Here is a 115,258-nt window from a genome sequence, read left to right as displayed (position 1 = left end):
TGAACACTTGTTGGCTGCTTTTCTTTCACTCTGTGGTCCGACTCATCCCAAACCATCTCAATTTGGTTGAGGTTGGGGGATTGTGGAGGCCAGGTCATCTGATGCAGCACTCCATCACTCTCCTTCTTGGTAAAATATCCCTTACACAGCCTGGAGGTGTTTTGGGTCATTGTCCTGTTGAAAAACAAATGAGCCCAAATCAGATGGGATGGCATATCGCTGCAGAATGCTGTGGTAGCCATGCTGGTTAAGTGTGCCTTGAATTCTAAATAAATCACAGACAGTGTCACCATCAAAGCACCCCCACACCATCACACCCCCTCCTCCATGCTTTACGTTGGGAAATAAACATGCGGAGATCATCCATTCACCCACAACGCATCTCACAAAGACACCTGCGGTTGGAACCAAAAATCTCCAATTTGGACTCCAGACCAAAGAACAAATTTTCACCGGTCTAATGTCCATTTCTGGTGTTGGCACAAGCAAGTCTCTTCTCCTCATTGGTGTCCTTTAGTAGTTGTTTCTTTGCAGCAATTCGACCATGAAGGTCTGATTCACACAGTCTCCTCTGAACAGTTGATGTTGAGATGTGTCTGTTACTTGAACTCTGTGAAGCATTTATTTGGGCTGCAATTTCTGAGGCTGGTAACTCGAACTTTTCCTCTGCAGCAGAGGTAACTCTAGGTCTTCCTTTCCTGTGGTGGTCATCATGAGAGCCAGTTTCATCATAGCGCCTTATGGCTTTTGTGACTGCACTTGAAGAAACTTTCAAAGTTCTGGAAATGTTCCGTATTGACTGACCTTCATGTCTTAAAGTAATGATGGACTGTCATTTCTCTTTGCTTATTTGAGCTGTTCTTGCCATAATATGGACTTGGTCTTTTACCAAATAGGGCTATCTTCTGTATACCCCCCTACCTTGTCACAACACAACTGATTGATTTGGAGCGGCAGTTAGCCTAGTGGTTAGTGCGTTGGACTAGTAACCGAAAAGTTGCAAGATCGAATCCCCGAGCTGACAAGGTAAAAATATGTTGTTCTGCCCCTGAACAAGGCAGTTAACCCACTGTTCCTAGACTGTCATTGAAAATAAAAATGTGTTCTTAACTGACTTAAATAAAGCTAAACATTTTTTTTTAAATTGGCTCAAATGCATAAAGAAGGAAAGAAATTCCACAAATGAACTTTTAACAAGGCACACCTGTTAATTTAAATGCATTCCAGGTGACTACCTCATGAAGCTGGTTGAGAGAATGCCAAAATTGTGCAAAGCTGTCATCAAGGAAAAGGGTTGCTATTTGAAGAATCTGAAATATAAATATAATTTGAGATATAATATATAATATAGTAAAACACTTTTTTGGTTACTACATGATTCCATATGTGTTATTTCATAGTGCTGATGTCTTCACTATTATTCTACAATGTAGAAAATAGTAACATTTTTGAAAAACCCTTGAATGAGTAGGTGTTCTAAAACGTTTGACCGGTAGTATGCATATATATACACCAGTCTCAACGTCAACAGTGAAGAGGCGGCTCCGGGATGCTGTCCTTCTAGGCAAAGTTCCTCTGTCCAGTGTCTGTGTTCTTTTGCCCATCTTAATCTTTTCTTTTTATTGGCCAGTCTGAGATATGGCTTTTTCTTTGCAACTCTGCCTAGAAGGCCAGCATCCCGGAGTCGCCTCTTCACTGTTGACGTTGAGACTGGTGTTTTGCGGGTACTATTTAATGAAGCTGCCAGTTGAGGACTTGTGAGGCGTCTGTTTCTCAAACTAGACACTCTAATGTATTTGTCCTCTTGCTCAGTTGTATACCGGGCCTCCCACTCCTCTTTCTATTCTGGTTAGAGCCAGATTGCGCTGTTCTGTGAAGGGAGTAGTACACAGCGTTGTGTGAGATCTTCAGTTTCTTGAGAATTTCTCACTTGGAATAACCTTCATTTCTCAGAACAAGAATAGACTGACGAGTTTCAGAAGAAAGTTCTTTGTTTCTGGCCATTTTGAGCCTGTAATCGAACCCACAAATGCTGATGCTCCAGATACTCAACTAGTCTAAGAAGGCCAGTTTTATTGCTTCTTTAATCAAAACAAAAGTTTTCAGCTTTGCAAACATAATTGCAAAAGGGTTTTCTAATGATCAATTAGCCTTTTAAAATTATAAACTTGGATTAGCTAACACAACTTGCCAGTGGAACACAGGAGTGATGGTTGATGATAATGGATCTCTGTACGCCTATGTAGATATTCCATAAAAAATCTGCCGTTTCCAGCTACAATAGTCATTTACAACATTAAGAATGTCTACACTGTATTTCTGATCAATTTGATGTTATTTTAATGGACAAAAAAATTGTTTTTCTTTCAAAAACAAGGACATTTCTAAGTGACCCCAAACATTTGAACGGTAGTGTATATGAGTGTAAATGCATGCTCTTTCCATGACTTAGACTGACCAGGGGAAGCCAGGTGAAAGCTATTATCCCTTATGTCACTTGTTAAAACCACTTCAATCAGTGTAGATGAAGGGGAAGAGACAGGTTAAAGAAGGATTTTTAAGCCTTGAGGCAATTCAGACATGGATTGTGTATGTGTGCCATTCAGAGGGTCAAAATGTATTGAAGTGCCTTTGAATGGGGTTAGGATAGCAGGTACCAGTCTCAGCGGTTGTGTCAAGAACTGCAACGCTGCTGGTTTATTCACGCTCAACAGTTTCCTGTGTGTATCAAGAATGGTCCACCACCCAAAGGACATTCAGCCAACTTGACACAACTGTGGGAAGCATTGGAGTCAACATGGGCCAGCATCCCTGTGGAAGGCTTTGACACCTTGTACAGTCCATGCTTTGTTATATCATTACCATTCCTTTCAAACTGGATAAAACAAATATAGAAAACGTAATAGTAAACTAAATGTATTGCATTTTACCAGTACAATAAAAACACATTTTCAAAACCCCCTAAAACATGCACTTGTCTACAATAATCCCATCAAAATTAATTGCGTATGTAACAATAATAAGATGTAGTACAGATGACTTACACAGAGGGGCAAGCCTGCTGGTATAGTAGAGATCCACTGTGTTGACAGTCCAGTCCAGTCCAGTAGTATTAGGTGATGATGAGGACCAAGTGAGCCAGCTGCAGGTCAAATAAAGCTTCCCTGCTCTCCCTCTCTCTGGGAAGCCAGATCTACATATAGAAAGGAGGCCTCATCTACAGGTAGACAGACCTCTGGTGGGTTTACGCTGATCTGTGAGAGCCAGGCCATGGAAATCAACATATCTCATATGCTTAAATAAGAATCTTGTAATATCCTTCTAACAATATTGATTGACATATTGTGATGTATCCAAGGAGATGAATTACAAGTTACCATGATTCATCAATGAAGTCACCAATCTTGGCAGCTGCTGGCTGATAGGGCTCAGTACACTCTGACAGTGTGCTTTCCCACACACAGTGATGAAAAAGACTCCCTCTTGTGGTCTTCACAGAAAATACAACTTAAGATTACTGTTGAACTCACAAAGTTAACTTAACGCTTTTTTTTTCTTCTATTACAGAGCTTGTGCAGTGACTCTCACCTGATAACAAACGCCCTGCAGCTTATCAGCCAACATATGACTGCCATTGCTGAGCTGTCCCTTTGCAAACTAATGGAGTTGACGATGTGCTCGACGAGTTGTGAGGTGATTGTATGAGCTGCAGGCTGTGTGTGTGCGTGTGTGTCGGTCTGACTGTAGAGTTCCTCTGTAACTAGCTGGCACTGGTGCCTCATCCCAGCTGCAGGCCTGCCCTGTGTTCATGCAGCAGTCATTTAGCACCTCCTTAGGTGCCTGCTGGCCCTCCCCTCATCATACAGCTGAGGTGCTGGAGAGACTCCTGACCAATGATGTCAAAAGGTGTGTCTTCTTTAAATCCCTTCTGTTTCACCGTGGAGCAGCGCGGTCATGAAGGCAGAGATGGACAGGCCTGTTGGATTATGCCCTGACACACACAGCGACAGACGCAGCAATTCCATAGCATCAAATAATATAGAAAATAAGTGGAAAGAGTGTAAAATGTTTATTGTTCTTTTTGAGTTTCAAATGCCAAATCACTGAATTAACAAAACAGAAAATGTTAACGGAAAAACAGAAGAATTAAACTAGGAAGGCTACTGACACTTTTAAAACTGTTAAGCTGTAAAACCGACGATGGAGCTCAATCTTAAACAGACCCTTATTAGCACTTAAAACTAGCGTAAGATAAGAACAAATACTACATTTAGATTAGACAAGGTCAAACTTTACAGCCGGCTGCTTCACCAGTGTCTTGGCAACGTTCCCCCTGAAGATACAATACACCCCGATCCTCAAAGATCTCTCCATTAAGGTTAAATAATACATACTCTGAAACAGGAGACGCAAGACTTCAGATATCCGCGTCAGTTTAAACATAAAAAAGGTAAAGTCATCCAAAGGAAGTGGTCCATAAATGAGCTGAGGAAGGATCCTACTGGTGGTGCTGTGCTGCACAGACAGACAGACAGACAGACAGACAGACAGACAGACAGACAGACAGACAGGCAGACGGACAGACCCAGTGTGGGACATGAGTTTGAGGAGCAGTTGGATGGGGACATGTCACTGTTCACAGAGGGAGGAAGAGACGTTACCCACTAAGACTTCCCAGTACATGGGTTCACAGCATGGAGGAAACAAGGACCGTGAGATGGATGCCTTGGAATGGCTGTTAAAATGGAACTCCGTATACAAGTTGAAATAAGACCATTAAAAGCAGAGATGAACATCTTTCTCTTCTTAAATAAACATCATGTCCGTCCAGTATACACTAAATAATACCTGGAAAGACCAATTTTATCCCCCATTATTTATTTTTCTTAAAACCTGGTAAGCGAGAAGAGATATGTTCAAAAGTATAATTCGCACACATTTGGCTGTAATTACAAAATGTAACATACATTATTTGTAAAATAACTTTGTTACGGCATTAGCCTAACATCTATTACTTTGAGGAGGACAAAACTATTTTACAAGGATGAACAAAATAAAAGCAAAATCCTATCAAACTAAATTCATGAGGTGCAAAAGAAATCTCTATGGAGTATTTTGTCATGCTTGCCTCAAGTCCCTGTGAAACAGACGACTTTGCCACAAAAATTATTTATACACTGAGGCGATACACTCAGGACTGGTGTTCTTATTTATTATTATACATGAGTAAAACCGCAAAAATGAAATAAATAATTTATGGAGGTGTTCATTAAATTGCCCCCAAAATAATAATAAAAAAATATTAGCTTTGATAGACATGTCCTGTATATTCTGGATTAGAAGTGACAAGATATCATGGTCTCATGGTGCACTTTTCAAATGATCATCTTCATTGACCATTTTCTTTACCATCATCATCATGGAGAAAAATCAGTCAAAATGCCATCAGAAGCAAACAAACCACCAAAACATAAACCAAAAGTTAAGCCGACTAGCTGTTCATATTTACATTGAATACAGGCATTTCATTACATCATAACTAGCCCAACCACCCCCAAACCTCCCTCCCTCCCTCCCTCCCTCCTAACTGGTATCCAGTCTGTTGAGTCTGTCTCAGGGTTTGCCATGGAGAGTGTTTGAGAGTGTTGGGAGTTGGAGGAGAGTTGAGACAAGATGCTCTGTTGAGCTGAGGAAGATGTACAGGTCCCTGGTGTGGCTCCAGAGAACTACGGTTCAGTCCAGTCCCAGCCCAGAGCTCTGTGTTTAGAGGTTGTCCCCTGGCTGGTACTGCGGCTCCGTGGCCGTGAAGTAGTCCTCCAGGAAGGCCTGCAGGTACTCGAAGGTGGGCCTCTCCTCGGCGTCCTTCTTCCAGCACTGCACCATGAGCTCGTGGAGGGAGATGGGGCAGTCCTGGGGACAGGGCATCCTGTAGCCTCGCTCCACCTGCTCCAGCACCTCCCGGTTGTTCATCCCTACACACATGCAGACAGACGGACAGACATAATAAGGAAAGAAACAGGCTCTTCAAGTAATCGATAAGTCGGTTCAACGAAAGAGATCTGTTTAGACTTTACCTCTACTGAGTGACCTTAATGACACAGACATTGAGCTTTCAACCTCATACTGTAGATGCTGATCTTAAGGCAACATTTGGACCTGGGAAAAGCTTTCTCGTAACACAGGGGTCAAACGTTTTACAACCTGGGGACGTTGGAGTGGCTTGCCATCTATTTATCACTTCTTACGAGATGTGGCTTCGGCATCAACAAGAACAGTCCGGAGGGAGGGCCTCAGAAAGCTGCTAAGACATCTTTCAGGATGATGCTATTATCCCCTAAATCCCAGCTCGGCCCCCATAGCGTGCAAACCCTCTCCCCTCTTTTCGGTCGTCTCCGTCTGGTCGTCTCGTCTCTCTCGGTCTCTCTCTTCTCTCGTCGTCTCTCTCTCTCTCTCTCTCTCTCTCTCTCTCTCTCTCTCTCTCTCTCTCTCTCTCTCTCTCTCTCTCTCTCTCTCTCTCTCTCTCTCTCTCTCTCTCTCTCTCTCTCTCTCTCTCTCTCTCTCTCTCTCTCTCTCTCTCTCTCTCTCTCTCTCTCTCTCTCTCTCTCTCTCTCTCTCTCTCTCTCTCTCTCTCTCTCTCTCTCTCTCTCTCTCTCTCTCTCTCTCTCTCTCTCTCTCTCTCTCTCTCTCTCTCTCTCTCTCTCTCTCTCTCTCTCTCTCTCTCTCTCTCTCTCTCTCTCTCTCTCTCTCTCACCCTGGTTACTAAATCTCAGATTGTGTCAGGAAAACAAAGTTACTCAGCCGTGTTTAAAGACCCCTTCTTTTCTTTAACGTTCAGTAAACAGCAGGAGCTGCCTGCCACTTGTTGTGGTGTATAATTGCATCATAGTCCTCTACCTATTTGCAATACAAGTGAGCACTCAACTCAAAATGTGGACATTACATCACAAGGGTTGCGTCCAAAAAAGGCCCCAGGACCCTAGTGTTCTAGAAACTAAATAGGGTGCCATTGGAGACGTGACCATTGAATCTCGGGTTATTTGACCCTCCTCACCTGGGTAGGGTACACGTCCCTTGGTGACCAGCTCTGTGAGCAGGATGCCAAACGACCACACGTCGGACTTGATGGTGAACTTTCCGTACAGCGCCGCCTCCGGGGCCGTCCACTTAATCGGGAACTTAGCACCTGGGAGAGAACAGAGGGGGAGATATGAATAAATGACAGAATGTAAGTTAGCTATGGTATTCTTTCTCTCTAGAGCTGGGAGTGTCTCTCAGTGTCTCTGTTCCAGTCTGTAGTACAGTGGAATAGGCAGACAGTGAGCACATGTTTGGATCTGAAATGGGAGCCCTTGACATCCTGTCAGGGTGTGATGATGCGCACATTATGGCCAGTGTTGGAAGAAATCCCTTCGTGACCTGAAGGCAATCATTAGTGTGTGTCTGTGATTCGTTCTTGTGTGTGACCTCACCTTGCCGTGCTGTGTACTCGTTGTCCTCAATCAGCCTGGCCAGTCCGAAGTCAGCGATCTTACATACCAGGTTGTCCCCAACCAGGATGTTAGCCGAGCGCAGGTCTCTGTGGATGTAGTTCATCCTCTCGATGTACGCCATGCCTGCTGCCACCTGGAACACACACACACACACACAGTAAAAGCACTGCGTTCGACTTAGTTCCAGAGAGAGTGCTGCACACGGTGACACACCGCTGTCTTGACGTTTCAGTGCTGCTGAGTCGTCTTGTTTGTGAAGTCACTCAGAGTTCCGTTATAGAAACACCGAGCGGAATGAGTGACATTTTTTTTTATCAGGGCTTTACCTGGGCTGCCATGTCAACCAGATTGGGCAGTTTCAGTCCTCGTCCCTCCCCGTCCTTCAGGAAATCCAGGAGACTTCCTAAACAACAGGAGATTTCTGTTGTCAGAACATGCATTTCAAATAGCAGCTCTTTATTGAAACGTCAGTTGACAGTCTGACCAACATGTGGGATTCCTTCCCAGCCTGCCAACGAAACAATGATCACATCAAAAGTTTCCATCCCAGCTTTTTCTATACTTAATTCATGGATCTGAAGCTCTTTCATGTGGTGCTCGTAAAATGTCAGCTTCTTGGCCGACTCCGTCATAGTTAAATATAGGCTCTCATTATCGTCGTAATGAATAAAAACAATGCTCCAGAGTAGTAACAACTACCGGGCCGGCAACAAGGCAGACGATTACATAGTCGATCTAGCTAGACCTACAACGTGTCACCGAAGTTGGTGGTTCACCACACTGTCAATGTTGGATTGGGTGCTCCGGTCCGTTTTTCTCCATGGCATCGTCGCAGAGTACGTGGACAAAGGTATTGCGTGTGGGTTTGTGTGTGTCCTTCACAACATGAACTGTGTGTGGTTGGGAGTGTGTGTTACACCATGTATAGCGTGTGTGTGTGTGTGTGTGTGTGTGTGTGTGTGTCTGACTATGTGTACATGCGTCCACTCATGTGTGTGAGAGTGACAATACCTTTGCCCATGTACTCAGTGACGATGTAGATGGGTTCCTCAGACACCACAGCGTAGAGCTGCACCAGCTTGTCATGCCGGAGCTTCTTCATGATCTGGGCTTCTTCCAGGAAGGACTCAGGAGACATGGTGCCCGGCTTCAGCGTCTTCACCGCCACCTTAGTGGTGCCGTTCCACGTTCCTGTTACCCACCAATGACAAAGAATTAGTACAGCCGTCACATCTCACAAGTCCCGGGGCCGGTTTCCTAGACCCGGTTCAAGCCTAGTGTTGGACTAAGAAGTTATTCAAATGGAGTATATCCGTGAAGCGCGCTTTTTAGTCCAAGACTAGACTTAATCTGGAAAACTGTCCAATTATGTATGCGGTACATCATGTCACAAAGCAAGACGTGACCCCACTTCGTTGTGAATTTAATTAGGTATTGCTGTTGTACAATCTAGTATGTCCATATCTAAAAACAGTCTTGCTTTGGCATACCAACAACACAGCACACAACCCAGAAATGGACATTGAAGTCTGCTTGCCTTTAAAGGTTGTGCTGAGGGACGCATCAATGTGCATCACATTTCTAGCGACCCTTCATTTCAAACGGCTTTCAAAAGCTGGTGAGGTTTTAAACCCCACAATATACCAACACGAGGAAGGATAATCCATTGTAGGATGATTAACAAAAGCAACATCCTCATAACTAAAAGCCCTCTGTGGAGCTGTGCCTGTTACTGCACTGTAGTGGCCATGCCAATGTTCTTCTCTACAGTACTTTACATACACCCAATACTGAACCATTGAAATCATGGTTGATTCTTCATACAAGGTCATTTAGCTTGTTCTGTGGCTCAGTCGCAAATTGCACAATATTCCCTATATAGTGCAGCAGTTTAGACCAGGGCCCATAGGGCTCTGTTCAAAAAGTATTGCACCATATACAGTAAGGAATATGATGCCATTTGGGATGTGGTCTGTGTCAGTAAATAATGCAGAAATATCAGCTTTGACCTAAAGGCAAGACAGACCTCCAGTCATTCTGTGACATTTGGAATTCACATGCGTTTCTACTGTGGTGGGTTTAATTTAAGAGCGCACTCAGAAATCCTTGAGAGCAGTGTTGATTAGTGACACAGCTATGGCTGCTGGGCCTCGTCGGCCATTTTGGGGCCTGGCGCTGTGCAGTTACTGTGCTGAGGTCACCCGCCGGGTTCTGAGGTAATGGTATCCCAGGGGGCTGGGTGTCACTAGCAGCAGGGTGTGGGGCTAGCAGCTGGGACTAGCCCCAACCTAAACTCCAAACCCCTAAACAGCCCGTTGAAATGTTACAACAGGACAGGACACACCCCTGATTTCTGGATTTAAAAGTAGTCCATGTAGCCAGTTCTACACAGGATACATTCAAATAATAGTGAGATTGTATGCTTAAAAGTCAACCTAAGACTATTGATTTAAGCCTGAAGCCTCAACTGAAGCATGATACAAATAATATTAGCAAAAATCTAGGGTATCCTGGAAAAAGATGATAACGTACATGTTTACTAACCATTATAATACAGAACAGAATTACCTGCACAAAAGTTTCCTTTTGTGTTTTGCTGACTGGACTGAAAAAGTCCTCAGGTGATTCAATAAAACCCCTTTACATTTAGAAATAAATACATGTAAGTTATCCAATTTCCCTCCCGGACACCCCTCAATAGAAATGAAAAGAACGGAATGGAACTATTTTGTTCTTACCACACCACACCTCAGCAAAACATCCCGCCCCCAGCTTTACTTCGAACTCAAGTGAGTCTCTGGCGATTTCCCAGGAATCGTGAGTCAGGCCCATAGTATCAGGGGTGCAGTTCACACACACACCCGTTAAATTAAAGCACAAACCATCCGCACTCTCTACAGGGGAAGGAACAGGGAAGTCAAGGCACACAGGGTTAACTACTAGGGAGAGGAACATGCAAAAAGGCAGATGGAAGGCGGCCATATTGAACTGAGAGAGCGGAGCTTGTAGACATTGACAGACGATCTCATTTAACAGTAAAGACACAAATGTCGTTTTTTTTGGTTTCCTCCTTTTTTTCCTCAAAGAGAGCGGTTGTGAGTAGAGTGTCAATCTGTTCTCGGTTTGATGTCTCTGCTTGCTCAGTCAGTGGCCCCCTTCCACGCAGCCTGTGGTCGGACGTTTACGGAGGCGACTCTGCCCGTACCCATCCAGACCTCCCCAAACTGCCCATTCCCCAGACGCTTGATGAGCTGCAGTGACTCCCGGGGGATCTCCCACACGTCTTTGGTTTTGACGGACAGGTCGGTGAGGCGGGGCATCCCTTTGTGGCAGGGCACCACCAAGCGACAGCACAGCCCCGCGGCCCGCTCTGCACACAGGCACAAGGAGCACGCGCGCGCACACACACACGCACACGCATACAGATACACAGGGTGAGATAGAGAAGGAAGGGGGTTGAAAGAAAGCAGTTAGCAAAGCGCTGTGAAGAGAGAGAGAGGAGGGAGAGAGAGAGAAGCTGCAGTAGACAGGAAGTTAAAGGGATCTGCCATAGCAGAACAGTTCCAGGTGCATCCAGCAGTGAGCTCAGGTAAGCACCACAGCAGCCAGTCAATGTGTCCCACTAGATGTCTCAGACAGTGTCTGTCCCCAGGCCATAAGGTCAAGAATGAATCTGTCTAATGCCCTCTTAGCTACTGTTCATCAAATCACACCGAGTGCTGTTCCAACCTCCATCCTCCCCCCTACAGTACTGCACTAGGGTTCTGTCAGCTCCGTTGATGACACGCGTAACCAGAGGTTTTTACCAGCTGCACCATACCTCTTTGAATGTAAGGAATTCATTAAGGAATTCAAAACTAAATTGAAGGGTCAATATTGCTCAGGTTGCAGCCTGTTTCGAGGTTGGTCTTAGTTAAAGCTAGAACCCGCTGCGCACTGGCGTCAGTTCAACGTCCAGTTTTGATTCAGACTCGGTTGAGTTGTCAACTAACGTTAATTCAACATGAAACCAACAAACATTTCACCATGTCATTGGATTTTAGGATAAAAGTTGGGTGAAACAAAGACGAAATACCATTATGTTTTCCACGTTGATTCTTGATTTTTTTTTTTTGGGGGGGGGGGTTGAAATGACGTGGAAACAATGTGATTAGCAAAGACAGGTCAGGCTTGACCACAACAGCCTGCTATAGATGGCCACGTTAATGGTTCGACTTTGGCTAATGGCATGTGTGACTCCCAATGCTTTACAATAACGACTGTAATTGTTTCGAGACGTGGCTTGTCAATCACTCCAGATGCACTACACGGTGCATTACATCTAGGACCTTTTAATGTTCATGCGTACTACGTAGTGAAGGAGGCTACTGTAATCTAGATTTGAGTCGGGGACAACAGAAGCCATTGTGGCTGGCAGCTGTGTCCATTACCGTGTGTGAGGATGAGCACACGTCCTCTCATCCCTGACATGAAAATTGGCGTTTCTCCTTTCCGCAGTGGAAGTAGTTGTGTTTGCCCACCGCCGATTAAAAAGCGAGGCATGGGAATGCTGCTTCCGCCAACTTCCCTTCCACTTTGATTCCACTAACATTAAGAGTGGGCCCCTATGCTAGGGGCCCCGGGCCCCCCCCCGGAGATAAGGACCAGGCTGTTTGCTCAGGGCAGTAAAGGGGAAATAAAGGCTCTCCATCGGGGGTGTTGTGTTCTGACTGCACGCCAGCCATTAAAGCCCATCGGTACCTGCTGCTGTGGCCAGGTATCAATACTGTACTTTATGTCTCAGTGTCACTATCATAAAACATGTCACTACGGCAAATGGGAGAGGCTGGCGTTGTTAGCCCTTGTTGGCTATTAAAAATAACTGGTATTTCCAAGGAAAGGATTTCATTTTTATTTTTTTAAGATAGTTTGGGCTGGTGTTGTTTTTGACAACAGTATGTGATTGCTGTGTGACTGCTGTGGAAAGATGCGTTGATAATCTAGAAATTGAATCTCGATTCAAAAACCGAAGTGAGAGATTGTGAGAAAGCAAAAGGGTAATTCCACGAAATGAGTCCTTTCGCATCCCTTTGATATTTTAATTAGACATTTTTCACCAATATTGGATTTTAAAAGCGTGTTATATTAAATGATGTGCCCTTTAAAGCGGCAATCAGCAATTGAAACAATAACAAATTGTCCTGCCAGGCCCTGTTTCAGTAAAAAGTTGAGGGAGGGGGCTGGAGAAATGTAACCACTTCCAAATTCATAGACAGAGCTATGGATCCGAGGACTGACCATCCATGATATTAAAATGATAGATTTAACCATGTTTTGAGGCTATTTAGTGTTTGTTTACATTAACATTGTTTACAAACATTGAAGTAAAGCAAGCTTGTATTTTTGGTTTTGATGGGGTCTGACAGTTGAACTAAGTTCATGAGGCATTTACAAGTGATATTCTTCAAGAATCAATGGGTACATATCATTCATTTATTAGTCCAAAAATGTATGTAGCAACATCAGATTCTATAAATATAGATATAGGCTTGCTAAAATGCCAAAATTCAGCAATTTGGCATGTCCCTCTGTGCACTCTCCGACTTCTCTGAGGATTTTAACCCACTTAACCCCAACATTTCTCATTTCTCCATCATTATAAAGCCCTAGTTATTTTGTTGCTTTGAAAGTCATTTCTGAAGATGATTGTTTATTTCATGTGATTAGTGATTCATTTTAAGGTAAAAAAAACAACAACCTGTCCCTCATTTTAAGGTCAACTCTGTTACGTGAACTGAACTCTCATTTTATTAATGGTGAAAGTTTTCCTTAAAAAAAAGACGGTTTTTTTTGTAAAGAAAGATTGAACATCTAATAGTCAAATCATAGTATAAATTCAGGTGAGCTGGTCCTACACTTATTTGGACATTTTCTGATGTTTTGTGGTGGAAAACTGAGTGGGTTGAGCATATCAAGTCAACCCTGTTACCCGTAGATAGACAGGCAAGAAATGTTTTAACAATTAAAACTTTTTTTGTGAACAATGCATTCAATTGCCCCTCCCTGTTGTACACAACAAGCTTCCATTCCCCCTGTTACAAGGGGATTCATGGCTGATTTACTCGTCAACCCTGTTACAGTCAACCCTGTTACTTTATTTGGCCCTTAATAGGCACTTACTATAGTAATAGTCGTTTTTATTGAACCTCTTGAGATGGGAAAACGTGCATGTCATGACCCAATGCTAAAATTACAATAATCTTTTTTTTTTACCAACTTACACCACCCAAAAAGGGACTCATTTTGTGGAACGACCCAGAAGGCAACAAGAAGCACAAGCCCTGGAAGAAAACAGCAGTCAAGGTCATTTGAAGAGGTGTGTTTGAACTTCACATATGTTCTCTGGAGTGGCGATAAGGGGGGAAAAAAATGGACAGTTAATGCACGGTGACACAAACATACACACAAAATCCATACTGTTCATTTCCAATGGGCTAAGTGGAGAGAGATGGACAGGGGAGAGAGACAGACACACACAGAGGGAGAGTGATCCATAAAGAGAGAGGGAGAGAGAGAAAGAGAGAGCGTAGAGAGAGAAAGAGTGGCGGAGAAAAAGAGAGAGTGATATACTGTATATAGAGAGAGAGACGTGGAGAGAGAGAGAGAGAGAGATGTCTCATCTGGCACCAACACATGCTCATGAATGCAGTCTGTCGTCATCCCAGAGTGACGTTCAACTTTCCTCGTGGTCTGTACAACTGGGACACTCAATAGCATGGTGACGGTACAGTACAGACCAGCGTTATTAAACGGGCTCATTACTCTCTACAGGGTGAGTTGATAAGGCCCCTATCTCACATTAAGACAAACAGTAGACTACATCATCCCATCAGGGTCCCCTTTTCAAACCACAATAAGTGGCGCCGGAGTCAATCTAAAATGTATTCCTCTCAATATTTGTTGAATAGTTGATTTCAAACCATGCCACTTCATCCCTCCTTGAATCACTTAGCTGTTGCATTCTCAACAGTTTTCTGAAAGTTTGAAAGTACTTCGCTCAGTATTTGACGTTTGTGTTTATGGATCACGTTACACCAGGCGTCACTTCAATTTCACTTCAGTTTCACTCGATTCCCTTCTCAAATGTTAAGTGTCAGCATCACTTTCTCTTTCTGCTGTTGAAGAGGCCTCCCCAGTGTAAATCACATTATACTGATTGTGTCAGCAGAATACACTTCTGGATTAATCCAAGGAATTGGACGCCAGGCCGAGGAGAAGCCTCTTGTATCTATTTGTTTTGAAATGACGTCTCCACTATAACACCAACATCACTACAGCTATTAAAAAGAAAGGAGGACTAAGGCACTCTTCATATAATTCATTAAAATGCCTTTATTTGTATGGTGTGTTCAGTGTAAACAAAGATTAAAAACTCTGACGCGTTTCAGCTGCATGGTCTTCTGTCTACAAAAACCTACCATTGTGTACCTTAGTAACTTCTGTCTACAAAAACATACTATTGTGTACCTTAGTAACTTCTGTCTACAAAAACCTACTATTGTGTACTTTAGTAACTTCTGTCTACAAAAACCTACTATTGTGTACCTTAGTAACTTCTGTCTACAAAAACCTACTATTGTGTACCTTAGTAACTTCTGTCTACAAAAACCTACTATTGTGTACCTTAGTAACTTCTGTCTACAAAAACCTACTATTGTGTACCTTAGTAACTTCTGTCTACAAAAACCTACTATTGTGTACTTTAGTAACTTCTTTGAACTGTACCTTACTTTAACTCTAGGCCTACATACGGTATATTCTCATCATCGGTATAAACTTTGCACTCATAAAGGTCTTATAAACATTGTAACGGTGTATGAATGGTAGGTGTAATAAATGATATGTATACTTTTGCATCTGCCTCAGTTTAGGATATTTTCAACGTGCAGCACAGGAGGTTGCTGGCCCTTCAATTGGGGAGAATGAGTTCATGGTAATGACCGGAGCGGAATGGGATCACGTTTCCAAGTGTTTGATGCCATTCCATTCGCTCCGTTCCGGCCATTACTATGAGCCGTTGGTGTGCAGGCATACATATTTTCCATAATAAACATGGCCATAGCGGTGTATGAACGGTGTATGAACGGCGGGTGTAGTAATGTTCGATTAACGGTGTATCTTGGACCATTTCTGACTCTTACCCGAGTAGTGCTGTACCAGCTGCTGCAGGGTCTCAAACTGAGCCCTGGTGGTGATGTAGTAACCGCCGCTGTCCAGCTTACGGATCTTATAATGCTTCACGTGGTCCCCCTTTACGTCATCCCAGTCTCGTATGGACAGGGAGAAGGCACCTACAGAACACAGATGTGGAGGGGAGTGAGTCACTGGGAAAACATTCACTTACCTCATGCATTAATAATAATTGTGGTCATAGTGAACGGTTGATAGTATTACCAGATGCAGAAATAGCCCACCGGGAAAATATTCTGACGTCATTTCAACCAGTTTTACCCGCCGGATAGTTTTTCTAGAACAGTAGGCTGCTCCTCAAGTTGGGTACATCATGCATCCTATTACAGTGTCGTCCCGACAGTCTCTTGAGGTTACCTTTAGTGGTTTCACTCTCCCTGATGAGATAGGTGCCGCGGGGATTGCCAGTGAACAGAAGTTGCCTCTCTGCATCCTTCCGGCCCAGTTTCCCAAAGTACCAGCTACAGAGAGAGGGTTGAACACAGGGACAGGTCAATAATGAGTGAGGGAAGCCATTGTATAAGCCATCTATCCGGATCGATTCGAGCGCGGAAAGCCGTCTTTGAAGTTCAAAATGATGATCTGACATACAGAGCTGAGAGACACAGGTCACAAGGCCAGTTGAAATTCTCACTATAAACCCTGTCAATAAAAATCACCCTTTGGCCGTGGTTTCTCAGACTAGAGGCAGAACAATGGCTAACTGCATGTTGAGAGTGAACAGGGGATTTAATACCCTGCATGAAATGTCTCCCATGTCTTACAGTAATAAGCCAGTGTTGGTAAATTGAGCCACACCCAAAGCAAACCCTGGCTGTGCTTAAATCCAGCATTAATGAGAGTTTGCCTTGTGGTGCGCCATTAGAATAATTACATCATTATTCCTCAGAGAGTCTGACGAGGAGGGAGGGGGGAGGGGGAAGGGCCTGTAGCACCGTCAGACTCCCAGGTTCATTCACACATGACACAGACAAAGCTCTTATACATTCTCTATGACATTTCAAATATCGGAACACACACACAGCCTTTAACGCAATTCTCCTGTCTTTTATAGTGTCTAATAAAAGTCGCTTTAATGAGCTGGGGAAAGTGCCAGCTCTGCAGAGACATACACATCCCAGTATGATTAAATATCTGCTCAGAGCCTTGTGTTGACTGTTAACTCCAGACGCTAAGAGAAAGAGAGGATGTCTGTGCTCGTCTTAACTTCTGACATCTTCTTCTCGCCCTGTTGTCTCAGACAGTGAAGAGAATGAGGAGAGGAGAGAGAACCAGCGCTTGACTTGGGCAGGAGCTCACCGGAGCAGAGTACCGGCACCTCAAATGTTCAACTGCTCGAGCTCCTGTTCCTCTTATAGAATATTAGCTCAAAAGTATTGTGGAGCTCCTGCACCTAAATATAAACAGTACCAGCACCCAAAATGAGTACCGGCAACTATTTTAGTCCAACTCAAGCGCTGGAGAAAAGACAGACAGAGACAGAGAGAGTGTGTGTGTGTTCAATCATTTAATTTTTCATTTCATTCTTTTTTTTTTTCATGCCATGTAGTCAGCTCTGTCAGAGCGTGTCCCAATGAAACTCAGTATGACAGACCGCTACTCACTCCTCAGCCTGGATGGAGTCCACTGGAGCCACGTAATTACTGGGAATGTAGCCATTTCCACCGGTGGTGAGGGAACGAGCATCCCACCAGTCCCCTTCACTGAGGGAGAGAGGGAGGGAGAGAGAAGGGGGGAGTCAGATGGTTTCATGTACAGAGTGTATTATTAGAGTGGCGAGAACACAAACCACTATGTTCAATAATGCAGTTGACAATGTGAATACATTGAAAGCAGTATATGCCTTGTTCATATGGAATCGTGGAGGGAGGTAGTATTTGGCAGCACTGGCTGATTACAAGCAGAGGAGGGAGGAAGACGGATGTAGAGAGGAGAGAGAACCTTGAGAGAGCTCGCATGCCTACACAGCCATTACTGCCTCTCTCTTGTCCTCCCTCTTTCCCTAACTGCCTCCTCTCCTACTCTCCCTCCCTCCATCACTCTCACTTGTCTGTCCTCCAAACACACTGCCCTCTTTTACATCTCCCTCTCCCTCGCACATTTCATCTTTCTTTTTGCGCGAGCTAGTCTTTCATTTATCCTGAATAAAAACATGACGGGGGGGGGCTAGGGTACGACATCACAGCAAGAAATGGGGCCGGTTTCCTTTGTTCTGAGAGCAGAATGGAGGTTCCCCCTGGAGGGCTAGTGTGTTCACCCTAACACGCTAACGCTAACAGCTGAGAGGAAAGCAAGAGAGAGAGAGAGAGAGAGAGAGAGAGAGACGGGAGGGGCCCGTCTGTCTTCTTCAACCCTCTTCAAACCATCTTGACTCCGCCGCAAAGACAGAAAACAACAACATGTAAACAAAGGGAGAACCACCCTCCTCCCATCTCCAGAAGTATTGTAATACTCTGACTAGCCCCCTTTCCCTGTGGTCACTGCCGATGACAGAGTAATGAGTGGATTGTGTCGACAGACTGGAGTCAGGCTGGTATCCACTAGCATAGTATTCATAGTTGGAACATGTACAAAAACAATACCCAATTTACTAACCATTAAGACTTGAACCATTGAACAACAAATCAGAGCCATTTCCTGCATATTTCTGAGGTCATTTTTCAGTCAGAGAAAAATGTGCTCAATATGCCATTGTATTATAAACACTTATGAATGTGTCTTTATTTCAAAACTGCTATAGGAAACTATCACAAGCAATCAAACTGGAGCATTATAAAGACTTGAGTCTTATTGTTTAGGATGGTTCCCTGGAACGTGTCGGATGCATACACCAAGCTCAGTGTTCCCTAGAGGATACCACCACATCGCAACACAACAGTCCCTTCACTCACTGCTCGCTGCCCAGTGTGTCCGATGGAGTCCCAGGGCTGCTCACGTAAGCCCTGCCTGAACAGGCATCTGCCATGGACTGTCTGTGCGCCAGGCAGCCCTGACTAAGAGGGAGAGACAGGGTCTGGGACTGGATTGGGTGCAACTAGTCTTCTCTCCAGGAGGGGGCAGTGTACCCAGTTAGAGGTTCCTGCCAGGAAGGGAGGTAGGGAAGCAGCAGGCGTGGGCGGACTGAGGACGGACGATGGAGGGTGGTGGATGCAGCTCTTTCTGGCCACTGCCCAGGAGGAGGAGGAGGAGAGACGAGGAGAGGATAGGGAGGGTTACTAATGATGGCGCTCTTCCTGCCTTTTGCTCTAGATGGGGAAGGCGGTGGGTGGAAAGGTGAAAGGTGTGCTGCTGGGGTATGAGGAGGAAGAGCAGCCCTTCCGCATGGGGTGAGAGGACAGGATGTTAAAGCAGTATGAATGGGTGTGGTGACTAGAGAGGAGAGAAGACACTGTGCTGGGACTGGAGTTTAGGTTAAACAACTACAGGGGTGAACCTGGACATGGGGACAATAGAAGAGATAGGAAATCCCAAACCTAAAACAGACCCAGTCACACACGCTCCTGAGAGAAATATCCATTTTTATTTCGCAGTGCGCAGGCTATCAATTCAGCTGAGTGGAGTCTTTCACATAGAAAAAAAACAGCAGGTTTGAAATATCAGCTGTCTTCCCATTGGCTGGTCTGAGACAGTTTTGCTGACAGAAGGGTAACTGTACCCAACATGGCCGTAGAGTAGGCACAGGAAATAGGGTGGCTGCACTTCGTGTCAGACAGTTCAAAGCGAAAGTCCACACCAGACCAGAACAGACTGAAGAACAACACAGAAGCATTCCACGTCACCCACTGCAATCTAAAGACCCCTGGCTGCTCCACCCAGTTTAAATGTAGACGTAACCGCTGCTGTTCGTGGTTGAAAATGTAAATACAACTGCTGTCCCAGCCGCCATTCAATCACCACTTTCCCCGATCAAAATGCCTTACCTTGACAGCCAGACTGCAAGAGTGATTGTAATATGCATTCTAATTTACATACATAATATAGACCTGTCCCCCCCCCCCTCGGTGCAGTGGGTGTGATGTGTGATAAGCATCTTTACTGTTACTGTACTTACGTGCTGTTGATTATCTGAAACTTCTCCCCTTTCCTGAAGCTGAGGTCGTCCTCTGTCCGGGCCTCATAGTCGTAAAGTGCCACGAAGAGGGTGACTCCTGCCGAGAGAAACACACGGCGTCAGCACTCACACGATTAGGACGAGCAGCGAATGAACCTGAGAGCCTGACAGACTCACATTGAACCGGCTGGCACTGAGAGGGAGGCTGGGTGCACTGTAAGCTTTTATACCAGAGACAGCAGCCATTTCTGGATGCAGTGGATATACTGTGTGTGAGCTATATTGAATTCAAATGTGAATTCATCCATTTTATGGGCATAACTAGCTGGAAATTAGCCTTGGTACAGTACTGGACATCTTCCACCTAGAAGGTAGCACACAAATACTGCAGAAATGACGCAGGGAAAATAACCTCTCAGCAGACACGTCCAGTAAATAACATATAATAGCAGAGTTCTGTCAAATAGGAAAAACACATTCCTTTCCAAGATTAGACTGAGACTGAGACAAGTGTGAAAGCCTCCTAGTCCCTGGGGAAGTATGTAGGGGCTCCAGACAGACTGGGCTGAGAGAGGGGCTGAGCTCCATCTACCCAGGCGGCCTGCTGAATCTCTCAGGATAAGCCTCCAAAAGTCTAAAGAGCTTTCTTTATTCATCTCATTTCCCTTATCTGAAAATACTTGATGCATCACAGCAATATGGTGGAAGCCTACACAGTCTTAGAAATCTAGTTTCAACACAGTGACAGTGGGTCAAATACAACCATGGACCTACAGAGATATCACACACTAACAGTGGTACTGGCTGGCTGCTCCACTGCAGTCTCCCAGTCTCCACAAATACAGACAGACATAGCCAGAGGTATCATAATCCAGCCTTTCAAACGGGACTCTTTTTTTTATCAAAGAGCCTGTGGCTAATGCTGGCCTGGCCTCCACACACTAGAGGATAGAAGGATGTCAGTGAGTTGTGGCTGTGATTGGGCAGGAACCAGGAAGGAACATCAAGAGGCATGATGTATGTTGACCTCGCAAGCTGGGCCGGCCTGATCTTTACCCATGCTGCCTGCAGGTGACCAGAGGAGCTAGCTGATTGGCTTGAAAGGGCTGATGAGGAAGCTGAGTGTGCTCTTCTTGTTCCTCAAGAGCCTCATCATCACATTTACCTCAGGTCACTTCATTGACCCTTTGGGGGCGGAAGGGACAATGTGTTCTGCGGAAATGATGAGCCTGTGCTTTGAGAGCAGGGCCCTTGATGATATCAGCAGTGAGAAGAGCACAAGCTGCTTGCTGCCTTTCACATGACACAGTACAGAGACAGAGAGAAAGAGAGAGAGAGAGAGAGAGACAGAGTGAGAGACAGAGTGAGAAAGGGAGACACAGAGAGAGCACACTGGGGGCTTTTGAGAGCCACACCTCTGATGCATCTACCCGCCACACCAGTCCCAAGATACAGACTGCATCACTTTTGCAACAATAACTCCACATCTCCACCATTTACAAGAAACCCACAGAGCAAGCCACAAAACAACAACCAGGCTTGGTTATGCAGAATCTTAGACTCTTGGTATGTGAAGCCCATTCAATTCAGTTACATAAGGTCATGGGACAAACGATACTAGCTGTGAATTTCCATTCTGACTATTAACTAAGTGCATACAGATGAAGCTATGAGGCTGATCGGACAAGGCAGTACCATTATTTTGTCATTAAAGTGGTTGAGAGAGAGAGAGGGACAGCTTGTACCAAAGTTCCCGACTAGGAAGAAATGTAAAAGTTAAACCCCCTGGTCCACTGCGACCGCCTGTGTGGATTTGGACCACTTCGGGACAGAAATAATCCACACTATGAGGGAAGCCGTGTTTAGTTAAGTGGAAACGCTGAGTTCTTCTTGTAACAGCTGTGGCTCAGTAAAACATGAAGGATATCCTGACTGGAAATATTCCCTATGTAAACAATGAAACCACACACAAAAGGCTGTGCAAAGCGCTGGCCGGACGTTCCAACACAGGGGCGAGGCGCCGGGACGGGGCCGTGAGGTGAAGAGAGTCGGGGGAAATCCGTAAAGGGGTAAAGGGGAACATATCAAAACCCCTACCTGTTCCGCCACGGGTGCGGAGGGTCCCTGTGTGGGAGGAGGTGTGGACCCCTCCGAAAACCGTTATCCCCTGGCCAACGGGTGCCTGGAAGTTGTTGAAGTTTGGGATGGCGGTGACCCCGAAGCTGGGGTAGTGCTGGTGCTGTGGCGTGGGGTCGGCGCCATAGCGGTAGCCCGCGGCACTCTGGGAGATACTGGTGTCTCGGTCGTCCGTGAGTTTCGTTGCTTCTTTATCCTTGCATTGCACACAGCCCATCATCTATATTCTACACAGTCAAGGAGAAACACAGAGAGAGAAGAAGGATTATCAACTTGACTGGAAATCGATTGTACAACCAGTCTGAAAATGAAGTTAACAGGGGAGATGAGTAGTAATACATGCAATAGAGGTGAACTTTAGCATTGTTCTCGGTGTGCTCTCCCATCTCCTCAGATCACATTTCCTTGGGATGCTTTCTCTCAGGAACCACTGGGAAGTTTATAGCCTGATACGCACACAAGCATACACACACACACACACACACACACAGAGCAGACTACTGGGAAGTTTATAGCCTGACACACACATACAGACACAGACGACACACACAGCAGAGCTCCGGATGACTCCCTCTCTCACACACACACACACAGTGTCTCTTTCATGGCCAGGAGAAAAACCACACTGTGATACACACTGGGCTTGGGGAAGGAGAGCTAGTCGGGGAGCAGGGGACCCATGGAGGAAGGGTCACAGGGATATTAGCGCATCGATTATTTCCATGATCACATCACTGCCAGCATCGACCATCCGTACGGTCAAATGGGCTCCGGTCAACGGAAGGGTGGGAGGTGGGGATGGTGAGAGGAGAGCAACTGCAGTGTTGATGTTACTTCTGTCAGTTAAAGAGACGGGACATACTTCCAGTAGGACATCTCTATGTTCCTACCACCCACTGTTCAGCCAAGGGTAGTGTACCATGGTATAAACTAGGTCATTAAATACCAGTATATAAACACACCTACATACAACGACAAAAATATATACCTTCAGTAGACTATTTATGCGTTAGCTGAGATGGTATTTGCACTGTCAAAACGAAAGCGTAAAGTTAATGAGCTGCCGAGAGCCGAGCTCTACTACTGTGGTGCTGGGGAAGATTACCACTGGACAGTTTTATTCACCCTGCGAGAATGAACGTCATCTCATTTCCAGTGTGCAAAACAAACACGGACATAACACTTTGTCTGTGTAGTAGATCAGTGGAGACAAATAGACTGTAAATTGCAGTGTTCCTATGGAGACAGACTGCTGATCTAGCCTTCAGCTAAAGCCACTGACTGCCCTCGAAACGTGTCATTTGAAAATATTCAGGATTTAAATAAGAGCCCTGTTTCTCTCTCTGTCTCTTTATCCCTCCCTCCATCGCCCTCCTTCTCGCTCTCTCTCCCCCTCATTCCAAGCCTCCTGGCTCTTCCATCTCTTCTGAGTGGAGCAGGACGTGCTGTCTGCAGTCACTGAAGACACATGCAAGGAGAAAAGACTCTGGCTCAGTATGCTTCCCTTTGGTCAAAGGGAAAAAAATAAGGCCCAAATTATAGGCAACCCTCCTCCTCTCCATCAATCAGCACAGCAGCAGGACAATGGCCACCCATAGAGCATGGCCCAGACCCTTCTTCCGTCATCGTCACTGACTGACTAGCGCCCGCTTGGCCAATGGAGAGAGAGAGAGAAAGAGAGGACAGCGAGAGAGACAGACAGACAGAGAAATAAAGAACATCAGGGTTCCCAATCTATTAAAGTAGAAACAACTAAACTACATATTGGATTATATGTGTAGATTAAGGCTGAATCCACACAGATACAGAGATCAGATGAAAAGGTATCTCGGTGACATCATCCAATCTCATAAACTACATAACATATCAGAGCATCGTATTTGCCCTGTGACCGTGACCTGGCAAACCAACATGGCTCCGCAAAAATGGGCGTGCGAATGCAGTAAATGCCACAATGACTCAGCGGTCTAACTCTGTAATCCAAGTCGACAAGCCCTGAGTGGGAAGAGGAATCAGATAACTGCTATGGTCAGTGGTGGATTCCACAGCAGTTCTAATCGCCTAGCTACACCTACAACTTGTAGCATCACTGAAAATGCTCAAAGGTTGCTCGATAATCTACCTCACAACATAGCCGCCCAGCAGCAGAGGGAGATTGGATTGGCTGTTGGACATTGACATTTTCATTGATCTCTGTTAGCCGGTCAGAAGGCTTGGCTTGTGTTGTGGTAAATGTCAGCGTAATCTGTGGAAGCGGTATGTTGTTGACTAGATACAGTCAAAGCTGCCTCTGATAGCAGCACAGTATTATAGGTGATTCCAAAGGAGCCAGTTGGAATAGGTTGCTGCTGTGTAGATGATGGGAGATGCTAAGAGTGGCAAGCGCACACACACACACACACACACACACACACACAGCAGTGTGTAGTCAGCTTCAACCATATCCCAGAGTACTGCAGGACCACTCCCAGTATTGTTATTCTATCCTGCAGTAGGCAGCTATAAGACAGTCCTCATAGCAGGAGACCGTCAGCCATGAACTAACAGAGCCTCAGCCCAGCACTACAAACACTGCTCACCGTGGACCCCTCAACACTGCTCACCGTGGACCCCTCAACACTGCTCACCGTGGACCCCTCAACACTGCTCACCGTGGACCCCTCAACACTGCTCACCGTGGACCCCTCAACACTGCTCACCGTGGACCCCTCAACACTGCTCACTATGGACCCCTCAACACTGCTCACTATAGACCCCTCAACACTGCTCACTATGGACCCCTCAACACAGGCTAGGGACTGAGCTCAGCATCACTGCTCCCTTAGTTTGAACCCAACCTCTCATCTCTTTCTTTGCCCCCTTCCCTCTTTCTCTCTCCCTCTCCCCCCCCTCTCTCTCTTGCTCTCTCCACTGATTAATTATTCCCTCCTGTTCAGAAAACAGAAAACACCTGCTAGCCGTAGGCGCTTGTATTGCTGTTTACTCCTCCCCTTCCTGCTGCAGAGTAACAGCCTGAAAGCGACTGAAAGCCATCAGCAGTGTTTCATATAGAAACCCACATCCTCCTCACTCTTCTTCTCCTCCTCAGATTGGTTCAGCCAATCAGATCAATGGTCCTTCAGGCAAAATCAATTATAAAGCAGAACGTGACCAGAAGCAGAGTAGCAGTTGGGTCTATAATTAGTTAAAATAAAGGCCATTCATTTAGGGTCTATATGGACCAAATTCATTAAGATTTTTAATTCAAAGCCAAAGATCTAAAGACTTGAAGAATCTAAGGCTCCTGTTCATTAAATAAAAAGCAAAAGGGACGAAAATTGATTAAATCAAGAAGGTGACATGTTCGAGCATATATCCGGCAATCAGTCTCTCAAGAGAAGAAAGAGATAGAAAAAAGATCCATCCACAGTGAACACACGCTGGCTCGGAAAAAGATCCATCCACAGTGAACACACGCTGGCTCAGAAAAAGATCCATCCACAGTGAACACACGCTGGCTCAGAAAAAGATCCATCCACAGTGAACACACGCTGGCTCAGAAAAAGATCCATCCACAGTGAACACACGCTGGCTCAGAAAAAGATCCATCCACAGTGAACACACGCTGGCTCAGAAAAAGATCCATCCACAGTGAAAACACGTTCATTCAGATCCATGTCAATTATTCATGGGACAGTTGTGCAAAATCAAGGTAGGCATGGCTCAGAGTCGGGCATGTTGGGCCAGCTGCAAAAGAACTGAGGGGGGAACGCCCTGGATGGAGTCATGTATATTTCATAGGGGGTGATGAATCATTAGCAAGGGGGGGCGCTACACTATTGCGTTATGCACTGGGGGGGGGTCTGGACCCTCATGGGACCCCCTCTATCTGGACAGAACACAGTAGGCCTTTTACAGGATGCCATCATCTCTGAGCAGAGAGCAGGGAGGAGATGAGGGAGCAGGAAATAATATGGCCGCCTATTCAGTACAATACATATCCATCTGTGGGTGTTTTTGTGAGCTCATCTCAATGACCTAGGTCTTACTGTGTGGCCAAGCCAGCTCAATGATGTGGCCTAACCTATTTTACTTTCACCACTCCAGAGCCAGACAAAGGATAAAGACATTTGGTTTCGTTCTCTCACTTTAGTTCTGCGTGTGTGGAATATTAGCCTGCCTCAGTGTTATACCCTTCATCAGGTGAAACCGAGTGAATGTTAAAATAGACTTCCAGACAGAGAGAGCAGGAGGTCTACAGAGATAATGAGATAGAAGATTATCAAGGGGGGCGAGAGGAGAGACAGAGAGAGAGAGAGAGAGAGAGCAAGAGAAACAGAGTGAGGGGATGGAGAGAGAGAAAGAGAGAGAGAGAGAGAGAGAGAGAGAGAGAGGGAGAGAGCGAGAGAGAGCGAAAGGGAGAGAGCAAGGGAGAGAGAGAGAGAGAGAGAGGGAGGTTAACTGGAAGCGTGAGACAAGGAGAGAGCAAAAGGGGGAGAGGGAGGAGGAGCAGAAAGAGGAGTGCCTTGGGGCGGAGCACAGCCCCCAAACACTTGACAAAAGGAGCAGAATAACGATCAGTGCTGGGCGTCACATGCTGAGCCCCAGTCCGCCGGGGGACGGCCTTGCCTCTGTGCTCTCAGCGTGCTGCCAACCAGCCAGCCAGCCTCTATCACGCACACAGGCAGCAGCATCACGAGCAGTCCTGCACCATTCAAGGTTAACGCTCAGAGGCTTATGCCTCATTCAATCCCCAACCGACATGCAGCCACTTAACATGAACAGGAACACAAACATAGCACCCAACACACGCAATCAAGGGGTGAGCGGTGTGTGCACGTGTAAGCGCTAGTGGCTCAATTATCACAACAGCTGCAAGGCGAACCATGGGATTAAGCCGATTCACTGCATCAACATTCTGCCACCGACCCTCGTAATAATTTTTTGATCCCTCCAAATCTCTATACTGTATGTTTAGGACTCTAAATCAGACTGCGTGGTGCATCAGGTCCCCTCCTCTTTCTCCTCCTCCTCCTCCTCTCCCTCCCTCTATCACAACGCCTGGTGTTATGTGATTCATCATCAGCTGGAGGAGAGAGAGTGAGTGCTGTGGTGTGCTGCTTCCGGGTCTGACTGACTGCTCTGGCTGTGTATCTGTGAGGAGAGAGAGCTCGCGTTCAGGACGGGCTGGCCCACTGCCACCGGGTTACAGAGGTCACCTGGCACGGCCCTGAGGAAACAATGAGGCACAATACCACCGCTGGAGGAGCAGGCCTCAGGCGGGATCCAAACCTCCTAGAAACCGCTCAGGAGTCGCCTAGCACAAAGAGAGGGCTTGCGCTGGCCGGGCTCGCCCCCCCTTCTCTCCCGCATCCCACAAAATGAGAGATCTGCCACCGATTTTCTACAGAGAAGCCTTCACCAAAAGAGAGGGAGGGAAATAGATTATTTAAAAAAAACTCTTACTCTCCATGGCCTACTCTGAATGAAAGGGAAACAACACGGAAGCTCCAATTTACGTTAGGAATCCTGTGAGATATGAAACTGATTAGGCCTCATAAGAAGCCGTATCATGCTGTCACCTTGATCAGCAACACACTGACTAACCAATCCACTGATCAGAGTCTCTTTGAGGACAATACTCAATCCAGAATGTAGTTCTCCTTTAAAGCCACAAAAAAGGACTCTGGCACAACAGTAGCCTCTGCCCTGAACACACATACAGTGCCTTGTAAAAGTATTCAGATACCTTGCATTTCTTCAGATTGTAACACAATACAAAGTGGGATTAAAATGAATTTGTATTTTTTTGTCAACAATATACACAACATACTCTAATGTCAAAGTTGAAGAACAATTTCAAATAACCAATGTATTCATATTTTTTTTTAATAATTCAAATATAGTCGTTGCATTCATATTCAGCTCCTTTTATTTAGGTAAGCCTAAAAAAGTAAAAATGTGGCTTAAAAAAAAAACACATAAAAAGGTACATGGACTCACTCTGTGTGAAATAATAGGGGTTGACATGATTTTTGAATGACTACCCCTTCCTCTGTCCCCCATACAACATCTGTAAAGTCCCTCAGTCAAATATTGCATTTCAAGAGTAGATTAAACTTCAAACACCTAGGAGCTTTTTGAAAGCCTCATAAAAAAGGTATGTGTTTTGGTAGATGGGTAACAATAACAAATCAGACATTAAATATAACTTCAAGCATGGTCAAGTTAATTATTATGCTGTGGATGATGTATTAAACCACCCCAACACCTCAAAGATGCAGTCGTCCTTCTGAACTGAGCTGCAGGACAGGAAGAAAACTGCTGAGGGATGTCACCATGAGGCCATTGGTGATTTTAAAACAGCTACAGAGTTCAATGGCTGTGATTGGAGAGAACTGAGGATGGATCAACAACATTGTAGTGACTCCACAATAATAACCTAAATGAGTGAAAAGAAGAACACAAATATACAGAATAAAACTATTCCAAAACATGCATCTTGTATGCAACAATGTGCTAATACTGAGAAGAAAAAAAACAACACGGCAAAGGAATACACCTTTTGGCGTAAATTAAAAAGCCATGTTTGGGTGTAAATGCGACACAACACATCACTGAGTAACTCCTTATTTTCAAGCATGGAGTGGCTGTACCATGGTATGGGTATGCTTGTCATCTGCAAATACTGGGGAGTTTTCCAGGATAAAAAAAGAAAATGGGATAGGGAGAAGCACAGGCAAAATCCTGACACCTTTTTTTAGTCTGCTTTCCACCAGACACCGCGAGGGGAATTCACCTTTCAGCAGGATAATAACCTACAACACAAGGTCAAACATATACTGGAGTTGCTTACCAAGAAGACAGTGAATGTTCCTAATTGGCCAGTTTTACAATTTTAACTTAAATCTGCTTGAAATACAAAACTTGAAAATTGCTGTCTAGCCATGATCCCCAGCATCTTGACAGAGCTTGTATAATATATATATTTTTAAATATCCAGGTGTGCAAAGCTGTTACAGACTTATTCAAGAACACTCACAGCTGTAATTGCTGCCAAAGGGGTTTCTAACATGTATGGACTCAGGGAGCTGAATACTTAGGCAACAACTATATTTTTAATAAATGTTTACATTATTTTATATTTAATCTATAACAAAAACAAATATTATATATCAGTGGAATATATATATATATTCCACTGACATTACAGAGTATTTTGTGTACATTGTTGACAAAGAAATGACAATTAAATCAATTTTAATCCCACTTTGTAACACAATAAAATGTGAAGAAATCCAAGGTGTCTGAATACTTTTGCAGGGCACTGTATCAGTGCCTTTCAAAGGGAATGGGAGTCAGTGCATTAGCCTTGTGTATCTGGGATTATCTTGTTTCATGGCTTTTTTTTTCTCCAACATGTGCCCACCAGGAGGTCTGCTGGAGGATGCTCCAAGCCCTGTAATTAAAAAGGCAAGCGGGGACCACTCTATCCCCCCACAATAAGCTCCTCAGTGTCTAACATTGTTTCCTGGGTTGAAGATAAGAAGAGCAGAATAGCCTGTAGCTATAAGCCTGCTTCTGTAGCTCGCCTCTCTCTGCCACAGCCGTAAAATACCGGGACTAAGTGAGACAGTCAAGTTGTGTGACGTTCATGCGTTTCTTCCTGGAATGGAGTGTGGAACGCAGCCCCCCCCCACTGTTTATGGTTAATTTCAGCAAGTTGCTTTTGGGCATGGGAGGCTGCCTCTCTGGGTGGGATTATGAACTGTGAGCTGTCAAACTGTGGATAACCCTTCTCCCCAAATTCTCTGAGAAGCCTCTCACTCGTTACTTCCTCTTTCCACTGGCTGAGCCAGGATCACAACACTGAGCCATCTTCCTCCCCCTCCTCCTCCACCTCCACCAACTCCTGAGGAAGGCCACTATCCTCTGCCCTGCCTGCGCCTGTCAGTCAAAGACCAGGCCAGCCATGGTTAGGCTGTGCTGGGCTGGGTGAGTGGGAGGGGCCTGGGTTGGCACCATTGTGTCAGGGTGACTTAGTGTCAGTGCATTCTGAGTGCTGCTGGAGGAGGGACTGAGGGGACCCTAGTAGCTCAGTTGGTAGAGCATGGCGCTTGCAATGTCTGGGCTGTGGGTTCGATTCCCACGGGGAACCAGTATGAAAATGTATGCACTCACTACTGTGAGTCGCTCTGGATAAGAGAGTCTGCTAAATGACTGAGCACTTACCCATAGGGGGAGAGGAGCTGCCTGGGTGAGAGGAGGACTGCTGCTCTCTCACCACTGAGCCTCAGCCTTCAGCCGTCCTGAGCCCTTAGCTGTTAGCCTGCCTGAGCCCAGTCTAATGCTCTCAGGGCGGGGATTAGCAAGGTGGCTTCCCTGCGTTCTCTCCCTGGGACTGCAGTTAGTGGAAACTGTTAGTTGGTTTTTAATCAGGCTAAGAATCAAGTACCAGCATTGTGTTATCATGCATTTACAACACAATCCACAGATACTGTTACTCAGACCCGGCGCCAGGTTAAAGTGACTAAAGGGCTGTTGAAATCCGTGAGGGGACACAATTTCGGGGAGTTCTTGCATTGGAATTATATAAAATTCTTCTTATAGCATCCAATACCACGATAAACAAAGTTCGAATGCCGAGACTCCGAGTCCATTGGGTACTTTTGAAGTGACGGGGTTGGCGCAAAATCTGTAACCCATCTCCGCTGTGCTATATCAGCACAATGGACAGCGACAATACAAAGAAAAGAAAGGCCTAGGTGTTAATGAATATAGGCTACAAGATAGATAGGCTGTTTGTAATAGGTGAATTACCTTATGTGAATGCAGCCAAATACAACTTGTATTTCTTTCCACAGTGCAGTGCATTTCTAAATTCTCCTTGCTTGATGCGTGCCTAGCGAATCCTGTGGAGCCATTATTCTGGCGATGCTTGTTGAAGGAGGGGTGGGCTATTCACGCGGACCTGTCTACAGCTCGGCAGCATCATCGCTGCTGGGCTTGGCGGCGGCGTCGGTGGTTTCATTTCTGATATCCATCGTGACAGATTAGCTGTTTAGAGCTAAATAGGCTAATAGCACTAACACATTTTAGAGCTAGCTAAGAAGCTAACTAAACTCTATAGTGGTGGACCGTGAGGCAGAGTTGAGTGATGCAGCTTCAACTGTAAACTTGACCCCGTCCTTCTAAATCAAAATCAAGTATTTCAGACGGAGGAGTATCTTGTTATTTATGTAGCCTACCACAGATGAGCAGCAGTTTTTCCCGAAAAGAGTCATACCTAACCGCCCAGTGGCTTTCCATAGCCCTCCTACACACACACACACACACACACACACACAGCGGCTCGCTCTGTCCATGGTGCTGATACAGCGCAGCGGAGATAGAGATTTCGTGCCAACCTGTCACTCAATCACTTGAATTTTTTTGCTATTTTTATATATAGGGACATAAAACTAAAAGTGAGGAGGCACAAGTTTTAACTGAGGGGGCTAAGCCCCCTTTTGCCCCCCCCCCGTGGAGCCGGCACCGCTGTTACTGTACTCATTCCACTGTTATTTCTCATAGAACGATAACATAGTAAGCTATTGTAAGTTTATCAACCTGAATAACAAAGCTGTGTAAATCCCTATAGAATCTGAAGTTAATATGTGTGTGTTCTGCGTTACATATCACAGAGATGTTTCAAAAGATAGCGCTAAGTAAATGATTGGCCGAGTGACAAGCATAAAAGCAGAGGATGAGTATTAAAAAAAAGGGGACGTAAATACAACTGTCCCCTAAATGGAGCTTGTCAGCCAGGCGAGCTTAAACAAAAACCTCATTTTGAAAGCATGTCATCAAATAAAGTGGAATGGCAGATCCCTGTAATTTGAGCCCGCCAGAAGTATGCTGCCAGCTTACCTTGTGTTAACAATGCAGCTGTGTCCATGACTTGACTGTGACCTCTGCCCTACGGCTCCCCCAGGGAGGGCCCGTTCTAAATCAACAGCATTATACCACCCATCCAAGATGTTGCCCTGCCAAGGACCTAGCCAGCTACCCACTGAATGGAATATTCATTAAGTCTCCAGTCCAGCGAGAAAAATGTCTCTGATTGTTTGTCCTCTGATTATCTTTATATTCATTAGCTACCACATAGAACTGGCTTTGTGGTGGCAGAATGACACCATTACACATGAGCCATTATGCTAAGTCTAGTACAGAACCACCTAATTCAGAGAAATTTGAAAGATATTCCAAAAATGCGTATTGTTTTTCTCTAGCTAGGCTACATGACGTGTTAATGGTGTCATAAGACTAACGTCTAACATGGCTCTGTGGCTGTAAGTCAAGACATGTCTAGCTGCCATCTTGTTTTGAAGAGGACCACACCACCAGTAGCAGCCCAAAGCCATCTGTCTGTACAACATTAACACCAGAGGCCAATTAAAGGACAGAGGAAGGCAACAGCAAGACATGGGGAGAATCTCACATGCATACTTCTCGCGTCCTCTCTCCTCACCTCCTTCTCAAAACCCATTGGAGGAGAAGGTCAGAGGGGAGGGACCTCTGGCTTTCTCATCCAATGAGTTTTGAGAACGAGGCGAGAAGAGAGAGGACGTGAGGAGCATGCAATTGAGATTCTCCCCATGGTCTCAGGGGCGACGGTATTTAATGCATGTGTAAGCATCCTCAATGATTTACACCCCCATTCACACCCCTGGAACATAGTTGTAACGGTCGTCGTATGTAATGGACCAAGGCCAGGGGCGGAAATCCCAGGGGGGGACGGGGGGGACACGACCCCCCCATCCTGGAAAAAATATGATTTGTCCCCCCCAATATATCACTGAAACATAACTATGTAATTTAAATAATATTAATAATACGCAATGAAAGCAATTGTGCTGATTATAGACACTTAATAGCGCGTTTTTAAGTTTCAAAAGATTGCAACCCCCCCCACCCTTTGCCTCACAATGGTTTGATCCACTGCCAGTTCCTTAGCTTGCTAGGTAACAGAGAGGTCGTATCTACTGTCTGAAAGGCACTCAATGAACGTAACTGACGTGAGGTTAATCCAGTCAATCGCGCACACACACTAGCTGAATATGCAGAGCTAGCGCGCAAATATTAACTATTAAGCTAGCTAGTACCTATTCCATTTATGTGGCGTCGTCAAAGATGGAATCAGCATGCAGATGATGTAAGTTAGTGCTTCAAAGTCCCTGTGATAAGGTTAGCGATAAACTGAAATCCAAACTGAACAGAACTACACTCTCTTCTACCATTGTCTTAAATATATTTAATGGCCTCATTGCAAAAGCTAAATTGTCGCAAGTGAACTTTTATTTATTTATTTATTTTATTTCACCTTTATTTAACCCGGGTAGCAAAGATTATAGCAAACACCACTGAAACTGAATTGGTGCTCGCTAGCTTTGCAAATTCAGCTATTGTTGGAAGCCAGCCAATATGAAACAAACTATTAAAATTACAAAAGGTTGCAGCATATGTTGTGTAAATGGTGAACTCATACAGCTGTCAACTCTTGTCATTTTAATCCGTTTCACATTTGCTAGCTACCTTTTAGATCGAAGCCCAAATAGAATGATTGAAGATGATAGAAGCCCATCTCCTACTGTAAATAACCTACACACTGTGTGTGTAGCCAGCCAGCCAGCCAGGTAGAAAAATGGCAGAAAAATAAAAGACGGACATCAGAGTATTTTTCAATACACCAAAACGCATAGTAAGAACCCTAGTAGCCTAATATCTCAAAGACTAGTTGATAAAATGTTCATAAGAAAGAAATGAAATTCTAATGGAAATGTTTCACAATGATGTCATTAGGCAGAGCAGGCAACAGATGGCACACAGACAGCAGAGTTGGGGACAGATATGCAGGGACAGACTGGCAGAGACAGGGAGTCTCAGGTAAGTTTGTTGAGTCTTTGTTTGGCAACATTATGAAAGGTTCTCCATTTTTTTGACTTGTAAAATAGGAACATAATTGGAAAATGCCATGGATACCCCCACTCTCAACTTAAACTGGTGACTGAACTAAGATTTGTTAAAGGCAATGGTATTGCTGTTGTGATTAGTTTTGTAGTTTTGGGTACCGGTAGTTAGGAGTACGGCAAACACCTTATTTCTTTGGTTCCTCAATATACATTTACCATATTACAATGGAGGCTATGTGTTACAGCACTACTTTTGGTGTCCCCCTCAGGAATTGCTCTTGAGAAAATGTCATGTAATTGTCCCCTCCAAAGTTGATATCAGATTTTCACCCCTGACCAAGGCGCAGCGGGTTGAGTGCTCATTTTAACGTTTATTAGAACACTGAAAAAACAAAACAAGAAAACGAACGAACAGTAATGCAAGCTACACACACAGCTATGCAAAAACAACTTCCCACAAAACCCATTACAAAAAACACCCCTCTATATAGGACCTTCAATCAGAGGCAACGAAGAACAGCTGCCTCCAATTGAAGGTCAAACCAATAACCCTAAACATAGAACTAGAAAGACTAGACCAGAACATAGAAATATACTAACATAGAACATAACCAAAAACCCCGGAACACCCCTCTACATAAACACATAGCCCAACAAACCCCGAAACACTCTAAACAAATACCCCCTGCCACGTCCTGACCAAACTATAATAACAAATAACCCCTTTACTGGTCAGGACGTGACAATAGTAAACCTATTTTCAGCATGTTTTCACTATGTTGGTATTTTCAAAAGGAATCCATTACATTTTAGTCATGTACATTTGAGTCAATTTTTATCTACATGAATGAACATACGAGGACAAGAAACTATAAAATCCTGCAATAACCGACAATTGAATACCATTAAAAAGATGGAAGTGAAGTACTGTCCAATGGTAATTACATTACCAAGGGTGTCATGATTGACTAAAAATAGGCCTAACCCTTCCGCTAATGAGTTTCATTATAACTATAACAACGTGTCCCAATTTTCTCCCACGTGTCACTCACTACAGCGACGAGTGAAATGTGGGAGGCAGGCACGTCATCATTTCCCAAGTTCCTCTGTTTTCAGCACAAGGTCAAGCAGGTAGAGTGTTGACGCATGTTATTTGAATGAACAACACACAAAAACAGTGAGGTTACTAGTCGGAGACCGCCGATGGAAAGCTGTTGTTTTAGTATACTGCACTGATGTGAATTCCTTTCTCTTCGTACAGCAGTAGAGACCTCATTTTTAAATAATATATGCCATTTCACAGACGCTTTTACCCAAAGCGACAGTTATGTGCACATACATTTTACGGATGGTCCCGGGAATCAAACCAAGTACCATGCTCTACTAAATGAGCTGCCGAGGACCACAAAATGGAGCCATGATTCTAGAGGCCTGAAATCAAAAGGAATTTAGCATTGGGGAAGTCATCTAGCCTCAAATGATTTTATTTATTTTTTAATAAAGAGGGAAACGCCTTGTGCTTTTGTGTGTCCAGCTGAAGGAAGCGACTGCACCCGCTGTTGTGTTTAAGTGCAACACTCTGTCCCCCCATTAGCTAGCGAGCTACCTTGTCGGTTAACACATGTACACAAACAGCATGAAGACTATCTCACAAGGCTGCGAGAGCAGGATGTGGTTAACAATCACGTGTGCTAAAGTTTCCATTTACTGTGCCACTGAAGAATAATGTTGAGACTATAGGTGAGGGTATAAGAGCAGAGAACATAGTGCCTGTTTTCACTGTCGGACTGAGGTCCTATCTGCTTCCATATGTAGAAGGTACAGGCAGGACAGGTGAAGCCAAGTCCAGCTCTATGAATAGGCCAGGAGGACTAGGCTGTGCTCCATGAGCAGGGTAACTCAGTGGTTGCGTCCCAAACGGCACCCTGTTCCCTATAGTGCCTTACTTTTGACCAGAGCCCGTAGAATAGGGTGGCATTTGGGACGCAGCCAGAATGACTCATACTCGGGGTATCATCACCTCAGAAAGGGCAGAGAGAGAGAGAGAGCAGAGAGTAATTCTAATTCTACCATGTATCATCCTAATAAAATTAAAATAAAATCTATAAATAATAACCCTTGCACTTGTCTTTTCCTACTAGCGTTGACTTTGGTGATAACTTCTTTATTTACGACTGTGATATGTGGTTGTATCACACTAGCTATGTTAAATTGAAGCAGGTTGCAATTTATTATCATGAATCTTGCCCTGGAGGCAGCGCCGCAGAGTGGTCACTAGCTGGCGAAGCCACAAAGTCATAAAACCTGATTTTAAACGCAACCCTAACCACACTGCTAACCCTAATGCCTAACCTGAACCTTAAATGAAGACAAAAAAGATCATTTTTGTTTTCATGCATTTTTACAATATATGCAATTTAGACTTGCAGCTGGCTCATATAGCGGATATCGCTCAATTCTGCCTCCAGGGCAAGATTCATGACAATAAACACTACCAGTCAAAAGTTTGGACACACCTACTCAAAGGGTTTTCTTTATTTGTACTATTTTCTATATCGTAGAATAACAGCGAAGACATCAAAACTATGAAATAACACATATGGAATCATGTAGTAACCAAAGAAAGTGTTAAACAAATCAAAATATATTTTATATTTGAGATTCTTTAAACTAGCCACCCTTTGGCTTGATGACAGCTTTGCACACTCTTGGCATTCTCTCAACCAGCTTCACCTGGAATGCTTTTCCAACAGGCTTGAAGGAGTTCCCACAAATGCTGAGCACTTGTTGGCTGCTTTTCCTTCACTCTGTGGTCCAACTCATCCCAAACCATCTCAATTTGGTTGAGGTCTGGGGATTGTGGAGGCCAGGTCATCTGATGCAGCACTCCATCACTCTCAACCTTGGTCAAATAGCCCTTACACAGCCTGGAGGTGTATTGGGTCATTGTCCTGTTGAAAAACAAATGATAGTCCCACTAAGCGCAAACCAGATGGGATGGTGTATCATTGCAGAATGTTGTGGTAGCCATGCTGATTAAGCCTTGAATTCTAAATAAGTCACTGACAGTGGCACCAGCAAAGCACAATCAAACCAACACACCTCCTCCTCCATGATTCGCATGTGTGGTTCCCACCGTGGCGATCATCTGTTCTCACAAGAAATCTCAAATTTGGACCTAACAGACCAAAGGACAGATTTCCACCGGTCTAATGTCCATTGCTTGTGTTTCTTGGCCCAAGCAAGTCTCTTCTTCTTATTGGTGTCCTTTAGTAGTGGTTTCTTTGCAGCAATTTGACCATGAAGGCCTGATTCACGCAGTCTCCTCTGAACAGTTGATGTTGAGATGTGTCTGTTACTTGAACTCTGTGAAGCATTTATTTGGGTTGCAATTTCTGAGGCTGGTAACTCTAATGAACTTTTCCTCTGCAGCAAAGGTAACTCTGGGTCTTCCTTTCCTGTGGTGGTCCTCATAAGGGCAAGTTTCATCATAGCGCTTAATGTTTTTTGATGGTTTTTGCAACTGCACTTGAAGAAACCTTAAAAGTTCTTGAAATTTTCCACATTGACTGATTTTCAATTCTTAAAGTAATGATGGACTGTCATTTCTCTTTGCTTATTTGAGCTGTTCTTGCCATAATATGGACTTGGTCTTTTACCAAATAGGGCTATCTTCTGTATACCACCCCTACCTTGTCACAACACAACTGATTGGCTCAAACGCATTAAGAAGGAAATAAATTCCACAAATGAAAGTCACCGAGTAAAATACAACTTCACTAAAAGTCCAAAAGTATTTGGTTTTAAATATACTTAAATGTCAAAAGACAAATTCCTTATAATAAGCAAACCAGACAGCACTATTTTTTTGTTTTTAAATTTACAGATAGCTAGGGGCACACTCCAATACTCAGACATGATTTACAAACAAAGCATGTGTTTAGTGAGTCCACCAGATCCGATGCAGTAGGGATGTTCTCTTGATAAGTACGTGAATTGGACAATTTTCCTGTCCTGCTAAGCATTCAAAATGTAACAAGTACATTTGGGTGTCAGAGAAAATGTATGGAGTAAAAAGTACATTATTTTCTTTACGAATGTAGTGGAGTAAAAGTAAATTGGCTCAAACACATTAAGGAGGAAAGAAATTCCACAAATTAACTTTTAACAAGGCACACCTGTTAATTGAAATGCATTCCAGGTGACTACCTCATGATGCTGGTTGAGAGAATGCCAAGAGTGTCTCAAATATAAAATTTGTTTAACACTGTTTTGGTTACTACATGTTTCCATATGTGTTATTCACAGTTGTGATGTCTTCACTATTTTTCTACAATGTAGAAAATAGTAAGAAATAAAGAAAAACCCTGGAATGAGTAGGTGCTAAGAGGAATGCACTAACTGTAAATCCCTCTGGATAAGAGCGTCTACTAAATGACTAAAATGTAAAATGTCATCCACTGACTGTAGCAGCAGTAAGTCATACCTCTCCCACCACCAGCATGCAGCAGCTCCATCCCAGCAGCAGCAGAGCAGTGTAATAATACCTGATGCACAGCCGCCCATCACACGCCAACAGAGCGATCTATCACTTCAGACCCTGTTGCTAGGTTACCGACATTCTTCTGCACACTGAGTACTCTCAGCCCTTTTGCTGCTGGCAAGTAGAGCTTTCAGGTCTGGGGAGTGTCAACTAGAGAGGGAAAATGACGCAGGAGCCTCCGACTAAAGCACTTGTGAATGAGGACAAGGCATGAGAGACAGGGATGAGTGTGTGAGACGTGTGCAGTAGTGTGTTGTGTAGTACGTGCAGCCTGCGTGTGTGTGTATGCTTGCGTGTGTGTGTGAGTGTGAGTGTATGCTTGCGTGTGTGTGTGAGTGTGAGTGTATGCTTGCGTGTGTGAGTGTATGCTTGCGTGTGTGTGTGAGTGTGAGTGTATGCTTGCATTTGTGTGTGAGAGTGTATGCTTGCGTGTGAGTGTATGCTTGCGTGTGAGTGTATGCTTGCGTGTGAGTGTATGCTTGCGTGTGAGTGTATGCTTGCGTGTGAGTGCGCGTGCATTTATGAGTACGCAAGGGATACTGGGTGGCTTCAGGACGTCTTTTATCTGCTGGCCTTCCACTGAGAGAGAGAGAGAAAGAGAGACAGAGAGAGTGAAAAATAGAGAAATAAAGAGAGAGCGAGCGTGAATGCTACAGGGGTTGCTCACTGCGCCAGTCATTAGTTATCCCTGGGAACATACAGTAAACCCCCTGTGCTGGCAGCCAGCTTCACGATACAGGTCCATGTTCAGATCGGAGACGATGGTTCCTTGTTTAGGGATAATCTTAGACCCCTCTTTCTTTCTCTCCAGAGGCTTAGACAGAGGGCGACCGTCACTCTGTGGTCCCCCCGTGTCTACGATAGGATGAACCTGGAGACCTGACCAGAGGTGGTCTGATGAGTTGAGTAACTGACCGACGTGGCTGGACATGGAGCTTATACTATTTAGAAACTTTGAAACTTGAATTTAACTTCAGAGGTGCTAGTCTTTCTGACAGTATAACATCCACTTTCTAGGTCTGCCTACGTGCGACTGATTGATGACAAATACAGGTTCAATGGTGTGAACGGGTGCAAAACTGAACAGGAACGGTCCTCTTCATTACTGTTCTGTCGACTGGAGAAGCCTGTTGTATTGTCTGTTGGTGCAAGCCATGTTCACTGAACCAGCAACGTCAACTTGCAACGTCTATACTGAACATTGTTACTCTGATAGCGCTTCCCTTTGTTCCCACATTCATCTTCCCTTTTGACCAACGCTCTGTTTACACACTTATAAAGATGCAGTGGTGGAAAAAAGACCCAATCGTGATACTTGAGTAAAAGTAAAAGATACCTTAATAGAAAATGACTCAAGTAAAAGTGAAAGTCACTGAGTAAAATACAACTTGAGTAAAAGTCCAAAAGTATTTGGTTTTAAATATACTTCGGTATCAAAAGACAAATATTAAGCAAACCAGAAGGCATGATTTTCTTGTTTTTTAAATTTACAGATTGCCAGGGGCACACTCCAATACTCAGACATGATTTACAAACAAAGCATGTGTTTAGTGAGTCCACCAGATCAGGTGCAGTAGGGATGACCAGGGATTTTCTCTTGATAAGTGCGTGAATTGGACAATATTCCTGTCCTGCTAAGCATTCAAAATGTAACAATTACTTTTGGGTGTCAGAGAAAATGTATGGAGTAAAAAGTACATTCTTTTCTTTACGAATGTAGTGGAGTAAAAGTAAAAAATATAAATAGTAAAGTACAGATACCACAAAAAACTTAAGTAGTACTTTAAAGTATTTTTACACCACTGGAAAGATGGTACTTGAAGATATTCTGTCAAACCACAATCACTGATGCTCTGCTTGCCCTCACCACCTCTTTTGCATCTAACCCAGCGCTAGTCACTAGAGGTAAATATTCTACTCAGAATGGTTTGATCATCTTTCTCCTCACATTTCTCAAAGCTTTTGCCATCACTTGGTAGGTTGTTTCCATTAAGATCAACCAACAGATAATGTCTGAACACCTCAAAGAGCTGACTGCAGTAACACATTTGTTGAGTGCTGAGACAGACTCAGTCCTTTGGAAATTCCATGTCATGGAGAATTAAACAAAATAAGAATAATTTCATAGTAGAAATTAAATAAAAGCGTTGAGATGTTGGCTAGTAAATTACTGTCGCAGTTGTACTGTACAGTTGAAGTCGGAAGTTTACATACACCTTAGCCAAATACATTTAAACTCTGTTTTTAACAATTCATGACATTTAATCCTAGTAAAATTTCCCTGTCTTAGGTCAGTTAGGATCACCACCTTATTTTAAGAATGTGAAATGTCAGAATAATAGTAGAGAGAATGATTTATTTCAGCTTTTATTTCTTTCATCACATTCCCAGTGGGTCAGAAGTTTACATACACTCAATTAGTATTTGGTAGAATTGCGTTTAAATTGTTTAGCTTGGGTCACACGTTTAGGGTAGCCTTCCACAAGCTTCCCACAATAATTTGGGTGAATTGTGGCCCATTCCTCCTGACAGAGCAGGTGTAACTGAGTCAGGTTTGTAGACCTCCTTGCTCGCACACACTTTTTCAGTTCTGCCAACAAATTTTCTATAGGATTGAGGTCAAGGCTTTGTGATGGCCACTCCAATATCTTGACTTTGTTGTCCTTAAGCCATTTTGCCACAACTTTGGAAGTATGCTTGGGGTCAACGTCCATTTGGAAGACCCATTTGTGACCAAGCTTTAACTTCCTGACTGATGTCTTGAGCTGTTGCTTCAATATATCCACGTAATTTTCCCGCCTCATGATGCCATCTATTTTGTGAAGTGCACCAGTCCCTCCAGCAGCAAAGCACCCCCACAACATGCTTCACGGTTGGGATGGTGTTCTTCGGGTTGCAAGCCTCCCCCTTTTTCCTACAAACATAACGATGGTCATTATGGCCAAACAGTTCTATTTTTGTTTCATCAGACCAGAGGACATTTCTCCAAAAAGTACGATCTTTGTCCCCATGTGCAGTTGCAGTCCGTAGTCTGGCTTTTTTATGGCGGTTTTTGAGCAGTAGCTTCTTCCTTGCTGAGTGGCCTTTCAGGTTATGTCGATATGGGACTCGTTTTACTGTGGATATAGATACTTTTGTAGCTGTTTCCTCCAGCATCTTCACAAGGTCCTTTGCTGTTGTTCTGGGATTGATTTGCACTTTTCGCACCAAAGTACGTTCATCTCTAGGAGACAGAACATGTCTCCTTCCTAAGCAGTATGACAGCTGCGTGGTCCCATGGTGTTTATACTTGCGTACTATTGTTTGTACAGATGAACGTGGTACCTTCAGGCGTTTGGAAATTGCTCCCAAGGATGAATCAGACTTGTGGAGGTCTACACACATGTCTTGGCTGATTTCTTTTGATTTTCCCATGATGTCAAGCAAAGAGGCACTGAGTTTGAAGGTAGGCCTTGAAATACATCCACAGGTACACCTCCAATTGACTCAAATGATATCAATTAGCCAATCAGAAGCTTCTAAAGCCATGACATCTTTTTCTGGAATTTTCCAAGCTGTTTAAAGGCACAGTCAACTTAGTGTATGTAAGCTTCTGAACCAGTGGAATTGTGATACAGTGAATTATAAGTGAAATAGTCTGTCTGTAAACAACTGTTGGGAAAATGACTTGTGTCATGGACAAAGGAGATGTCCTAACCGACTTGCCAAAACTATAGTTTGTTAACAACAAATTTGTGGAGTGGTTGAAAAACAAGTTAATGACTCCAACCTAAGTGTATGTAAACGTCCGACTTCAACTGTATGTGAGAGGTGTGGGGGGGAGCATTTAATGTCTTCTACCCTGTTCAGATCGGCCAAATGTGGGAGCCACAGTAAAAACCAGAACAGCACACAGAGTTAAAACACAACCTCACAGCTCTACTATCACAACCCAGGCTTAAAACACTGCGACGTGGCCAGATCCACTGCCCCACACAAGCTGTGCCAGCGCGTTTGTATGGAAGCCTGTTGCCGCCAATCACCTAAATAACCATTCTTTTACTGTAGGTTTGTGTCCCCAATAGCCCCATGGAGCCTGGTCAAAAGTAGTTTACTACATAGGCCCTATTATAGGGAATTGGGTGCCATCTGGGACGCAATCATATACATTTCTTTGTCTTGCGTGCAAGAGGAGTCATCCACAGTGCCATCAGTGGGTAATAAAGAGGCCAGGCACTATTAGGCACTAGAGCAGGGGTGTCAAACATACAGGGGGTAACAAAATTCAAAACCAAATCAAAATTGTGTAGAAATGATAATGGACCTACATTCATACAGTTTCACTGTTCAGCTCTCTAATGATCAGCTAAATAAAAGCTAGACAGTCAGGGATCTTAAAATACATTTAAAAAACGATGGATAGAGGACAATTTTCTATTACATTATTTTACGGCGAAGAAATATAACCAATTTTCAGTGTGGTCCTCTGGACCTCAATGAAGACCAAATGTGCCCCCCCGGGGCAAAATGAGTTTGATACCCCTGCCCTAGAGTGCCCATATGGCCAGAGCCCAACAGTCTGCCTCCTTCGTAAAGGACATCGTTGTCAACAAACCAAACCACCAACATGTGGAGTGGTGCTCATGTAAGCTGCAGACCATTATGGGCCCAGAGCAAGAGGAAGCAAACAGAACTTCAAAGAGCTTCTCCTCCTACTCTGGCACTACACTACGCCCGGGCCCTGTTGAAATGGGACTGACCAGCCGGTCCACATCATTCAATAGATTGATTCCAAGTGTATGGCTAGCTACGTGAATCATCAGTGAGCAACATTAACATCAGAGATTCGGTCTGATGTTTTGAGCTACCCTTTTCTTTGTACTTTTTCATATCTAATCCAAATCTTGAGTTGAATTTGAGTTCACTAGCTAAAGCATTCTAAAATGGGCCCCAACCACTAATACAGAGGGAATGAAGGGTTCTTTGTGTCAGCTGCCATCTTGACTGGGTAGAGATTAGGCTAATTTGCAAACCCTGCGACGGATGTTCCATACAGGAGTGTCAGACGCAGAACGGTCAAGTGAAAGAGACCATTGTCACCGTCCACCCAAGTCCATAATAAGCCCATCCATGTGTGAAGCCATTAGTTAGCCTGGTCCAGTCTTAAGGCTTTCTCAAGTCCTCTCATAATATACCTATCACGCCTCTCAACAGGGTGAGCAGTAAATCTAACCTTAACAATGAGGAAAAGGCAGCGACCATTGTCACCTTGACCCTGATTCCTGAATCAATGCCTTTTCATGTAAGGCCAATAAAACCACTGCAGACTCAGAGTAACGCTCAGCTCAGCTCCACTGTAATGAGCACATTGTGTTCAGTGAGGCAATATGGCCGCCTGAAGCCTACAGCCCTCCCTCTCGTACATATAAGCTAACAGCACAGAGTGTGACGTTTCCTTGTCAATACGAGAGGTTTCTGAGAGGAGCATGTTGCTTGTACATCACACACTCATTTTGTAGTGGGGGGGGGTTCATGCATTTCTGCTGTAGGAGTCAGCAAGACATGGTGGGGTCATAGTAAGGCCACACTAGCAGTCATGTAACATGACTGCAGTCAAATTCCATGTGACCGTTGAGTCACTGTAAATAGGCTTCTCCAAAGCTGCGCTCTGATGCCGCTGATGGTCATTAGTAGTCTACCAAACTTGCTAACGTCCGTTCCCTAACGGCTGGTACTCAGCTATCTATTGTCCCTCTAAATCACTCTGACATCAATGCTTGACGCATGGAATGAAATAAGTGTTCATATAAGCCCATGTTGCGCAACATTTCTATAGGCTATGCAATTGCGCGAGAAACAGAGTTTTGATGGCCTCTATTAAAAAGAGGAGGTTCCCATCAGCTGTCTATAGGCTAGGCCTTCTCTATTTATTTCTCAACTTCCCTAATACTAAGCACATTGTTTCGCTTTACAACCGGAGTAGCCTGCCTTGTTGGCATGAAAATGAACCGCGGGAAAAGCGTCCTCCATTTGCTATCCAAGTGTTTACGTATGACGTGTCTTTCTGTCCCCTGCCCATGTTCTGACAGGTGCATGATAATGGCACATTCTAAATCAAAACTAAATGTCACACATATACTAAATAATGTATGTAAAGACAAGATTAAACTAAGAATATTCTGATGGGTGAAAATATTATAACTTGTGAATGATGCCCAATGTGTGCATTCAGCTCATAGTCTAGCCCATAGTCATATACTGTATGTTTGATAAGGTTTGTATCACAACTAAAGGGGCCAAATAATTCCAAAACGTAGCCTAAAAGGCCCAAGACCCCTGGAACAAGGTTGGAGAGCCCAAAGCCTACAGAGCCTAGTGAAACATGTTCTCATAAGCTCAGTCATTGCGCAATCGCGCGTGAGAACAGAGTTTTGACTGCCCACTATTTAATAGAGAATCCCAGCTTTCTCATGCTGCGACATGTATTGCTCAATTCCTAAAATGAAGCACATTACAAACGGTGTAGCCTACCTGGCACATTAGAAAGGTAACTGCAAGTAACCTCCATTCGATATTCGAGTGCAGCCTATGGATGACATTTTTCTTTTGTGGGTCATTCTAATATATTAGTAGGCTATACGTAAAGACCAGATTAAATGGAGAATAGTCTGATGGGTGAGAATATTATCAAGTGCTTGTCAAATTGTGAATGAGAGACTGAAGACTGAAGAAACAGAGCAGAGTGCTTCCCTTTCATGCACATTTTTTCAAATCATCATTAGAGTCGCATCATGCAGCCTTCAAATGTATTACAAATCAAAACATAGCCTAACATTTGTACCACAACTTAAGTTGCATAAATAACTATAAATGAAGCATATAGGAGCACCTGTTTCGTTGTTAACTGCTCAACACAGAATAGCAGCATGTGCACACCCCCTTGGAAATCGCTGGGGAGAAATATCCTTTCTATTTTATTCAGCTATGTTCAATTGTATTATTCTTACTATTAAATAATGCCAAGGGAATTATAAGCAAATCTTGCCTGCTAAATGAAATACCATAGCCAGATCAGGGCCTAACATAAGGATGACTCAGAATATGCTATTCTGTTCTTTTGAAATAGGCTACATATCTTCATATCATATCATTTACACACACACACACACACACACACACACACACACACACACACACACACACACCCTGCAGCAGAGTACTCCTCCACCATAGTGAGCATCGAGCTGCAGCAGCAGCCACAGAGACAGGTCATAACCTCTCAACCACGTTGACTTCCTGAGTCAAACAAACAGATAAATCCAGAGAAAACAGAGACGAACAGCATAAATAAGTCCCCTTGGAGCCAAACATACATGCCCTGCACGTGTGTGCTCGTCCATCAGCCCTGCCCCCACCCAATAAGAGGGACAAACTGAGGCAAAGTAAGAAGGGGTTGAATGAGTCAGAGATCATTAAACCTTCTTGCCCTTTCTCCTCTTTCATCTGCAGAGAGAGAGAGAGGAAGGAGGAGAGAGGGGGGAGCTTCAAAAGGCCGCATGCTGTAACTCTTGATTACATCCATCTGTGGCAGTCCTCCCTTTATCGTCCGTCTCTACCCTCTCGCCTTTCCTCCACCTTTCCATGCCCTATGCCTGCAGGTTAGAGGGAGAGAGCCCTGCTAACCTGGCCCAGTGGCGTGAGACCGTGAAGAAATCATTGACATGGGAGCAGCAGGGCAGAGAGACTGGAGGAGCTCTTCTCTTTGTGAAGGAGGAGGAAAGCCTGATGGTGGTGGTGGTGGTGGCTCCCGAAAGCGAAGTGCCTCACCGAGACACTTTGATGTTTCCTGGAGCTGACGTCTCTCGGCGGGACTAATCTGCGTCAGTGCCTTTAATTTTCTGACGTCTTGTGTTTCTCCACTGCCGCTGCACCTCGACATAGCGATAGCGATGGCGCAAGAGGAAGATGAGCTTTACCAAGAGGCTGGCAATTATGAGACTGAGGAATGATGTGGGTGGGTGGGGGGCACGAAGGCGGCTTCCCCTTCCTGAGGTGAATAGCACATGACCACAGAAGAGCCTGTCTGTAACCTGACTAGAAGGTTAAAGTGGAGTCTAGTGTTTTAGTCTGTCTGCTGAGGTTTTAATGAGGTGTTTCTCACAGGAAATAGTACCATTCTGGAGAGGGCCTATAGCCTATTTTATATTGGGTGGTATAGCAGTGGTCACCAACCGGTCGATCTTCAAAGCATTCCTAGTCTATCACCAAACATTTATTTTCTGCTTGCGCTTCTTTTATTTTATTCATGTTGCGCTGTTGGCAGCAGGGACACTTGATTCAGAAGCCCTGCACACCGGGTAGGCAAAGTGTTCCCATTTTTAACCATTTCATTTGTTTGAAAAGACAATCTCTGACCGAGAGTTCTGGGGCTAAAATCCAGTCGTATAAAGTACTTAAGTAAAAATAGTTGAAAGTACTACTTAAGTAGTTTTTGGGGGCATCTGTACTTTACTATTTGCATTTTTGACAACTTTTACTTCACTACATTCCTAAAGAAAAGAATGTACTTTTTACTCCATACATTTTCCCTGACACCCAAAAGTACTCGTTACATTTTGAATGCTTAGCAGGACAGGAAAATGGCCTAATTCACATACTTATCAAGTGAACATCCCTGGTCATCCCTACTGCCCCTGATCTGGCAGACTCACTAAACACAAATGCTTCATTTGTAAATTATGTCTGAGTGTTGGAGCATGTCCCTGGCCATCCGTAAATCAATAAAAACAAACAAGAAAATTATGCCATCATGGTTTGCTTTATATAAGGAATTTGAAATGATTTATACTTTTACTTTTGATACTTAAGTATATTTTAGCAATTACATTTACTTTTGATACTTAAGTATATTTAAAACCAAATACTTTTAGACTTTTACTCAAGTAGTATTTTGCTGGCTGACTTTCACTTTGTTTCTTGAGTCATTTTCTATTAAGGTATCTTTACTTTTACTCAAGTTTGACAATTGGGTACTTTTTCCATCAGTGCTAAACTCGAGTGTGCCTAGACTACAGCGCTGGCCAAGTCAAAACTAAAATCACTGTGCCTACCGCTTCCACGACCCCGGCGACAGCGAAGTTTGAGACTGGCGTATGTAAGATTTTATAACTTTTAAAACCATGACCAGAGAGAGAGTGGGTGGGGTGCACGAAGGCGGTTTGGTTTCCCCTTCCTAAGGTGAATAGCACATGACCACAGAAGAGCCTGTCTGTAACCTGACTAGAAGGTTAAAGTGGAGTCTAGTGTTTTAGTCTGTCTGCTGAGGTTTTAATGAGGTGTTTCTCACAGGAAATAGTACCATTCTGGAGAGGGCCTATAGCCTATTTTATATTGGGTGGTATAGCAGTGGTCACCAACCGGTCGATCTTCAAAGCATTCCTAGTCTATCACCAAACATTTATTTTCTGCTTGCGCTCCTTCTTTTATTTTATTCATGTTGCGCTGTTGGCAGCAGGGACACTTGATTCAGAAGCCCTGCACACCGGGTAGGCAAAGTGTTCCCATTTTTAACCATTTCATTTGTTTGAAAAGACAATCTCTGACCGAGAGATCTGGGGCTAAAATCCAGTCGCATAAAGTACTTAAGTAGTACTGTCAACTATTTTTACTTAAGTAGTTTTTGGAGGTATCTGTACTTTACTTTACCATTTATATTTTAGACAACTTTTACTTCACTACATTCCTAAAGAACATGATGTACTTTGTACTCCATACATTTTCCCTGACACCCAAAAGTACTCATTACACTTTGAATGCTTAGCAGGACAGGAAAATGGCCTATTTCACACACTTATCAAGTGAACATCCCTACTGCCTCTGATCTGGCAGACTCACTAAACACATGCTTCATTTGTAAATTATGTCTGAGTGTTGGAGCAATAAAATGATAGCATCATGGTTTGCTTTATATAAGTAATTTGAAATGATTTATACTTATACATTTGATCCTTAAGTATATTTTAGCATATTACATTTACTTTTGATACTTAAGTATATTTAAAACCAAATACTTTTAGACTTTTACTCAAGTAGTATTTTACTGGCTGACTTTCATTCGAGTCATTTTCTATTAAAAGGGATCTTTACTTTTACTCAAGTACGACAATTGGGTACTTTTCCACCACTGCTAAAGTCGAGTGTGCCTAGCCTACTGCACTGGCCAATCGGATAGCTAAAATCAGTACCTACCGCTTCCACGACCCCGGCGACAGCGAAGTTTGATACTAGTGTATATGAGATTTCCTAACTTTTGAATGCATGACCAAAACGAGACTATCAAAGAATAGAGCAAAGAGCTGCTGTTTTTATGAGTGAGTTCATGTCTAAGTTTATTCAACACTGTCTTTATTCAACACTATTACAAAACGTAAGACGTGCTTCTCTCTACTTCCACTCGCTCTGCAGCTGCAATGAATGATTATTCAAGTGTATCGATAGCCCAGAGTTTTTATTTTTGTTAGCAGCTCGTAGTGTCTACTTTAATATAGAGGAATATTTCACTCTCTGGTCATAGGAACAACATGAATTTGTGCATGAGACATGTGGTGCGACTCGATGGAAGACGGTGTCCACTCTCTCTGGTCAGTCTCACCGGAGGAAAGGGAGGAGAGAGCAGGGTCTTCAGTGTATTCAAGACAACTGGAAAATCGGAATAAAACGAGAACCGACTGGGTAAAAACGTTTTGAACGGTCATCCAACTCAGAATTCCAAGTCGCAAACTCTGCCATCTTTCTAGAGCTCCGACTTTCCAACCTGAAGATCACTGACGTCATGATTTGACCTTCTTTTATTTCAGAGTTCCCAGTTGTCTTGAAAGCACCATGACCATCAGATACAATTACCATCAGTCCAGTAAAAAATGTTTAACTAATTATTTGCAAATTACTTCAATTTATGCTCAGCTGTGTCTCGCAAGTGCTACACCAACTGATCTATTTTGTTATCAAAGCTTGAGTTTTGAAATATAATATGGTTTGAGAAGACCAATATTGTGAGGCCAGGCATATAGCCAATATGCTGTGATAATGTATTAGGCCTATTGCGCAAAGCTCATTCCTACAGAACAGTTTTTTTATTAGGTTAATGTTCCATTTTTTAAGCAAGGTTTTAACAAATTCTGAGCGGTAGATCTCGGCTTGCTTTTTGACTGTGAAAGTGATCTTGACTCAGAAAAGGTTGGTGACCACTGCCCTATAGCTATTGGTGTCTATAATGAATTACTTCATTAAGATTGCACAGGGGAAGCAGAGCAGCATGTGGAGGGAAAATGCCAACAGAAGCGTCAACATAGTGTGCAGCTACAATGGGTTAGCAGTTAGTACCACCATTACCACAGCCTAGCCTGCTTTGTCCCAGGCTCATCTGATTTCCTGTCATCCACAGGGGAACAACAGCCGTTTGAGGGTTAACTCTGACATTTCAGATGTCTTTTTCCAAGCCCACACCCCAGCTAATCATTGAGTTTGAGAGAAAGGGGTCAGAGAAAGGAACGGATTAAAACAGATAATTGAGTGGGTGGTGGGAGGTCTTCGCATGGAATAATCTCACTGGAATGAGTGACTCATTTTCGGATCTCACTAACCGTCACCCACACGCAGCACCGACAACAAACTCACACTGCTTTCCACTGTTTCACTCAGGGTGTGACAGTGAGGGGGGTCTCTGTACCATGGTGCCATGACACCACTGCAGAGCTCCTGATTACTCCAGCATGTCATGTCTAACCAGGCAGACAGGCACCACTACATTATACACACTGACTCCCAAATGGCACCCTTCCCTACACAGTGCACCGCTTTTGCTCACTATGTAGTGAATAGAGTGCTATTTGGGACCTCTTGCCACAATCTCAACTCAGACCACCAGCGTTACAGCCACATCCACGCACAACTCTTCATGATCGCATAAGCTCCCGTTACAAACCGTCAGCGCGCCGTCCGCCATTAGCACCGTCCGCCATGGCTCAACCAGATCATGGGATTACCGTCGATGCACGAGAGAGAGCATGCATATACTGTGACAAAACAGAGGCCTGCATAACGCATGCATCTGCCGTGACTGCTAAATACCCAGTTGGCTTGATGGAAGCTAAAAGCTGGTTCTTGGAAGAGGAAACCCTTGTGCATCAACCGGTTTCCACTCTGCCACTGCTGAGGAATTCAGTCCCCCCCCAAAAAGCTTCCTTTCCATTTATAGCCCGTTATACACTTGCTCCGGACTGACCGGCGGGGTTCCCACCACAATACATCCCCTTTGTCTGTCAGCCTGCCCATACTGCACTCCACACACAGGAAGAGGAAACCGCAGAGTGCAGGCCCTTTGACAGGGCCAAAGCATGGCTCGAGCTCTATGCTGATATTCCCAAATGGTCACAAAACAAGTGAGCTCACTGCCAAGCAAAAGAAAGCCACTGTGTTTTTGACTGATATAGACTAGGTCCCAATTGGCACCCTATTTACTATCACTATATAGTGCACTAGTCCCAGCGATCATGATCAAATTGAAAAACATGCTTCTTAAGAATTCATTTTTTCAAAGACATTGTGCGTCACTTGTGAAAGAGAAACGTTAAGACTGAGAATGCTGGATAACTGCTCAGAACGGTTGTATGTATAAAGACAGTGAGAAAGCTGGATAACTGCTCAGAACGGTTGTATGTATAAAGACAGTGAGAAAGCTGGATAACTGCTCAAAACGGTTGTATGTATAAAGACAGTGAGAAAGCTGGATAACTGCTCAGAACGGTTGTATGTATAAAGACAGTGAGAAAGCTGGATAACTGCTCAGAACGGTTGTATGTATAAAGACAGTGAGAAAGCTGGATAACTGCTCAGAACGGTTGTATGTATAAAGACAGTGAGAACACATGTATGTGCACTCTGTGACACCAGATTAACCTGCTGGTAGAGTAAAGTTCTGGGCCAACCCGCAGAGAGCTTTAGCTTGCAGCACAGAGAGGATTAAAGTAGAGCGAGAGAGCGAGCGAGAGCAAGCGACAGACCGACAGAGAGAGCGAGAGACAGACAGATGGACAGAGTAAGAGGACAGACAGACAGTCAGGGAGAGAGAAAGAGAGAGACAAAGCGAGAGAGAGCACAGCCCGCTGGAATCCCATTGGAGTCAGGTCACATAAAGTCAAGCCAAAACATCCTTATGCCTTTTTTTTTTACCCTACAGGTCCTAGACAATGTGAGACTGAAATACATGGGGATACTACTGAATATCTCCTTCCTGACCTGGTCACATGGGATTTGAGGTACACTAGGAAAACCACAGCCCCGCTGCCAAGCTAGAAGACACATTTGCTATGAGTGCTGTGTATAACGACCTACATGTAGAGGTTGACAAAGACAGACAGTGTAGCTGTGGACAGCCTTATAGCACAAACTCCAGAACAGCGGTTGCCAGCTGGTGTGTGTGTGTGTGTGAGAGAGAGAGAGCCTGGCTGGTTTGAGAGCAGTAATTGCTGTGACAGCGTGCGTGTACGTACCTCTGGTTTCAGCGTTTCAGGATATTTATTTACTCCACATTGCTTTGTGCAGCGCAAAACAAACAAAAAACCCAGAGGCCCTGCGGGGGAGAGAAATACATTCAATTATTCATCTATCGCATTCAATGACACATGACAATCAACGGTGTGCGCCAGCCAATGTCCTTTACTGTATCCTTCACTCCAAAAATGTTTATTTCTGCCCCGGCCCCAGCCCCGGCCCTAAGAGCTAATGGTAGTGACAAGCTGCGCTCTGTTGGACAGTGACCTCAAGATCTGCCCATTGGTAAACAACAGGTTCAAGTGCAGAACACACTCTAGGAGGTAGCTTAATCAAAAACCCTGTCTGTATGATGGCCTCTTTTCTCTCCGGCATTTCCTGTAGCAGGTACGTGGATTTGGGAGGGGGGGGGGCTTAATTCATTCAAATGTTCTGAGCTGAAAGAGTACTGCCTGAACGAGAGTGGCTTTCATCAAGTATCCTTCAATCAAGAGCCTCAAACAGGTGTTACCAAGCTTTGATACTTGGAATTACCACAGATGATATGCGTGAGGCAAGGCGTGATTTAAGCAATTAACAACCCATTTATTGAGTAACTTATGCCAACTTGAGTATCTAGGAAACCTTATATTGGCTTCATAACAGACAGAGGCCACTTCAGCCTTCCAGTAGAAATCACAGCAGTAACTGATCAAAGCACCGAAAAAGCAGACATAAATTCATTAAAACTGAGATGGCAAGATCTGAAGAACCATCACTTTTTTTTTGCCCAGTATTAACCGAGCATCTACTACCCCCAAATACATTCACACATAAAGGAGAGCAGCCAATGTACTTGCACATCAATCAATCTCCACTTGAAACAGCGAGCAACAAAATGCACCACGCCCTGCCAGCAGTTTGAAACACTAATGTTTCAACAGTGGCGTCATTATGCCCATAGGGACAGGCGTTAGCTACATGGTCAATTGACTAAACGCACTTCATCTACAACAGCAATGATAACTTATAAAAACACAAACTTGACTTCTAAGCAGAGCACTGTTATGATGCATCTGCTTCTATCTGAATCTGTTAACGGTTTGTGACTTTGTTGTAACGGGTGAGATATTATTTCGTCTCCATGGTTTGGTTGTGTGTAATTCTCCAGTTTGTATATAGTCTAAATATTCTGCCTGTATTGACTGTATTAACTGGCATGCACGCGCACGCACTCACACGTGCGCACGTGCGCACGCACAAACGGATTTCAAATCGTACACCCCATACTGTGATACAAACACTTTAGGAACAGGATATTTCAATAAAAAAAAAAAAATCAAATCAGGCTAAAAGGAATAGATACTGATTTAGATAGTGAGGCCAGAGGAAATTGGTGGGTAGAAAATATGAGAGAGTTCCCCGTCGTATGAGGCAGCTTCAGTAGTTAATTACCTCTGTCTGATGGTGGCTTGGTCAGACAGACAGACCTTGCTGGCAGAGAACAGAGAACGGGCTAGTAGAGACAGGCAATAATCATGTTTGACATTCTCACTCCTCCTTCAGACTTTCCTTGACCCATTGACCCATACTGTTGTTCTGGGATGGTCATGACGTCACATATTGGAGCCATACCATTGTACTGTAGATATCACAGACGGATGGCTGAGATAGCTATTCAAAGCCTGGTATTCAACATAACGGATAAAATGGCATGCAAATGTAAAAGGATATCAATTTGTCAAAACCCTTCAAACATTTAAAATGTCTCATTTGGAGATAAAGGGACAAAAAAAGCAAGTAACCTCATTCAGTAGCATTCTGCTCTGCCAGACACCATTATTGAGGGTTTGCTGAGCTATCATATTTTGGGCGTATATGTGGATGAAACATTGGGAGTCCCAAAAATACACTGGCAGTGCCCTGTGTGTGGAAGTGGAACGGGATTTGTCGTCCACATGCGTGCTCTCTCTCTCTATCGAACATAATGGGGCTGAGGCTGAGGCCTGCGGGGGAGAGCATTCAGCCACACACAGATCACATGACTGGCCGGGCACAACGAGCTCAGTCATTCTTACTGTTGCTCTTTACTGAGTGGAGAGCAGAGGACAAACGCTACGGCTGATACAGTGGCTCTGCAGAGGGGGAGGAGCTCTCCATTCACAGCCTGCTGGGTAGGTACTAAGCCGGGGCACGTCATATACAGCCTGAGAGAGAGTAGCCACAGCCCAGCCCCAATCTCAGACTCCTACATCTATACTCTCGTATAATGCACACCAAGTTCATTCCATGGCTTACCTCTAAAGGCAAGGGACTAGTCACTTTGCCATTTCAATGGAAGCTGTATCTACAGTATGTCCTTTGACAGATGTGGACTTTGATTGACAGGTCAGGAATGGATGTGAGCAGACAGCTTTCAAATGGAGGCTCTCTGGCTGCGTCTATTCCTTATATAGTGCACTACTTGTGATCAGAGCCCTATGGCACCTGGTCAAAAGTAGTGCACTATACAGTACCAGTCAAAAGTTTGGACACACCTACTCATTTAAGGGTTTTTCTTTATTTTTTATTATTTTCTACATTGTAGAATAATAGTGAAGTCATCAAAACTGTGAAATAACACAAATGGAATCATGCAGTAACCAAAAAAAGTGTTAAATATGAAATAGATTTTTGATTTGTTTAAGATTCTTCAAAGCAGCCAACCTTTGCCTTGATGACAGCGTTGCACACTCTTGGCATTCTCTCAACCAGCTTCACCTGGAATGCTTTTCCAACAGTCCTGAAGGAGTTCCCACATGCTGAGCACTTGTTGGCTGCTCTTCCTTCACTCTGCGGTCCAACTCATCCCAAACCATCTCGATTGGGTTGAGGTCGGGTGATTGTGGAGGCCAGGTCATCTAATGCAGCACTCCATCACTCTCCGTCTTGGTCAAATAGCCCTTACACAACCTGGAGATGTGTTTGGGGTCATTGTTCTGTTGAAAAGCAAATGACAGTCCCACTAAGCCCAAACCAGATGGGATGGCGTATCGCTGCAGAATGCTGTAGTAGCAGTTGATGTTGAGATGTGTCTGTTACTTGAATTCTGTGAAGCATTTACTTGGGCCACAATCTGAGATGCAGTTAATTGCTGATTTCTGAGGCTGGTAACTCTAATGAACTTCTTTAGCAGAGGTAACTCTGGGTTTTCCTTTCCTGTGGCGGTCCTCATGAGAGCCAGTTTCATTATAGCGCTTAATGTTTTTTTGCGACTGCACTTGAAGAAACCTTCAAAGTTCTTGAAATTTCCCGATTGACTGACCTTCATGTCTTAAAGTAACAATGGACTGTCGTTTCTCTTTGCTTATTTGAGCTGTTCTTGCCATATTATGGACTTAGTCCTATTTGGTAAAAGACCATCTTCTGTATAACAACCCTACCTTGTCACAACACAACTGATTGGCTCAAACCCATTAAGAAGGAAATAAATTCCACAAATTAACTTTTAAGAAGGCACACCTGTTAATTGAAATGCATTCCAGGTGACTACCTCATGAAGCTGGTTGAGAGAATGCCAAGAGTGTGCAAAGCTGTCATCAAGGCAAAGGGTGGCTACTTTGAAGAACCTCAAATATAAAATATATTTTGATTTGTTTAACACTTTTTTGGTTACTACATGATTCTATATGTGTTGTTTCATAGTTTTGATGTCTTCACTATTATTCTACAATGTAGAAAATAGTAAAAAATAAAGAAGTACCCTGGAATGTAGAGTGTTTATACAGATATAGTGGAGACAATGGATTACAATGAATGAAAGGCTAGAGTTTAATGACATTGTGGATGACGACTCACTGTAGCCTATACCCCAATGAGACCTCACATTAACCTAGCGTTGGGGAAATTTGCAATAAAGGGCCAGGTTTGTAATTGTCACCACTGAATATGCAACATAATTATGAGATAATGAAATTCCTTCAAAATGACTTGCAGAGGAACTGTTTTAAAAAAATAAAAATAAACCCATATTACATCCAGCTCTGTTGCTGCTCTCCCAGGACAGTAATTAAAGAGAAAGAAATTAACATTAACAATGGCTTAAGGCCCCTTTGACGTTAACTGAGCTTCCTCGAGGTAAAGCTCTATACTTCTGTCAATATTGCTTTATCCTCTGGCAATGAGGGGGAATTTAAATGGGGCATAATGAGGGCCTAGGCCTGGTGCTCCAGCCAGGAGGCCGGGTTGATGCCAGGATGAGCAATCGTCTCCTTTGTCAGCCCCCCAGCCAGCAGCAGCTGCATCAGCATTGCAGAGAAATGACACTGCAGAGAGGCAACAGAGAGGAGCGGGGAGCATGGAGGGCAGACAGGCACTCCCCAGAGACAGTTTAACTGCTACCTGTTGTACAGTTCTACTGTACAGGTGTATCTCACTATACAGTAGTACAGTAAAGTATGGAGGCCAGACATGCACCACTCAGACAATGTTTAACTGTTTCAAATGTGTCACAAATCCATTGCAAGTCAATGGTACCTATATTAGCATTTTCACATTTTCATGTCCAAATCATCCTAAAGTATCTAAAAATGTATTGTGTATCTCAATTATGTTACTTCTAGAGGATTTGGATATGAAGTGTGAAAATGCTTATATTTTATTGGATTTGTGCCACTAATGCTAAAGAGTTAGCATTTGAAACAGTGGCCAGGTAAACAAAGCCGGGGTTACTGTCGTAGCTTGTCACAGACTGCTTACAGGGTAAGAAAACCAATATGTAATTTTGTAATTTGGGTGAACTATCCCTTTAACAATGGGGTGGGTTCTTTATAAAATAATCCCCTAATAGCAGGAACAGCACCATCTAGTGGTCAGAGCCTGGTAATATCAAGATGTAGGATAGGCTATTCATTGATGGAAATACCAGATGATGGAAATACATTTGACCGGTCATGCTTACTGGTCTATGGGTTGCATAATTCTGTGGAATTAAATTGCCAGGTTTATATATTCATTGTGTAACTTCAATAACTAATTTCTCTGAACAGACAAAAACAAAAATTCACTGAGAACACATAACATAAGATGAAGAAACAATACTCCTAGCTGCAGCTCCATACTACTCGTCAAACATAGAGAACTAATACTTTATACCCGTTATTGGCGTGGGATTGGCATGGGGTGTGGAGGTCCGTGGATGGCTTTAGGCCACTTCCTTGGATTCCTCATGTCGTTTTCATTGTTAGAAAAAAAGTTTGGTCCAAATAGGATGTAAGGTACTATAATTATTGAATATTATATGAATCATATCAATTAAAAATTGCCTATTTGGGTGCAATCAATTAGCTTAATTTCTCAGAGATAAAAAATATTTCAACAAAATAATGTAACAATCTGAGATGGCCGGTGTCATGGCTTACTGAAATGACATGGAACGACCCATGTCTATGACATTAAACACAGCTAGCACATTCATAGGATGAATTAAATATTCATTAGAAAAAACTTCCTGGGCCACAGACACACGGCATACTTTTGTTTTCCCCTGAAAATGCAGACATCAGGGCAGCATATCATCATTAATAAATGACCAAACATACTGTACTGTATTCTCTTTTCATTCTCTTGTTCAATGGAGAGAGCACCACCCTCATGATTCATACTTTATTATGGCGGGGGGAAAATGACGCTTTTTAATGTATTTTTTTTATATCACCTTTATTTAACCAGGTAGGCCAGTTGAGAACAAGTTCTCATTTACAACTGCGACCTGGCCAAGAAAAAGCAAAGCAGTGCGACAAAAACAACAACACAGAGTTATTACACATGGGATAAACAAACGTACAGTCAATAACACAATTGAAAAATCTATATACACTGTGTGCAAATGTAGTAAGATTAGGGAGGAATGGCAATAAAAAGGCCATAGTGGCGAAATAATTGCAATTTAGCATTAACACTGGAGTGATAGATGTGCAGATGATGGTGTGCAAGTAGAGATACTGGAGTGCAAAAGAGCAAGAATAAATAACAATATGGGGATGAGGTAGTTGGGCGGGCTATTTACAGATTTGGCTGTGTACAGGTGCAGTGATCGGTAAGCTGCTCTGACAGCTGATGATTAAAGTTAGTGAGGGAGATATAAGTCTCCAGCTTTAGTGATTTTTGTCATTCGTTCCAGTCATTGGCAGCAGAGAACTGGAAGGAAAGACGGCCAAAGGAGATGTTAGCTTTGGGGAGGACCAGTGAAATATACCTGCTGGAGCGTGTGCTACGGGTGGGGCTTTACCTAGCAAAGACTTATAGATGACCTGGAGCCAGTGGGTTTGGCGACGAATATGAAGCGAGGGCCAGCCAACGAGAGCATACAGGTCGCAGCATACTACGAGAGCATACAACTCAAATGTTTACAATTGAAAGCCTATTTCATGAAGTTACATGTCCGAGTCATACATATCACAACATACACAGGCACACAATCTTACCACCCACAATATGTTATATTGATATCATTTCATATGCAAAATACTTAGGAGAGAGAAATCGTCCTGCCATTCAACAAAGGACGAAGCATTCCCTATATACAATCCAACACAAGGCAATATGAAGTCTAACATTGATTCATAAAGTAATAAAGGGAAAACCCTCGGTTTTCATTTTCTTTTCATTTTCCACAGGAAATAATATGTGTGCTCTCCCAGCTGTGTGTAAAGCCCCACGAGGAAGTGATGGAGATTTGTTGTTCAGACAGCAGCATATGGCGGAAACCTGCTATGAGAACCTATCATTGCTGCCTCAGTACTTGTGCAGTGGTAAGAACATTTAGGTTGGTGGTTGGTAGAATCCATGTACTTATTTAGCAATATAATCTTAAAATATAGTCTTGCCAGTTTGCACATAAGAGCGCCATTAGGACTGCAAGGCTCCTGAATACAGACCTTTATTGAAGATGAAAGGTACAGTACATTGGAGTTTGAGAGATTAAATATGAGAGAGAGAGCGAGACTAAAATAGAAACAGTTCGGGACACTATTAGGGGAAGCCCTGACGCTGTGCTAATGCTCTCAAACCAATTTCAATTGAAAAAAAAAAACAGTACATTTCCTTGAATGATATCTGTATAGTCAGTTACCACTTAGTGACACCAAACCAGTGTATAGGCTATTTCTGCCTTCACTGTAAACATCTTTCAGTACCAAGAAATCACTAGCTTCCTTCCCCACGCAACAAAACCACACACACACACACACTTCAGGGTTTCCATTAGCCAGTAATAATCAGTTTTTGGCAAAAAAATAAATAAATCAGATGTCCGGGAGAAGAAAAAAAAATCTGATTGCAAAATAATGCTTTTTAGCCTATTCATTAATGGAAATACCAGTTGATGGAAATACATTTGACCTGTCATGCTTATCGGTCTATGGGTTGCATAATTTTGTGGAATTAAATTGGCGGGTGTATATATTCGTTATGTAACTTATTTATCACAAGCGCACAGTACAGAGCCTTTGAGCGGATGACAGCACTTTTTAGAAGCCCAATCATTACGCAACAATTCTACTGTAAATGCAATCGTGTGTTAAAAATAGTTTTTGGGCCACGATTAAAATAAGCTACTATTTTTATTTCTCAACTGGTAATTGAAGCGCGTTTCCCATTCGCCATTCAAATGCATAGGCAACGTAAGGCAGACTTCCTCAGCGCCTCACACACCACTTTGCAATGAGCTGGAGGCAGCATCCATTTTGAAAACATATGACCAAAAATATAAACCCAACAATTTCAAAAGATTTTACTGAGTTACAGTTCATATAAGGAAATCAGTCAATTGAAATTAATTAATTAGGCCCTAATCTATGGATTTTACATGACTGGGAATACAGATATGCATCTGTTGGTCACAGATACCTTAAAAAAAAAAGGTACGGGCGTGGATCAGAAAACCAGTCAGTAAATAGTGTGACCACCATTTGCCTCACGCAGCATGACACATCTCCTTCGCATAGAGTTGATAAGGCTGTTGATTGTGTCCTGTGGAATGTTGTCCCACTCCTCTTCAATGGCTGTGTGAAGTTGCTGGATATTGTCGAGGACTGGAACACACTGTTGTACACGTCGATCCAGAGCATCCCAAACATGGGCAACATGTCTAGTGAGTATGCAGGCCATGGAAGAACTGGGAAATGTTCAGCTTCCTGTCACACCCTGATCTGTTTCACCCGTCTTGTGCTCATCTCCACCCCCACCAGGTGTCTCCCATTTGTCCCCATTATCTCCTGTGTATTTATACCTGCGTTTTCTGTTTGTCTGTTGCCAGTTCGTCTTGTCCCATCAAGTCCTACCAGTGTGTTTTCCCGTTTTCGAGTTGCTATAGTTGCTGTTTTCTAGTCCTCCAGGTTTTGACCATTCGCCTGCCCTGAGCCTGTCTGCTGTTCTGTACCCTTCTGACACTGCCCTGGATTACTGACCTCTGCCTCCTCCTCTGTCGTTTGCCTGCCCCCTCCTCTGTCGTTTGCCTGCCCCCTGTTTGATAAACATCTGTGATTCGAACTGTCTGCATCTGAGTCTTATCCTCAGTCCTGATACTTCCAGGAATTGTGTACAGATCCTTGCAACATGGGGCTGTGCATTATCATGCTGAAACATGAGGGGATGGTGACAAGATTTTTGGCACGACAATGGGCCTTAGGATCTCACCACGGTATCTCTGTGCATTCAAATTGCCATCTATAAAATGCAATTGTGTTTGTTGTCCATAGCTTTTGCCTGCCCCTACCATAACCCCACCGCCATTATGGAGCACTTTGTTCCCAATGATGACATCACCAAACCGCTCGAGCCCACACGACGCCATACGTGGTCTGTCAAATTCTCAAAAATGACATTGAAGACGGCTTAAGGTAGAGAAATTAACATTAAATTATCTGGCAAGCTCTGGTGGACATTCCTGCAGTCAGCAAGCCAATTGCACGCATCCTTTAAAACTTGAAACATCTGTGGCATTGTGTTATGTGACAAAACTGCACATTTTAGAGTGGCCTTTTCTGTCCTCAGGTGCATCTGTGTAATGATCATGTTTAATCAGCTTGTTGATATGCCACACCTGTCAGGTGGATGGATTATCTTGGCAAAGGAAACATTTTCACTAACAGGGATGTAAACAAATTTGTGCACAATATTTTTGTGCATTGGAACATTTCTGGGATCTTTTTTTTCAGCTCATGAAACATGGGACCATAACATTACATGTTGTGTTTTATATTTTTGTTCAGTGTAGCTACTTAATTATTTGAAACCTGAATGTTTTACTACATATTATGAGGCATGTTTTACCTTGCTTCATAGTAGCTTATACAAAATCCGACCATATCCGTGGAGGATATTATTGTATAAAAGACTTTCATATGCCATGGAAACCATCTTCTATTGGTTTTCAACTGTCTTTCATTGTCCGGTATCAAAATTCGCACGTAGCCTACTGCCTTGTGCCCATTGTTGCGCTAATAATGTGAAGAAATAATAGCTGATCAACATTTTAAGCTTTTAAACTTTTTTTTAAATGTATCCTTGGCCAACTGGTTGTATGAATTTGAGATCTATTGTCCCACAACTGTCCCAGAGTCTGTTTGGGCAATTTCTTTCTCGACAAGCTGACCAATAGAATAGAGAGTATAAAACTTTATGGGGGATAGTAGATTCTCATAGGTGGCGCGTCCATAAGGCTAGGTAGGGGAAACTAAGCTTTCCCTAAGTAAATTGAATTAAATTGCCAAAATGATAAATGGACAATGTTGTTTTTATTGATCTGTTTGTTTGTCAGTGTCAGCAGCGTAGGCTACCCTGTAATTTGTAGTATTAAAAAAATATTCTGCTAAATGTCTCCAGTCATATAAAATGTAGTAAAATTGCATGAAGTGTGTTTTTCCCCATGCAAAGAAAGAATAAAAGTATCTGATATTGCCTATAACCCAGGCCTCTACGCTATGTGTGCTCAGCCATGCATTGAACGGTCTTTTTTGCGAACAGTGATTGAGTTATATTATTAGCCTAAATTATGACTATCCAATCTACTCATCACATTACATAAGTCTGCAAATGCGATGATGCATGGAATGCTTTATTGTAAAGGTGCATTTGTCATATTTTTTTTTGCTTCCCCAAACTTGAAACTCACGTGCCGCCTATACATAGACTACTGTTCATTACTCACCTTGTCGGCGGAGAAAAGCAAATGCGGATAGTTATTATAACATCTTCAAAGTGCACGGTAAGGACACAAGTCATTGCATCCTCGACTTGTATGTTGATTAATTACCATAATCTGAATGTGATTTCTGTCATTCTGAGCAGCGTGTGTGGACTCCCTAATCAGGTTATGTACCCAATGCATATGGGTCCGGTAAATTTCTCAAAATGTCTGCTAAATTAAAATGCTGCCGGTCAAATGTCTGGTACCACATTTTCATAATGGGACTGGTTAGATAAACAGTCCAGCTAATTGAATTCCGCCTTGAAGGAATATTCCCAAAATGGCCATCTCCATGAGGCCTGAGCCAACCCTGTTTTGACAGGCTTTCATGCAAGCATATCAGTTGCGCACATCATTTAATCCGATGATGTTAGTGCAACAATGACCCAGCGGCACATGCTTGGGTTTCAGTCATATTCTTTCCACCATGTTTCGTTTTGGGGTGGAGTCTACGAGCTGTGAAGAAGTGAACACACCGGCCTTTGATATCACTAAAGTAAAAATGCAAAAGCAGAAATGACACAAAGATGCTTCTGGGGATTCACGTGGAGGAAATCATATGATCTCCTAGCTTGACATGTCAACCACAGGAGGCTGCTGAGGGGAGGACAGCTCATAATGAAGTCTGGAATGGAGTAAATGGAATGGTATTAAATCAAGCTTTATTTATATAGCACATTTCAGAAGTGGAATGCAACGAAATGTGCTTTACAGGAAAAAACGAATAAAAAAACTAAAATAAAAGCTGAAATATTTACTACATAACAAACAAGATAAAAAACTAAAGAAAAGCAAAGCTAAAAAGGATGTGTTTTAATATCTCTTTTAAATATGTCCACAGTTTCGGGTTTTCTGGACGGCTATTCCAGAGGCTTGGGGCATAGTAACTAATGGCTGCCTCTCCATGCCTCTTGGTCCTAGGCTTTGGGGTAGTTAAAAGACCAGTGCCAGAGGACCTGAGGGACCTACTGGGTACATAACTTAAAAACATGTATTGGAGTGCACAAATGTGGATTGACTTACAGTGGCAAGAAAAAGTATGTGAACTCTTTGAAATTACCTGGATTTCTGCATAAATTAGTCATAAAATTTGATCTGATCTTCATCTTAGTCACAACAATAGACAAACAGTGTGCTTAAACTAATAACACACAAATTATAGTTTTTTTCTTGTCTATATTGAATACATAATTTAAACATTCACAGCATAGGTTGGAAGAAGTATGTGAACCTCGAGGCTAATGACTTCTCCAAAAGCTAATTGGAGTCAGGAGTCAGCTAACCTGGAGTCCAACATATGAGACGAGATTGGAGATGTTGGTTATAGCTGCCCTGCCCTATAAAAAACACGTACAAAATTTGAGTATTGCTATTCACAAGAGGCATTGCCTGATGTGAACCATGCCTCGAACAAAAGAGATCTCAGAAGACCTAAGATTAAGAATTGTTGACTTGCATAAAGCTGAAAAGGGTTACAAAAGTATCTCTAAAAGCCTTGACGTTCATCAGTCCACGGTAAGACATTGTCTATAAATGTAGAAACTTCAACACTGTTGCTACTCTCCCTAGGAGTGGCCGTCCTGCAAAAATGACTGCAAGAGCACAGTGCAGAATGCTCAATGAGGTTAAGAAATATCCTACCTAGAGTGTCAGCTAAAGATTTACAGAAATCTCTGGAACATGCTAACATCTCTGTTGACTAGTTTACGATATGTAAAACATTAAACAAGAATGGTGTTCATGGGAGGACACCATGGAAGAAGCCACTGCTGTCCAAAAGAACATTGCTGCACGTCTGAAGTTCGCAAAAGAGCACCTGGATGTTCCACAGAGCTTCTGGCAAAATATTCTGTGGACAGATTAAACTAAAGTTGAGCTGTTTGGAAGGAACACACAACACTATGTGTGGAGAAAAAAAAGGCCCAGCACACCAACATCAAAACCTCATCCCAACTGTAAGGTATGGTGGAGGGAGCATCATGGTTTGGGGCTGCTTTGCTGCCTCAGGGCTTAGACAGCTTGCGATCATCGACAATTGAAGCTTAACAGACGTTGGGTGATGCAACAGGCCAACGACCCAAAACACAGAAGTAAATCAACAACAGAATGGCTTCAACAGAAGAAAATACGCCTTCTGGAGTGGCCCAGTCAGAGTCCTGACCTCAACCCGATTTAAAATGCTCTGGCATGACCTTGAGAGCGGTTCACACCAGACATCCTAAGAATATTGCTGCACTGAAACAGTTTTGTAAAGATGAACGGTCCAAAATTCCTCCTGACCGCTGTGCAGGTCTGATCCGCAACTACAGAAAACGTTTGGTTGAGTTTATTGCTGCCAAAGGAGGGTCAACCAGTTATTAAATCTAACGGTTCACATACTTTTTCCACCCTGCACTGTGAATGTTTACCTGGTGTGTTCAATAAAGACAAACGTATAATTGTTTGTGTGTCATTAGTTTAAGCAGACTGTGTTTGTCTACTGTTGTGACTAAGATTAAGATCAGATCAAATTTTATGACCAATTTATGCAGAAATCCAGATAATTCCAAAGGGTTCACATACGTTTTCTTGCCACTGTAAAAACAAATAGAAGAATCTTAAAATGAATTATAAAACTCACAGGCAGCCAGTACAGAGACCTTAAAACCGCTGTAATGTGTGCTCTCCGTCTGGTCTTGGTCAGTACCCACGCTGCAGCATTCTGTATGTTTTGCAGTTGACCAATGGCTTTCTTGGGTAGACCAGACAGGAGAGCATTACAGTAGTCAAGCCTGCTTGTAATAAAAGCATGGATGAGTCGCTGTATCAGCCTGAGAGAGAAATGGCTGTGACTTGGCAATGTTCCTCAGGTGGTAAAAACCTATTTTGGTCACATTCCTAATGTTTGATGTGTTCGATACCATTCCATTGATTCGTTCCAGTGATTACTATGAGCCTGTCCTCCCCAATTAAGGCGCCACCAGACGCCTGTGATGTCAACATACACCCCTAGTGAAGCTGTCATACTCTGAATTCATCCATGGTTAAACATTTACTCATCTGTAAAAATCCGTTAATTTTAGCCCATCAGTACGTCAGCGTAAACCACACAATCTGAACAACAAAAAAAAAACTGTAAAACACAGAGACAGATTTCATCTCCCCACACTAGATTTGTCACACAAATGGCATCATTGTTGTTGTGTGTGTGTGACCTTCGGAGCACTGGGCTGATGCTGAGCACAGAGCGGCTACTGAGCTCTGAGGTTAGGGGGACGACCCACGCGTGAGCCCCACATCTGACCTAACGTGGGCTTAGAGCAGAACAGCAGCTATGCGATTACATCAGCACTGAACACAACACAGGCCCCTGGTCATGGCCCTTTCAAAATGGCCTCTGCTATTAGAGGAGAGGGTGAGGGGACAGGGAATGTCACACAGAAGACTGTGACTACAGTGGCCCCAACCAGATTGTCAAAATGGAGCACAAAGTGGTTGGGTTGTGTTACGCACATCCAACTAGCATAAATCCAGCCAAAATGACAATACAAAGACCTGGATTGATTTAGCCAACAAATGTGGTGATGTTGGGCAAGATATGAACCAAAGCATCCCAGTTCAAATGAAAGCACCTGAAAAGCACAAAAACCCAGTCCAAAGAAGCGGCTGTATAGCGTGATTTACTATATGAGCAGGTCAGAGCAGTTTTGTCAATCTGTGGTGCGACAGCAGAGAGTAGCAGCATGCCATGCTGTCACAGGATCAACAGTGAGCAGCATCATGGTGGTTTGGCAGCTCTCTCTCTCCAGCAGAAGAATGGGAGTGAATGGGAGAAAGTGCACAGTTCTGTATCTGTGATTTACAAACTGCACTGTATGCAGACTGACTGGGCTCCAGGTGCCAAATGGTGAATTACACAGAGGAAAAGGCTCTGCATACCTCATTACTATCAGGTTAAATTACTCAAAAGAGCTCGCCTCTGTAGGAAAGTTCATTATGACAAGAGCAGCATGCACTTGCCCTTTCCAAGCTGAAATTTCTACAAGGACAACAGTGGCTAAAATGCATTATGGAAAAGTCCAAACCTTTTTTTCAAAACATTAAGGAATATTGAAGAGAGACGAGGGAATATTTGCTCAATCTTGTGCTGAAATTAGACAAAACAAACCTCATTCATGTACATCGGGGATGGGCAAATTTGATGGGGGTGGGGGCCGCGAAATTATCTGAACTCCTCATGAGGGCCCTCAAATGCTCCCGAGTCTGCGCACCCACATGTGCAAAAGAGGGCCGCCGCCCATGGAACGTAACCTTGTGAACCATGTTGAGTTGGTGTATGTGTGGCTTCTATGTAAGATGATATTTCAACATGAGCAGGGATTTCTGTAGTTTCCAAGGTTACCATTGTGGATCCTGCAACCAAAAAAAAAAACCGCAGGAGCACCTTGCAGACAGCTTTTCACACCAAACAATTATACTATGCATCCATGCCTGACACCTGAAATCAAGCTGACAATATAGGCCTATGTTCAGCAATTGTAATACAAGCAGCTTTTCTGTAAAAGACTTGTAGTAAGTTTAGTCAGCAAGTTGCCGTGCCAACCCGAGTCAATGGTCAAAAACCAACAGATACAGGAACTCTGGAAGTTGGGATAATAGTACAAGCCTAGGCAAGTTGTCTGTACATTCTTAGCTTTAGTAAAAAAAAAAATAATAATAATAAATAAAATCAATTTGAGAGTTATTTACATCAATACTGAAGAGCAGCAAATGTGATGTGTAGCCCAATAATTAAGCAACTTGTCTCTCCATCATCTTAGTTGATGGAGAGACAAGATACAATAGTCCCGACATCAACTACTGTACCGGATAACCAACTGTAAAGTTTGGTGGAGGAGGAATAATGGTCTGGAGCTGTTTTTTATGGTTCGGGCTTAGTTCCAGTGAAGGGAAATCTGAACTCTACAGCATACAATGACATTCTAGACGATTCTGTGCTTCCAACTTTGTGGTAACAGTTTGCGGAAGGCCCTTTCCTGTTTCAGCATGACAATACCCCTGTGCACAAAGTGAGGTCCATACAGAAATGGTTTGTCAACATCAGTGTGGAAGAATTTGCCTGGCCTTCACAGAGCCCTGACCTCAACCCCATCGAACACCTTTGGGATGAATTGGAACGCTGACTGCGAGCCAGGCTTAATAGCCCAAAATCAATGCCCGAACCTCACTAATGCTCTTGTGGCTGAATGGAAGCAAGTCCCCACAGCAATGTTCCAACATCTCATGGAAAGCCTTCCCAGGTGAGTGGAGGCTGTTATAGCAGCAAAGCGGCTGGCAACTCCATATTAATGCCCATGATTTTGGAATGAGATGTTCAACAAGAAAGTGGCCACATATTTTTGGTAATGTAGTGTATTTAACCTGTCTTTGACAAAACCTTCCTACAGGGTATGAAGGAAACGGACCAAATATAGCTTGGTATGGCATCTGACCTTCGTTGACAAGTAGTTAAAGAATAAGAAACTAACAATACAATAGTACTCCCATTTGGTACAGTAAGTGTAATGCAAAACAATGAAAATGTATTGGCCTATGTAAACTAGGCCACAGCTATGTAATAAACAACCAGTTACTATGTTTGGGACCTGTACTGCATAGAGGAAATAGCATAAGTGCATTCATGACTTGATTTTAGGAAGGATGCCTAGTATTGTATTGATAGAAGAATGTGGAGATCAACCAGCACAATTGACCCCAACTAACAAAGGAAAGTGGCAACCAATTTCACAACAACGGGTTGGTTTATTCTCAAAGACTGCATATTCTCAGGAGTATTCAATGAGGAGGTTATTATCCAACCCACTTCATGTAATTACGAGTATTTGAAATATGCATAAATAGCATTGTTTTTCTGAATGAGTCATATCCAAGTCTTGAAATATTTCTAAATTATTTTAATGGAAAAAGTGGGTCATCAACAAATGCTGTGATGAACACAGCAAAGGATGTGAAGGAATACAAGTTGGCAACATACAGTACGACGGTCTTCACAACCAAGTGATGGCAAGCTTGTTCACTGGTTGACTATAGCGCTTCACTATATACAGACTAGTCAACCAATAGAAACCAATCAAGAAATCAACATTTGCTTCATTGTATCTTCATCGCGATGCAATCTTTTATGAATGAATTGGATAGAATGTTGATAGAGATGGTTATCACTTGGCTACTAGTGCTGTATGGTAAACAAATTCACCAAGCGGCTCAATGCGACAAGGCACTGAAGGTTGACTGTTTTTGCAGACACTGCACATTGATTTGATTTCTAATGAATACACACAACGCGTTCGAGGATCGAGGGCAGGATACTTGAGATTGGCCAATGCAATTTGCACGTTCTTATTATGGCAACGAAAGCCTATAAATATATTTCGGAAACATCTGATCTGTAACATCAGCCTACAAACAAGAGACAAAATGCGTTATCCACAAGAACACACTAAATTGACCCCATTTGCTGATACAATTGATACAATCAAAGTAATTAATTTCGCACTGTTAGCTATAGGGAGCGATTCAACAGAAACAGGATAGTAAAGGATAAATGGTTCCTTACCGATTCGAAGGCGTTTAATTAACCGGACGAATGTATTCCATTGCAGTTGTAGATGAGACAGACGCTTATAGTTTTTAAGAAAATAATGGCCAAATAGCTTGCAGAAATCCAGCGCTATCTTCGTGCTGCCCCACTCCCTCGCTGTAGCTGATGAGTGTGATGGCGTTGTCTTTGCAGGGCCACAATTAAACTAACGAGACCAGTGGCGTGATTGACAACACCGCCAGCCAATAGAATGGGAGGATGCTTTTAGTGAGGAACAGGGGATTGTAAACAGGGCCACGTTCAGTTTCCAAACGTGCTCGAACGTTGCAGATAGAAATGCCATAAATAGAGCCTCCGTGATTCCATGTTCTACATGTCAGAGAGGCGTGTTTGCTTTAACATATTGATATCTGAACATTCCAAAATGTTGTGACCTACTGGACGCGCCCCAGGTTTGATAAAGTCAACAGGCTAGGCCTATGTGGAGAGCGTTGAAGTTGAGATACTATTGCATTAGAAGTATTTCCATGACATCAGATTAATTTGGGGTCTAGACTAGGACAAGGCGTGGTTGCCCATAATGAATGTTAATCAAAAGATGGAGGGACGACGTATGCCTACTTCACATTTAGGCTATGAAAAAAAATAAAAAAATAAATGGAAAACTGTTCAATTAGAACAGTGCGTGGCCAATTAACATGCCTATAGGCCTACATGAATACCAAATGTTAGATACTTTTCGAGTTGAGAAGATACAAAAGAACTGCTCAATACCAGGAAAAAGTGTAGGACAATGCAATGTCCTCCTCCTCATCGTCATCCTCACCACCATCATCAGTGTGATTCAATCGAAGATTATTGGAATTCAGTCAATTATTCCTCGCGTTGACACCGCGCTCTGATAACCATTGCGTTGGGGCGCCCTCTGCTGCTTAAAGACAACAATGACCAGTTTTCGTCACTCAAACTGCCCCCCCCAGTTATCCCTTATTATAAACCAGGTAGTTTGGGTCCTGTATGCAGATTGGCTGAAAGCCACGGTATTTGATTTGATTTGATATTTAAGGGATAAACGCTAAACGCAACTGTACCACAGTTGCCAAAGACAAAAATACTTAGGCACAAATTTACCGGTAGAAAATAATAATTTGGTTGATATTTTCATTTTTATAAGCAAATTCACACTTTCTCATCTTTTGGTTGCTAGAGATGCAGTCGTTCGTTCAATTGAATTGGTTCTATTTTTATGGACACGACCCAGCTGTTCGTTCTATATGTTCCGTTGCCATGCTCGGTGGCAACCTTTTTATCCCTTGCTTGCTAGCTAGCCAACTAGTTTGTTTAAGCAGTTTTCTATTGACATTTGGATACATCATTTGGATACATTCAAATGAGTGATGATGCCCGAATTTGCCTGGCAAAGATAGACAAGTTTGCCTTCTCATCAGGACACTCAACACTGTTAATTACGAGGAAATCACAGTGCATATCAAACTCTAGGCTAGAAGCTAGCTAAATAGTTTGTTGCTGGCAAACATGCCAATATGACAAGCAAATAAAAACGTACCAGTTGCTGGAAACAGCTGGTTAAACTAGAAACGTGGGAGGAATGGGCAACATAGTGCCACTTGCGTCATGACTGCAACAGTACGAACCGGAGAAATTCACGTTCATCACATAAGTATATATACCTTTTTGCTTAATTATACCTTGATAGAATTCAGGAAATTAGATCTGGATTATTCGAATACCAGTGAGATCAGATATGGAAATGTAGTCACACTTATGAAACTTCTGTTTTCAATGTCATGCCTTTATTCTAGAAACAGGGGTCTAGAAAGTAATTGCAATAGCCCTAGTGTAAACATTCTCAGCATAATACCAGAGCAAATGTCAGTGTGGGCATGATATTCTATGGAGAGGTTAGCCTACAGCTTGACCCTTGTTTCAGACTAGCTTCTCTGTCATTTCGAACAATGGATCTTTTCACATCACGCTTTACAATGACAGTAGGCCTACTTTACATACATGCATTGCCACAGACAATGCCACTACAACCATGAACTATTTAGTCAACGCTCTCACAGACAAAGAAGGGTATAACAGCTCTGAGCTCCCTGCATGTCAGTGTCGTGGGGGGGATGGTCAGTGGGTACTTGCAGCTGTTGCCTCTCAGAATCCTCTGTTATAATTGAAATGGCAATAATTGAAATGCCAGTTGTTTTCAAATGCCCCATGAGCAGTGAATCATTGACAGCCATGCTACATGCCTGTGCCAGCTACTCAGTCAGTCAGAGAGCACAGAACCTGTAGTTGTTCCCCACAATGAGGTGGAGTCTATTAACACCGGCATCTGGTCAACCCCTTAGCTGCCCCTCACCATTGGCTATAAGCCTTTTTGAAATGACACCCAGCATAGCGGACATTGTGTAAGCAGAACTATCTTATACACTGCGTGGACAATTATTAGGCAAGTGAGTATTCTGATCTTATCATTATTTCTATTCACATTTTCCAACTCCAAACCATATAAACTTGAATGCTTATTGGATTTAATCATTTTCAGGTGATATGTATTTGTGTAATGAGGGAGGGTGTGGCGAAAGTGAATAACACCTTATATCAAGGTGTGCATAATTATTAGGCAGCCTCATTACCTCAGGTAAAATGGGTCCAAAAAGAGATTTAACTGACACTGAAAAGCCAAAAATGTAAAATGCCTTTCAGACGGATGCGACACCCTTTAAATAGCTAAACTATTGAGGCGTGACCACCGGACAATCAAACGTTTTGTTGCGAATAGTCAACTGGGGTGCAAAAAATGCATGGGGAAGAAAAGGCGCAAATTAACTGCAAAAGACTTGAGAAGAATTAAACATCAAACTACCAGGAACCCATTATCCTCCAGTGCCACCGTATTCCAGAACTGCAACCAACCTGGAGTGTTCAAAAGTACAAGGTGTCAAGTGCTCAGAGACATGTCCAAGGTCAAGAAGACTGAAACAAGACCACCACTGAATAAGATTCACAAGTTGAAGCGTCAAGATTGGGCAAAGAAATACCTGAAGACAGATTTTTCAAAGGTTTTATGGACAGATGAAATGAAAGTGACTCTTGATGGACCAAATGGATGGGCCTGTGGCTGGATCAGTAATGGACACAGGGCACCACTTTGAGTCAGGTGCCAGCAAGGTGAAGGAGGGGTACTGGCATGGGCTGCTATCATTGAGGATGAGGTAGTTGGACCTTTTCGGGTTGAAGATGGACTGAAACTCAACTCCCAAACCTACTGCCAGTTTCTGGAAGATTCTTTCATCAAACAGTGGTACAGGAAAAAGTCCTCAGCATTCTAGGCCATGATCTTTATACAGGACAATGCTCCATCACATGCATCCAAGTACTCCACTGCTTGGCTAGCCAGCAAGGGCCTCAAAGATGCCTGAATAACGACCTTGCCCCCTTCCTCACCTGACTTAAATCCTATTGAGAACTTGTGGGCCCTTCTCAAATGTGAGATTTACAGTGAGGGAAGACAATACACCTCTTTGAACAGCATTTGGGAGGCTGTGGTTGCTGCTTCAGCGAAAATTGATTGTGAACAGATCAAGAAACTGACAGACTCCATGGATGGAAGGCTCATGGCAGTTCTTGAAAATAAGGGTGGCTATATTGGTCACTGAATATTTTTGAAAGGCCAACATTTTTATATATTTGTCATTTTGTGTTACTTATCTGTTACATTTACTCTAAAAATTGAGAATCAACAAGTGAGTTGAGAGAAATTATTTTTGTAATTTAGTTGCCTAATAATTCTGCACACTAATCGTTGCCTAATAATTGTGCACACTTATATATTTCCCTGAGAAAGACAAAACTCACTTTTCCTTTGTTAAACATTCAGGTTTGAGGTTCAATAACATTTTGGATAGACTGAGAGCATTGTGTTTGTTCAACAGTAAAATTAATCCAGAGGAATACAATTTGCCTAACAATTGTGCACGGAGTGTATAAATTAAGTTGAATTCCTCTTTTTCCCCCTCACAGTGTGGATACAATTTTCCAGTCGTACTTTTGTTCTGTAAATCTGAAACGCATACGTATGCATGTATTATGTATGTATAAAAGTACTGATTGCACAGAACAGTAGAAAGGAAATGCACATATTGTAACACAATCGCTGTGGTCATAATGCCTGAGCTTCGTTATAGTACTTATAATGTATACAGCACCTGACCTTAGAATAGAAGCAAGTACCACTTTTCTCCAGAGAGTGGCAGTGATCAGTAACACAATGAGCCCTGACTCCTGTTGACCACCATTACTAAACATATATTACAGTGGGTTAGCCTACATGACTGCAAGGCAAACTGTCACGCCCTAACCTTGGAGATCTTTTATTCTCTATTTTGGTTAGGTCGGGGTGTGACTAGGGTGGGCATTCTAGTTTCTTTATTTCTATGTTGGCCTGGTGTGGTTCCCAATCAGAGGCAGCTGTTTATCGTTGGCTCTGATTGGGGATCATATTTAGGCAGCCATTTCCCCACTGTGTTTTGTGGGATCTTATTTTGAGTAAGTGCATGTAGCGCCTCTGTCGTCATGGTTTGTTGTTTGTAAAGTTTCACTAAAATAAATATGTGGAACTTAGAGCCCGCTGCGCCTTGGTCCGTCTCTCCACACAATCCTGACACAAACACTGTATTTCATCCAAAACAAGAATTTGTGGCTTTGCTCTCTTAAGCCTTACAATGACAACGGAACAATTCAGACCCGTCAAATCATTCACTGTAATAACAAATGATAAGTTCCAACCCAAACCACAGTCCTAAAATTACTTTTTCCATCCTGCTCCACCCAATGTTGAAGATCACAAACTAGGATCTGTTTCTCTGCTGTTAGTGCTGCCGTTCAACTGCTTTATGTCATACACTTAATGTAAACACTCAGAATGAAAGCCTTCAGCAGAAGTATTAATAACGTAATGGAAATGTGAAATGTAAACTTCGTGTTTGAAGAGAGGGCACTGTCATAACGGTTTATCATTCAGTCCAGCCATCCCTGTCTTGGACAATGGCTTCCTTGTCTTGTATTTGGGCTCGCCACAGACGTCACAGCATATCTGCTGACCCTATAGAGACGTGTAACTGGGTCATTTTAGAGTTGACGCTGGGACCTTGAGGTTCCATGGCTGGTAGAAGGTCGCACGCAGATGGTTAGTAATTCAACATGGTAATCTGACAAACATTCCGTGGAGCAGCTTGCTGTGCTGGAGAACGAGTCAAACTTACTGTATAAAAAGGCTCATCATGATCATGGATCAACAACTTCAAACACATTCACGTCTAAAAGTAAGAGTTAGGAGTGTCAAATACAAAATTCACAGAGTTTATTATCAAATAGAAAAAATGGTTCCCTATTCAACTTGCATATGTGTGATATTTTACATAATTGGTTCTCTCTGCTCTTTCACAGTGTGGACACTTGGGTCTTTATATGAAATCACAATGCATGATGAACAGTAAGGCATTTGCTGGCTGGAACTGAGTTCACATCTCAAGGTGAACCTGTTAGGTATGAGCAGTACTGTAGGGGTGTGTAAACTGATAAGACACGCACTCAGGGGCTTCCGGTGACGCAACTTAAGAAATGGCTGCCTAGTTTTTCGAACTGCACATCGGTTGGGTATTTACCCCCCTAAATTCAAGTATTTACTCAGAGCATTGTAATAACTTAAGTAAAATGGAAAAGGGGAAAATAGGAAAAGGTCGCGGAGCTACAACAGCCCGTAACAAGACAGCAGAAAATATAATCGTCGATGAATCCGAGATGGCTAATGCTAGCGCAAATAAGATAGCAGCAGCAAAAGAACCCTCATTTCGTGAGGTGATAAAGGAGGAATTGCGCGAGGCGCTCACAGGCTTACGAGAGGAACTAAATGTGTTCAAGATAGACATTAACCAGAAACTTGAAGAAAAAAAATTAGAACTTCACAGCATATCTACAAGAATGGGGGACGCAGAACAGCGCATTGGGGAAATGGACACATGGAACTCCGCAGTCAAGGAAATACTTGAACAGTCACTGAAAAACCAACACGCACTACAGGCAAAAGTGACAGAACTCGAAGGTTTCTCACGTTGAAACAACATTAGACTTTATTACGTAGTAGAGGGCGCAGAAAAATACTCTATGCCCAAATTCGTGGAGGGTCCATTCAAAGACATACTTGAAGACGACACTGACCTCGGAATTGAGAGAGCACACCGAGCTCTGGCCCCAAAAACCCCCAGCGGCGCCCCACCAAGATCAATAGTAGTACGGTTCCTAAAATTCTCAGTCAAAGAGAAAGTCTTACATGCAACCTGGAAAAAGCCTGTCAGCTTCCAAGGCCAACGAGTGTTCTTTGATCATGACTACGAGGGATAGATACTGAAAAGAAGGAAAGAATACACCCCCATTAAGAAAGCACTTAAAGAGAAGGGTATACGCTTCCAAACACCATTCCCGGCAAAAATGCGGGTATTTCTGGAAAATGGCCCGGTTACATACGAGCATGCAGACGAGGCGGCTGAGGATCTGAAGTCGAGGGGCATCCCAGTGGAGTATACCGCCAGGAGAAAGGCGACATCACCGGCGGGAAGACTTGAGCAGGCTCTCCCATGGATCGTTATCGACAAGCAGAGCCATGGAGAAAGAGGGAAACCACCTCGGCGAGAGGACGTTCACATCCGAGAGAGACTCAGGCATTTCCAACGGGAAGATGGAAGACACTGAATCAGATTTAACAGAATGAATAGTTACCGCGAGCTGTTAAGACGTTGGGTTGTTACGGTTGACATCGCAATAGGTAAAGTATCTCCCCTATTTTCCCCCAATGCTGAACAAGGGTGAGTAGCCAAACGTATGTGTTCTTTATGAACACACTAAGTAGCGTCACGTTAATAACATATATATTAACTAAGTATTAATGACACATTGACAACGGGGTGACAGAAGGGCATATCAAGGGGAGGATTCATGATATGCACGCATGACTGATATAGTTTTCACTTGTAATTAACCGATGTGTATAAGCGACGAAATAGGCGCCCTTATTATTTTCATTTCCAACAGGTCTGGTTTGTGACTACGTCAGGCATTTTCATATCTGAGCGAGGGGCCCCTCCTGCGGACAGGCTCATCCCCTCAAACCCCAGAGGCAAGAGACAGTCCTCTGACATGGGAGTCCAAATACCAAAGTATCTTCCCACTTTGGTTTACTTTATTATCGTTCTTGATTTTTCGTTCATTTTTAGGCTCAAGATAAGCAGGCAGATATGGTGCAAACATTTTTTTTTTTTATATCGATGCATCATCGGGAATTTAAGGTCATAAGTCTCAATGTAAACGGACTGGGGAGTGCCATCAAGAGAAGTAAGCTAATAGCAAAGATGAAACGGGAGAGAGTTGACATACTATTCTGGCAGGAAACTCACTTATCCACACCTGAACACGAGAAACTCAAGAAAATGGGATATAGGAATACATTTTTTTCTTCTTACAAAATGGTGTAGAAGGGGAGTTGCAATCTTGATCCCAAATTCAGTTAATTTTGGAGTTTATGTCAGAAATAAAAGACAAGGAGGGTAGATTTATACTTGTTAAATGTAAACTGGATAACAAGGACGTTACATTATTTAATGTATACGCACCCCCAAGACATGGTCTTCTACAGGAAGGTGTTTGATTGAATTGCCACAGAAACTTCTGGCACTCTTTTCTGTGGAGGGGATTTTAACACAATTCTAAACTCAAAATTGGACGGCACAAATCAACATAGGAAAATGAGTCTAGTTGCTAAAAAGATCAATAGGATATTGCAGGATCTAGGACTGCTCGATGTATGTCGTGACACCCACAAGACCGATAAGGAATATACACTGCTCAAAAAAATAAAGGGAACATTTAAACAACACATCCTAGATCTGAATGAATGAAATAATCTTATTAAATACTTTTTTCTTTACATAGTTGAATGTTCTGACAACAAAATCACACAAAAATAATCAATGGAAATCCAATTTATCAACCCATGGAGGTCTGGATTTGGAGTCACACTCAAAATTAAAGTGGAAAACCACACTACAGGCTGATCCAACTTTGATGTAATGTCCTTAAAACAAGTCAAAATGAGGCTCAGTAGTGTGTGTGGCCTCCACGTGCCTGTATGGCCTCCCTACAACGCCTGGGCATGCTCCTGATGAGGTGGCGGATGGTATCCTGAGGGATCTCCTCCCAGACCTAGACTAAAACATCCACCAACTCCTGGACAGTCTGTGGTGCAACGTGGCGTTGGTGGATGGAGCGAGACATGATGTCCCAGATGTGCTCAATTGGATTCAGGTCTGGGGAACAGGCGGGCCAGTCCATAGCATCAATGCCTTCCTCTTGCAGGAACTGCTGACACACTCCAGCCACATGAGGTCTAGCATTGTCTTGCATTAGGAAGAACCCAGGGCCAACCGCACCAGCATATGGTCTCACAAGGGGTCTGAGGATCTCATCTCGGTACCTACCGGTCATGCTGGAGGATGTTGCAGGCAGCAGAACGTTCTCCAGGGCGTCTCCAGACTCTGTCACGTCTGTCACGTGCTCAGTGTGAACCTGCTTTCATCTGTGAAGAGCACAGGGCGCCAGTGGCGAATTTGCCAATCTTTGTGTTCTCTGGCAAATGCCAAACGTCCTGCACGGTGTTGGGCTGTAAGCACAACCCCCACCTGTGGACGTCGGGCCCCTGACCGTTTGAGCAGACACATGCACATTTGTGGCCTGCAGGAGGTCATTTTGCAGGGCTCTGGCAGTGCTCCTCCTGCTCCTCCTTGCACAAAGGCGGAGGTAGCGGTCCTGCTGCTGGGTTGTTGCCCTCCTACGGCCTCCTCCACGCCTCCTGATGTACTGGCCTGTCTCCTGGCAGCGCCTCCATGCTCTGGACACTACGCTGACAGACACAGCAAACCTTCTTGCCACAGCTCGCATTGATGTGCCATCCTGGATGAGCTGCACTACCTGAGCCACTTGTGTGGGTTGTAGACTCCGTTTCATGCTACCACTAGAGTGAAAGCACCGCCAGCATTCAAAAGTGACCAAAACATCAGCCAGGAAGCATAGGAACTGAGAAGTGGTCTGTGGTCTCCACCTGCAGAACCACTCCTTTATTGGGGGTGTCTTGTTTATTGCCTATAATATCCACCTGTTTTCTATTCCATTTGCACAACAGCATGTGAAATGTATTGTCAATCAGTGTTGCTTCCTAAGTGGACAGTTTGATTTCACAGAAGTGTGATTGACTTGGAGTTACATTGTGTTGTTTAAGTGTTCCCTTTATTTTTTTGAGCAGTATACTTTTTACTCAGCCCGCCACACTGAATACTCCAGGTTAGACTATTTTTTCATGTACAGTGCAGATAGACACAGGCTTAAGGATTGTAGGATCAGGCAGAGCGACTTATCAGATCATAATGGAGTTTTCCTTACTCTACACCTTGATAGCAAACCAAGAAATACTCTATGGAGACTTAATACTAGCATGCTGAATGATCCAGCATTCAAGGAATCAATAAAGACAGAATTGAACATCTATCTGGAGAATAATGATAACGGGGTAGTATCTCCTGCTACATTGAGGGATGCAGCTAAGGCGGTTATTAGAGGAAAGATCATAGCCACATCATCTCTCAAGAAAAAGATTAAAGCACAGAAACTGCTGAAATTACAGGAAACACTAAGAAACTTAGAATGATCTCATAGTCAATACAAAGATCCTCTTATATTACGAGAGATTCAAAAGGTAAAAACAGGAAATTGACCAGATTTATAGAGAAGAAGTAGAGAAAAAGCTCAGGTTCCTGAAACAACGATATTATGAAGCAGGCTCAAAGGCAACCAAATTACTAGCATGGAGACTCAGGAAACAACAAGCACAGAATACCATTTTCAAAATAAAAGACCCTAAAACAAAGAAGATCACATGCAAATTACATGAAATACAGAATGCATTTGAATCAGATGCGTGAACTTACACAATAGAGAAAAGTACCTCTTGAAGGTCCTACTGGCAGCCAGTAAAAAGGCTATCACTAGGAAATGGCTACAAAAATAACCTCCCACAGTGACACAATGGATAGACATTGTAAAAGAAATACACCACATGGAGCGTATGACCTTTGCTTTAAGAACACAAGAGGAGAGAGGTCAGGAATACTGGGAAGAATGGGTTTCGTACTTGGAAAAGGTCTAATTCAAAGATGTCAATGTACAGTGAGGGAAAAAAGTATTTGATCCCCTTCTGATTTTGTACGTTTGCCCACTGACAAAGATCAGTCTATAATTTTAATGGTAGGTTTATTTGAACAGTGAGAATAACAACAAAAAAATCCAGAAAAATGCATGTCAAAAATGTTATAAAATGATTTGCATTTTAATGAGGGAAATAAGTATTTGACCCCCTCTCAATCAGAAAGATTTCTGACTCCCAGGTGTCTTTTATACAGGTAACGAGCTGAGATTAGGAGCACACTCTTAAAGGGAGTGCTCCTAATCTCAGTTTGTTACCTGTATAAAAGACACCTGTCCACAGAAGCAATCAATCAATCAGATTCCAAACTCTCCACCATGGCCAAGACCAAAGAGCTCTCCAAGGATGTCAGGGACAAGATTGTAGACCTACACAAGGCTGGAATGGGCTACAAGACCATCGCCAAGCAGCTTGGTGAGAAGGTTACAACAGTTGGTGCGATTATTCGCAAATGGAAGAAACACAAAAGAACTGTCAATCTCCCTTGGCCTGGGGTTCCATGCAAGATCTCACCTCGTGGAGATGCAATGATCATGAGAACGGTGAGGAATCAGCCCAAAACTACACGGGAGGATCTTGTCAATGATCTCAAGGCAGCTGGGACCATAGTCACCAAGAAAACAATTGGTAACACACTATGTCGTGAAGGACTGAAATCCTGCAGCGCCCGCAAGGTCCCCCTGCTGAAGAAAGCACATATACATGCCCGTCTGAAGTTTGCCAATGAACATCTGAATGATTCAGAGGACAACTGGTTGAAAGTGTTGTGGTCAGATGAGACCAAAATGGAGCTCTTTGGCATCAACTCAACGTGTTTGGAGGAGGAGGAATGCTGCCTATGACCCCAAGAACACCATCCCCACCGTCAAACATGGAGGTGGAAACATTATGCTTTGGGGGTGTTTTTCTGCTAAGGGGACAGGACAACTTCACCGCATCAAAGGGACGATGGACGGGGCCATGTACCGTCAAATCTTGGGTGAGAACCTCCTTCCCTCAGCCAGGGCATTGAAAATGGGTTGTGGATGGGTATTCCAGCATGACAATGACCCAAAACACACGGCCAAGGCAAGAAAGGAGTGGCTCAAGAAGAAGCACATTAAGGTCCCGGAGTGGCGTAGCCTGTCTCCAGTCCTTAATCCCATAGAAAATCTGTGGAGGGAGCTGAAGGTTTGAGTTGCCAAACGTCAGCCTCGAAACCTTAATGTCTTGGAGAAGATCTGCAAAGAGGAGTGGGACAAAATCCCTCCTGAGATGTGTGCAAACCTGGTGGCCAACTACAACAAACGTCTGACCTCTGTGATTGCCAACAAGGGTTTTGCCACCAAGTACTAAGTCATGTTTTGCAGAGGGGTCAAATACTTATTTCCCTCATTAAAATGCAAATCATTTTATAACATTTTTGACATGCATTTTTCTGGATTTTTTTGTTGTTATTTTGTCTCTCACTGTTCAAATAAACCTACCATTAAAATTATAGACTGATCATTTCTTTGTCAGTGGGCAAACGTACAAAATCAGCAGGGGATCAAATACTTTTTTCCCTCACTGTAACTAATATGATGAAGGTATGACGTGCACTATAACTGCCAGATCTTTTTTGTCGTTCTTTTATTTTACTTTATTTGTACCTTCTTTGTGTTCCTACAATAAAAAAAGACAGGCACTCGGGAAGACCTACTAGATAACAGACAGGGACGGGACGGAGTGAGTTCGGTTCAGGAAGAGGGATGCACCAGCAAAAATATTTTGATAAAAAGAGCACAAGGCTATTCGAACCACACAAAGGTGTGTCCATGACAGTATACACTGAGTGTACAAAACATTATAGTATCCTAATCCTAATATTGACTTGCTCCCCCTTTTGTCCTAAGAACATTCTTAATTCGTCAGGGCCTGTGCTCTCCAAGGTGTCAAAAGCATTCCACAGAAATGCTGGCCCATGTTGAGTCCAATGCTTCCCACAGTTGTGTCAAATTGGCTGGATGGCACCTACTACCATATTCCGTTCAAAGGCACTGAAATATTTTGTCTTGCCTATTCTCCTCTGAATGGCACACATACACAATCCATGTCTTAATTGTCTCCAAGCTTCATAATCCTTCTTTTACCTGTCTCCTCCACTTAATCTACACCAATTGAAGTGGTTTTAAGAGGTGATATCAATAACGGATCATAGCTTTCACCTGGATTCACCTGGTCAGTCTGTCATGGAAAGAGCAGGTGTTCCTAATGTTTTATACACTCATTGTATACAGAAGCTAAGAAATTATATTTGGTGCATAAATGAACTGTTACTATTGTACTTCATTATCAACCAATATATGACCTGATAGTCACCATAAAAATCTATATACTGTACATCTTTTCACAACAAAATAACATTTTTGAAATATAAAGCCAAACTGTATAAACATGTCAGTTAAGTGACATCATTGTCTTACGTACGAAATGGGAAATAGCTTTACAAGCTACAACTATGTTCAAGCGTTCTTAGCAGATAGCTTACAATGCACAGTTGAGTTCCTTGGGCTAATGGTCTTTCCGTGTAGAAGTCATCCAGAAGACAGTACCACAGGTCTCAAAGTATCAGTGCGGACTGGTGGCTTGTCCCACTCCAAGTTCTTCAGTTTATGATGTCTGGGTTCCTTGTTGGACATTCCTCATAGAGGTCTGGTTTCATGTTCCCTTCCTCTGAGTCCTCACTAGAAGAGACAAGGGGATATCATTGGATTGCTATTAACATTACATGAACATAACACCAGTTCAGCACCGTAATTAAGCAATACGGCACGAGAGGGTGTGGTATATGGCCAATATACCATGGCTAAGGACTGTTCTTAATCACGACACAACCTGTGCCTGGACACAGCCCTTAGCCGTGGTATATTGGCCATATACCACAAACCCTGAGGTGCCTTATTGCTATTATAAACTGGTTACCAACGTAATTAGAGCAGTAAAAAAAAATATTTCTCATACCTGTGGTATACGGTCTGACATACCACAGCTGTCAGCCAATCAGCATTCAGGGCTCGAACCACCCAGTTTATAATAATAGTTATAGTACAATATTAAAGGTTGAAATGGCTACTAACCCAGGCTTAGATGTTCATCCCTGGTTTCAAGGCTGTATCTCCAGAGTATAATATTGACAGATAAATACTAAGGAATTTAAAGTGTTAAATACTATGTAATAGAATATTCCCTCTCTCTTCCCCTTCAGTGGACAAAAGAGGGTAAAGACCTGATGCTGGATCCTTCCACATCCTGGATGTTGTCAGCCAGGGGCTGGTGGACTGTCTCAGGCAGCAGCAGGGTGAGGGCTGCCCCTAGCAGAGTACACAGGCCAAACAGAACCATAGGAGCCTTCTTACTGACACCCCTCAACAGGTAGATGATTGGGGCCAGGACTCCCCCTGCCCGGGCACACATGGAGCCCATACCGATCCCACTCTGCCTGAGGATCACATTGGAGACTTGTTCAGCCAAACTAACGTCACAACGTTATATTTAAGTGCTGTAATAAAGACTGTGGATCAAGATTAGTCTCGCCAACATCCCAAAAACAATTACAGTACTTACTGTGGTTGTTTACGTCAAGGCAAATGTATAACTTTTCATATCGAAAACAGAATACAATGAAAGAGGATTGTTAATACATTCAAAACCCTCTTGAGCAGTTGTTTCAAACCTTATCAGCAGCTTGCGCTGACCCTAACATAAATCTACTGAGCCCAAGTTGGCTATTGCGATGGGGGAAATAAGTTATGTTACACACTGATGCCAGTTATCTTGCTTAAGAAATACCTCAGCCCCCTCTCCACGACAAAAGAAAGGTCACAGAGATATTGACAGAGTAGCGGAGAGGATTATTTAAACAACTCCAAAAATGGTTAGGCTCATTTTGGGACCTCATGATCTACACCTGTTTGACTCTGCTGGAAACACGCCTAGACATCAGCAGTCCATATTAGTCAGCAGAACACTACTTTTGACCAGAGCCCTATTGACCAGACGCTCACCTTATGACAGTAGGGAAAACCTCTGCTGAATAGATGTAGACTATGGTCAGGGAGGCGGTGATCCCAAACTTTCCTACCATGGCCAGGACTGTTCTAATAATGGAGAGATCTGTGTGTGTGAGAGAGAGAGAGAGAGAGAGCGAGAGAGAGCGAGAGAGAGAGAGAAGTGATGGGGTTAGACGTTAAAGGGGTGAAGAGCTGGGCTGTGTATATGTATAGCACCTGCAACTCAAGTCTACATCCCTGTGGATCAATCTACCGCATTCCAACTGGTGACCGTAAACATCTAAGGTAGTGGCCTCGAGTGTGAGACTGACATGACTTCCCTGAGGGCCGCGGTGGGAGTTCTGAACAACTCTTACTCTACATCCAGGAGGTTACGTCGGCAACAAACTCTGGTTATTACAAAAGGACCTTGGTATATACAAATAAATATTGTGGCTTGAATACCTTTTTCAGTTTCAACCAAAAGCCAAGTTCCAAGCCACAAAGACTTTCCATTTGACACTAGCTAAACCCTAATAAACAGGGCTATAAAACAACACAACTGTGGCATCATTCAATGTCAATACAGTGAGGGAAAAAAGTATTTGATTCCCTGCTGATTTTGTACGTTTGCCCACTGACAAAGAAATGATCAGTCTATAATTTTAATGGTAGGTTTATTTGAACAGTGAGAGACAGAATAACAACAAAAAAATCCAGAAAAACACATTGTAAACCTACACAAGGCTGGAATGGGCTACAAGACCATCGCCAAGCAGCTTGGTGAGAAGGTGACAACAGTTGGTGCGATTATTCGCAAATGGAAGAAACACAAAAGAACTGTCAATATCCCTCGGCCTGGGGCTCCATGCAAGATCTCACCTCGTGGAGTTGCAATGATCATGAGAACGGTGAGGAATCAGCCCAGAACTACACGGGAGGATCTTGTCAATGATCTCAAGGCAGCTGGGACCATAGTCACCAAGAAAACAATTGGTAACACACTACGTCGTGAAGGACTGAAATCCTGCTCCGCCCGCAAGGTCCCCCTGCTCAAGAAAGCACATATACATGCCCGTCTGAAGTTTGCCAATGAACATCTGAATGATTCAGAGGACAACTGGGTGAAAGTGTTGTGGTCAGATGAGACCAAAATGGAGCTCTTTGGCATCAACTCAACTCGCCGTGTTTGGAGGAGGAGGAATGCTGCCTATGACCCCAAGAATACCATCCCCACCGTCAAACATGGAGGTGGAAACATTATGCTTTGGGGGTGTTTTTCTGCTAAGGGGACAGGACAACTTCACCGCATCAAAGGGACGATGGACGGGGCCATGTACCGTCAAATCTTGGGTGAGAACCTTCTTCCCTCAGCCAGGGCATTGAAAATGGGTCGTGGATGGGTATTCCAGCATGACAATGACCCAAAACACACGGCCAAGGCAACAAAGGAGTGGCTCAAGAAGAAGCACATTAAGGTCCCGGAGTGGCGTAGCCTGTCTCCAGTCCTTAATCCCATAGAAAATCTGTGGAGGGAGCTGAAGGTTCGAGTTGCCAAACGTCAGCCTCGAAACCTTAATGACTTGGAGAAGATCTGCAAAGAGGAGTGGGACAAAATCCCTCCTGAGATGTGTGCAAACCTGGTGGCCAACTACAAGAAACGTCTGACCTCTGTGATTGCCAACAAGGGTTTTGCCACCAAGTACTAAGTCATGTTTTGCAGAGGGGTCAAATACTTATTTCCCTCATTAAAATGCAAATCATTTTATAACATTTTTGACATGCATTTTTCTGGATTTTTGTTGTTGTTATTTTGTCTCTCACTGTTCAAATAAACTTACCATTAAAATTATAGACTGATCATTTCTTTGTCAGTGGGCAAACGTACAAAATCAGCATGGGATCAAATACTTTTTTCCCTCACTGTAACTTCAGTGCCAGGGGGATACTATAAGTGATCAAGTACCTCAGGATGTTTATAAACAATACTTTAAAAGGCACATTAAAGGCAGCAGAGTTTTGTCTGGAAAGCTCCGTACCATCGGGAATGAAGACAGTGAGCAGGCAGGCTAGGCCTCCCACAACGAGGAAGGCTATCTGGGATATCCTCCTGGAGCGGTTGAGGGTGAAGAGAGTGATGGTGCGAGCAGGAATCTCCACCAGGCCAAAGATCAGCTGGGTCAGGTAGATGCTCATCCCAAAGTCAGAGATGTTTAGGGACAGGCCGTAGTAGACCAGCACGTTGACAAACCTGGACAGGCAGAGATGGAATGGTAGGGGAAACACTGATGAGGCAAAGAAGGGGTTAATAACATTCTACTGTCACAGCAGTGAAACAAGGACTTCCTTCTTCCTCTGGTTTGCCACAAGTCTACCATGCAGAATAGAGATCTACAGTACACAGGGTGAGAGTTGAGAGGTTAATGTTGCAATGAATAGGAAATTAGAAGAAAGTGTCGAGGAAGCAACAATGTCTCTCTAGCCACAGACAGGGTAATATAACCCTGGCATAATCAAGGTACTTTTCTACCAGAGTAAAATTACAAAGAAGGCCTCATCTAACTTGGACTGGATAGGGAATACAATAGAACATTTCACAATAGTGAAAAAGTTACGTCTATTGGCAATTTTTTTCTCATTTCTCATGGCCTGGTAAGCTATGTAAAGTATTCACATTCGAATACTAATCCTCCAGTGTTACCTCAGTGAGTGACATACTGCAATTTGAATGGCTTACACAACAAGCACAGTGACTTAAGGATTAAGGAGGCCTTGAGAAGCTTGGTCAGTGAATAATTCTGCAAATGCCATTGGCATACCACATCAAGTGATCAACCCACAATAAAAAGACTAGATGAAGATTAGTGTGTTCGACTGATGCGTGAGTGAAACAGTTGATGATGTGATAAATGCTTGTTTGCCCCCAAGAGGCATGTGTCCTGACAAAGATCTACTGTATGTCTATTTCTCCCTCAATGACAGATTGTATTTGAGGCTTAATCGCTGCCAACTTCACAAGCAATTAGTGAACCCTGAAATGAATGGCAGGACACTCACCACAGGTAAAACATGATCAATGAGCTCCTCCTCATTTTTGGAGTTCGGACCAGGTCAATGACTGTGTGTTTTGTCCTCTCTATCTTCACCATGTCTTTGTACCCCTGGAAAATAACTGGCAGATTAGCCATGAGCATTTCACAGTGATGGTTATAAGTAAAGGAATGAGCTCATCAAAGCGATAAGCACACCAATGCAATTTATATAATGTTCATGCCACTGCATGCCTTACAGTATCGGGACAACATGCAAAGCAATTTAACATGCTCAGGCTTTAGCGCTATTGCTCTCAACATTGCTTGTATATTGAAGTGTTGTTTTGCAAGTGCTTTTATCAAGGCTGTTGGAATCTCTCTCTATAGCAATTAGCCTGTCGACAAAACAACATAACCAACAAACCACACCTGACATATCTCTATGTCCTCCCGCAGGGGTTTGCCGTTCATCAGAGCTGCTTTCCTGACGAGATCCATGGCCTCCTCGTACCTCTGGTTGGCCATCAGCCACCGAGCTGACTTTGGTAGGACCCTAAGAAGGTAGAGGAGAGGTGTTCAATTGAGCCACACACATAATCAACTACATATGACAACGGGCATTAGTTTGACCCCATGGGAACAAGAGATAAACATGAAGTTACATTTAGCCATGAGGTAGGAAGTAGGCCAATACTTGTCCTACAATATCAGAGAAAATATGCACACAATCTTGCAATTTAGATATACTTAGATATTCCCAAATGGCATGTAATGACCCATCTGGCTTGGATTATTGAAGACAAAAGGGTTCCTCTTCATTCTCTTGAAATTCTCCTTTAGTGGGTTGGCGTGCTAGCCTGGAATCCAAACTGAATGATCCTTTCATTTTACTGAAGATAATGAAAGTGAGTGATATTCAGTTTGTAGTCCAGGCTATAGGCATACTGAAGCTGGCCAGTGACTCACCAAATGTAGAAGATGAAGAGGAAGCCTGGTGCTGAGATGGCCAGCTGGAGCTTACGCCAGTCTCGGATGAGGTAGGCCAGGCCTGCCAGGATGATGTAGCCAAACCCAAAGAAGTAGTCGGTGATGATCCCAGCTAGCATGCGGTGCTTTGATCCTGTCCACTCTGTGCCTTTGGGCCACAAACAAATCAGTATAGAGAGTAGAAAACCAGCACCTTATCATCTTCATTTTGCTAAGATCACAAGTCAATAACTTTATGAATATTTAATGTATGTATGTATGTGTGTGTATGAGAGAGAGAGAGAGAGAGAGAGAGAGAGAGAGAGAGAGAGAGACTGACCCAAAACAAATGCGTTCATGATGACAGCAGAAATAGTGGTTCCAACAACAAAGCGCAAAAAAACATACACGTAGAAATTTGGGGCGAAGGCAGCTCCGACCCCACAAGTTGACTGGATAGTCAAACCAACCAGGATTATGTTCCTGCGTCCATACCTGAAACAAGAAAGAGGGAGATTATACCTTTTTAAATGACTAGAAACTGTTTCACCTGAGGTGTCCTCACTCACGGCACTGTACGAGTGTGTTGAGAATGAATTGGACTGATAGGGAGTGGGAAATGTGCTGCAGATTAGATGCACTCTTTAATATCCCGTGTTAAAATGCTTCAAATGCTTTTGACTTGGCTGGCCTACAAGAGCTCTGAATAAGACTGCTACTACTGAAAATAGTCTGTGCAGACATTTCTCTGTGTACTTTCTATAAATAATCCGAGTTACACAAAGAAAATGTGCCAGCAAATGTAAATATCAATACAAGCTGCAAAGTGTTCATTGAGCTCAATTTTTGTTTTACTTCACCTAAAGTGGGACTGAGTTTGTGTGAGTTTTGTTTAGCATGACCCTGCATTAAGTTTGTGACCTACCTAGAATGCATGTCTCATAGATCATCAGGCTAAATGAGATTAAAAAAACACATGGTGGAAAATGCACAGTTGTTTTATACTTACTTATCAGCTAAGAAACCAAACAGCACAGCGCCAACCACTAGACCAAACATGTAGATTGAGGAACCAACATTGTTTAGATTTGCGTGGTCACACACCAGATCCCACTGTCAAGGACAGAGGGTTCAAATTAGTTGAAAAGCTACGTCATATTGGCAAGCACCAATTGCACAGCCCTGTAACTGTATTTTGACTGTGGTGTCCAAATATTTTGCCCATGAGCTATAGAAGCCTATGAGCACATGCTTCTCAACAGATTCCATCTAAGTGTCCGTCATGGCTCTCACATCAATTATAACAGATGAGTCGTTACATGTAATTTCAGCATGCCATGACACGCACCATCTCAGATTGTTCTGAAATCGTGTCTGTATTTACAAATCGATAAGATTAGCGTTCCTGCAACATTATTTAGTTGAAAATCAAATAAAAGGGTCAAAAGCCACCGACGCACCCACCACCAATCTCACCCCTACAACCAGTATACAGTATCAGTTCTCTATGTCTGACAAGTAGTATGGAGCTGCGGCTTGGAGTATTGCTTCTTCATCCAAAGTAATATATTCCCTGTGAATCTGATATTTTCCCCCCCTTGTTCAGAGAAGTTAGCCATTGAAGTCACTAGTTTGCATTTCTTTACCATAAATGTGTGTGAAAGTACAAGGTTTAGCCCATTAGATGCCACTGTTTCTGCTACTGCCACACCGTTTATTAACTTGCTGGTCTCTTTTTTGTGTTTATTAAATGGATCACAACCTTTTCTTTGCAAACCAATAGTCAAGACAGTCCTTCATGAAAGCCATTCAGTTTCACCTTCTCATAACAACCCTTATGCTTCAAACCAACTCTCCTTGAATTGTCCAACAAATAGCAGGCCTCTGAGGCAGCTATCACTATGATACAGTTCTCACATGATTATTTCCTGCATGGCCAAAACTTTGATGGAGAAATGGCCTAGTGACTCAAATGTGGTGACAACCTGAATAAAATAATACAATTATAAGCCATTGCATTGCAGTCCTATGTTTTTCAATAAAATAATTGTATCTATATCTACACTACCGTTCAAAAGTTTGGGGTCACCTTGGGTTTGAAAGAAAAGCACATTTTTTGTCCTTTAAAATAACATCAAATTGATCAGAAATACAGTGTAGACATTGTAAATGTTGCAAATGACTATTGTAGCTGGAAACTGATGATTTTTCATGGAATATCTACATAGGCGTACAGAGGCCCTGTAATGTCGTGTGTGTAGGTGGCATGGAAGTCAGGTGCAGGAAAATCGAACTTGGTATAAATGGAGTAGTTTAATAGTCTTTAACAAAACTCCAAAACCAAAGTACATAATACATAAAAGTGGGTACAAGAACCCGTCGCGCACCAATACATAATAAACGAGCATACAAAACAAACAATCTCTGACAAGGACATGAGGGGAAACAGAAGGTTAAATACACAACATGTAATGAATGGGATTGGAACCAGATGTGTAGGAAGACAAGACAAAACCAATGGAAAATGAAAAATGGATCAATGATGGCTAGAAGACCGGTGACGTCGATCGCCGAGCACCGCCCGAACAAGGAGAGGCATCGACTTCGGAAGAAGTCGTGACAGTATTCCCCCCCTGACGCGCGGCTCCAGCTGCGCGTCGACACCGGCCTCGGGGACAACCCGGAGGACGAGGCGCAGGGCGATCCGGATGGAGACGGTGGAACTCTCACAGCAGGGAAGGATCTAACACGTCCTCCACTGGAACCCAGCATCTCTCCTCCGGACCGTAACCCCTCCCAGTCCACGAGGTACTGAAGGCCCCTCGCCCGACGTCTCAAATCCAGGATGGATCGAACAGAGTACGCCGGGGCCCCCTCGATGTCCAGAGGGGGCGGAGGAACCTCCCGCACCTCAGCTTCCTGGAGCCGGCCAGCCACCACCGGCCTGAGGAGAGACACATGTAACGAGGGGTTAATGCGGTAATCGGGGGGAAGCTGTAACCTATAACATACCTTGTTCACTCTCCTCAGGACTTTAAACGGCCCCACAAACCGCGGACCCAGCTTCCGGCAGGGCTGGCGGAGGGGCAGGATTCGGGTCGAGAGCCAGACCCTGTCCCCTGGTGTGAACACCGGGGCCTCACTGCGGTGACGGTCTGCGCCAAATTTCTGGCGCAGTACGGCGCGCTGAAGGTGGACGTGGGCGGCGTACCATGTTTCCTCCGCGCGCCGGAACCAGTCGTCCACCGCAGGAGCCTCAGTCTGACTCTGATGCCAAGGAGCCAGAACCGGCTGATACCCCAATACACACTGAAAGGGAGAAAGGTTAGTGGAGGAGTGGCGGAGCGAGTTCTGGGACATCTCTGCCCAGGGCAAGAATGCCGCCCACTCCCCCGGCCGGTCCTGGCAATAAGACCTCAGAAACCTACCCACATCGTGGTTAACTCTCTCCACCTGCCCTATACTCTCGGGGTGAAAACCTGAGGTAAGGCTGACCGAGACCCCCAGACATTCCATGAACGCCTTCCAGACCCTTGACGTGAACTGGGGACCCCGATCAGACCCCGATATATCCTCAGGCACCCCGTAGTGCCGGAAGACGTGTGTAAACAGGGCCTCCGCAGTTTGTAGGGCCGTAGGGAGACCGGGCAAAGGGAGGAGACGACAGGACTTAGAAAAATGATCCACAACGACCAGGATCGTGGTGTTACCCTGTGAAGGTGGAAGATCGGTTAGGAAATCCACCGACACGTGCGACCACGGCCGTTGTGGAACGGGTAAGGGTTGTAACTTACCTCTGGGCAGGTGTCTAGGAGCCTTGCACTGCGCGCACACCGAGCAGGAGGAAACATAAACCCTCATGTCCTTAGCTAAAGTGGGCCACCATTACTTCCCACTAAGACAGCGCACCGTTGACCGATCCCAGGATGACCAGAGGAGGGTGACGTGTGGGCCCAATAGATCAGCCTGTCGCGGACAGCAGATGGAACGTACTGACGCCCGCTCAATGTCCGCGTCCAGCTCCCACACTACCGGCGCCACCAAAGAAGAGGCGGGGAGGATGGGAGTGGGATCCATGGGCCGCTCCTCTGTGTCATACAGCCGGGACAGTGCGTCTGCCTTAACATTCTGGGAGCCTGGTCTGTAAGAGAGGGTAAACAGAAAACGGGTGAAAAACATGGCCCACCTTGCCTGGCGAGGATTCAGTCTCCTTGCCGCCCGGATGTACTCCAGATTGCAGTGGTCAGTCCAGATGAGAAAGGGGTGTTTAGCCCCCTCAAGCCAATGTCTCCACGCCTTCAAGGCTTTGACGACAGCCAACAGCTCCCGGTCCCCCACATCATAGTTTCGCTCCGCCGGGCTGAGCTTCTTAGAGAAGAAGGCAGAGGGGCGGAGCTTCGGTGGCGTACCTGAGCGCTGAGAGAGAGCACAGCTCCTATCCCAGCCTCGGACGTGTCCACCTCCACTATGAATGCCAAAGAGGGATCCGGATGAGCCAACACAGGAGCCGAGGCAAACAGAGCACTCAGGTGCCTAAAAGCCCTGTCTGCCTCAGCTGACCACTGCAAGCACACCGGGCCCCCCTTTAGCAGTGAGGTAATGGGGGCAGCTACCTGACCAAAACACCGGACAAACCTCCGGTAGTAGTTGGCAAACCCTAAGAATCGCTGCACCTCCTTCACCGTGGTGGGAGTCGGTCAATTACGCACGGCTGCAATGCGGTCACTCTCCATCTCCACCCCTGACGTGGAAATGCGATACCCTAGGAAGGAGACGGACTGTTGGAAGAACAGACATTTCTCAGCCTTGACGTACAGGTCATGCTCCAACAGGCGACCAAGCACTCTGCGCACCAGGGACACATGCTGGGCGCGTGTAGCGGAGTATATCAGAATGTCATCGATATACACCACTACACCCTGCCTGTGCAGGTCCCTGAAAATCTCATCTACAAAGGATTGGAAGACTGATGGAGCATTCATCAACCCGTACGGTATGACGAGGTACTCATAATGAGGTGGTACTAAATGCTGTCTTCCACTCGTCTCCCTCCCGGATACGCACCAGGTTGTACGCACTCCTGAGATCCAATTAAGTGAAGAAGCGCGCCCCGTGCATTGACTCAATCGCCGTGGCGATAAGCGGTAGCGGGTAACTGTACCTCACCGTGATTTGATTGAGACCTCGATAATCAATGCACGGGCACAGACCTCCATCCTTCTTCTTCACAAAAAAATAAAGTTGAGGAGACGGGTGAAGTGGAGGACCGAATGTACCCCTGATGCAGGGATTCGGAGACATTTGTCTCCGCTTGCGACAGAGGATACATGTGACTCCTGGGAAGTGCAGCGTCTACCAGGAGATTTATCGCACAATCCCCCCATCGATGGGGTGGTAATTGAGTCGCCTTCTTTTTACAGAAGGCGAGAGCCAAATCGGCATATTCTGGGGGAATGCGCACAGTGGAGACTTGGTCTGGACTCTCCACCGTAGTAGCACCAACGGAAACCCCTAAACACCTACCTGAGCACTCTCGCGACCACCCCGTGAGAGCCCTCTGTGGCCAAGAAACAGTGGGATTATGACAAGCTAACCAGGGTAGGCCCAGCACCACGGGAAACGCAGGAGAGTCAATAAGGAAAATTAAAAAAAATCCCGTGTGACCCCCTGCGTCACCATGCCCAAAGGAGCGGTGGTCTCCCTGATTAACCCTGACCCTAATGGTCGACTATCTAAGGCGTGAACGGGGAAGGGCACATTCACGGGAACAATGGGAGTCCCTAAACTATGAGCTAACGCTCTATCAATGAAATTCCCACCCGCGCCTGAATCTACGAGCGCCTTATGCTGGGAATGCGGGGAAAATTCAGGAAAAGTGACAGACACAAACATATGTGCAACAGAGGGCTCTGGGTGAGAATGGTGCCGGCTCACCTGGGGTGACGCCAGAGCACCCTGCCTGCTGCCTCGATTCCCAGAGGAACCAACCCGGCACCGACCAGCAGTGTGACCTCTGCGGCCACAGATGGTGCACGAGCGGGAACCCCCTCCGGTCTCCCTGCGCACCGCCCCTCCTAGCTCCATGGGTATCGGAGAGGGGGTGCGGGAGGATGGAACCACCAGACCCCGATCTGGATGTCCGCGAGTAGCCAGCAGGTTGTCCAGCCGAATGGACAGGTCCACCAGCTGGTCGAAAGTGAGGGTGGTGTCTCTGCAGGCCAGCTTCCGATGGACGTCCTCGCGCAGACTGCAGTGGAAATGGTCGATCAGGGCCCTGTTGTTCCATCCCGCGCCGGCAGCCAGGGTCCTAATCTCCAGGGCAAACTAGTGGGCACTCCTCGTCTCCTGCCTCAGATGGTAGAGGCGCTCACCTGTCGCTCTGCCCTTGGGTGGGTGGTCGAAGACTGCCCGGAAACAGCGGGTGAACTCCTCAAAATGGTCCAATGCCGCATCTCCCTCTCTCCACACGGCGTTGGCCCACTCCAGGGCTTTCCCGGTGAGGCACGAGATGAGGGTGGACACCTCACGGTCCGATGGAGCTGGGTGGACCGTGGCCAGATAGAGGTTTAGTTGGAGGAGGAAACCCTGGCAGTTGGCAGCACTCCCGTCGTACTCCTGTGGCATGGAGAGACGGATCCCACTGGGTTCAGGCGGGAAAGGGGCGCTCAGGATAGACCCCGGTTGTGCTGGTGGAGGCGCTGGAAGAACTCCCTGTCTCTCCCAGCGGTCCATTGTCTGGACAACGCGATCCATGGCAGGGTACCTTATCCTGCTGACTGGTGTTTTGCGGGTACTAGTTAATGAAGCTGCCATTTGAGGACTTGTGAGGCGAACCCACAAATGCTGATGCTCCAGATACTCAACTAGTCTAAAGAAGTCCAGTTTCATTGCTTCTTTAATCAGTACAACAGTGTTCAGCTGTGCTAACATAACTACAAAAGGGTTTTCTAATGTTCAATTAGCCTTTTAAAATGATAAACTTGGATTAGCTAACACAACGTGCCATTGGAACACAGGAGTGATGGTTGCGGATAATGGGCCTCTGTAAGCCTATGTAGGTATTCCATAAAAAATCTGCCGTTTCCAGCTACAATAGTCATTTACAACATTAACAATGTCTAGGACCATGCCTCAGGACTACCAGGCCTGATGACTCCTTGCTGTCCCCAGTCCACCTGGCTGTGCTGCTGCTCCAGTTTCAACTGTTCTGCCTGCGGCTATGGAACGCGAAGCGAGGCGGCCATCTTTGTCGGTGCCGGAAGTAGAAGTGGAACCCTGACCTGTTCACCGGACGTGCCACCAGTCTCAGACCTGCTGTTTTCAACTCTCTAGAGACAGCAGGAGCGGTAGAGATACTCTGAATGATCGGCTATGAAAAGCCAACTTCTGAGGTGCTAACCTGTTGCACCCTCAACAACCACTGTGATTATTATTATTTGACCCTGCTGGTCATCTATGAACATTTGAACATCTTGGCCACGTTGTGTTATAATCTCCACCCGGCACAGCCAGAAGAGGACTGGCCACCCCTCATAGCCTGGTTTCTCTCTAGGTTTCTTCCTAGGTTCTGGCCTTTCTAGGGAGTTTTTCCTAGCCACCGTGCTTCTACACTTGCATTGCTTGCTGTTTGGGGTTTTAGGCTGGGTTTCTGTACAGCACTTTGTGACATCAGCTGATGTAAGAAGGGCTTTATAAATACATTTGATTGATTGATTGGTCTACACTGTATTTCTGATCAATTTGATATTATTTTAATGGACAAAAAAGGTGCTTTTCTTTCAAAAACAAGGACATTTCTAAGTGACCCCAAACTTTGAACGGTAGTGTATATGTAATGTGATTGGTGACATTTACCATTAAAGCCAACCCTTGGAAGTTGTGGGAACATAGGTTTTTGGTTTACCATTGGTTCTGGGAACGAAGCCAAGTTCCCTGACCGGTACAACTGAACATTTTTTAAACGTTCTGAGAACGGAAGAGAATATTTTGCCTCTTCTGGGAAGGTACATTTTTAGTTGCAGGGAGGTTCTGAGAATGTTTTACTATGGTTCCTTAAAAGTTTTCCTGTGAGGATTTCTTTTAAAAATAAAACATTTAGCCTTTTTCTCCCCAATTTCGTGATTACGATCTTGTCTCATCGCTGCAACTCCCCAACGGGCTCGGAAGCCAGCCGCACCAATGTGTCGGAGGAAACACTGTTAGACTGACGACCGAAGTCAGCCTGCAGGGGAACGAAGTCAGTCTGCATGCTTCCTTGTCTCATCGCTTCAACTCCCCAACAGGCTCGGCAGAGGCAAAGGTCGAGTCATGCGTCCTCCGAAACATGACCCGCCAAACCACGCTTCTTAACACCCGCTCACTTAACCCGGAAGCCAGCTGCACCAATGTGTCGGAGGAAACACCATTCAACTGACGACCGAATTCAGCCTGCAGGCTTCCTGGGAGGTTTTATTAACATTCTGAGAACAGAAATGATAGGTTATTTTTAAGGTTCCTTAAAACTTTCACTGAATGTCTCAATAAGACTTTTAATAAAACTAATAGCTTAGGTTGTCACGATTGTCGTATGAAGGAGCGGATCAAAGCGCAGCATGTGTATCGTTCCACATCTTTATTTAACTGTGAAACTATGCAAGACATACAATAAACTAATAAACAAAAACAACAAACCTTGATGAAGAGGTGCAACATAAACTAACTCAAAATATAATCTCCCACAAACCCAGGTGGGAAAAACAACTACTTAAATATGATCCCCAATTAGAGACAACGATGACCAGCTGCCTCTAATTGGAGATCATCCCCCCCCAAAAAACAACATAGAAAAACAGAAACTAGAACCACACAACATAGAACATTTAAACTAGACAAAACCCCCTGTCACGCCCTGACTTACTCTACCATAGAAAATAAAAGCTTTCTATGGTCAGGACGTGACAGTATCCCCCCCCAAATGTGCGGACTCCGATCGCAAAACCTGAAACAACAAAAAAACAGGGAGGGTTAGGGTGGGTGTCTAATGTCGGTGGCGGCTCTGGTGCAGGACGAATAACCTTCTCATCCCGCGGATCCTCCTGCATCGGAGGCGGTTCTGGTGCGGGACGAAGAACCCTCTCATCCTGCTTATCCGCCAGCATAGGAGGCGGCTCCGGTTTGGGGCGTAGCCCCCGCTCCGCCCGCTAATCCCTCCGCTTTTGTGTCACCGGACCGTGGATCGTCGCCGAAGGACCCGGACCGTGGATCATCGCCGGAGGCTCTGAACTGAGAACCCCCGCTGGAGGTTCTGGACTGCAGACCGTCGCTGGAGGCTCCGGACTGCGGACCGTCGCTGGAGGCTCCGGACTAGGGGACGTCATTGGAGGCTTCGTGCCATGGATCATCACGTCGCTGGAGGCTCCAGACTTGGGACCCTCACTGCAGACTCAGTGCCATGGATCATCGCTACAGGTTCCGCGCCATGGATCATCACTGGAGGCTTCTTGCCATGGATCATCACTGGAGGCTCCGGGCCATGGATCATCACTGGAGGCTTCGTGCCATGGATCATCACTGGAGGCTCCGGGCCATGGATTATCACTGGAGGCTTCGTGCCATGGATCATCACTGGAGGCTTCGTACGTGGAGCCGGAACAGGTCTCACCAGACTGGGAAGACGCACTGGAGACCGGGTGTGCGGAGCTGGCACAGGATATACTGGGCCGTGGACGCGCACTGGAGGTCTGGAGCATAGGGCTGGCACAACCCATCCTGGCTGGATGCTTACTTTAGCCCGGCAAGTGCGGGGCGCTGGCACAGGACGAACTGGTCTGTGAAGGCGTACTGGCGACACAGTGCGTAGAGCTGGCGCAGGATATCCTGGACTGAGGAGGCGTACTGGAGACCAGGAGCACTGAGCCGGCACAATCCGTCCTGGCTGAATGCCCACTCTAGCACGGCAAATACGGGGCGCAGGCACAGAGCGCATCGGGCTATGAATGCACACTGGAGATATAGTGCGCATCACAGCATAACACGTTGCCCGACTGGTCACATGCTCCCCACGGTAAGCACGGGGAGTTGGCTCAGGTCTGAACCCTGACTCTGCCAATCTCCCCGTGGGGCTGCCTCTCGTGTTTGCCTTGATGGTATAACACCTCGTAACGTCGCCGTTCTGCTCTCGCTGCTTCAATCTCCTCCTTCGGACGACGATACTCCCCGGCCTGCCTCCAGGGTCGTTTCCCGTCCCGGATTCCTTCCATGTCCATTGTTCCTGACCACGCTGCTTGGTCCTTTTGTGGTGGGACATTCTGTCACGTTCGTTGTACGAAGGAGCGGACCAAAGCGCAGCGTGTGTATCGTTCCACATTTTTATTTAACTGTGAAACGGCAAGACATACAATAAACTAATAAACAAAAACAACATAGAAAAACAGAAACTAGAACCACACAACATAGAAAATTTAAACTAGACAAAACCCCTTGTCACGCCCTGACCTACTCTACCATAGAAAATAAAAGCTTTCTATGGTCAGGACGTGACCTAGGTTAACTGCTATGAACTCCAAGCACAGTTAGGACACATATAAATTAATTTGCTTAGGCATTAATCATGCAAACACATTTAATTTTTATTGTGGCACGGCATCAGTGAAATTTGAACCTACGATCTTATGTTCTCTACCCATGGAATTAGTTCACTGCTCCACCAGTATGGCGCTAACTTGTCATGTCTTTTTTTTATTCATACAAAGCTGTTCATTTTAGTCAACTCAAACAGACCCCATTTCAAAGGAAACTAGCACTCTTTAAGATCAGGTGTGGCCAATTAGTGGCCAACACACATGACAAGATAGAGGATACTTCCTCAATATGTGCTGAGAATGTTCCAAAGCCAAGAAACTATGCTGCAACATTCCCAGAATGTTGTGGGAAGGTTATATGCAAAATAACCATAGGACAACCACACTCTCACCAAGCTCTAAGAAACATATGGTTCTCAGAACGTTATGTGCTAGCTGGGTGTGTGTCTGGGACTATATCCAGACCATTAAAACCATTAGAACTGCTGTAGTATAATGGTTTGCTTGTTCACCAAGAATGGTCTAACTAATCCAGAACTTTTGTGAAGGGAATAAACCACACACAGAGCAGCCATTTCCTGGACACAGATTAAGCCTAAGAGAAGGACAAACTGAATTGCTTTCATGGAGAACTGGCTTGAATTGTGAGGATGACCACACATTTTATTTTCATCATGAGCAAAAGCTATTGGTTTTCTACCCAAAGTTCCAAAGAAAATGTTGTAATCCATTTAAACACAAGACCAGCTGGATAAAATTGTGTGGCAGCAGCAGGGACAGTGGCATCTCCAATGGCATTGAGGAGTACACCACATCTGTCATTGGCTTCATCAATAAGTGCATCGATGACGTCGTCCCCACAGTGACCGTACGTACATACCCCAACTGGAAACCATGGATTACAGGCAGCATCCGCACCGAGCTAAAGGCTAGAGCTGCCGTTTTCAAAGAGAGGGACTCCCGCTATACCTTCCGACGAACCATCAAACAGGCAAAGCGTCAATACAGGACTAAGATCGAGTCGTACTACACCGGCTCTGACGCTCGTCGGATGTGGCAGGGCCTGCAAACCATTACAGACTACAAAGGGAAGCACAGCCGAGATCTGCCCAGTGACACGAGCCTATTGGACGAGCTAAACTACTTCTATGCTCGCTTCGCGGCAAATAACACTGAAACATGCATGAGAGCACCAGCTGTACCGGAAGACTGTGTAATCACGCCCTCCGCAGCCGATGTGAGTAAGACCTTTAAACAGGTCAACATTCACAAGGCCGCAGGGCCAGAGGGATTACCAGGATGTGTACTGCGAGCATGCGCCCACCAACTAGCAAGTGTCTTCACTGACATTTTCAACCTCTCCCTGTCCGAGTCTGTAATACCAACATGTTTTAAGCAGACCACCATAGTGCCTGTGCCCAAGAAAACTAAGGTAACCGTCCTAAATGACTACCAACCCGTAGCACTCACGTCTGTAGCTACGAAGTGCTTTGAAAGGCTGGTCATGGCTCACATCAACACCATCATCCCAGAAACCCTAGACCCACTCCAATTTGCATACCTCCCCAACAGATCCACAGATGATGCAGTCTCTATTGCACTCCACACTGCCCTTTCTCACCTGGACAGAAGGAACACCTATGTGAGAATGCTATTCATTGACTACAGCTCAGCGTTCAACACCATAGTGCCCTCAAAGCTCATCAATAAGCTAAGGACCCTGGGACTAAACACCTCCCTCTGCAACTGGATCCTGGACTTCCTGATGGGCCCCCCCCAGGTGTTAAGGGTAGGTAACACCACATCCACCAAGCTGATCCTCAACACATGGGCCCTCAGCTGTGCGTGCTCAGCCCCCTCCTCTACTCCCTGTTCACTCATAACTGCACGGCCAGGCACGACTCCAACACCATCATTAAATTTGTCAATGACACAACAGTGGTAGGCCTGATCACCTGTAGGGAGGAGGTCAGAGACCTGGCCGTGTGGTGCCAGGACAACAACCTCTCCCTCAACGTGATCAAGACAAAGGAGATGATTGTGGACTACAGGAAAAATAGGACCAAGCACGCCCCCATTCTCATCAACGGGGCTGCAGTGGAACAGGTTGAGAGCTTCAAGTTCCTTGGTGTCCACATCACCAACAAACTAACATGGTCCAAGCACACCATGACAGTCGTGAAGCGGGCACAACAAAACCTATTCCCCCTCAGGAGACTGAAAAGATTTGTCATGGGTCCTCAGATCCTCAAAAGGTTCTACAGCTGCACCATCGAGAGCATCCTGACTGGTTGCATCACTGCCTGGTATGGCAACTGCTCGGCCTCCGACCGCAAGGCACTACAGAGGGTAGTGCGAACGGCCCAGTACATCACTGGGGCCAAGCTTCCTGCCATCCAGGGCCTCTATACCAGGCGGTGTCAGAGGAAGGCCCTGAAAATTGTCAAAGACTCTAGCCACCCTAGTCATAGACTGTTCTCTCTGCTACCACACGGCAAGTGGTACCCGAGCGCCAAGTCTAGGTCCAAGAGGCTTCTAAACAGCTTCTACCCCTAAGCCATAAGACTCCTGAACATCTAGTCAAATGGCTACACAGACTATTCACATTGCCCCCCCCCTCCCCTCCCCACACCACTACCACTCTCTGTTGTCATCTATGCATAGTCACTTTAATTAACTCTACCTAAATGTACATACTACCTCAACTAACCGGTGCCCCCGCACATTGACTCTGTACCTGCACCCCCTGTAAATATTGTTGTTTTTTACTGCTTCTCTCTAATTACTTGTTACTCTTATCTCTTATTCTTATCCATATTTTTTTTTAAACTGCACTGTCGGTTAGGGGCTCGTAAGTAAGCATTTTCCTGTAAGGTCTACACCTGTGTTATTCGGCGCATGTGACTAATAACATTTGATTTGATATAGTGGGCAAAACCTGGTACTTTCACAATCATTTATCATAAATAATGTAAGTGACTTCAATTGGTAGTTTCTCTGAACAGGTGAACGAAACATCACAAGATACACAGGGATGCAATAATCCAAGAATCTCAGAGAATCTCGAATCTTAATTCTATACTACAATCTGAGAAGAATTTGAGAAGGTGGGTGTCAATCTTTTTGAGGTGGAACCACACCCCATGGAATGTAAACGAACGGGTCATGAGTTGTCATACAGCCTACTGTATAGACAGCCTTTAACAGTCGGCCTCCCAGTGGAGGTCTGATCAAATCAAAGTTCATTGGTTGCGTACACAGTTCTGCAGACGTTGTCGCAGGTGCAGTGAAATGCGCATGTTTCTCACCCCAACAATGCAGCAATATCTAGCAATACAATAACAATAAACACATAACCCCCCCAAAAATAAATAAAATAAAGTACAATAAACGAAGACATTAAGAACGGGCAATCCTAGGTCAGTGTTTGTAAATCAAAAACCTTCAACATGTTCTGCGGGCTGGGACCATTCCATTATGGTTAGTGTTGCTGTGTGAAGGTCCCTCAAGAAGCACTAGACCCAAACAGTTCATTCAAGTATCCCCCCACCCAACCCTGATCCACATACTGTTTACTAGTGGATCATGGGGAAAATGAACTTCACTGGCCAGGCTTTAGAGAGAGAGAGAGAAAAGGAGAGAGAGAGAGAGAGAGAGAGCGAGAGAGGATGCCTGCACCACAGGAGTCCATCTCACAACCCTCCACTCTCCCCCCAGCCCAGCCTAGATCAGGTTCAGATATCACCACCACTACACAGTTACATAGCTGTAAAAATGCTTCCAGGGAAAAATGAGTTCCACATAACCAACTGCAGAATGGCTTCAATTCATATGAGAATGTGGGACCAGAAGGTGTTCATCACATTTGAACCCCCCCAGACAGACAGAGAGAGAGCCTGCCCTGCCTGCCACGTCCATTTTCCTGGCGTGTCTCTTACTCACCTCGGTTGCCACGGTGCTGTGGAAGGTCTCCTTGCTGAATTCCCATCCCCCTTGGCAACCCTCAGTGGCGTGGCTGTCACTAAGGGCCAGGGCGGTGCTGTGATTCAGCTGGGCCAGCGGGGTGCCAGGGATCCCCCCAGGGGCAGAGCAGGACCGGCCAGGGTCACCGTCTGGGCCGGTCACCAGGCTGAAGTTGAAATTGGGAGGGTCTGAGCTGGCGGTCAAGGGCCAGGTGGTGTTGGTGGAACGACAGAGATGAGGGGGGACGGCCCCTGTGAATACGGATATCAGCATGTGGAACGCCAGCAGGATCTGGGGGAGGCAAATCCACACATACAGGCTCTTCTGGAACTTGCCAAAGCCCCCAATATGAGAAAGAATCTCGTCAAAATTCATGCTTCTTTCCATGGCTGCTATTCCAATGCAGACCTTACCCTAACATATCACCACAGATTCAAGAAGTCCAACACAGCAGTGCACTCTCAAGTTGCCACTAAAGATCTGAGGGTGGAACAGAAAGCTGAAGGCTGAGAGGCAGCTGGCACAGAGCTCAGGATCATCTATGAAGGCTGGTTTAATAATGAGTTGTGTCAGTCTTCTCATTCAGATGCAATCACACCTGTCTGTAGCGTAGTGAACCCTGAGTGCAGGCAGGCTGTTGATGTCGTCTGCGGTGTTGTGAACCCGCAGCACTCCCCTAGCAGGGTAATATAACTGTCATCTGCAGGGAGGGAGGGAACTAGATCATGGGGTGGAGTCCTAGCTCAGAAGGAGGAGTTGCTCTTTGTGATAGCTGAGTGACTGCATTCACTCGCGCTCCCTCTCGCTCTGTTTATTTGCATGGTGAGAGTCTTACATTTTGGAAACCGTGGTAATAAGTCATATAGAAGCCCATAACACAACATACAGACATAAACATACAGACATATGTCCCGTGTGGCTCAGTTGGTAGAGCATGGTGTTTACAGGGTTGTGGGTTCAATTCCCACGGGGGACCAGTACGGGAAAAAAATGTATGAAATGTAAGCATTCACTACTGTAAATTGCTCTGGATTAGAGCGTCTGCTAAATGACTAAAATGTAAAAAAAATAAAGTGAAGGCTAATTGTCAAATGTGTCAGAGGGACTCAAATTTCAAGAGGGATGTACAATAAAAGTCAACCTAAGCCCAAAGTTATCATGCAGATAACTCCTTAGAAAGTGTGTACATGTATTTTTGCTTTACATTACATTTTCAACAATCAGATTCCCAACAATGACGTGGGAATATTGCTAAGCTGTAAATCCACTTGCCTGCCCCCTGAGACACTACAGTTGCAAAACACCACCAAATGCCCCCAGTTTAAAGAAATGCATATTCTCTCTGGCACCCAATCATTCATCTGGCATGGGGATGCCAACAGGGGAGAGCTGGCTGAGGCTAAGCTGGCCAGACAAAAGCAGCAGATAAATACCATGGCAGGGGACTTGTACATGACACAAATGAAAGGCATGTACTCTGGCAACTCCAAAACTACCCATTTTCCCTGGCTCTTATCATTTCATCTTTTCCCCTGTTGTGGTGTCACATGTTTGAACATGCTGAGTGCTCTTTTCTCTCAATGAGCCACAGCCCATCACTCTCAACTAGGGAGTAACTCAATAATGTCTGGATGTTGAAATGACTGCCACTGACTATCATGATCATATTCCTCAGACTCACATGTGAAACTAGCATATGAAGATTTCCTGTGTTTCTGGAGTGACATGAAGACAGCGTCTATGCAATAGATCCTGTGAATGGCAGTGTTGGAAGAACAGGAAGCCAATGAGAAACAATTTGTTTGTAAATTGTTTGTCAATTGTTTCTCCCTGATAATGATCCAAATTAATGTGTAGTTCCATAAAGGGTAAATGCTTTCTTCGGAATGATGGCTAGCGAAGTAGAACACTTGAAAAATTAAAGGAAAGCCAAAACACTCTAGGAGCTCAGATGCAAAAATTGAATAACCTAATAACCAACGTTTCAGACAAGCTGTTTTCATCAGGGTATAATGACAAACTGTAACGAGGGTCGTATAAAGGAGACCAAGGTGCAGCGTGTGAAGTGCTCATATTTACTTTTAATGAATATACTTAAACAAAAAAAAAAATTGACCGACAACAGTTCCGTCAGGTGACATACACTAAACAGAAAACAACTACCCACCAAACCCAGGAAGAAAAACCCCTGCTTAAATATGATCTCTAATCAGAGGCAACGAGGATCAGCTGCCTCCAATTAGAGATCAACCCAAACAATCCCAACATAGAAATAGAAAAACTAGAACTTAAACAGAAATAGAAAACATAGAACCCAAAACACCCCCTGTCACGCCCTGACCTACTCTACTATAGAAAATTACATCTTACTAGGATCAGGACGTGACAGTACCCCCCCCCAAAAGGTGCAGACTCCGAATGCAACATAATCAAAACAACAACAAAACACAAAGGGAGGGTAGGGAGGGTGACAAAAGTCTATGGCGGCTCAAATGCAGTCCACAACTTCCAGCATAGGAGGCGGCTCCGGTTCTGGGCGTACTCCCCACTCCACCCGCTGATCCTTCTGCTTTATTACCACCTGACCGTGGATCGTCGTCGAAGGAACCGGACTGTAGATCATTGCTGGAGGTTCCGGGCTGCCGCTGGAGGTTCCGGGCTGCGGGCCGCCATTGAAGACTCCGGGCTGGGGAGCGTCACTGGAGGCTCCGGACTGGGGAGCGTCGCTGGAGGCTCCGGACTGAAGAACGTCGCTGGAGGCGTCATAATAGGTTCCGGACTAGTGACCGTTGCTGCTGGCTCCTTGCCATGGATCATCTCTACAGGTTCAGCGCTAAGGATCATCACTGGAGGCTTCTTACCATGGATTATCTCTACAGGTGCCGGGCCATGGATTATTCCTACAGGCTTCGTGCCATGGTTTATCCCTACAGGCTCCGGACCATTTATAATCCCTCCAGGCTTTTTGCCAAGGATTACTTCTTCAGGTTCCGGGCCATGGATTACCTCTTCAGGCTCCGGGCCATGGATCATCACTAGAGGCTTAGTGCCATGGATCATCACTACAGGCGTCGGACCATCGATTATCACTGGAGGCTTTGTACGAGGAGCAGGAACCGGTCTCACTGGACTGCCTGCTCAAAGCAGGCACCGGCCGTACTGGGTTATGGATGCGCACTGGAGGGAGAGTGCAAAGAACAGGCACAGGACGTACTGGATTCTGGAGGCGCGCTGGAGAGAGAGCACGAGGAGCAGGCACAGGACGTACTGTGCTATGGAGGCGCACTGGAGAGAGAGTGCGAGAGGCAGGCACATGCTCACCACAAAAAGCACGGGGAATTGGCTCAGGTCCCAGTCCTGGCCTAGCCAAACTACCCGTGTGCCCCCCCCAATTCTTTTTTTGGGGGGCTGCCTCTTGTTCTTCCCAGGTAGGCTCCGATATCGCTCGATTACCTGGCCCCAAGTCCAGTCTCTCCTCTCAATCCACTCCTGATGTGACCAGGTGTCCATTTCTGCCCGGGCACGCCGCTTGATCCAATCATTTTGGGTAGTTCTGTACCGAGGGTCGTATAAAGGAGACCAAGGTGCGGCGTGTGAAGTGCTCATATTTACTTTTAATGAATATACTTAAACAAAAATCCAACCAACAACAGTTCCGTCAGGTGACATACACTAAACAGAAAACAACTACCCACCAAACCCAGGAAGAAAAACCCCTACTTAAATATGATCTCTAATCAAAGGCAACGAGGATCAGCTGCCTCCAATTAGAGATCAACCCAAACAATCCCAACATAGAAATAGAAAAACTAGAACTTAAACATAGAAATAGAAAACATAGAACAACCCAAAACACCCTTTGTCACGCCCTGACCTACTCTACTATAGAAAATGACATCTTACTAGGATCAGGACGTGACACAAACACTGTGGGGTGACTAGTTTATATGGTGTCAAAGGACACACACAGGTGTCTGTGATCATGGCTGGGTGTGGCCTGATATCATTGGTTAAGTCTCAGATGTAAAAATAACATACCAAAAACATGAATAGATAGCATACTATTATAGATACAATTTGGCTACATAGGCCTACAAACATTTACAATAGCAAAATGACAACAATCACAAGAATGGCTTCTACGTTGAGACCGAAGGGAGCAAAAGTCTTTAAATTAAAGATCCAGGCAGCCTCTCGTTTTAACAATAAATTGTCGAGGTCACCCCCTCTCCCAGGGAGGGTGACATGTTTGATGCCGATATAACGTAGGGACGAGATCGAGTGGTTTGCTTCCAAAAAGTGGGCCGCAATTGGGTAAGTTGAGTTTTTGCACCTAATGATGCTACGATGCTCCGAGATTCATACTTTTAATTCACGCTTTGTTTTACCCAAATCATTTTTTCCACAAGGACAAGTTATAAGATAAATAACTGCCTTCGTGGAGCACGTGATAACACCTTTGATTGGGATCTGTTTCCCTGTTTGGGGGTGTCACGCCCTGACCATAGAGAACCATTGTTTCTCTATGGCATAGTAGGTCAGGGCGTGACTAGGGGGTGATCTAGTATTTCTATGTCTATGGTGTGTTCTAGTTTCTTTTTCTATGTTGGTGTTTTGTATGATTCCCAATTAGAGGCAGCTGGTAATCGTTGTCTCTAATTGGGGATCATATTTAAGTAGTTGTTTTCCCCACCTGTGTTAGTGGGATCTTGTTTTGTATTTGTGCACCACTTAGTCACGGTTCTTTTATTTCATTTGCTGTTTTGCTAAGTTTCACATTATAATAAAGATGTGGAACGCTACTCACGCTGCGCCTTGGTCCAATTATTATGACGATCGTGACAGGGGGGTGTTTGAAGGATCTACATTTATATGAGCCATTGCATTGAGCACAGCCATTTGTAGTTTCCATCCAGTAGGGGCGCAAATAGACTGTTGTGCAGGGATATCTTGGGGTGGTAAATCAGAGTTTACCAATTGATATCTGAGATTTCTGCCCCGCGAGAATATGATCAAGGGACGGTCCGAAAACACATTACCGATACGATCATCGGAGCTTAGAATATGCCAATGTTTGTGAACGGTTCCCTTAATTTGTTCAGAGGACTTTGAATAGCGGGTAGTTAGAACAGAAGAATGCTTCTTTTGGAGAGACTGTCCTTGAAAAGATCATGGCTCGGTTTGTTTTGAATTTTCTCAATGGCAGTATTAATCTGACCATTTTTGTACCCCCTCTCCTTGAATTTTCTTTGCGTCTCAGCCATATTTCTGTCGAAATCTGATTGTTTTTTGCAAATTATTTTGATTCGACAAAATTGGCTGTAGGGCAAACTGTTTCTTAAGGGAAGCGGGTGACAACAATCAGCCCTCAACAAACGATCAGTTGGTTTCCTGTAAAGATCAGTGTATAGAACGTTATCCTCACACAAGATCAGAAGATCAAGGAAACTGATTTGACGTGTGTCAGATTGCATAGTAAATCTCAGATGCTCAGAAAAAGAGTTCAGAAAAGCATGGAATGCCTGGAGCTGTTTTGCATCACCCCTCCACAGAACAAAAATATCAATATACCGTTTCCAAATAATGATCTTAGGCAAGAAAACATTTTTGAGAGGATTGAAAATGGACTGTTTCTCCATGTAACCTACATACAAATTAGCATAGTTAGGAGACATGGGGGATCCCATAGCAGTACCCTTCGTCTGAATAAAGAAATCATTTAGAAACATGAAGTAGTTGTGTGTGTGTGAGTACTATTTCAGCCAATCTTATAATGCATGCACTGGAAGGTAGTTCATTAGGGTCACGTTGCAGAAGAAAATGTTCCATAGCTTCAATACCGCCCTCGTGTGAAATATTCGTGTATAACTACTCAACGTCAAAAGTAACTAACAAAGTATTATCAGGGAGAGGATCAAGAGATTCAATAATAGAGATCATAATGCTGGTGTCCTTTACAAAGGCGGGGAGCTGTTATGCGAGTGGTCTAATAAAAAAGTCGATAGAGGGGCCGTTACTGCATCAATGCCCGCTACAATAGGGCGCCCTGGAGGTTTTGTAACATTCTTGTGTCATTTCGGCAAAGTATAGAAAGTAGCAATTTTAGGGTGTTGAATAGACAAAAAGTTGTGTTCTTTTTTGGTTATCTGACCAGAACTTAAATTCCCATCTAGGACAGTAAAGATGGTCTTCTGAAATTGGGAAGTGGGGTCACTTCTGAGTTTCTTGTAAAAGGTGTTGTCAAGCAGTTGTCTACATAAACAGTCCTATCCAAGAGTACAACCGACCCACCCTTATCAACAGGGCGGGTAAGGACTGACGCATCGGACTGTAAATCAAGCAATGCTTGTTTTTCATCCTTAGGTAAATTATGGAAAGATATGTACTCCTGTTTGTTCTTGAGGAGATGAACAACATATTATTGAACGAGTCTGCAAAATGTCTCATTAGAGTGATTGCGATTGTATGGAGGTACAAAATAACTCGTACTTCTAAAAGGAGTCGGGGTATGTGCAGGTGAGCAACCTACATGTTCAGTGGAAATATCACGATTAGGGGAGATAAAGTATACCCCTTAAACAGATGTTTTGTTAAAAACTTAAACATGTCTACCTTAACATCGAAATCGTTGCACTGAGTTGTAGGCACAAAATATAACACTTTATTAAGCAAGGAGACATGGGCAGGGCTCAATATCTTGCTTGATACATTGAAGACACTCAGTCCCGTGGGTCCCTCTGCCTCTGGTAGTCGTTTCTTCTTACCTCGTCGGGTGCGCGTGTCCGCCGCCACCTCCGAGCTTCGGTCGGCCCAGTCTCTGGTTGGATAAAAAACTGGCTCTGGAAGCGGGTGGATAGAAGTAAGCGGCCTCCCTCATGCGTCTGTCATGGAGAGGAGAAGCAGAACATTCTGCCAGCTGTTCAAGGGTAACGTGGGGATTTCATAATGGAAACTACATCTTAGAGTGGGCTGGATAATGCAGGCAACGGCATGATATCACCGGACAGGAATAAAAACCGTAGTAAAGTGGAAAACAGGCGGGCCAGGGAATGGCTGTCACAGACTTGGCGTGGTGGGCACTAGGCAGTAGGCTGTAATCTGCTCTAGTCTGATATAGGTTTAATGCAGATTCTTTGAATGGTGTGTTTCAAGGATAACTACTAATAATGTAAATCAGGAATGGCCCTCGGATCAATTTCCAAAGAAAAAAATATATATATGTTTTTGAGGGTTAGAATAGTAGAATACACAAGGTGCAATTTCAAAATTTGGTTGTGCATCAGCAGTTTTTCTCTTGTTATGTCAGTCACTGACAGTCACTCAATTAGCCCATGCCAGCTAACATTTTTTAGATAGGTAAATTAGTCTAGCGGCCAGCTATCTAAACTTATAGTAATCATGGTTGAATTAACGACCGGGGTCCCCCCCTCTCCCACAGATATCATATTAAAAACTGCAACCATTTCCCTCTACTCCATGTGTGGGTATGGATGTGAGTACGCAGACCCGTGAGCCACTGTGGCCCCCCATGATGAGTTCAGATTTTTTGTGGCCCCCACCCCCATCAACGTTGCCCATCCCTGATGTAAGTGTATGTCATATCCATAAAACAATACATCTGTTTACAAACCATCAAAAACCGGTAGTCAAAACCGGCAGACCTGCCTTGAGAGCAGTCTTTGTTTCCACTACAGCAAGATTGACATGTGAACATTCCTTGACGTTTACAATTTATTTGCATAATTCCTCAAATCTAAGCGAATCAGATAAACAACCAATCTTACAACCTTTCATAAGCCTCATTATGTGAAGATGCGTTACACTTCTGTTGAAGCATGCTGTTAGTTCTTCAGTCCAACATATTCTTAACCACAGATGGTTTCTATAACGGAAACCACTTTGAGTAACTGGCAATGGCAGTTACTCTACTCCGTTTTAGTGTGAGATCATGTGAAAGGTGTGTGGGTGGGTAATTTATGAGTGGCTGAGCTGAGAACACAGCTTTGGACAGGAATGTCCCCCAGGGCCCCCCTGTCTATGGGACCTGTCAGAGATGGCTCTTGAGAGGAAGAGGAGGTGGCCCTCTGTTTCAATGTTTATTAAAGCACTCAGAGAGGTCTCACCTACATTTTTTGTTAAATAGCTTTTAGCGATCACCAACGGCGGAAACAGAAGTGTGAATAATTGCGCTGTAACTGTCAAGTCCAAGACATCAGGTAGTATATTTAAGACGAGAGTGAAAGTAAAAATAACTACTCAGTTTGAACCAGAGACATTTACTGCACAATGGGGTTCATGAAAGAAGCTCTGGCACAAATTCCTGTTTGTGATATAGGATTCCCTCTGATTGTTCTGTGTGCCCCCTTGTGGTAGGAGAAGTATATTTTATGCAACAGGCAGCTACAAAACTGTCGGCAGGGTTACTATTTCAAAGACCTTCGGAAAGTTTTGCTGTCATGCACTGGCCATAAGAGAAACACTTTCATAACCCCATGATATGAATATGTTGGATGAAAAGTAAAAATAACCATTATGTACGGATATTATGAAAAATAACTTTGGCTATTGCTTTACCTTTTAATCAATACATGCTACTCTTGGAGAGATCATTCCTAGAAGGGAGTCTTGCCTGAACGAGTGGCTGCATTCCAGATCAGTGTGTGTGTGGGTGTAAAAAAGAGAGAGAGAGAGAGACTGTGTGTGTTAGTGTGTCAGGATACCACAGGCCCCTCCACCACTTCATTAAGAAACTAATACATGTATGTGTTTGTGTGTGTGATGCCTACCTCAGCACCTACGTCCCAAGCCCAGTATCCTGTCCACAGACCCCATCCTTGCGTGCGGCACAAGAGGAAGGGGGACACATCAGCAGCTTGTGCCCCCACATCCACTGGGGCCTGTCTCTGTCTGTCTGTCTGTCTGTCTGTCTGTCTGTCTGTCTGTCTGTCTGTCTGTCTGTCTGTCTGTCTGTCTGTCTGTCTGTCTGTCTGTCTGTCTGTCTGTCTGTCTGTCTGTCTGTCTGTCTGTCTGTCTGTCTGTCAATATCAGGACGTCTGACTGTCAGTTAATCTCCGCATCTATACTGAACAAAGGTATTTTGTAATTTGCATTTTTATTTATTTAACCTTTAATTAACTAGGCAAGTATAAACGCAACATGCAACAATTTCTACGATTTTACTGAGTTACAGTTCATATAAGGAAATCAATCAATTGAAATAAATTTGTTAGGCCCTAATGTATGGATTTCACATGGCTGGGAATACAGATTTGCATCATGCAGTGCGACACATCTCCTTCGCAGTTGATCAGGCTGTTGATTGTGGCCTGTGGAATGTTGTCCCACTCCTCTTCAATAGTTGTGTGAAGTTGCTGGATATTGGCGGGAACTGGAACACACAGTCATTCTACACATCGATCCAGAGCATCCAAAACATGCTCAATGGGTGACATGTCTGGTGAGTATGCAAGCCATGGAAGAACTGGGACATTTTCAGCTTCCAGCAATTGTGTACAGATCGTTGTGACATGGGGCTGTGCATTATCATGCTGAAACATGAAGTGATGGCGGCGGATGAATGGTACGACAATGGGCCTCGGGATCTCATCACGGTATATCTATACATTCAAATTGCCATTGATAAAATGCAATTGTGTTCATTGTCTGTAGCTTATGCCTGCCCATACCCCACCACCACCATGGGGAACAACGTTATGTTTACCACCATATGTTTACAACGTTGACATCAGCAAACCGCTCGCCCACACAACGTCATACATGTGGTCTGTGGTTGTAAGGCCGGTTGGACGTACTGCCAAATTCTCTAAAACAAAGTTGGAGGGGGCTTATACAGTTTAAGTCGGAAGTTTACATATACTTAGATTGGAGTCATCAAAACTCGTTTTTCAACCACTCTACAAATTTCTTGTTAACAAACTATAGTTTTGGCAAGTCGGTTAGGACATCTACTTTGTGCATGACACAAGTCATTTTTCCAACAATTGTTTACAGACAGATTATTTCACTTATAATTCACTGTATCACAGTTCCAGTGGGTCCGAAGTTTACATACACTAAAATGACTGTGCATTTAAACAGCTTGGAAAATTCCAGAAACTTATGTCATGGCTTTAGAAGCTTCTGATAGGCTAATTGATATCATTTGAGCCAATTGGAGGTGTACCTGTGGATGTATTTCAAGGCCTACCTTCAAACTCAGTGCCTCTTTGCTTGACATCATGGGAAAATCGAAAGAAATCAGCCAAGACCTCAGAAAAAATATTGTAGACCTCCACAAGTCTGGTTCATCCTTGGGAGCAATTTCCAAATGCCTGAAGGTACCACATTCATCTGTACAAACAATAGTACGCAAGTATAAACACCATGGGACCACGCAGCCGTCATACCACTCAGGAAGGAGACGCGTTCTGTCTCCTAGAGATGAACGTACTTTGGTACGAAAAGTGCAAATCAACCCCAGAACAACAGCAAAGGACCTTGTGAGGATGCTGGAGGACAGTATACAAAAGTAAAGGTACAAAATTATCTGTATCCACAGTAAAACAAGTCCTAACCTGAAAACATAACCTGAAAGGTCGCTCAGCAAGGAAGAAGCCACTGCTCCAGAATCGCCATAAAAAAGCCAGACTACGGTTTGCAACAGCACATGGGGACAAAGATCGTACTTTTTGGAGATATGTCCTCTGGTCTGATGAAACAAAAACAGAACTGTTTGGCCATCGTTATGTTTGAGGAAAATGGAGGAGGCTTGCAAGCCGAAAAACACCATTCCAACCGTGAAGCACGGGGGTGGCAGCATCATGTTGTGGGGGTGCTTTGCTGCAGGAGGGACTGGTTCACTTCACAAAATAGATGGCATCATGAGGGAGGAAAATTATCTGGATATATTGAAGCAACATCTCAAGACATCAGTCAGGAAGTTAAAGCTTGGTTGCAAATGGGTCTTCCAAATGGACAATGACTCCAAGCATACTTCCAAAGTTGTGGCAAAACGGCTTAAGGACAACAAAGTCAAGGTATTGGAGTGGCCATCACAAAGCCCTGATCTCAATCTCATAGAAAAATTGTGGGCAGAACTGAGAAAGCGTGTGCGAGCAAGGAGGCCTACAAACCTGACTCAGTTACACCAGCTCTGTCAGGAGGAATGGACCAAAATTCACCCAACTTATTGTGGAAAAATGTGGAAGGCTACCCAAAACATTTGACCCAAGTTAAACAATTTAAAGGCAATGCTTCCAAATACTAATTGAGTGTAGGTAAACTTCTGACCCACTGGGAATGTGATGAAAGAAATAAAAGCTGAAATAAATAATTCTCTCTACTATTATTCAGGCATTTCACATTTTTAAAATAAAGTGGTGATCCTGAATTTTTACTTGGATTAAATGTCAGGAATTGTAAAACTGAGTTTAAATGTATTTGGCTAAGGTGTATGTAAAGTTCCGACTTCAACTGTAGTAGAGAAATTAACATTAAATTCTCTGGCAAAAGCTCTGGTGGACATTCCTGCAGTCAGTATGCCAATTGCACGCTCCCTCGAAACTTGAGACATCTGTGGCATTGTGTTGCATGACAAAACTGCATATTTCAGAGTGGCCTATTAATGCCCCCAGCACAAGGTGCATCTGTGTAATGATCATGCTGTTTAATCAGCTTCTTGATATGCCATACCTGTCTGGTGGATGGAATATCTTATTAAAGGGTTACTAAACACTGACATATAGCACTGAAATATAGCAAATGAGACTAGTACAATTTAAACATCCAAATCATTGGTGTTTTGTTTGGGCGCGGCTTACGGTGCAACACAGTGACACAACATCACCTCTCAATGTACAGCAACAATGAAGTATAACTCAGTTTGACAATATTCTCTGCCTAGACAGTGCATTATCAGCTTTTAAGGGGCATAAAGTCTAATGAGGTCTAATGCTTCGAAAACCTTGACCTATTATTCAGTGTACTCGTGCCTCTCGACTACTTCTGTATGCGATACAAATCAAACATTGGTGTCATATGAAGCTTTACCGCTTGCTCTGTAATATGAGTAGTATTTGAAGCCCAGAGTTGATCCTCGGGCATTGTTAAAGCAATTGTACATGAGAGAACGAACAAATGACTAGTCGGTACTCGGCTCTGCCTCGTATCTACGACCGCAGCAGAGTCGTGAAAAACAGTTGTTTACCACAACGTCGGGTGTAAAATTGCTTTACTACAATGAAATAAACAACATTATTTTAAAATGTATTCATAGGTTACTATTTCATCCCTCAAGAAGTATATACTGTTGTCCCAACACAAATCTTGAGTTGCAAGCCAAGCCGACTGGTCATTTGTTCGATTGTCACCGTTGCCAGCCAAGCCTACTGGTCGTTTGTTCCATTGAGGTTTGTTCCATTGGCACGTTGCTATGCCAAACAAAGATCGTTGCTTTGCAGGCTCTTCTCCCTTGCTAGCTAGCAAACTACACAGCTAACACAATCCCTTCAAACTGATGCTGGAGAGACAGCAAACCAGCTGCATTTTGTTTCATTTGAACTGTTACTCTATTGAGATGAAGTATGCATGATTTTGCCTGTCATAGAAAAGCTGTATGTTTTGTCCAGACATGTTGATTCTCTTTGGGCTGGTGGAAATCGCATTTCAAAATGTTGCAAAGGCCGTAGAAGCAGACAGCAACATGTGTTTAAATCCCTGCTGTTGCAAACCAAATGCTAGTATACAAGCAAGGGGAAATAATGTTTAGATGCTTTTTTTTTTACAGTGGACATCGAGTTTATGGATTACCTGGCTGGGAAGATGAGTCAGTGGATCCAGTGATTTCTCAGATAGAACAGTAAACAAGTAGCCTATTTATGCGTCATAGGCCTACCCGTTGTCAACAAAAAAAATGTGCACCGCTTACAACATTTTAACCAATCACAATGCTTGTTTTGACCAACCCTTTATAGAAACTACTATTACCACTACCATTACTACTACTACCACACCTACTACTACTACTACTACTACTACACAACACCAGTCAGAAGGGAACATTAGGGCATACTATACTGAACAAAAATATAAACACAACATACAACAACTTCAAAGATATGACTTAGTTACAGTTCATATAAGGAAATCAGTCAATTTTAATAAATTGATTAGGCCCTAATCTATGGATTTCACATGACTGGGAATACAGATATGCATCTGTTGGTCACAGATATCTTTAAAAAAAAAGGTAGGGCCGTGGATCAGAAAACCAATGTCTGTGTGAAGTTGCTGGATATTGCCGGGAACTAGAAAACACTGTCACACGTCGACCCAGAGCATCCCAAACATGGTCAATGGGTGACATGTCTGGTGAGTATGCAGGCCATGGAAGAACTGGGACATTTTCAGAATCCCAAACAGATATAATATTTGACTAAAACATGATAATGTATATAGTCACATTTGTATATGATCAAGTGTCTCTCTATTATGCGTGGGAATAACTGGGAAAAGATGTCCAAAATTAAAATGACTTCCTGGTGTTTTTACAGAGAGAATGATCATAACCTACTCTACAGTATCTCAGATGAGCACTACATTTAAACGAATGATTACGGTTTTATAACCATTTTTGATTGGATTATTTTCATTCAAAAAGTGATTTCAAAAATTCTAAATAATATGCTTATACCACAGTAAATTG

General features: G+C 44.1%; 2 protein-coding genes across 4 annotated transcripts; both read right to left on the bottom strand.

Moving 5' to 3' along the window:
- Positions 1 to 4,054: 4,054 nt before the first annotated feature.
- Positions 4,055 to 68,924, bottom strand: fynb (FYN proto-oncogene, Src family tyrosine kinase b). Of its 3 annotated transcripts, none has more exons than XM_014204743.2 (13): positions 68,712 to 68,924; positions 51,909 to 51,988; positions 21,868 to 22,133; positions 19,771 to 19,867; positions 17,324 to 17,422; positions 16,077 to 16,180; positions 15,671 to 15,820; positions 10,229 to 10,384; positions 8,502 to 8,681; positions 7,817 to 7,893; positions 7,470 to 7,623; positions 7,052 to 7,183; positions 4,055 to 5,972 (listed from the first exon to the last, which is right to left on the bottom strand). In XM_014204743.2, exons 3-13 carry the CDS (start codon positions 22,124 to 22,126, stop codon positions 5,764 to 5,766), a joined length of 1,617 nt encoding a protein of 538 aa, XP_014060218.1. In that variant the 5' UTR covers positions 22,127 to 22,133; positions 51,909 to 51,988; positions 68,712 to 68,924; the 3' UTR covers positions 4,055 to 5,763.
- Positions 68,925 to 81,315: 12,391 nt separating this feature from the next.
- si:dkey-119m7.4 (solute carrier family 22 member 6-A) lies at positions 81,316 to 102,364 on the bottom strand. The gene is made up of 10 exons (XM_014205005.2): positions 101,536 to 102,364; positions 88,044 to 88,147; positions 87,375 to 87,529; positions 87,035 to 87,203; positions 86,498 to 86,621; positions 86,094 to 86,197; positions 85,076 to 85,287; positions 83,052 to 83,160; positions 82,274 to 82,486; positions 81,316 to 81,731 (listed from the first exon to the last, which is right to left on the bottom strand). Exons 1-10 carry the CDS (start codon positions 101,941 to 101,943, stop codon positions 81,653 to 81,655), a joined length of 1,677 nt encoding a protein of 558 aa, XP_014060480.1. The 5' UTR covers positions 101,944 to 102,364; the 3' UTR covers positions 81,316 to 81,652.
- Positions 102,365 to 115,258: the final 12,894 nt, after the last annotated feature.

The sequence above is a fragment of the Salmo salar genome, chromosome ssa06 (genome assembly GCF_905237065.1).
Source record: "Salmo salar chromosome ssa06, Ssal_v3.1, whole genome shotgun sequence".
NCBI classification, from domain to species: Eukaryota; Metazoa; Chordata; class Actinopteri; order Salmoniformes; family Salmonidae; genus Salmo; species Salmo salar.
The sequence above is the reverse complement of the archived record's forward strand: the minus strand, read 5'-3'. Positions and strand labels throughout refer to the sequence as shown.

Coding starts and splice junctions, on each gene's coding strand:
- fynb (XM_014204742.2), bottom strand. CDS start 22,126: ATGATGGGCTGTGTGCAATGCAAGGATAAAGAAGCAACGAAACTCACG. Junction 10,861..15,670: donor GCTGGTACAGCACTACTCGG/GTAAGAGTCAGA, acceptor GCCTGTGTGCAG/AGCGGGCCGCGGGGCTGTGC. Junction 5,973..7,051: donor GGGACGTGTACCCTACCCAG/GTGAGGAGGGTC, acceptor GCATGTGTGTAG/GGATGAACAACCGGGAGGTG.
- si:dkey-119m7.4 (XM_014205005.2), bottom strand. CDS start 101,943: ATGGAAAGAAGCATGAATTTTGACGAGATTCTTTCTCATATTGGGGGC. Junction 87,204..87,374: donor CATGAACGCATTTGTTTTGG/GTCAGTCTCTCT, acceptor TGTGGCCCAAAG/GCACAGAGTGGACAGGATCA. Junction 81,732..82,273: donor GTGGAAGGATCCAGCATCAG/GTCTTTACCCTC, acceptor TGTCTCTTCTAG/TGAGGACTCAGAGGAAGGGA.